General features: G+C 39.3%; 5 protein-coding genes across 5 annotated transcripts in view; 4 read left to right on the forward strand and 1 right to left on the reverse strand.

Annotated features, from left to right (window-relative positions):
• Positions 1-1374: 1374 nt before the first annotated feature.
• gjc4b (gap junction protein gamma 4b) lies at positions 1375-3724 on the forward strand. The gene is made up of 2 exons (XM_053328582.1): positions 1375-2527; positions 2703-3724. Exons 1-2 carry the CDS (start codon positions 1375-1377, stop codon positions 2714-2716), a joined length of 1167 nt encoding a protein of 388 aa, XP_053184557.1. The 3' UTR covers positions 2717-3724.
• Positions 3725-12332: 8608 nt separating this feature from the next.
• On the reverse strand, positions 12333-22842 carry LOC128368328 (lactase/phlorizin hydrolase-like). The gene is made up of 17 exons (XM_053329118.1): positions 22223-22842; positions 22061-22127; positions 20949-21026; positions 20745-20838; positions 19761-19845; positions 18983-19640; positions 18252-18900; positions 16552-18102; positions 16162-16430; positions 15715-16005; positions 15418-15616; positions 14995-15197; positions 14752-14858; positions 14396-14527; positions 13926-14149; positions 13452-13688; positions 12333-12514 (listed from the first exon to the last, which is right to left on the reverse strand). The coding sequence occupies exons 1-17, from the start codon at positions 22840-22842 to the stop codon at positions 12333-12335; spliced, it is 5646 nt and encodes a 1881-aa protein (XP_053185093.1).
• A 5049-nt stretch (positions 22843-27891) lies between these two features.
• LOC128368329 (lactase/phlorizin hydrolase-like) lies at positions 27892-35541 on the forward strand. The gene is made up of 12 exons (XM_053329119.1): positions 27892-28494; positions 28577-29225; positions 29375-30925; positions 31073-31341; positions 31552-31842; positions 32179-32377; positions 33243-33433; positions 33695-33801; positions 34062-34193; positions 34375-34598; positions 34790-35026; positions 35225-35541. The coding sequence occupies exons 1-12, from the start codon at positions 27892-27894 to the stop codon at positions 35539-35541; spliced, it is 4770 nt and encodes a 1589-aa protein (XP_053185094.1).
• A 3449-nt stretch (positions 35542-38990) lies between these two features.
• LOC128368330 (lactase/phlorizin hydrolase-like) lies at positions 38991-49272 on the forward strand. Its single transcript, XM_053329120.1, has 17 exons — positions 38991-39604; positions 40633-40690; positions 40853-40936; positions 41071-41164; positions 41421-41499; positions 41963-42629; positions 42712-43360; positions 43510-45063; positions 45211-45479; positions 45657-45947; positions 46407-46605; positions 46995-47185; positions 47400-47506; positions 47862-47993; positions 48181-48404; positions 48588-48824; positions 49040-49272. The coding sequence occupies exons 1-17, from the start codon at positions 38991-38993 to the stop codon at positions 49270-49272; spliced, it is 5682 nt and encodes a 1893-aa protein (XP_053185095.1).
• An 18613-nt stretch (positions 49273-67885) lies between these two features.
• hdac4 (histone deacetylase 4) overlaps positions 67886-115218 on the forward strand; it is a 128531-nt gene continuing 81198 nt past the window's right edge. The window contains exons 1-3 of the mRNA XM_053328170.1: positions 67886-67990; positions 78895-79196; positions 113679-113741. Coding sequence (XP_053184145.1) covers positions 79175-79196; positions 113679-113741 — 85 coding nt within the window. The 5' untranslated portion in view covers positions 67886-67990; positions 78895-79174. The remainder of the gene's footprint in view (positions 67991-78894; positions 79197-113678; positions 113742-115218) is intronic.

The following is a 115218-nucleotide window of genomic DNA, read 5'->3' on the forward strand; positions in this document are numbered from 1 at the left end:
AGCGGGAAAGATTTAAAAAATCTCTAACTGGAATAAAGAGATTTACCCAGCTGGTGATCCGATTAATCAGCATTGTGTGAACCCGTTTTGCAAGGGATTAAATGTAACCGGCATTCATTTATGTGTTAAAGTTCTGCACTACAGGTTTAAGTGGGGGTTTGAGTTTAAGCTTCTCAAATGTGAATATGTACTCCTTCACTTTAGGCTGGAAAATATAGCTTTTGGGAAATTATGATGGACATTTTTCAGCATTTTCTGATGTTTTATAAACCAAACAGTTAAATAATTAATCAGTACCTGTAGGAATGTACTTTGCTTGTCTGTCACAGCGTTCACTTTGTTCTAAAAAGAAAATTATAACCTTGATAGTGATGGAATAGGTAGCTGTTGAGTGACATGTTTTCTAAGCTTCAATAAGCATGTTTACCTTCTTCTTCTTCTTCTTCTTGGCACAAGCTGGGCAGCAGAGTTTATTGCAGTAGATAATTACTCAGCAGAAGTTGTTATTTGGTTGGTCACAGATGGTGTGAAACCACAGGAGCCCTTCATTACCTCTTGTGTTTTTTAACTTACAGGTTTTTACTGTCTTGGCAGTCAGATTATTAAACAATGACTAGCAGAAAATGGATAAGACATCTGTAGTCAGTGTGTGTGTGTAAAATGTTCATGGGTGATTAGACTGATCTTATACAGATGAGGGTTGTTGTTGTGGTATTTTAAAAGTTGTGGACAGTTGAAAAACAGCCATGACTGATGCTTAGTTAGATTAGCACAGCTCATCATATTTCTCATCAGAGCTCATAATTTTCTCATCAGAGCTCATAACTTCAGTGTGATGTGTCTCATGTGTCCTGTGAATTGTTTTAGTAGGACTTGTGGTAGCATGATTTGATGATGCCGCCTACTCAGGCCTTTTCATTAGACGTTCTTGCTTGAGCATGCCCTTGTCATAGCAGTGATGTTGGTGTTTGGGACATCTCAGCTTTGTAACCATGACATAGCTGCTCCACCTTGTGGCCATTATTGCAATAACATGGGGAGTTGAGAAAAAGTATTTTGAGATGTGGTGTACCAAAATGACACATGTTCTATAAGTAAAATGATTACTTTTTTTTAGATTGTATTAAAAGGAAGCTTTTATTTTATTTTAGGTAAACATTTCACATAGTTCAACTTTAATTTTGGCCTTAGCTTATTGCTTAGTATGTCAATGACTGTGTTTATGGTTTTCAGTGAAAACTACCTATCGCCTGTCACATGCTTTTGATTACACTCAATGTCCATTTTCCTTTATTTAAAAATGACATTCATTCATTTTTTGTCTCTTCTCTTTCTTTGCAGATTTAAGAGGTTCCCTCCTATCCAAGAGGCAAAATGAGCTGGAGCTTCCTCACACGTCTGTTGGATGAGATTTCCAATCACTCCACCTTTGTGGGCAAAATCTGGCTCACCCTCCTTATTGTCTTCCGCATAGTGCTGACGGCTGTCGGGGGCGAGTCGATCTACTATGATGAACAGAGTAAATTTGTGTGCAACACAGGGCAGCCCGGTTGTGAGAATGTGTGCTACGATGCATTTGCGCCGCTGTCACACATCCGCTTCTGGGTCTTCCAGGTGATTATGATCACCACCCCCACCATCATGTACCTTGGTTTTGCCATGCATAAGATCGCTCGCATGGACGACAGTGACTACCGGCCCCGGAATAGAAAGCGGATGCCGATTGTGAGCCGTGGCGCCAACCGGGACTACGAGGAGGCTGAGGATAACGGGGAGGAGGACCCCATGATCCTGGAAGAGATTGAGCCAGAGAAGGAAAAAGATGTTGTGGAGAAGCCCAGCAAAAAGCATGATGGACGCCGTCGCATCAAGCGAGACGGCCTCATGAAGGTGTACGTGTTTCAGCTAATGTCACGTGCCATCTTTGAGGCCTCGTTCCTGTTTGGGCAGTACGTCCTTTATGGGCTGGAGGTGGTACCATCGTATGTGTGCTCACGCTCACCTTGCCCGCACACAGTGGATTGCTTCGTCTCGCGCCCTACTGAGAAAACAATCTTCCTCCGCATTATGTATGCCGTCAGTGCTTTGTGTCTTCTCTTTACCATGCTGGAGATCCTTCACCTTGGCTATAGCGGTATTCGTGACTGCTTTTGCGCGCCACGGCCACGGCCTAGGCCTCCCACCCCCCGTCATCCAGCTCTGGCCAGCCAGAGATCCTCCATCTGCCGCCAGCCGTCTGCACCTCCAGGCTACCACACAGCTCTGAAGAAGGACCCAACAGGAAAAATGGGCTTCAGAGATAACTTGGCAGACTCGGGCCGCGAGTCATTCGGGGATGAGGCTTCATCAAGAGAGCTGGAGAGGCTGCGTAGACACCTTAAACTGGCCCAGCAACATCTGGATCTGGCTTACCAGAATGAGGAGGGAAGCCCGTCGCGCAGCAGCAGCCCAGAGTCCAATGGCACTGCAGTTGAGCAGAACAGACTAAACTTTGCCCAGGAGAAGCAGAGCAGTACATGTGAGAAAGGTGAGGCTTTGTCCTTTTTCTTTTTTTCACCTCAGGCAGATAGATTTTTAATTTGAAAACACCTCATTGCACATTAACGCTTACATGTTTAGAACTTTTGAACTTCAGTCCCATCAGTGTATTTTGACTTAATAACACAATGCTTTACTGACATTGTCATGATATGTGTTCACAGGTCTCCGTGCATAGGTTCTCATCAGTCCAGCTGACACTGTAGATCAAAGTTCACATCAGGAGCAGTGAGCGGACACAAGGGAATCAAACAGGGAGTGGTGTGTATGCGTCATGAACTTGCTTGAGGTGGATGAAGTCATCCCAAGCCTTGCAGTGTTACGGCCAGCCGTGGTCGAACATCAAAGTCAAAGGAAAAGGAGAACAGTTGTCTCAACCGAGCAATACTTGAGACACCAGCCTGTCTGAAGATCCAAAGTGCTTACAAACTGCCGTTGTGCAACAGTAACCGTTAACATGTACTTCTCCCTCAGGGCAGCTATTCTTTTTCATATTTTTATTACGAGACGTAGAATTATTAGTCATTTTTAAGAGTTTGTCCTCTGTTGGAAGTTCACAGTGAATGCATCTCAAGTTTGCCTTAGACCGAAAACTGGAACTCCGTTTTATGGCATTGTGTTTGTTAAGGTAAGGCCAAGCCAGTCGTAGTGCAAAAAAAAAGTTTAAACTGTAAAGAGTTTGTATTTTGTGAGTAAGTGAATCAGTGAGTGGGTGCTTGTAGATGCAAACAAAAAGGTTAACGGACAAGGCACCACTTCTAAAAGAAAGGTACTGGAGTAATTGTCATGCTGATGAAGACTTCTTGAGTTTTCTAATTTTTCATACAAAGGCTTACTTTTAAAGTGTGTCATTTATTATTTTATTTTTTTTAATGTTGGCACAGCACCAGTCAACATTCTCCCGTCTGGTGCCAGGTATGGAAACTGGAACACACTTGGGGTGCCTTTGTCCAAAGGAATAAACAAACCTGGGTAATGCTTGAAAAACATGTAACTCTTGATATTTGTCTTGTATTGTTCAAACTTGTATTTGATACTGTTCTTTTTATTTTATTCGTTTTATGTATTGTTGTATTGAAAAGAGGCTCTTGTCACTGTGGCAAACTTGTTTTCCTCTATTTTTTTTTTTTCAAAGAATGACATCCACTGCTGTTTTAGCTCCCCGAAGCCTGATTTAATCCCTGGACTGACGCATTCTGAAAATAGTTTGGTACAATTTGACTTCTCAAGTGCTACAGTTTCACTTTAAAATGTTCCTCTTTTTTTAAAATACTATATAACTTGCAGCTTATTTACTAGGTACACATTGTCCTCAAGCAGCAAATGTTTCTTTATCATTCAGTGCAGATACAGATTTATTTGTATCTGTTGGTTAAATAAGGGATAATACTGTGTGTCATGTTCAATGTCTTGTAAGTGCTGATATCTGGATAGGTGTGATCGCTGCTCCAGAGTCTGAATAAGGGTTGTAAACCATGTAATCATTTCAATGTGAATTCAAATGCCTTGAATGCGCTCTATTACGATGCCGTCTTTTGTATTCCGAATCATACCCACAGTGCCAACTCAAATATTGTCATCTCGTTATTTTTGAGCAATGCTTTTTGTACTTTTTATACGTTTTGTATTGATAGTACTTTGTGGTTAGTTTTTGAAATAAATTTTTTTCAACAAATAATTTTTTCAAGTGGTTTCAGTCTGTTATCACTTGTATTTGCAAAAGGCTGCCCTTATATGCAACAACACCTGAGGCCTGTACTACGAAACTGGATTTTCTCTTATCGAGGTAACTTCAGGGTTAACCCTGGGTTTTCCGTCCTATGACGCTGGTTCACTTCTACGGGGTAAATCACCATGGTAACTTATGCTGAATGGCTAACCTGCTCCGGAGCAGGTTATGTTCTGGATAAGAGATCAACAAGTATAAAAGCACCACCTCCTGACCAACCAGTTCTCTTGGAAAATGGCCTGCCCATTCTTAGAAGATCCTCTCGACATTGGTGTGCGGATCGTGAGAGGTTAAAACTATACGAAAGGTACAGATTTTCAAGCAACATTAAGTTTTAATATTAAACATTCATTTGACATTCAAAATACAAACCTATTATGTGCTTGAACCATTTGAGTGAATGATGTCAAACCAACTGTATAACATACAGACTAATATCCCTCATGTGCCTCAAGGCTTAATTTTCGAATATATCTTTTCGTCAAATTTTTTTTACAATTAAAATAAATAAATAACCTTACCACCACTCCAGCTTCAGAACCTGTGTCGGGGAACCTGACAAAAAGTCTCAATAAGAACATCTTGAGAGTAATTGCTGCAAAAGTGCAGAAAAACAGAATTTCTCATATCAATCATATTTTTTTAAAATAAGCCTTGAGGCACATGAGGGATATTATGTTGTACAGTTGGTTTGACATCATTCACTCAAATGGTTTATTTGGCTATTCATATTACTTTTAAATATGGCCTCCTGAAGTGACCTGCATACTCAGTTGATCATTAATGACGTCACTCCCAGACCGGTGTTTACGGAAGCGAACATGGCAACAGCTGGTGAAGTTACTGGTAGTCTCATTTATGGTCTAATGTGAAAGACTGTGTGGCGGCAGCCGGCAAATTTGTGAGCGGGTGATGTTTAAAAGGAGAAAGAAAAATAATACCTTAAAGGTTGAATATGTAGAATATTTATTAAAAGCTATATTTAAAAAAAAAAAAAATACAGCCACGGGGCGTTTTGAGGGGTACAGAATGAAAGTATTGCTTTTCCATAAAAAAAAAAATTTAGTCTGAATTAATATTTTTACATTTTTTTGACGGGTTCAACAATGACGTTCTGACACGTTCTGTGTACATTGTACCAGCCATTTAGCGGCCGGAATTGCGGGTTGCCAGGATTGTCTGTTGTTCCGGTGCAGCTACTGTAGGCTGGCACTGGGTGAAATGGAGTTGTAAACAAACACGGCCGTGTTGGACTTACTAAAACCAGCGTTTTTTGCTCTCAAGTACAACTTTTCATCACAAAACTTCGAAGGTAAGACAGAATATCTGTTAGTCGCTGTAAATAAGTGGTTGTTTACCTTTGTATGCTGCTGGTTCACTGAGTTTTTAGCGCAATAATAGTGGTACTGTTGAACTCGCCAGGGTCTTAGCTTTCATATGAGATGCTATTTGTTTGTGTACCATGAAGTATCAAAACGGTAGCAATGGAAATGTGGAGAGTGGGTTGACTTTCTGACGCTATTCGGATTTTGATATTTGATCATTAACCTCTTAACGCACGCTGTTCCGTTCACGGGACAGGACGGATGTTAGGAGGTAGCCACACGTTCTTCTGAATGTTTTAAACACCAACCCTTAAACATATATACTCATGCCGTACATTGTTGGAAAGCTTAGATTGTTCTGATTCATTCAAGACCACTCACGACTTATATGGTTGCTCACAGCCGTAATAGTATTAGCGATTAGCTTGGCTAGCCACTCAGCTAAGTGAGAAAAGCTATAATGCCTACATACCTTCAAAGTCTTCCCTTTATCCACAACGATCATCTTATGACACAGGACTTTATGTACAGCTCGCCAAGTATCCATTCTTGTGAAATATGAAATCCGTTTCCATAAAACCGGAATATTTTCCTCAATATGTCCATGTATTTAGTCCAACACGTAATGTAATAACACAAATAACAAACCATATACGGTCCGTTTACGTCATTTCTTGACCTGCGCGTCCATCTCAGAGTACACGTGACTAGATGTTTACGACCGTGAGCCTCTCCTGCTTCTGACGACACCACACACAAGCCAATCGGTGTTTAGGATTAGGCAGTACATGCAGAGACATTGCTGCTACTCCCACTGGCGTGTTACAATGTAATGTACCTCGGTGGTTTCAAGTCAGTTACAGCGAGGGTATGTTCGCTTCCTGTTTTCAAAATAAAAGCACCAACTCTATCGTTATGGTTTTCTTAATAATAAAAGGCAACGGGTGTCTTATTTTGTGAAAATGACCGGAAGTGCGTTACTCGCTACGGCTAACTTGAGTGGCTCCGAATTCGCAGGAACAAAACTTTAAGCAGATGTTATTTGGACAAATTACCGTCACACTGTTGATCTAAAGGGCTACCTTCTCGCCTAAAAAGGTTAGACATGTGGATAAAGTGGTATATTTACAGAGTTAGAGCTAAAATAAAATCCGGCACCGGACCTGGCAACCCTGCTGGAATTACTTTTTGGTTGTTGCGACTACGATCTCGAGACATTAGATGGCGTTGTTCTGCTCATTCTACATATTCTACCTTTAATGATGTCTTTATGCGGAGCATTAGCTGTGTGTTGCTCCAGAATAAGCCACATTAAATGCGACCTGACTGTTCAGATTGCGGTCGCATTCAAAAAAATCCGATGGGATATGTGTCCGATTCAGATTCAGCACATTTGAAAGTGGCCTGAATCGGATTTGGAAATGTCAGATTCAATGCAATTTATGCTGTTCACATTGTCAGAAACAAATCAGATATGGGTCACATTTGAGCGAACAAATCCGATTCAGGTCACTTTTAACTGCGGTGTGAACGTAGCCTAAGTTCACAGCTTCTATGAACAGCTGTCTTCAGTTTATCAGATAACTAGTAACCCTGTTTTTGGCACCAAAAGTAGCCTAAATGAAAACATGTTAGACCTTAATTATGCAACTTCACAGTGCATTAGTTTGGCCTTCTTGGGGTCACACGGTGAAACATAAAAACAGTGAGAACTGAGTCTCAGCACCTTTTAACTTAAACCTGCAGTGACCTCTAGTGGCATTTCTGCAGGACACATGCAAGACCAAATTTAAATCCGTCTTAAATCTTAAAGATCTCTTCCAGGCATGTTTTAATATATTTAGAGATATTGTGTTATGATCATGTTTTTCCACCAAAATCCTTAAAGGGGCTCTATGCGAAATACAGCTTTATTAGCTTTCAGGAATTTTATTTTTGCTATGTAACCCACTAATGGTGTATTTACATCTGGAGTAGAGAGTTACGTCACACGCCCTCTGTGTGTGTTGTTCTGGAGCCTTTGTTTTGGAAGCCGGGCCGGCCGCGCGTTCATGTTAGTGCATGTGAGCCACCTCCTCCTCTCCTCCACCGGAACCGTTAACCCACTCCCCCTATATAACCGGGACCGTAATGCCACTTCCCCTATCAAACCACTGAGGACCGGCTGCGGTTAGCGAAAGCGACATGGCGGAGGAAAACCAGAGACATTAACCCCATGAAGAGACCACGCTCAGTTGCCAAGAAACTCTCCGATAAAGAGAGGAATAAGACCCGGGTTAACATTGGCCTTGCATTTCCGAGGTGGAGAGCCCTGCGAGAAGAAAAAGGGATACATTATGACTCGGAGCTAGCTCTTCTTCTCTTGGACCAGTAAGTAACGTTATGTGTATACAGTCACATATCTGCTTAGTTAGTTTTAGACTAACGTTAGACATTATGTAGCATATCATGTTCATTTAGTTGACAGTCTTAGGACGAAGCCTGAGCTGCAGCTCGGCTTCATGATAGCCATGGAGGGGAGCATACCTATGTCCCCCGGCTAGCTCGGCGGCTAATTCCGCTGCTAGCTCGGCCACTAACTCAACTAACTGCAGACAGGATCATCCCTATGTCCCGGTTTTGTTTTGCTGTTAACACAAACGAGCTAGAGCTAAGCTAAGCCAGCTACCGTCATACGTCTGAGCTGGTAGCCATGTGGCTAACGTTAGCAATAAGCATCGTAAAATAGTAACAGAGGAAGGAATAGGAATGCTTACGACTAGTGCTGTGTGTTATCACATTTTGTCTGTCCGCATATTTTATAGCACAAAGGGAGAGAAGTGAGTATGAAAATATGTATGGCCTGCTTGTGTAATGTTAGTTGTAATACTGTCAGGGCAGTACATAGATGATGATGATGATGATAATAATGCTAACCGTGCTTCACTGGACCAGTCCTTGCTATTTCAGAAACTTTTGACTAAATGGAAAGTAAGATATTTTTGTCCTAAAAATAATAAACAGGCTATTGGACTGGTGATGAAATACTGTGACTGTTACTCTGATAAAGATGAGAGACATTTTGGTCTGACAACTACTTGTGTTTTCTATAACTGTTTATTGTAATTGACAGTTTAGCAATTCTGACATTTTTAAATGTGACAATTGTCTGTCATGTTGGGTTTGTTTAGATTAAAGCTCTGAAATATGTTATACACAGGTTACATTTTTTTGTCTTGCATTCCTCAGGTCATAATACCTAATACTGCAGTTACTCCACCATGGCAGACTGGCAGATGCTGTGTGATGGAAGGAATAACACCAGGAGCTACTCTTCAGACTCTCCGTCCTGTCCTCATCACGTCCTCATCAGTGGCTTTGAGCACAGCAGGCCACAAAAGCGGACAAACCATACTGAATTACACTTTGCATGCTGCTACTTTGTCACTACTGATCATAAACCTTAAATGGTGTCATTATTGTCATTGTTTCTGAATTTGATTTGCTTTTGATCTATTGTCTTCAGTTTGTTATAAACTGAAGGGGCAGTAAACCACATTTGAGATGTTAAAACAGAACTGTAATACATCAATGTGTATGACAGTGGAGTTTTGTTTTCATTTTAACTTCAGTGTAGAGTGTACAGATACAGATACAATTGACCTTTTTTTTTGTCCAGATGGTTACAGCAAGAAGAGAAAGGTGATGTATACCTCTAAAAAATGTAGTATTTATGATTGTTTTCTGGACTTGACTGTGCAATACTGCTCACCAATAAACTTGACATTATTTGAGATTATATTCATGCTTCATCCATTTCAACATTATCCTTTGTAACACTGTAGATAACACTGGCTTAGTCCACTACTGCTTAGAGAGTGTAATTCAATCACTGACCATACACAAGTGAAATGTAAATTGATGTACTGTTTACCACAAAGCAGAAAACTTATGGTGTTTCACAATTCGGTTATTAGTGAATGAAGCAGATCCACACATCATTTTTTGAAGAATATTTGTTTACTCATTAATGAACAATAGGCTAAACAATAACTTCTGAACATAAATTATTATAAATGATTAATTAAACATGTTAGGAGTCTACTGAACAGGACTGAGTTTCCTTTGATCTCTAAATGATGCATGTTCCTGTAAATGTGGGGTGCATGTTGCTGCAGATGTCAGAGGTAGGTATGGCATGGCAGTTGAGCATCATGATGGCCCTGCTGCATCATCAGAGCATCAGAAACCAGACCTGGCCTCAGGTCCAAAAAACTCTTTCCCGGGTCAAGTCTTGAAGCAGGCTCTGTAAAAGATGAACAACATGTACACTGAAAAGTAAATCATGATGTAGACACACTGGAAAAACTGGCGTTTCACACTATGTTGATATTTTACAATTGACTTCAAATGGATAGGAAACACAGATGATACAAACCTCTATTTCTAATCATCATCTGAGCAGCTCACACCGGCTCCTCTGAGGAGGCAGACACTCTGCAGCTGCCTCAGCAGACATGATGCTACTGCTGCCCTTACCAAAACCAAAATCAAACTATCAGTTATGAAGAGAGCAGCAACAATTATAATATAACGTTATAGTTTTATGAGGAACAAACTTAGCATTAGCTACATTAGAGACAGTTGATGAATCAGACTCTGGCTACATTACACTAGCAACACGTCTTGGTCAATATTTTCACAATTGCACAAAAACCCAAATGTGTGTTTGCCAGCAGTGCTCATAAAACCCAACAGAAATGATCAATGTGAAGTTGTTCGCTTGGCTACTATGTTCAGCTTGTTAATTTTCAACTACTAGCAGTTAGCTAACGTTAGCATCGGAAAGCTAATAACTGTTACACTACTTTAGAAATACGTTACTAATACGTTACTCTCGCTTGTATTACTTACTTCGTTACTTGACGTCACACCGGTCCGTTGTGTCCTGAGTCAGCTGTTTCATCACGGATGGAAAGTGCTTCACTGAAAACAGGCAGGTAGAGTAGGAGGAGCAGACGGAGAGCGAGGGGGAGGCCAGCGGAAAGAGGGGGGTGTACCCCTTAGCTAGTTTTGTTTTGGTTGCACGCAGTCCAGAGCTACGACGTCTAGCGGTGAAATTCAAATCGCATTTAGCCCCTTTAATATGACATATTTTCCCTTTCCCTGATTGAAAAATACAAAATTAATGGATAGTTCTTATACTCTGTATGTATGTACACTGAAAGTTTCAACTTTCCACACCACACTTGTGATTGGCTCCAAACCATTTTGATGTCACAAATTATGCTTGTACTGTTGGTACAAACTTTTAATACAGATTTTTGGTGAGAACTTTCCACTTTAAGCAGATTAATATGAATACAGTCATATGAATACAGTCATCATTCTGCACATTGAAGCTCAAACTAAAGGAATGAGAAGAAAAACATTTTTGAATGGAGGGGGAATTTTGAACCACAGCTAAAGAAATAAGTTGCAGCCCAAAAACTTTTACTAAAAGTTGACATTCGTCTTTAACATGTAAACAACCAACTGATGATTTGTAATAGCAAATACATTATTTCATAAGATAGCAGTTGTCCAGGTTGTGCAAGTCACAATCCAGTATTTCATGTATGGTGCAATATCTTATGTTTCCCAATGTAACTGCAGATGATGTTTATCTTTCAAGTATCATATCAAGTATCTAACGACACCATCTGACAATGTGTGTCATAAACTCTGCACATCGTGTGACTTAAGTTTTGTTATTTTTTTATATCAACTACTTCCTCCTTGTGAAACTTCAAATTGTTCTCACACATGCTGACAAACGGCTGTCCGTTCTGTAACCTTTGCTGCTAAGGTTGTTGGGTTGTTTGTGTTTCTCATATTTTGTATAGAATGTGGGATTGAACATATAAAGGTATATTTGGGAAATCGCCATTTTGATTAAAGAACAACAAAATAAACCATTTTTTTAATGTAGCCTCCAGAGCCAGCTAAAGTCTGTCAAGAGGCCCGTTTCAAACAGAGGCTGAACTGATCAATATAAGATAAATATAGAGTTTCTTCTGTAAATTATGTTTACATTATGTATATATATATATATAAGATATTCCAGTAGAGCCTGTAAAAAACGCATTTTATGTCCCCTTGAAAAGCTTGTCCTTGCTGGGGAAGCAGTGGTTGTGTTCTTTTCTACTGTTAAATGGTCTCACAGAGAGGCTACACAGTCAAGGAGTCTGTAAAGTATCAACTGTATGTAGAAACAGCAAAGTGGCAGATTTTAAATATAGCAGTTTCTGGTAGCTTTAAGTTGAACATTTGGCTTGATTACAGTGGCGGGTTATCTCACAAGGCAGAGTGTGGGCCTGCAGCTGTGCACTGGTGGATAAACACACCACTATGAACTTTCTGTATACAAGAATGTACTAGAAAACACTTTTGGGATTCCTTGTGGTTTACAGTGAGTGGCACCGTTCCAGGGGATCAGTTTTCAGTGATCAGTAAACGGGTACGTTATGAAAAATCATTTTGATGCTTGAGAACAGCAGTAACATATTATATGGAAGAAAAATAAAAGATACCTCTTGAATCATGCTCTTACAAGCAATGATTATCTTAAAATACTTTATTAAAACACAGTAATTTCATTAAATGTTTATATTAACATGCAGCTCAGACATTTACTGATACAGGTTGATGTATGTTGGACTTCTGTTACAACTCTGTATGTTTGTGTCTCCATCTTTATAAATTCAATATGCTTTTTTTCTTCAGAATCTTTTTTTTGCCTTGAATAGACAATAGGATGACAAAATGGTGCCAAACATCGCAACAATCAGCAGAGCAAAGGTAGTATAAAGTCCAGTCTCGGCATCATCGGCAGAAAGAGTCATACCGAGGAAGCTCACAATGTTGTCAGAGGGATATGGGGATGTAGGTGGTACACTTGTTCCTGCAGAGAAAACAACAAAATTACAGGTTTGTTGGGAGAGATTACTTACAGTAACTTCAAATGTCAGTCGTATGTTTTCCACACCTTCGATATCAATTATTATTCATGTGTGTAATTCTTTTAAAGAGCGCAGCCCAGCGTACTTAAAGTACTGTGTGCTGTAGGTTACATAATCAATGATTAGATTTCCTTTCCATCACTTTACCTTCAGAGGGATATGGGGATGTAGGTGGTACACTTGTTCCTGCAGAGAAGACAACAAAATTACAGGTTTGTTGGGAGAGATTACTTACAGTAACTTCAAATGTCAGTCGTATGTTTTCCACACCTTCGATATCACTTATTATTCATGTGTGTGATTCTATTAAAGAGTGCAGCCCAGTGTACTTAAAGTACTGTGTGCTGTAGGTTACATAATCAATGATTAGATTTCCTTTCCATCACTTTACCTTCAGAGGGATATGGGGATGTAGGTGGTACACTTGTTCCTGCAGAGAAGACAACAAAATTACAGGTTTGTTGGGAGAGATTACTTACAGTAACTTCGAATGTCAGTCGTATGTTTTCCACACCTTCGATATCGCTTATTATTCATGTGTGTGATTCTATTAAAGAGTGCAGCCCAGTGTACTTAAAGTACTGTGTGCTGTAGGTTACATAATCAATGATTAGATTTCCTTTCCATCACTTTACCTTCAGAGGGATATGGGGATGTAGGTGGTACACTTGTTCCTGCAGAGAAGACAACAAAATTACAGGTTTGTTGGGAGAGATTACTTACAGTAACTTGAAATATCAGTTGTATGTTTTCCACACCTTCGATATCACTTATTATTCATGTGTGTGATTCTATTAAAGAGTGCAGCCCAGTGTACTTAAAGTATTGTGTGCTGAAGGTTACATAATCAATGATTAGATTTCCTTTCCATCACTTTACCTTCAGGCTCAGGTTTCAGGCACTCGTGGGGTCCAGAGGCAGGGTCTGGGAATCCATTGCATTTGATGATGGTGGAGTAGCGGGAGACAGAGGCCTTGGCCACTCGAGGAAGTTTGGGGTCTGAGTGGTTGACATAGAAAAGGCCAAATCTCTCTGAAAATCCAGTAGCCCACTCCAGGTTGTCCATTAGAGACCAAGCCGTGTAACCACGAATATCCACATCATCTAGCAAGTAAGCTGCAACAAAGAAATTAATACCTTTGAGAATGAACAATACAAAAAATGCCAACTACATTTAGTTTTGTGGTCTAAAAAAAGTGCTTCAGAGATTGAAATGTTATTGCATTTCCTCATGCAGAATGAGTGGTCTAATATTTTGTGATCCAATGAGTTGTCTCTATTAAGATTGTTGTCACGACTTTGGGAAATTGTCCCTCAAAAAAATATTACATGAAAGTTGCAGAGGTTTAATACCTTTCAGCACCTGGTTGATGTATTTTTCATAGTAGTAACTTCTGTGACTATCATTAAGGTCAATAGGCCCGCGCTCTGACATGCCGTTCTCTGTGATGATAATTGCTGGGTTTCCATATTCCTCCTTAATGAATTTTAATATTCTCCTGAATCCAAACGGTGAGACCTTCAGCCAGGATGAACCTGAATCCAGCCAAGTGCGATCAGCAATGGTTCCTGCACCCCTGAAAAGATCAAATCAATTAAACAGTTTTATTTCACAGATAATAAGCTTCAAATGTAGCATACAATAAAAAAGGAAATTCATTTTCAGCAAATACAGATATGAATTTTTGCATGTTCTAAATAAACTTGACTATGTAAAGGACAATAAAATCAAAAGTGAAGTAGGTGATTCATTTTCTTTTGGGGGAGAACATATAGCTTGCTTCTCTTATTTGGTTACTGTAGGTAAGTTAGTACACCCTTACCTATCAGCATCATAGTGTTGAAGGCCTCCATACTCCACAGGGAAGGCCAGGACTGTGGTGTAATGGTTGAACCCAAAGTAATCATAGGTACCCTTAATCCTTTTTATTTCATCAGGAGTGAATTCAGGCAGTCTGGAGAGATTGAAGTGAAATTATTGAATTTGCCTGTTCAATGTAAAATAAAAAGCTCCACTGGTTTGCCTAATACAAAAATAAGAATACACATAATTGTACAAACTTGCTAATTTGTTTAAAAGGCAACTATGCAGTAAAGACTTTCTGATACATACTTCACTCATGTATTTTCTGTTTTGTATTATTTTTCTTTCAGGCTTTTATCTTAGTTTTTGTCATACCGAGATTTTGACAGACCAGCGGCTAAACTTCGCTCTCGAATGATTGTCTTCATCATATTGCTGTAGTCTCCATTGAATATAGGATGGGCAAACCAGCCAATGTAGAACTGCACAAAGAGACACACAAAAGCTATTAGAGACGTTAACTCCAACTTTTCTCCTACATGTCTTATAAAATATTAACTCTTTGAAAGGAATGTGTGTATGCTTTGCAAATATTTCCTTTAAGTTTTTCTTTCGTACCTGAATCACACGTTTTGCGGCATCAATATCCTCCTGTTTGTAGGGATTTCTGGGTTCTGACCAGTCGGAGTTGATGGTAATGGAGATAATGCCCTTCTGTTCGGCCCGGTATTTATCATTGTAGAGGTGCCAGGCTTCAGCATGAGCTTTTATCAGGTTGTGACCCACGATGTAGGGCAGAGTGCCTGGTCGGAAACTGATCCCTATAAACATGGGTAATTTGGTAACTTTTAAGCTTAATTAAAAGACGTTAGTGCCCATTTATTTGCTTGTTTGCTCCATGTTGTTTTGTCATCTCTACATCAGTCACAATTAGTTTATTTAATGATCTAATCAGTTTGAGTTTGAGGAGCATATTTTTTAAACCAAAACACAAGCATAGCATAGTTTGCTCGAAGATACAAAGCATTAAATAAAACATACCTGGGGCAGCTGCTCCATAGCCATGGCCTACATTGGCTATATTGTATGGCTCATTGATGGTGATCCAAAATTTCACTTTGTGGCCCAGACGGCTAAAAATGAGGTCAACATAATCCCTATATTTGTCAATAATAGTCTCATTCTCCCAGCCCCCAATTTTCTGCAGCGCTTGTGGAAGGTCCCAGTGATAAAGTGTGATCTGAGAGCAAAGGAAAAGCAGTTCAGGTCTACCGTGTACCGAATTTACCAACTCAATATTGCAATTCTTTTTGAGACACTAGTAAGAGTTACACATACATGAGGTTGGATGTTGGCAGCAAGCAGTCCATCCACCAGTCTGTGGTAGTAGTTCAGTCCAGCCTCATTGATGTACTTGGTGGTACCATCAGGAAGAACCCTCGGCCAGGATATAGAGAAACGATAATGGGTCACCTTAAGTTGCTTCAATATAGCAACATCCTCTTCTACCTTGTTGTAACTGTCGCATGCTATGTCCCCATTGTCATCATTAAACACTCGCAGAGGTGTGTGGGCAAACTGGTCCCAGATGCTGAGGCCTTTTCCATCTGCTCTCCATCCCCCTTCAATCTGGAAAAAGTGAATGAAAAATAGAAACTTCAGTAGACAAAACCAAGAATTATGTATATCCCTTTTTCTAGTATGATGTAAGTAAAAATTAAATGTAGGCATTTTGGTCAAAGTAATAATATGTTATTTCGATGTTGTTTATCTCTAAACAGTCACCTGGTATGACGCTGTTGCTGTACTCCAGATGAAATCCTTCCGGAAATGTCCATAAATTTCCTTTTCATCATCTGGTGTAGGGAAACCATTGTCTTTTATGACTTGGTAGTAGAAATGAGCTGAGTACTTGGGCGTTCTTGGCCGGTTTGTGTTAGTGAAGTCCACATGGTGTAACCCGAATCCAACTTTGTACCCATTAAGCCACTCAAAGGAATCCATGAGAGATGTTGCTATGTATCCTTTCACCTTCACGCCATCAAGTTCAGATGCTATTAAAACATATCACACACACACGCACACACACACACACACACATTGAAAAGATCAGTACTAAAATTCAAAATGGTTATAGCAATCATTAACATAAGAAATGTACTTGTGTCAATGCACCTTTGAGAGCCTCATCAATATAGGTCTTGTAATAAAACATTCTGGCAGAGTCATCCCAAGTTGTCTTTGAATCTGTAGCTACTCCATTCTCAGTTATGAAAATCTCAGGATTTCCATATTCCTCTTTGATCCAGTTCAGGAGTCGTCTCAACCCCCATGCTACAGCTCTCTGTTTGCTGATGGCAGTTGTTGGTGAATCACTTTCCTCTGCTTCTGACAAATCCAGATCATATTCATATGACGGAGGAGAAAGCCTTAGTGTAGCATGCTGTGCAATCTTTGTGGTGTAATGATTTACACAGAACATGTCAGCAGTCCCCTTGATGTAGTTCTTTTCTTCTTCCGTAAAGGAAGGTAGTCTTGACTCTGAAAGACTTTGGAGTTCACTTTTGTTTCCAACTTGCCACTTCATTGCATCTGGATAGTCACCATTCTTGAAAATGGGGTGTGCAAACCAACCCAGTTGGAACTGCAGAGCACGATCAGCAGCCACTACTTCACGGGGAACATTGACATCTTTAGGTTCAAACCAGTCAGCATTAAGAGCAATGGATACCAGACCACCTTGGGATTTGCGATACTTATCATCATATGTGTGGTAGGCTTTAGCATGTGCTTTTATCAGGTTGTGTGCAACTCTGTATGGTGCAGTTCCTGGCGTCTTAACATTTGGTGGAATCTGTCCAAGTCCATATCCCGACCATGCAATGGTGTGAGGCTGATTGAAGGTCATCCAAAATTTCACTCTGTCGCCAAAGGTGGCAAAGCAGAAGTCACAAAAGTCATTAAAAATGTCAATCATACCAACATCATCCCAGCCACCAAGCTTTTGCAGAGCCTCAGGGAGGTCCCAGTGGTAGAGTGTCACCATGGGGGTAATGTTGTATGCTAACAGGCCATCAATGAGTCTATTGTAATAGTCAACTCCTTTCTGGTTCAGGGAAGTACGCTGACCATCAGGAAAGATTCTGGACCAGGACAAAGAGAATCTGTATGACTTCACCCTCAGAGCTCGCAGCATGTAGAGGTCCTCTTCAAGTCTGTGGTAACTGTCACAGGCCACATTTCCATTGGCATCAGCAGGGATACTGGCAGATTTATTTGTAAAAGTGTCCCAGACACTCGGTCCTTTCCCATCAGCATTCCAGCCACCTTCAATCTGGTAAGCTGAGGATGATACTCCCCAACTGAAGCTTTGTGGGAAAGTGCCATAGTGGTACATTTTTCTTTGGAATTTCGACTGATGAGAGAATTTCTCCCAGACAACCTTTGATTTAGATGGAACCTCTGAGGGTGGTAAAGCAGTTGAACGGCGGTGAGGTTGCATCTCTACCACTTTTAAAACACCACCTTTGTTTGATCCAAAGCCATTTTTCTGGATAATCTGGGAGTAGAAATATGCAGACTGCTTTGGAGTCCTGGGCCTGTCTGGTGAATCAAAGTTGACATGGTGCAATCCAAATCTTTCACTGTAGCCTTGTGGACCTTCAAAGCCATCCATGAGTGACTGGACAGTAAACCGCTGCACATTTACTCCATCCAAAAGTATAGCTGTTGAGACAATAAAGAGCTTCATCAACCATGTAACATGGTTTTGTACAACAGGTTTTGAAAAAGATATAAAAGAACAGCATACTCAAACAGGTTTAAGTTTCATTAACAAGAATAACCATTTGCTGCACTTTAAAATGATACCATACCTTTCAGTGCCTCATTGATGTAACTCCTCATGTACTCTATTCTACTGGTGTCATCAAGAGTGTCTCCACTGTACTCTGTCGGCATACCATTTCCAGTTATGTAAATGGGCACTTTGGTAACATTCACGTACTCAGTGGAAATGTAGTTAAGAAGCTTTCTCAGTCCCCAAGGTGTAGAATAGATCCAGTCAGAAGCTGTAGAGGACCATGATGAATCCACATGGGACTTGAAGTCACCCACCCCATGAGGACCAGGTGTGCAACCACCATTACTGTTGTTGACCAACCGGGAGGTGTAGTGGTTTAATCCGAAAAAGTCGGCTGTACCACGTATCCTCTGGCTCTCTTCAGCAGTGAAAACTGGGAGGACGGCAGGTGCAGAATGAGAACAGTCTTTTCTTTTCTGGTCAATCTGAGTCTTTAGTGTTGCAGGATAATCTCCATCGACAAATATAGGATGTGCAAACCAGCCCAGCATGAATTGCAGGTAGCGATCAGCAGCTGCTTTATCTTCAGGTTTGGAGGAGTCCATGGGCTCAGCCCAGTCAGAGTTCAGTGCAATGCCTACTTTTCCCCCTTGTCTTGCCCTGTACTTGTCATTGTAGACATGCCAGGCCTCAGCATGGGACTTGAGAATATTGTGAGTGACCTGTAGAGGCATGATGAATGGTAAGTTAAATGTATCAGAATAGTGTATCATCATTTACAGGACAGTAAAATATTGGTCTCACCTGATAGGAGGCAACCACATAGTCCTTTACACCAGGGGGATGCTCACCAGTTCCATACCCAGCGTGGCTCACCACCCAGGGGCTACTGAATGTGTTCCAGGTCTTGACCCTGTCTCCAAACCTGGAGAAGCAAAAGTCTGCATAGTCCTTGAATGCTTCAACAATAGAAGTGTTGGTCCATCCACCTTGGTCCTGGAGTGTCTGTGGTAGATCCCAGTGGTAGAGAGTGACAACAGGTTGTATGCCCGATTCAATGAGAGCATCGATCAGCTTGTCGTAGTAGACAGCCCCTCTCTCTGATTGACTGTCCCGTTGGCCTGAGGGGAAAATACGGGCCCAGGAGATAGAAAACTGGAAGGTGTTTACATGAAGACCTCGAAGGAGATAGACATCATAATCCACCTTGTGGTAACTGTCACAAGCTAGATCAGCTGTCTGATTATCAAAAACCTTGTTTTCATGACCAAAACGGTCCCAAATGGTTTCTCCCTTCCCACCTTCTGACCAACCACCTTCGACCTTGAAGGACTCACTCGAAGTGGCCCATTGGAAGCCAGACGGGAATGATTCATTGAGGAAAACATCTCTTCCTGTTGTGATCTGGGCCTCAATTGTATCCCAAACACTCGGATAACTGTTTCTAAGTGCTGTCATTCCACTGTAGTCTGAAAAATCATGACTGTTGGAAAAGAGAATTACATAGAATAACATAAACAGGCATGAAGCAAGTTTTTTCTATATATATGAATCAGTGCACTTTACCAAGGTAAGATGTTACCTGACACGGGGCTCCTGCATGCCCAGCTTACCCAACATGTCCATCATGTCACATCCTGCAATCTTCAGGTCATTGTTGTTCAGGACTGTAGTGAGTTCAAGACAATTATATGATCAACATTAATGAAATAAAGACGCACAATTATACAACTTTTTAAAAATTAACTGACTTAATTGTCTTTCCGAGCGAATTACTGCAAATGAAGTCTACAACAAAAGAATAATTCAGACATTACATTATAACGCTGTATTCCTTATCTAACCAATAAAAAAACAGCTTTTGAAATATTCTTGCTGCAGTTCAATTGACAGCTGGGCAGATTGTTTAGTGATTGTTTGATGCATTAACTAAATGGAAGAGCAAGTTTTAAAACTGTGCTCCACCATGCACGTGATTTTCCTCGAAAAACCTTGTGGAGATCATAACAGGAATAATCCATTCTAATCACTGCCATAATAACACATTTTATGATTAAAAAATGATAAGGGTATTTCATATTGCGATTTATAACAGTTTAGACGTCATGCTCAGCCATGAACTGTAAACCACTTGGCTCAGATTATGTAGGTAATGGTTTTCATCCTTGAGAGCGTTGGGTTTATAGATTGTGTAGAAAGGGAGCTTTTAGAGTTAGAGTTGACTTTCCTTGGTTTGTTGTGTGTATTTACTGTTTTAATGCATTTTGGGTTGCTTCATTATGCACAAATAGTAAGTAGTTTCATTTGATGGAGAGAGAGAAAGAAGCAAAAGCAATAAATTGAAAAAGACACAAGCAACAAATTAATCAGAACTAATATATGATATGATATGCAATTAGGTACGGTTTATAAATAGTATCTATAATTATACGAGGACAGTGTTTTCTGTTGAATGTGTATAGTTATATTAGTCAAATTAAATACCAATGCAACATTATGGCTTTAAAGGACAACAATAATCATCAAGGTACAAAGAGTTATATTAGTTCAGCTATAATTCATTTACCTTGCAGGAAATTGCCAAGGAGCTGGAACTGACTGTTGGAACAATCATGCATAGTCATCTTGTATATCAAGACAGGCAAATCCCCACTGGTCATCTGTAACATACCACAACATAATATGCATTAAACTGTAATGCTATAATGCAATACCAAAACAAAAGATAAAAAATCAAAGGGAAAAGAAACATTTTGTAAAATAACAGCACCTGTAAGCTCTTCAGCTCCTTTGCAAAGTTAGATGTGGAAGCACAGTTATACTCAACGTGCACTGACAAGAAATCCACCTGTTCAAAATAGGAAAGATATCACAGTATATTATCTGAAACGTTTCATAATTAAATCAAACTGCTTATATTTTAGACTTATTATTGTAACACATTTATGCAGTATAGATGCATATATATGGATAACCAAGTCTAAAAACAACTAGATTTCTATGCAAGAACAAGCTCACATACATTATTTCAAACAGAAATAATCTATTAAAATAGATATTGTGCCTCCAGTTAAAAGTGTGATTTCATTGAACGTTTAATCATTGCTATGACGGCGGGCAGAGACAAGGTGCTGACACACAGTCCTTCAGTATTTATTGCCATAGAGTTAAGATAAGGAGTGATAGAAGGTAGTCAGTATACTTTGGAGCATGCTGAAGATAATAAATGATTAAATATAAAAAAATAAGGCACTGTCAGAGCCTTGCTTGTGGGGGAAGGGATGATTGTAAAGCAATCAAGAGTTGGAAAACAATAAAATTACTGTTGTGGGACCTCTATATGCACATAACAACTATTAACAGAATACATTTACCACTCTGGTTCTTGGAAAGGTGTGGCTAGATAGAGGCTTTACATAAAGGGACAAAGTGTATTATGATAATGAAGTGAAAGGTGCCTACGTAAAATAATGTCCGAAAAATATTTGAAAATCCACAGTAAACTGGAGTATGATCTGAACCTAAGTCTTGTAAATTGAGAGAACTCCTAAATCCAAATTAGGTCATTGGAGATTTATCTAAATGACTTTTGTGCTATTTCAACGCAAAAAAATATTATTAATGCACACTACTAGTAGACTGTAGTGGGCTCAAAATATATTTTATTTAGCATGTACAGTCACTGTGATCACTGAATTTGTTGGAATGCATATAAAGTTGAGTGTAAATAAAAACATTTAAACATCTCCATCAACATTATGGTGCATATTTGAATAAAAACAGGCAGAATTCAAGATTGGAATCAACAATAATGATAGTACAGTTACCTCTAAATTCAAAATGAGTCAAATTTCAAGATTTAACATAGAAGATGTATCTTACTGTTCTTGAAGCTTTGATCTGGGAAAGAATAGCAACATCACTAGCTCTCAGCCCAATTGACAGACGTCTCTCTGTAAAAATGGAGGGATAAACGCACTCTTAAATGACAAATTCTGTATTAATCATTTTTTTAACCTGCTCCACTTCTTATATCAGCCTTACTCACCTTTGTCAGGAAAGCGATGATGGTAAAGCTGGTAAATGTTCCTGTTGAGCTCGAGGATATTTTTCAGAGGAGCACCGGCAGCCTGCCCATTATGCCAAATATCATCCAAGTCACTCAGTGTCACCCAGGAGTGTGCCAGGGCTCCAAAGTGTGCCAGGGCAAACTCTGCATACTGCTGAAACTTCTCAACCAGTTCCTTGCTCTCCCAGCCTCCGTACCTCAATCTCAGAACTTCTGGTATGGTGGATCCATGAAGGATGACCAGAGGCTGAAGGCCCACCTCCACCAGCTGCTTCAGCAGGGTCTGGTAGCAGGTGACCACAGCTTGCTGGGACTGCCCGGGGAGGCCTGTTGGGTTGAGTTGAGCCCATGACAGCGGCACTTTGAAGTGGGTCACCCCTCTGCTCTGGAGGTACTCAAAGTACTGCCTAGAACCTGGAGGTATGGGATCACTGCAGTCAAAGGCATCATTCACTCCGCTGCCTGAGCTGCTCAACGGTTGCTTTGTGAGAGGGCCTGAAAGAAGCATGAAGTCCTCTTGTCCATTCACCTCACTGCTCCAGCAACCATACAGACACAAAACATACAGGGACACAACACACAACCAGTACTTCATTGTTGCTGGAAAAGGATGAACTGATGTTAACCACTGACTGTAGAGCTTTATAAAGCTATGCTATTTTCTTGTCATTGCACAGTTACAAAATTGAGATCAATATCACATCCAAATGGTGTAAATTACAGTGTTTTATTGCAGCAGTGTGATATGGTCAGAAAGACTTTGGACTCACGTGCCAAGATGATAACTGTATCCCTGTTTTTTTCTTTTCTTAAATGTTTACTTTTCATGAGCACACAGATAAAGCACAAGATAATATGGCAGCTGTCAGTAATGACCTGTATGCTTCTTTCCTGAGACCTGTACAGGTTTGGTGTTTATCTTCAGAGTCCTTCGCACACTTAAAGTACATTCAACTTTTGAATTTGAAACTATTTTGACAACTATCATTGTATCCATCATTAACTATTACGAATGAGGAAATAAATGGTTTTCTCATTGTTTTTCTATGTTGCTGCCTGTAGTTTTTGGCATTGCTGTACAATGTGCTTTTTAAGATATAATTGATAGATCCCCATAACATCCAGAAAGCATGACAAAAATGTTATTTGGATTATCTAATGGAACAGATGTTTATATTTTATTAATAGTGTTGGGATCTCAATAACAACAATGCACAGATAATGAAAATATAATGAATCAGTTTGTTATTTACTAAGAGGGAAAATACATCATACATTGCACAAGGAGTTGGAATACATTATAGATAAGAATCACTGAATCATGTATCCAGATGTGTCTTAATCACATTTAAATTTGCATTTGATAATGTTTGTCCTTGACTTTGACCATTGTACATGACCAAATTTGTTAAGCAGACATAGGTAGAGAGTATTCATGCCTAAACTTCATGTTCTATAAAAAAAACTGTGATGTATGATTGACGATTATAAAATAATTAGTAATGACCAGTTATTATGATAAGCTGCCTGCTGCAGGTGAGGACTGCAACACGTTCCCTGGGCCACCATTAACATTTAAGCCCTGAACCTGAACACAAGCAGTAAGTGACATAACCTGGCTAAACACAGACTTGGAGGGAAAAAACAAAAACAAACAAACAAACAAACAAACAAACAACAAAACAACCAATTTGATTACTTTCAATAATCTATTACTTTTAAAACTCGGGGTAAACTCAAGTGACTGTGGGCGTTTGTGTAAACGATAGTAATTCATTATATATTTCAATAGCTTAACAGTTGAATCCAACATTATATGTCAATTATTGTGTATGTTTATTTTAATCAACTTCTTGGTAAATGGTAAATGGACTGTACTTATATAGCGCTTTTCTAGTCTGTGCGACCACTCAAAGTGCTCTACATCACATGTCATTCACCCTTTCACACACATTCATACACTGATGGCAGGGGCTACCACGCAGGGTGCCAACCTGCTCATCAGAGGAGTCTAACCATTCACACACCGTTGGCACAGCAACGGGAGCAATTAGGGGTTAAGTGTCTTGCCCAAGGACACATCGACATGTGGACTGGAGGAGCCAGGAATTGAACCACCAATCTTCCAATTGAAAGACGACCGCTCTGCCTCCTGAGCCACAGTTCACCAATCACAAGCGATTGGTGAACAAAATTCAACTTGAAACAACCATAAAATGGCCATAATGATCATAATATTGATTACATCTTCTGTAATCTTTAAAGCATTAGACAAATAGTATTTTGCACCTTTAAGTATATGTACAATTATGTTTCATGACACTGCAATATTTTTATTGCAACCATGTCATACAAGACTGCATATCAGTTTTTATACCGTGGTGTAAACAATATGTTTTATAGTTTTAAAGCTGAATATGATGATAAACCTTTAGCTTTTATTTCTTCATGACCTCTACACATATGTTTATTACCTTTCATCATAAATATCTTCTGTTTTCTCTTGGACCCTTTGAATTTGATCAAAGGCACTTGAGGTTGTGACCACTCTTACTAAACGTATCATAAAGTATCATAGCAGTGACTTGCAGGAGTGTCAGTTATGAAACTCTGGTCTGACTGAATGTTTAAGCTTGTAAACAACACGCCTATAAAAGGTGAGCCATCCAGGGGCTCAGTCATCTCTCCACACTCTGACAATATGTCATACCTGTGGAAGCTTCTCTTTGTGTGTTTGATAACTGTGTATGGATGCAAGTGCCAGCAAAATGATGAGCAACATCAAGCCATTTTTCTTGCTGGTCCCATGACCAACGAACAGGTGAAAGACCTGAATGTTAAACCTTCCGAAGGGGCACTGATGGACACCTTTGACTGCACTGGTCCCATACCTCCAGGTTCTAGGCAGTACTTTGAGTACCTCCACGGCAGAGGGGTGACCCACTTCAAAGTGCCGCTGTCATGGGCTCAGCTTCTACCTACAGGCCTTCCAAGCCAGCCACAACAAACTGTGCTTACCTGCTACCAGACCCTGCTGAAGCAGCTGGTGGAGGTGGGCCTTAAGCCTCTGGTCATCCTTCATGGATCAACAGTGCCAGAAGTTTTGAAATCGATGTATGGAGGCTGGGAGAGCCAGGAGCTGATCGAGGTGTTCCAGCAGTATGCAGAGTTTGCGTTTAGAGAGTTTGGAGAGCTGGCAGACTCCTGGGTGACTCTGAGTCACTTGGAGGAGCTGAAGGATGCTGACCTACAAAATGCCCTCGTGGCACACACCAATATTTACCACCGTTACCATCAGTTGTTTCCCAGGGGAGGTAGGTGATCAATATTTCTTACTTAAATTCTTTAAACTTTCAACATACGCTGAACCTATCTTGGACTCTTCTTGGATAGGACTAATGATTTCTTGAGTAAAACATGTAGCTTTATTGAGTACGCAAACCTTTGAGTGTCTAGACTTAAGACAATATATAAACTACCTCTTGATTCCTCAAACAGCTCATCACTTTTTTATTCTGTATATTCCTGTTTTCCTTGCTTTTAACACACATAATTGTCTGAATTGTTTATAGCTCAAGCACTATTAAAATGTATTGTCTTGCTGCATTTTCATTGTGTTTATGTTTTCATGGTTTTGTATTTTTATGCTGTCTTGCTGCAAAAAGAATTTCCAAAAAAGATCTAGATCTAAATCAGTATTGAACAAAAAAATTCAAAATCAAAATTAAATTGTGTGTATGATACATTATCTGTCAGGTTATTGCAACACATTATTGCAGCTTTACAGTGAAATATTAGAATCAAAGAAGTCATATTTTGGATGGATAGTCAAATGTATATCTTACACTGTGTTACACTGATTTGAACAATCATTGCTGGATTAAAGATGTAAATTGTCAAAGTAATTTGCAAAATGTCTCTAAAAAGTAATACATATTAGCAGAAGCTAACATTTGCAGATAGTTGGCCTTTTTCAAGTCTGATTGGGGAGACATTAAAAACAGATGTTCTTTCTCATTTGATTATTACTAATCAAGTCCCTTTAAATAATTTGCTATTTTACCTATGATCCGAATGAATCAGGAGCAGAGATTGCTTCGTCATAAAATATAATCATTCTTATAATATTTTTCACCTCTGTGCAACATAATGACTGTGATTGATGAGATAAAGGTTTCCATATCTGTTCACCACATATAAAGGTCATTGCAATGGAGTAATCCAGGGGAAAGGAGAGTGTGCTCTCTCAGATAAAAAGTATAAATAAAGTGTGAATTAATATATTATGTTTTTCAGTATCCGTTGGGGTAAAAGCTAGCAAAGTACAAATCATCTGTGATACTCGACTTCTGGTAAGATCAACCATACTATTGTGTGACTAGTATTGATATGACTTATATGACTAAGACTTCTCTTAATAGATAATCTGTTAGATAAACTCTTTGTTAGTGTGATGAGGAATTGTGAAAGGTTTTCCACATTGAGCTAAACACTAATATTCATCTCCATTTCAGAAAGAAATAGATTTCCTGTCTATTAAAATTCAATATGACTGTACCACTGGAGGAAACCTCGCTGAGGGACTGCAAAGTGTCATGGTATGTGGCCTAAAAATACAGCTATGCATAATAAATAGTGAGCCCTTGCTGTCCTCGTTGGGGAATTAGTTGCTTATTTGGTTATTAATGAATTACATGCACTTATGTTGAATGTCTCTGTTATCTTGCAGCAAAAGTGTGAAGACAAACCCATTCTTTTTTATGAGGTGAACATCAAGGACTGTTCTCCTTATCAGGTTTTGTCTGATAACAAAATTGTAAAAGGTGATCTTTCATATTATGAATAAAGAGTTGCAACTTGAGATATACTGTAATCATTCACTATCATAAATGTGATTATTTGGAATTCATATTCAGACCTTTGTATTATTAAGTCTTATAATAAAGAATAGTATCATATATTCAGATAATTATATAGCAATGATACATCTCCTTTATGATACGTTTACAGTGTTGAGCAATGTCAAACAACATGTTCTTGGATTTGACATGGTGGATCTGTTGGGTACAGTCGACATCATCTCAAAAAGGTATCACAGTAGGCTACATATATAATATTAGGGATTTAATTAACCCTAACCTGTGCATTTTACTTGTGGGAAACTTTTTTTGTGGAGCCAGTTCAGCCAAAAAACATTAAATCGTTTATTCAGGAGATGTTTTGACTAATTTAGGATACAAAGTGCACAAATTCCACTCTGACAATTCTGACAACAAATGAAAACAGTGTAAAATAAACTCACTGCAAATGATTCCCAGTATGAGAGATGGGGTGAAGAGTTTCAAAGGAAAGGAGCACAGTGACGCCTATAAATAGATAACATGTTTTGGTATCTGTACAACAGTGTATTTGGATGCTCATATGTGTGTACAGGGGAAGAATGCTTAAAAGTAGTTTTATGCACAGAGGAGGGTTCTGCACTCTTGGGTTCTCCTTAAGTATTGCAGTCTAATTTTGATTCTAACATCTTGTTTCTTTTATCTTCAGTCATTTACATCAAAGTGATGCAACCTACAACAGAGACAATATTCACCCATCATCATGTTCCATAACCTACTGCAAAACATGGAATCATTTTGCCACCATGACCTCATATGAACGAGACACCTTCCTGAATGAGTCCTTTCCAGTTGACTTCCAATGGGCCACTTCGAGTGAGTCCTTCAAGGTCGAAGGCGGTTGGTCAGAAGGTGGGAAGGGAGAAACCATTTGGGACCGTTTTGGTCATGAAAACAAGGTTTTTGATAATCAGACAGCTGATCTAGCTTGTGACAGTTACCACAAGGTGGATTATGATGTCTATCTCCTTCGAGGTCTTCATGTCAACACCTTCCAGTTTTCCATCTCTTGGGCCCGCATTTTCCCCTCAGGCCAACGGGACAGTCAAACAGAGAGAGGGGCTGTCTACTACGACAAGCTGATCGATGCTCTCATTGAATCGGGCATACAACCTGTTGTCACTCTCTACCACTGGGATCTACCACAGACACTCCAGGACCAAGGTGGATGGACCAACACTTCTATTGTTGAAGCCTTCAAGGACTATGCAGACTTTTGCTTCTCCAGGTTTGGAGACAGGGTCAAGACCTGGAACACATTCAGTAGCCCCTGGGTGGTGAGCCATGCTGGGTATGGAACTGGTGAGCATCCCCCTGGTGTAAAGGACTATGTGGTTGCCTCCTATCAGGTGAGACCAATATTTTACTGTCCTGTAAATGATGATACACTATTCTGATACATTTAACTTACCATTCATCATGCCTCTACAGGTCACTCACAATATTCTCAAGTCCCATGCTGAGGCCTGGCATGTCTACAATGACAAGTACAGGACAAGACAAGGGGGAAAAGTAGGCATTGCACTGAACTCTGACTGGGCTGAGCCCATGGACTCCTCCAAACCTGAAGATAAAGCAGCTGCTGATCGCTACCTGCAATTCATGCTGGGCTGGTTTGCACATCCTATATTTGTCGATGGAGATTATCCTGCAACACTAAAGACTCAGATTGACCAGAAAAGAAAAGACTGTTCTCATTCTGCACCTGCCGTCCTCCCAGTTTTCACTACTGAAGAGAGCCAGAGGATACGTGGTACGGCCGACTTTTTCGGATTAAACCACTACACCTCCCGGTTGGTCAACAACAGTAATGGTGGTTGCACACCTGGTCCTCATGGGGTGGGTGACTTCAAGTCCCATGTGGATTCATCATGGTCCTCTACAGCTTCTGACTGGATCTATTCTACACCTTGGGGACTGAGAAAGCTTCTTAACTACATTTCCACTGAGTACGTGAATGTTACCAAAGTGCCTATTTACATAACTGGAAATGGTATGCCGACAGAGTACAGTGGAGACACTCTTGATGACACCAGTAGAATAGAGTACATGAGGAGTTACATCAATGAGGCACTGAAAGGTATGGTATCATTTTAAAGTGCAGCAAATGGTTATTCTTGTTAATGAAACTTAAACCTGTTTGAGTATGCTGTTCTTTTATATCTTTTTCAAAACCTGTTCTACAAAGCCATGTTACATGGTTGATGAAGCTCTTTATTGTCTCAACAGCTATACTTTTGGATGGAGTAAATGTGCAGCGGTTTACTGTCCAGTCACTCATGGATGGCTTTGAAGGTCCACAAGGCTACAGTGAAAGATTTGGATTGCACCATGTCAACTTTGATTCACCAGACAGGCCCAGGACTCCAAAGCAGTCTGCATATTTCTACTCCCAGATTATCCAGAAAAATGGCTTTGGATCAAACAAAGGTGGTGTTTTAAAAGGGGTAGAGATGCAACCTCACCGCCGTTCAACTGCTTTACCACCCTCAGAGGTTCCATCTAAATCAAAGGTTGTCTGGGAGAAATTCTCTCATCAGTCGAAATTCCAAAGAAAAATGTACCACTATGGCACTTTCCCACAAAGCTTCAGTTGGGGAGTATCATCCTCAGCTTACCAGATTGAAGGTGGCTGGAATGCTGATGGGAAAGGACCGAGTGTCTGGGACACTTTTACAAATAAATCTGCCAGTATCCCTGCTGATGCCAATGGAAATGTGGCCTGTGACAGTTACCACAGACTTGAAGAGGACCTCTACATGCTGCGAGCTCTGAGGGTGAAGTCATACAGATTCTCTTTGTCCTGGTCCAGAATCTTTCCTGATGGTCAGCGTACTTCCCTGAACCAGAAAGGAGTTGACTATTACAATAGACTCATTGATGGCCTGTTAGCATACAACATTACCCCCATGGTGACACTCTACCACTGGGACCTCCCTGAGGCTCTGCAAAAGCTTGGTGGCTGGGACGATGTTGGTATGATTGACATTTTTAATGACTTTTGTGACTTCTGCTTTGCCACCTTTGGCGACAGAGTGAAATTTTGGATGACCTTCAACCAGCCTCACACCATTGCATGGTCGGGATATGGACTTGGACAGATTCCACCAAATGTTAATATGCCAGGAACTGCACCATACAGAGTTGCACACAACCTGATAAAAGCACATGCTAAAGCCTACCACACATATGATGATAAGTATCGCAAATCCCAAGGTGGTCTGGTATCCATTGCTCTCAATGCTGACTGGTTTGAACCTAAAGATGTCAATGTTCCCCGTGAAGTAGTGACTGCTGATCGTGCTCTGCAGTTCCAACTGGGTTGGTTTGCACACCCCATTTTCAAGAATGGTGACTATCCAGATGCAATGAAGTGGCAAGTTGGAAACAAAAGTGAACTCCAAAGTCTTTCAGAGTCAAGACTACCTTCCTTTACGGAAGAAGAAAAGAACTACATCAAGGGGACTGCTGACATGTTCTGCGTAAATCATTACACTACAAAGATAGTAAGTTTTGTCACAGCTCAGCTTAAACCTCAGTCATATGTATATGATCGGGATCTGTCAGAAGCAGAGGAAGCTGATTCACCAACTACTGACATCGGCAACCAGAGAGCTGTAGCATGGGGCTTAAGAAGACTACTAAACTGGATCAAGGAAGAGTATGGAGATCCAGATATTTACATTACAGAGAATGGAGTAGCTACAAACACCCACACTACAGTTGATGACACAGTCAGAATATTTTACTACAAAACCTACATCGATGAGGCTTTAAAGGGTTAGTCTGCTCTTCATTTATTGCAATTCAATATCAAAGCTCAATTACCCAGAATAAGATACATGCCACCTGCTGGCAGCATACATACATGTTTGAGTTTTACTGATAATTGTATGACTTATATCTTAATACTTATATTTTTTACAGCTCATAATCTTGATGGCGTGAAGGTGAAAGGATACATAGCAACATCTCTCATGGATTCTTTTGAGTGGCTTCATGGGTACATATTTAGATTTGGGCTGCACCATGTGGACTTCACTAACCCACATCGACCAAGGACACCCAAACGCTCAGCTCATTATTATTACCACATCATGAAGGACAATGGTTTCCCTTTACCAGATGATGAGAAGATACTTTACGGACAGTTTCCCACAGGTTTTAATTGGAGTTCTGCAAGTGCCGCTTTCCAGGTATATAGCCAAGGCTACCATATTTATTTTCCTACAATGAATGAGAGAAATAAGGTACACTGGAACTTCAGCAATCTTTATTAAAGATGTTACAAATAGCATAAGGTGAAAAGCAATATTCCACAGCTGTTTTATCTGTGCTGCTCAGGTATACACAGAAGTAGGAATTTACCATGCCTAGTACTGTAAACAACTATTTTCTGATTTCAGATTGAAGGGAGTTGGAGAGCTGATGGAAAAGGATTCAGTATCTGGGACGAGTTTTCCCATACTCCTTCGAAAGTGGCAAACTATGATAATGGCGATATTGCTTGTGATAGTTACAACAAAATTGACGAAGATGTGGCAGTCCTGAAGAAGCTGAAGGTGACCCACTATCGTCTCTCCGTATCCTGGCCCCGTGTGCTTCCTGATGGCACCAACAGCCACATCAATGAGGCTGGACTGAACTACTACCATAGATTACTGGATGCTTTGTTAGCTGCTAATATTCAGCCCCAGGTAGGCAGTGTTGTGTTTGTTATTGATACATTTAAGGTTATAAGGACATTTCATTTCATTTAAATTTCATAACAAATGAAAGATATGTATGGATGAGGTTTGATACCGATCATGTGTTAAGGATTTTTATATTATATACTATACGGAATACAAGGTTTAAAACCTGTATGTGTAGGATTTAAAGATGTTCTGGCTTTGGTGGCTCCTAGTGGTAGCATAAAAAAGGCACTGACAGACAGCAATGTGTGTTACTAAAAAATATAGTTGCAAACTGCACATTACCCTCAGGATGTACAGCACTGTAGTCCACATTTTCTCTTTTCCTTTATTTTTCAGGTGACCCTGTACCACTGGGACCTTCCCCTGGCTCTGCAAAAAGATGGTGGCTGGGAGAATGAGACCATTGTCCAAAGATTCAGAGATTATGCTGATGTTTTATTCAGCCAATTTGGAAGCAGAGTAAAGTTCTGGATCACTCTGAATGAACCCTACATTGTAGCCAACCTTGGATATGGAGTTGGTAATTTTGCTCCAGGTAATCAAACAACTCTCACTAGAGATACTTCTAACTTTAACCAGTTATTGTGCAATTCAAATTCAACAATGCTTCATATAGCAAAAAAGTTGTTTTAGACTGATTGAAAACAGTTCAATCCCATCCTAGTACTAATAAGCACTTATTCTCTTTTTTGAGCCAAACCACCTTTTTTTTTTAACTTTGATCAGAGAAAAAGATCAAGTCAAGTTACAAAGTCAAGTTTGAATCTTTGCTTTAATTTGTGCTGCTCACCAATATTTTGCTTATAGTTTTTTTATGGATAGAGTTTGAGAGAATATGTGTGTGGACTTTTTCCAAAATGTTTGATTGTGTAACTAATTCTTAAAGACCCAGTTCACACATGTTATAAGACAAGGAAAAGTCTGCTTTGATGTGTCTAACATAGTCTTTTTTTTTAAAGTCATGAATTTCAAGCGTTGTGCTGGTCAGAATATGTCTCCTACTTAACTGAAAAGTCCATTCTCAGTGTATGTGTATTGGCTCAATGTTTCCATGTCACACTTGTTTTATACTAGACCATGATTAATTTCAAACTAGTTGTGATATTTCAAATCAAGCTTCTTAATACACATTGTAAACTGAGTGAGCACAGAGAAACTTTCCTCCCTCAGCAGATGAATACACATCATTCTGTACAGTGAAGCTCAAACATCCAAGTGAAGTAACAAAAAGCAAAACACATTTCCCAGCAGAGGACTTTAAGAGGGCTTAAATAACATGACACAATACATGTTTCTATTTACTGCTACTTAATATCCTATATTATAAACCATACACACTACTGTACAATACTTTATTTGTTAATGTGACAGTAATGTTAATTACACCTTAAATGTTTCAGGCATTACAGGAAAGGAGTACATTGCAGCTCACAACCTGATCAAGGCCCATGCTGAGGCCTGGCACCTTTACAATGACAAATACCGTGCAACGCAGGGTGGTCTCATCTCCATTACGGTCAATTCTGATTGGGCATGGCCACAGAACCCATACAAGCAAGTGGATGTTGATGCAGCCGAGCGCTACTTACAGGTAGATAAACAGATGTCAATATTAAAACTATTTTGCACAGTTTTTTTTGTTATTGTTTGTTTTGCCTTCACACTTTACAATGTGAGTATGGCTCGATACATCAGAAATTGCTCAGATATTGTCAGGAATACTGAAGCTCAGAAAAGTTTGTCAAGCGAAGATGTAACTGTCTTTCAGTGAAACGTTCTAGTACACATCCATTAAGTATCAAAAGCAGGTTAATAAATATGAATCTAATTTCTATTTTAATTTATTCTGCAGTTCTTTCTTGGCTGGTTTGCCCATCCCATCTTCAACGGTGATTATCCTGATGTAATGAAAACAATCGTCCGTGAAAGAAGCCTTGCTGCAGGTCTCCCTCAATCACGGTAAATCATCATACCATCAAAACACTGAAATCAATTTGGTTTCATATATAGTATAATCATGGAGTACACGGACATTTGCAATGCACTTGTTGTTGACGCCTCATTCAATAAATGGGCTTCTTCATCCTTTACTCTTGTTTTAAGATATGGTTGAGTAAAACTAAAACTAACTGCTGGGAGTACTATGTCTATGTCTTTAATGTAAATATAGAAAGATTCTGTATTGGATTTTTTTAAAAACACTTCCTCTCTTAACAAAGGCTTCCTGAGTTCACTCCTGAAGAAATTACGAGGATCAAAGGGACTCACGATTACTTTGGCCTCAATCATTACACATCCGTTCTGTCATTCCCCATAAACTATGGAGATCTGCAGACTTATGAAGGAGACAGGTAAGCTTGAAATAAAAAGACACCTTGATAAGATATTATGGTTGAGAATCAAACCCACAGCTAGATACTTTGACTGCTTAAATATGAATAACATATTTGCATAAAGGTACCTGAAAAATGTCTGCCTTGGACAGTAACAGAGTCAGAGTTACATGTTAAACTGAAAAAATCTGATGTTCAGGGGTGTTGGAGCCACCTCAGACTGGACATGGCTTGAATCTGGCTCCATCTGGTTAAGGATCACTCCAACTGGATTTAGGAAACTCCTCAAGTTCATCAAGGATGAGTATGGAAACCCGCCTATCTATGTTACAGAGAATGGGATCTCTGAACAAGGAGCAGTGGACTTGAATGACATCCACAGAACGCATTACTATGAGAACTACATTAACCAGGGCCTGAAAGGTACCACAGCCAATTACAATAAAGTATTGAACAGATCCATGGACATTTTATTGCTTTTGATTTTAGAATTAAAATAAAATTTCCCATAGCTGATTTTGCATGCCTGTTTTCCAAATTTACAGGTGAATAAGAATGTAATAATATATCTCTTATTATCATGAGCAAATAAGCACTTCTTATCAATCTTATAGCCCTTGTTCTGGATGGAGTTGATCTGAGAGGCTACACAGCCTGGTCATTAATGGACAACTTTGAGTGGGCTGCTGGCTACGCTGAAAGATTTGGACTTTTCTACGTGAATCACTCTGACCCCACTCTTCCTCGCATCGCTAAGAACTCAGCTTCTCGCTATGCCACCATCATCACTTGCAATGGCTTCCCAGACCCGGCTCTTGGGCCCCATGAGTGTTTGAAGCCTGAACCTGAAGGTAACGTAATGCTGAGTGAACAAATTTCAACAACTATGTAGAATTTAGGAAGTAGTGCCTTTAGATTTTAATTATTTGCACACTTGCAACAGTATGCACATCATGAAAACAAATGCAACTGATGCTAGATCCGATCCTATGTAAAGTAAGTAGTAAATCATTTAATTGTCCTTGTTTCTTGTCCCTCTTTTACAACAGCTACAAGTTCCCCAGCTCTGACCACAGAAGTTACTCTGACCACAGAAGTTACTCTGACCACAGAAGTTACTCTGACCACAGAAGTTGCTCTGACCACAGAAGTTGGAGGTACAATTGTCCCTATTCTGCCTCTGAACATGGTGGACTTCTTGGGTCTGGAGCTGTCATCTCATGACGCTGAGGTGGCACTTTATGTCATCTTTGTATTTCTTCTTGTAAGTGTTCTTGGTATCGTCTTTGTTGTATATCTGCTCCAGAAAGCATTAAAGACGTCAAAGAAAGCAGCTGTGGATGCTGTTAAGATGGAGAGACTGTGAAGAAAGTTTTAGAAAGGATCAAGTACAATACGAATCAATTTGTCTTAGCTTTATAAACAGCTACTTATGAAAATCAGTTGATAGCAAGCAGCAAGCAAGCAAAAAAGAAATACTTTTTAAAATTATTTTTTAAAGATTTTGTAGAGATTCTTAAACAAATTGATTTTTTAAAAAAGAAGTCTTTATTAAACTTTGTTACAAACATAAAAAAATGACTATAAATTGCTTTGTGAAACAATGCTGTTAAAGACTGATTATTCTTATTCAGTGTAAAATTTATAAACTGCGGGTAATGACATTGTTATCATTATTGGGTAAATCTGGTTTTAGAGCTCAGCACTGCTTCAACTCAAAGGCAAAAATCAACATTTGTACTCACTTCATTTCAGCCATTTCTGTGCCCTTTATGTCTTGTTATACTGAAAAAATCTCTAAATATTGGATTCACTGGTTTGTCGAAAAGTTTGTAAATGTACTGTTGTGATCATTACTGCTACTACAGAAATAAAGACTATAACTGAGTTGGCGCCTTTAAATCAATTTATAAATGGACACTGGCAGCAATATTGCTGTTGCTACAATATGGAGCAGTTTCACATTGTTAATTATTAACATTAAACTGAAGTTAAAGCTAAGGGTAGGTGTTTAAATTGAAAATGATAAATAAAAACAAACTGCCACGGACCCCAGTGCATGGCGAGGGACAGCGGTGGACTGGCAGTCTGGATCAACCAAAAAGTGGATTGACACTAACAGCTAACAGCAGGGGGCGCTAAGACGATTATTTGTCTGCAAAGTGTAAACAACGCTAACAAAGAAGAATTCATATTTAGTGGCGGACTGGCGGTAATAATGGCAGGCAGAAAACGTGTGAAGAAAGGTGGATGGGAAAAGTTAAAAGAAAAGAAAGCCAAGTCTCTCTAGACAGATACATCAAAATGTAAAAAGCTCACATAGCTTTTTGGCTGCAGTGCAGCTCCCAGCAGCTGCCAGCAGCAGCAGTAATGTAGTCCTAGACATTGGCCAAAGCATCGTCCAGCAAAAGTGAGGAGCAGGTGGAAGTTGAACCTGATGAGCATCGACAGGCTGGACATGATGAGGGACAGACAGCAGAGGTACTGGTAAGTGGCAGCCAGGCAGTAATTAAGTATTAAGATTTCTACTTTGATCCAAACATCAGAAATGTCATTATTAAGGTCACACATATACCGGACAGTCAAACAAGAGTATATTTCCAAATAAATTATAAATATTTGACAGTTCTACAATTCATATAAAATAATTGGGTGTTTTCAATGGCCACAGAAAGTGTCTATGCATAATGTCAAAACAGGTCCTGACAAAATACATTTTGTCTGTAAAACACTAAAATGTATATCTTGAACGGGCAATAATTTGGACATCTTAATGATGAAGAGGACCAACCAGGAAGTTATTAACATCTCTGGAGTGGTCAAGGGGTGGGTTTCTGAAATCGTGCAGATGGAATCTGCTCAACGGTTGCTTTGTGAGAGGGCCTGAAAGAATCATGAAGTCCTCTTGTCCATTCACCTCACTGCTCCAGCAACCATACAGACACAAAACATACTGGCTGCACAGGTAAAGCACAATAGAATATGGCAGCTGTCAGTGGTAATGACCCTTATTCTTGTTTCCCAAGACCTATACAGGTCTGGTGTTTATCTTCAGAGGCCTTGTGCAACACTTGAAGTATATTCAACTTTTGAATTTGAAATCAGCTTTGCCATTGATTTTCTATGCTGCTGCCTGTAGTTTTTGGCACTCTTGTACAGTATGTTTTACATGACATCAAATGTTGTTTGGATTATCTGATTTATTATTAGTCTTGGAATCTCAAGAACAACAATGCACAGAAGCTTACACACCTTGTCGTAAGCTATTTGAGGCCTGCATTCACATCTGAGGGAAAAGACATCATACATTGCACAAGGAGTTGGAATACATTATAGATAAGAATCACTGAATCATCTATCCAGATCTGTCTTAATCACATTTAAATTTGCATTTGATAAGATGTGTGTCCTTGATGAAAAGAATTGATTGGATTGGAATTTGACAAAACTCAACAATCATGCATTTTTGGAGAGGACTTTGTCTATTGTACATAATCAAATTTGTTTAGCAGACATAGATAGAGAGTATTGATGCCTAAACTTCATGTGCAACTTCAGGCACATCTACATCAAAACTGTGATGTATGATGTGTAATATCAGTTATACTGCTAAAAAAATCATTAGTAATGGATGCAATAATTATGTAATGACCAGTTATTATGATAAGCTGCCTGCTGCAGTTGAGGATTGCTACACGTTCCCTGGGCCACTGTTAACATTTGAGCCCTGAACCTGAAACACAAGCGACACGTGACATAACCTGGCCAAACACAGACTTGGAGGGAAAAAACAAACAAAACCAAACAACAAAAACAACAGATTTGATTACTTTCAATAATAATTGAATGATCTATTACTTTTAAAAAATTAGGGTAAACTCAAGTGACTATGGGCATTTCTTCATGACCTCTACACAGATATTTATTACCTTTCATCATAAATATCTTCTGTTTTCTCTTGACCCTTTGAATTTTATCAAAGGCAATCAAGATTGTGACCACTCCTAGCAAACATATCATAAAGTATCACAGCAGTGGCGACCTTCTTGCAGGAGTGTCAGTTATGAAACTCTGGTCTGACTGAATGTTTAAGCTTGAACACAACACGCCTATTCATACACTGATGGCAGGGACTACCACAACAACGGGAGTTAGGGGTTAAGTGTCTTGCCCAAGGACACATCGACATGTGGACTGGAGGAGCCAGGAATCGAACCACCAATTTTCCAATTGAAAGACGACCGCTCTACCTCCTGAGCCACAGTTCACCAATCACAAGCGATTGGTGAACAAAATTCAACTTGAAACAACCATAAAATGGCCGTAATGATCATAATATTGATTACATCTTCTGTAATCTTTAAAGCATTAGACAAATAGTATTTTGCACCCTTAAGTATATGTACAATTATGTTTCATGACACTGCAATATTGATGTTTTTATTGCAACCATGTCATACAAGACTGCATATCAGTTGTTATACCGTGGTGTAAACAATATGTTTTATAGTTTTAAAGCTGAATATGATGATAAACCTTTAGCTTTTATTTCTTCATGACCTCTACACAGATGTTTATTACCTTTCATCATAAATATCTTCTGTTTTCTCTTGGACCCTTTGAATTTGATCAAAGGCACTTGAGGTTGTGACCACTCTTACTAAACGTATCATAAAGTATCATAGCAGTGATGACCTTCTTGCAGGAGTGTCAGTTATGAAACTCTGGTCTGACTGAATGTTTAAGCTTGTAAACAACACGCCTATAAAAGGTGAGCCATCCAGGGGCTCAGTCATCTCTCCACACTCTGACAATATGTCATACCTGTGGAAGCTTCTCTTTGTGTGTTTGATAACTGTGTATGGATGCAAGTGCCAGCAAAATGATGAGCATCAAGCCATTTTTCTTGCTGGTCCCATGACCAACGAACAGGTGAAAGACCTGAATGTTAAACCTTCCGAAGGGGCACTGATGGACACCTTTGACTGCACTGGTCCCATACCTCCAGGTTCTAGGCAGTACTTTGAGTACCTCCACGGCAGAGGGGTGACCCACTTCAAAGTGCCGCTGTCATGGGCTCAGCTTCTACCTACAGGCCTTCCAAGCCAGCCACAACAAACTGTGCTTACCTGCTACCAGACCCTGGTGAAGCAGCTGGTGGAGGTGGGCCTTAAGCCTCTGGTCATCCTTCATGGATCAACAGTGCCAGAAGTTTTGAAATCGATGTATGGAGGCTGGGAGAGCCAGGAGCTGATCGAGGTGTTCCAGCAGTATGCAGAGTTTGCGTTTAGAGAGTTTGGAGAGCTGGCAGACTCCTGGGTGACTCTGAGTCGCTTGGAGGAGCTGAAGGATGCTGAGCTACAAAATGCCCTCGTGGCACACACCAATATTTACCACCGTTACCATCAGTTGTTTCCCAGGGGAGGTAGGAGATCAATATTTCTTACTTTAATACTTTCAGCATACTCTGAACCTATCTTGGACTCTTCTTGGATAGGACTAATGATTTCTTGAGTAAAACATGTAGCTTTATTGAGTACGCAAACCTTTGAGTGTCTAGACTTAAGACAATATATAAACTACCTCTTGATTCCTCAAACAGCTCATCACTTTTTTATTCTGTATATTCCTGTTTTCCTTGCTTTTAACACATACTTATTGTCTGAATTGTTTATAGCTCAAGCACTTTTAAAATGTATTGACTTGCTGCATTTTCATTGTGTTTATGTTTTCATGGTTTTGTATTTTTATGCTGTCTTGCTGCAAAAAGAATTTCCAAAAAAGATCTAGATCTAGATCAGTATTGAACAAAAAAACTAAAAAACATTTATCAAAACCTATAAGATGCAAATGTACTCAAATATTCTCCTGCCTTTAAATTTCCCCTTTAAATTGCATTTATGATACATTATCTGTCAGGTTATTGCAACACATTATTGCAGCTTTACAGTGAAATATTAGAACCAAAGAAGTCATATTTTGGATGGATAGTCAAATGTATATCTTACACTGTGTTACACTGATTTGAACAATCATTGCTGGATTAAAGAGGTAAATTGTCAGAGTAATTTGCAAAATGTCTCTAAAAAGTAATACATATTGGCAGAAGCTAACATTTGCAGATAGTTGGCCTTTTTCAAGTCTGATTGGGGAGACATTAAAAACAGATGTTCTTTCTCATTTGATTATTACTAATCAAGTCCCTTTAAATAATTTGCTATTTTACCTATGATCCGAATGAATCAGGAGCAGAGATTGCTTCGTCATAAAATATAATCATTCTTCTAATGTTTTTCACCTTTGTGCAACATAATGACTGTGACTGATGAGATAAAGATTTCCATATCTGTTCACCACATATAAAGGTCATTGCAATGGAGTAATCCAGGGGAAAGGAGAGTGTGCTCTCTCAGATAAAAAGTATAAATAAGGTGTGAATGAACACATTATGTTTTTCAGTATCCATTGGGGTAAAAGCTAGCAAAGTCCCAATCATCTGTGACACTCAACTTCTGGTAAGACCAACCATATTATTGTGTGACTAGTATTGATATGACTTATATGACTAAGACTTCTCTTAATAGATAATCTGTTAGATAAACTCTTTGTTAGTGTGATGAGGAATTGTGAAAGGTTTTCCACATTGAGCTAAACACTAATATTCATCTCCATTTCAGAAAAAAATAGATTTCCTGTCTATTAAAATTCAATATGACTGTACCACTGGAGGAAACCTCGCTGAGGGACTGCAAAGTGTCATGGTATGTGGCCTAAAAATACAGCTATGCATAATAAATAGTGAGCCCTTGCTGTCCTCGTTGGGGAATTACTTGCTTACTTGGTTATTGATAAATTACATGCACTTATGTTGTGCAATGTCTCTGTTATTTTGCAGCAAAAGTGTGAAGACAAACCCATTCTTTTTTATGAGGTTAACATCAAGGACTGTTCTCCTTATCAGTTTTTGTCTGATGACACATTTTTAAAAGGTGATCTTTCATATTATGAATAAAGAGTTGCAGGTAGCAACTGTAATAGTTCACTATTATAAATACAAAATAAAACCTAATTAATGTAAATATTTGGGATTCATATTCAGACAGTTAGTTATTTAATAACTGAGATAGACTGCACTTATTATTATGTCACACATCACATATTCAGATAATTGTACAACAATGTAGGATAAAGGCATGCTATGATACGTGATATTTATGATACATCTCTTTTATTATACTTTTACAGTGCTGAGTAATGACGATCAGTATATTCTTGGATTAGACATGGTGGATCTGTTGGATCCAGTCGACATCATCTCAGAAAGGTATCACAATACATATAAAACATTAGGGATTTAATTAACCATATATCCTTGTTGTGGAGCTAGTTCAGCCAAAAAACATTAAATCGTTTATTCAGGAGATGTTTTGACTAATTTAGGATACAAAGTGCACAAATTCCACTCTGACAATTCTGACAACAAATGAAAACAGTGTAAAGTAAACTCACTGCAAATGATTCCCAGTATGAGATATGAGGTGAAGAGTTTCAAAGGAAAGGAGCACAGTGACGCCTATAAATAGATAACATGTTTTGGTATCTGTACAACAGTGTATTTGGATGCTCATTTGTGTGTACAGGGGAAGAATGCTTAAAAGTATTTTTATGCACAGAGGAGGGTTCTGCACTCTTGGGTTCTCCTTAAGTATTGCAGTCTAATTTTGATTCTAACATCTTGTTTCTTTTATCTTCAGTCATTTACATCAAAGTGATGCCACCTACAACAGAGACAATATTCACCCATCATCATGTTCCATAACCTACTGCAAAACATGGAATCATTTTGCCACCATGACCTCATATGAACGAGACACCTTCCTGAATGAGTCCTTTCCAGTTGACTTCCAATGGGCCACTTCGAGTGAGTCCTTCAAGGTCGAAGGCGGTTGGTCAGAAGGTGGGAAGGGAGAAACCATTTGGGACCGTTTTGGTCATGAAAACAAGGTTTTTGATAATCAGACAGCTGATCTAGCTTGTGACAGTTACCACAAGGTGGATTATGATGTCTATCTCCTTCGAGGTCTTCATGTCAACACCTTCCAGTTTTCCATCTCTTGGGCCCGCATTTTCCCCTCAGGCCAACGGGACAGTCAATCAGAGAGAGGGGCTGTCTACTACGACAAGCTGATCGATGCTCTCATTGAATCGGGCATACAACCTGTTGTCACTCTCTACCACTGGGATCTACCACAGACACTCCAGGACCAAGGTGGATGGACCAACACTTCTATTGTTGAAGCCTTCAAGGACTATGCAGACTTTTGCTTCTCCAGGTTTGGAGACAGGGTCAAGACCTGGAACACATTCAGTAGCCCCTGGGTGGTGAGCCACGCTGGGTATGGAACTGGTGAGCATCCCCCTGGTGTAAAGGACTATGTGGTTGCCTCCTATCAGGTGAGACCAATATTTTACTGTCCTGTAAATGATGATACACTATTCTGATACATTTAACTTACCATTCATCATGCCTCTACAGGTCACTCACAATATTCTCAAGTCCCATGCTGAGGCCTGGCATGTCTACAATGACAAGTACAGGACAAGACAAGGGGGAAAAGTAGGCATTGCACTGAACTCTGACTGGGCTGAGCCCATGGACTCCTCCAAACCTGAAGATAAAGCAGCTGCCGATCGCTACCTGCAATTCATGCTGGGCTGGTTTGCACATCCTATATTTGTCGATGGAGATTATCCTGCAACACTAAAGACTCAGATTGACCAGAAAAGAAAAGACTGTTCTCATTCTGCACCTGCCGTCCTCCCAGTTTTCACTGCTGAAGAGAGCCAGAGGATACGTGGAACAGCCGACTTTTTCGGATTAAACCACTACACCTCCCGGTTGGTCAACAACAGTAATGGTGGTTGCACACCTGGTCCTCATGGGGTGGGTGACTTCAAGTCCCATGTGGATTCATCATGGTCCTCTACAGCTTCTGACTGGATCTATTCTACACCTTGGGGACTGAGAAAGCTTCTTAACTACATTTCCACTGAGTACTTGAATGTTACCAAAGTGCCCATTTACATAACTGGAAATGGTATGCCGACAGAGTACAGTGGAGACACTCTTGATGACACCAGTAGAATAGAGTACATGAGGAGTTACATCAATGAGGCACTGAAAGGTATGGTATCATTTTAAAGTGCAGCAAATGGTTATTCTTGTTAATGAAACTTAAACCTGTTTGAGTATGCTGTTCTTTTATATCTTTTTCAAAACGTGTTCTACAAAGCCATGTTACATGGTTGATGAAGCTCTTTATTGTCTCAACAGCTATACTTTTGGATGGAGTAAATGTGCAGCGGTTTACTGTCCAGTCACTCATGGATGGCTTTGAAGGTCCACAAGGCTACAGTGAAAGATTTGGATTGCACCATGTCAACTTTGATTCACCAGACAGGCCCAGGACTCCAAAGCAGTCTGCCTACTTTTACTCCCAAGTTATTGAGAAAAATGGCTTTTCTTCCAAAAAACAGAATTTAAATGCACATGGATTGAAAAATACAGAGTCAAACAAGTTTTCTTCAATGCCACCTTCTACGGTCCCATCCCAAGCCAAGAACGTTTGGAGGAAATTCTCAAACCAAACAAATTTTCTGAGAAAATTGTATCATTATGGCACTTTCTCACAAGGCTTCAGTTGGGGAGTATCATCCTCAGCTTACCAGATTGAAGGTGGCTGGAATGCTGATGGGAAAGGACCGAGTGTCTGGGACACTTTTACAAATAAATCTGGCAGTATCCCTGCTGATGCCAATGGAAATGTGGCCTGTGACAGTTACCACAGACTTGAAGAGGACCTCTACATGCTGCGAGCTCTGAGGGTGAAGTCATACAGATTCTCTTTGTCCTGGTCCAGAATCTTTCCTGATGGTCAGCGTACTTCCCTGAACCAGAAAGGAGTTGACTATTACAATAGACTCATTGATGGCCTGTTAGCATACAACATTACCCCCATGGTGACACTCTACCACTGGGACCTCCCTGAGGCTCTGCAAAAGCTTGGTGGCTGGGACGATGTTGGTATGATTGACATTTTTAATGACTTTTGTGACTTCTGCTTTGCCACCTTTGGCGACAGAGTGAAATTTTGGATGACCTTCAACCAGCCTCACACCATTGCATGGTCGGGATATGGACTTGGACAAATTCCACCAAATGTTAAGAAGCCAGGAACTGCACCATACAGAGTTGCACACAACCTGATAAAAGCACATGCTAAAGCCTACCACACATATGATGATAAGTATCGCAAATCCCAAGGTGGTCTGGTATCCATTGCTCTCAATGCTGACTGGTTTGAACCTAAAGATGTCAATGTTCCCCGTGAAGTAGTGACTGCTGATCGTGCTCTGCAGTTCCAACTGGGTTGGTTTGCACACCCCATTTTCAAGAATGGTGACTATCCAGATGCAATGAAGTGGCAAGTTGGAAACAAAAGTGAACTCCAAAGTCTTTCAGAGTCAAGACTACCTTCCTTTACGGAAGAAGAAAAGAACTACATCAAGGGGACTGCTGACATGTTCTGTGTAAATCATTACACTACAAAGATAGTAAGTCATGTCACAGCTCAGCTTAAACCTCAGTCATATGTATATGATCTGGATTTGTCAGAAGCAGAGGAAGCTGATTCACCAACTACTGACATTGGCAACCAAAGAGCTGTAGCATGGGGCTTAAGAAGACTACTAAACTGGATCAAGGAAGAGTATGGAGATCCAGATATTTACATTACAGAGAATGGAGTAGCTACGAACACCAAGACTACAGTTGATGACACAGTCAGAATATTTTACTACAAAACCTACATCGATGAGGCTTTAAAGGGTTAGTCTGCTCTTCATTTATTGCAATTCAATATCAAAGCTCAATTACCCAGAATAAGATACATGCCACCTGCTGGCAGCATACATACATGTTTGAGTTTTACTGATAATTGTATTACTTATATCTTAGTACTTATATCTTTTACAGCTCATAATCTTGATGGCGTGAAGGTGAAAGGATACATAGCAACATCTCTCATGGATTCTTTTGAGTGGCTTCATGGGTACATATTTGGATTTGGGCTGCACCATGTGGACTTCACTAACCCACATCGACCAAGGACACCCAAACGCTCAGCTCATTATTATTACCACATCATGAAGGACAATGGTTTCCCTTTACCAGATGATGAGAAGATACTTTACGGACAGTTTCCCACAGGTTTTAACTGGAGTACTGCCAGTGCCTCTTACCAGGTATATGGGCATGGGCATTTCAAAGACAGCAAGCTTTATTGAAGATTTTACAAACTCTCTAAGTAACATTTGGTGAAAAGCAATATTCCACAGCTGTTTTATCTGTGCCGCTCAGGTATACACAGAAGTAGGAGTTTCCCATGCCTAGTACTGTAAACAACTATTGTCTGATTTCAGATTGAAGGGAGCTGGAGAGCCCACGGAAAAGGACTCAGTATCTGGGACAAGTTTTCCCATACTCCTTTGAGAGTGGGCAACAATGACAATGGCGATACTGCTTGTGATAGTTACAACAAAATTGACGAAGATGTGGCAGTCCTGAAGAAGCTGAAGGTGACCCACTATCGTTTCTCCATATCCTGGCCCCGTGTGCTTCCTGATGGCACCAACAGCTACATCAATGAGGCTGGACTGAACTACTACCATAGATTACTGGATGCTTTGTTAGCTGCTAATATTCAGCCCCAGGTAGGCAGTGTTGTGTTTATTATTGTTAAACATAAGGTGTCAGATAATTCATTTAATTTAAATTTCATAACAAATTCATGTTATGTGTCAATCAGGTTATTGTGTGTATGTTGAACAAGTGCAAAGGACAGACAGGGTGTCCATAAAGTATCTTTACAATTTAACAAATTTATTACAAATGCAAATTAATAGACAAATCTGTGGACATAATTTAATACACCTCTATATAGACACCATTAGTTGCACGAAGCACATCAAGAGAGTACTCGATTTCTTGCCTTGTTCACTGAGGATGGTAGGATGTAAAATGTTTTGGCTTTGGTGGCTCCTAGTGGTAGCATAAAAAAGGCATTGGCAGACAACAATGTGTGTTACTAAAAAATATAATTTCAAACTGCACTTCACCCTCAGGATGTACAGCACTGTAGTCCACATTTTCTCTTTTCCTTTATTTTTCAGGTGACCCTGTACCACTGGGACCTTCCCCTGGCTCTGCAAAATGTGGGTGGCTGGCAAAATGAGACCATTGTCCAAAGATTCAGAGATTATTCTGATGTTTTATTCAGCCAATTTGGAAACAGAGTAAAGTTCTGGATCACTCTGAATGAACCCTACATTGTAGCCAACCTTGGCTACGGATACGGTACTTTTGCTCCAGGTAATCAAACAACTCTCACTTGAGATACTTCCAACTGTAACCATTTAATGTGCAATTCAGAGATGCTCCATACAGCAAAATAGTTGTTTTAGATTGATTGAAAACAGTTAGATCACATTCCACCCCAGCACTAAAGGTAAACACAGAGAAACTTTCCTCCCTCAGCAGATGAATACACATCATTCTGCACAGTCAAGCTCCAACATCCAAGTGCAAAAAGCAAAACACATTTCCTAGCAGAGGACTTTAAGAGGGCTTAAATAACATGACACAATACATGTTTCTATTTACTGCTACTTAATATCCTATATTATAAACCATACACACTACTGTACAATACTTTATTTGTTAATGTGACAGTAATGTTAATTACACCTCAAATGTTTCAGGCATTTTCGGTAAGCAGTATATTGCAGCTCACAACCTGATCAAGGCCCATGCTGAGGCCTGGCACCTTTACAATGACAAATACCGTGCAACGCAGGGTGGTCTCATCTCCATTACCATCAATTCTGATTGGGCGGAGCCACAGAACCCATACAAGCAAGCAGATGTTGATGCAACTGAGCGCTACTTACAGGTAGATAAACAGATGGCAACCATAAACTTTGCACTGTTTTTTTTTTTCACCTTCACACTTTACCATGTGAGTATGGCTCGACACATCAGAAATTGCTCAGATAGTGTCAGGAATACTGAAGATCAGAAAAGCTTGTGAAATCAGTGAAATCCATCAAGTATTCAAAGCAGGTTAATAACTATGAATTTAAGATCTATTATAATTTATTGTGCAGTTCTATCTTGGCTGGTTTGCCCATCCCATCTTCAACGGTGATTATCCTGATGTAATGAAAACAATCGTCCGTGAAAGAAGCCTTGCTGCAGGTCTCCCTCAATCACGGTAAATCATCATACCATCAAAAACATTGAAACTAATGTGGTTTCAAATACAAAATAATCATGGAGTAGACGGACATTTGCAATGCACTTGTTGATGAAGCCTCATTCAATAAATGGGCTTCTTCATCCTTTAGTTTTATTTGTGATTTGGTTGAGTAAAACTAACTGCTTGAAGAAGTATGTACTATAAGGGACAAATTACTATTATTTTGGCTTAAGGACTTGGAGTACATACATACACTGCATACATATTATATCAATGTCTTTAATGTAATATATATGTGTATATATATTAGAATATGTTAATATAAATAGAATTCCTGGATTTGCATATAAGATATACTCTTCCTTCAAAGGCTTCCTGAGTTCACTCCTGAAGAAATTAAGAGGATCAAAGGGACTCATGATTACTTTGGCTTCAATCATTACACATCCGTTCTGTGTTTCCCCGCTGATCTTGGGAATCAGCAGGATTATGAAGGAGACAAGTAAGCTTGAAATAAAATGACACCTTGATAAAATTTGATGGTTGAGAATTAAACCCACAGCTAGATACTTTGACTGTTGAAATATGAATAACATATTTGTGTGGATGTACCTGAAAAAAAGGTTTGTATGTCTTGGACAGTAAGAGAGTCAGAGTTACACAATAAACTGATTTAATGTCATATTCAGGGGCGCTGGATCCAGCCGGGACTGGTCATGGATCGAATCTGGCTCCTTCTGGCTAAGGATCACTCCATTTGGATTTAGGAAACTCCTCAAGTTTATCAAGGATGAGTATGGAAACCCGCCTATCTATGTTACAGAGAATGGGATCTCAGAACGAGGAGCAGTGGACTTGAATGACATCCACAGAACGCATTACTATGAGAACTACATTAACCAGGGCCTGAAAGGTACCACAGCCAATAACAATAAAGTATTAGACTTGTTTTTCAGATTTACAGGTCAATAAGAATGTAATACTTAGATATCTCTTATTATCATGGGCAACTAAGCACCAAATAACCATTCTACAGTCTTATTTAGCCAATGCAATACATGCATGTTTAATGTACACATTCCTATTGATCTTTTAGCTCTTGTTCTGGATGGAGTTGATCTGAGAGGCTACACAGCCTGGTCATTAATGGACAACTTTGAGTGGGCTGCTGGCTTCGCCGAACGATTTGGACTTTTCTATGTGAACCGCTCCAATCCCACTCTTCCTCGCATTGCTAAGAACTCAGCTTCTCGCTATGCCACCATCATCACTTGCAATGGCTTCCCAGACCCGGCTCTTGGGCCCCATGAGTGTTTGAAGCCTGAACCTGAAGGTAACGTAATGCTGAGTACTGAGAATGTAGAATTTAGGAAGTAGTGCTGCCTCTAGATTTGAATTATTTGCACTTCTTCAATAGTCTTCAGTTGATGTTGAACAGTTTCAATATCATGAAAACAAATGCAGCTGATGCTAGATTCCGATCCTAAATGTAAAGTAGGTATTTGATCATGAAATTGTCCTTGTTTCTTGTCCTTTTCCTTACACCAGCTACAAGTTCCCCAGCTCTGACCACAGAAGTTGTCCCTATTCTGCCTCTGAACATGGTGGACTTCTTGGGTCTGGAGCTGTCATCCCATGACGCTGAGGTGGCACTTTATGTCATCTTTGTATTTCTTCTTGTAAGTGTTCTTGGTATCGTCTTTGTTGTATATGGGCTCCAGAAAGCATTAAAGAAGTCAAAGAAAGCAGCTGTGGATGCTGTTAAGATGGAGAGACTGTGAAGAAAGTTTTAGAAGGGATCAAGTACAATACGAATCAATTTGACAGAGCTGGTTCAAAACATAAAAAATATGTTTGTTCAATAATGCTGTTAAAGACTGATTATTGTAATTCAATGTTAAATTTATAAACTGCGGGTAATGACATTGTTATCATTATTGGGTAAATCTGGTTTGAGAGCTCAGCACAGCTTCAACTCAAAGGCAAAAATCAACATTTGTACTAAACTCACTTTCTCCAGCCTGTTTCATTTCAGCCATTTCTGTGCCCTTTATGTCTTGTTATACTGATACTAAATATTGGATTCATTGGTTTGTCACCAAGTTAATAAATGTACTGTTGTGTTCATTGCTGCTTCACTGTTTCCAATATTTATTTTCAGAAATAAAGACTATACCTGAGTTTTCCAGACGCTTGTGTCACTGTTATTGAATGGCCTCTGGATGGCGCCAATAAACCAATTTCTAAATGGACACTGGCAGCAATGCTGCTGTTGCTACAGTATGGAGCAGTTTCACATTGTTCAATATTGTACAATATTAAAATGAAGTTAGAGCTAAGAGTAAGTAGGTGTTTAAATTGAAAATGATAAATCAAAAAAACAAATGTTATGTTAAGCAGAGTGTACTTACACATTGAGACACATGGTTTTTGTTTTTTATTATCATTTCAACTACTCAAGGTCCTGATAATGCATTTCCCTGGGAGATTTGCTTATTTCTGACACTACAACCTGTTTCATGCCGATACAATGCTTACAGAATTTCCCACTGGGACTAATAAAGTACTTTAATTATTTGGAAGCCTGCAGTTTCATCCTCTGTGTTAAACTGGTAGGAAGTGAGTATATTAAAATAGTTTCAAATTTAAGAACCAAAATGAATTTGACATAGTAAACAAACATCTTCAGCTCTATGAGGAAGTATCATAACTTAACCATAATAAGGTTGGCTGTCTGGTTTAGAAGGGGCAATACACTACCGTTGGTTGACCTGTGTAAGCTGCCTATGTAGATTTGTTTAAAGACCAAAAAATGTCATGTTCATTTTGACTTGAGTCTTTATAAACTTGTTTTAATGCATGTGAAGTGCTTTGCTTGAAAGGTACCTTAGTAGGAGTTATTCACAGGAGTATTTTCTTTTAATTATTTCAACCTTTTTCCTGGACTCTCCTGTATACTCTGAAGATTTGAAGTCTCAGGACACAATCCCACACCTCTTTTGGTTGGCAGTGATACATCAATGACCTCTGGCTAGTAAACCATCACAACTTGAAGGAGCCAGTCAGACACGCTCCTGCATGTCTTCCCCACTCAATAACATGATCTACACAAACAGTTCTTCTCAGACAAGGGGCTCACAGGGTGAATGCTCATCTTCTCTGCGCTCCTGCTAGGATACCTACGCCTCGTCTCCAGGGTGACCTGCCTTCTCAACAGGATGTACACATTAACGCACAGTGGGTGTTTTGCCCTGCATGCTCTCACCTGCTTGCCCCTCAGCAGCTCTGATTAACAAGGGGTCTGTTCACGTCTGGCAGGATTCAGTATGAGTCAGACTGCATATTTCTGCATTGTTTAATTAAATGTTTTTGGTCAAGCTGATTAACTGAAAGTCTGATGACTTGAACGTGTATGTGTAGGTGCTGATCTGTGGGTTGTAAACATAGATATTGTTAAGACAGAGGAACAACAACTGTAATATTATTTTTTTTTAATTATACTGTGTGTGCAGTAAATACAACATAATAGGTTGCATGAAAAGTATCAACTTCAACTTGAATGCAGCCATTAAAATGCAGTGAAAATCCAGTGTCAGCAGACATTATTACAACATAAACATTACCGCCTCCATTTGTGTGCACTAACTATGGGAATAATTCATAATACAAATACACATGAATACATAAACAATAGACTGACAATACTGATAACAGTGTTTTGCAACCCAGTCATCCATATTAAATCTTAAATGTGCAACTGAGGAAGGAACATCCTTAAATTGGCAAACAAATTTTTTGAAAAAGAAACATCAGTTATGTGCCATATTTGCGCACTTGTTTAGAAGAGCTTTTATTATTGAAGTTCAGAGTCATCCATTAAGTAGCAAATAACTACCAGGTCGAAATAATAAGTCATTCATATATATTCAGTCTGCCCAAATGAATCTAACAAAAGCTTTAAAACATCAGTTTAACACAGGACAGTATTTCAACAAAAAACATTATTGTAGATTTCTCAACCAACTTTAATGATGTACCCAAGTGTGTTTACGTAAACCAGTTTTGTTTTTTTTAGATATAGTTATGGATGTATGGTATTTGACTTAAACAACATACAAATCATCTTATTGACAGTAGACATCATTATAGCCTCAAGACACTTGTTCGTCATCGGTGTCCATGACAACCAACATAGATATACACAAACAAACCAAACATATGAAATGTACACATCTGCTGCTCTGCGCAAAACACAGCGCGTCTGCCTTGCGTGCCATTACCACAAAGATGAGATTTGATGTTCTGCTGTTGTTTTAATCAAATGCTTGCTGTGTGAAAGTCTCCCCTTTGTGTCATGGAGGCAGAGGGATGGTGATTGCAAACTGCTGCCTGCCATCTTTGCTCCCTAGTAGGTTTTTATGAGCACAAGATGGAACAATAAACATACATCCTGACTGTGTCTGATGGGCACTTGCTTTTACATTTAGATTTTTAGCTTTTTTTCCTTCTGACGATCATTGTGACATAAAATGGGTGCTTAAATTACACTTTTTTTTCAGTAAAAAAGTTTTCCATTTTTTGTGTCTTTCCAGGAAAAAGGTTGAGATCTTCCTAGTTGAAATACTAGAGCAGGAAAACATTATTGTTAAAGAATCGTGTGGGATGGGTTGCTGGAACTGGAGCCTAACCAAAATGGAGAGGGGATATTTTCATTCCAATAATAGCAATGTGATACTTCAAGAATGTTTCCAGCTGAGCCGAGGCTGTTGGAGCCAGCACCTTCTGCAACACAGATCTTAAGACTATACCAACCGTCATTTCTATACGGTGCATTGAGGTGCATTTTTTGAAATAGGGGAATATAAAATTACTCACAAATCACTGGGAACAGTAAATTCACAACTATTACATCACATAAAAACCTGTGTCAGTGAATTTAAGTATATCCATCTGCAGTTTTGTGAATCAAAACATAAACAAGGCCAGTTATTGGGTGCCTGTGTTTCTGGCTTCAAAGTATACAGTATCATATTTTGACAGCTTGGTAACAAGGTGTCAGTATGAATATTATGGCATTGCATGGCTGGAAAATTTGAGTTGTAAAAAAAAAAAGTGTTTTCAAACATAACATCTGTAAAGAATTAGACTAATAAATGGTTGTTGGGTGTTGTTGTGTCTGCTTCCCGTGGCAACGTTAGATGTGGAAATCCAGGTTGGTGAACATGTTGCCGTGTGTTACTTATATGAGTCTAATTAGTGAAGCCCATGCGCTCTGTCTCTATGCCTTAAACACACACACAGAGTTGTGTTTCCATCACTTCGGAGGACACAACATTGATTTAAATGTATTTCCTGGAGACTTGGCATAACCACTGATTCTTTAACCTTAATACTTATCCTAACCTTACCCTAACCTTAAACCAAGTCTTCAACCTTAAATTAATTATTTACATTATGGAGAGTTGTCTTTTGCCCCCAAAAGTGAAGCGAAAGTGAAGCAAATATCCACATGTAACTGTTTAAAGTGCCAACAACATGAATAACACCTGGTGCATACACACACTTTTCGGGGGTATTTAGATAGACTCACATTCATTTCCTGGACATTTACCTTATTCTTAACCATAGCTTATTCTTAACCAAGCTTACCTAAACAACCCTAATACATACCTTAAAAATCAGTGTTTTACTATTTGGGGACAAAGCTTTTGACTCCAATTGCACAAGCCGACCCCAGTCAACTGCTCTTAAGTTTGGTTTGTATCCCTGAAAGTGAGTCATTCCCACTTGCACTTGCCTGCTAATGTACACACACACACACACACACACACACACACACACACACACACACACACACACAGTCACAAATCGACACTGCAACACATAAAAACACAAAAAACATATTTGACTGGCAACAATTTTTTTTATCATTGATTGATTGCTAGAGTTATTGTTTCTGCTTGATATGATTGTAAACTGAATATCTTTAGATTTTGGACAGTTTATCCCACAAGACAAGCTAAAATCTCATCTTGGCCTCTGTGATATTGTGATGAGGGTTTTTTTTTCCCTACAATTTTTTTGACATTTTGTTGAATATATGGTTATGGGTACTTGGCACGTTAGTTAATAATAAAAATAATCTTTAGTGGCAGCCATAGCCTCTTCATATTTTATTATTGTAAACACATGAATTGAAACAGTAATTTCTTCAGACAGAAAACCAATCATATGCAAACACACCCTTGTCAGCTAAGTAGGGTATTCACACTTAGAAGAGCTGAGTTTATGGTTATGTGGTTTGAGGCCAGTCACATTCCCAGACTGGCAAAGAAGCAAGGAGTGCCCTACCAGTCCATTCTTTTCTCATTGAAGTGAATGGGAAGGTATGTCCAAAACTTTTGACAGGTACTATAGGTGACACCTATAGTTAGCTCCACAAGCAGGAGAGATTCATCTATGAAATGAAACCCAAGTTTGTACAGAAGAGGTCTTTACCAAAAAGGTGTGGCAAGACAATAAGTAAAATGCTCTATATTCATTATAGGTTTTTTTTAAGGTTTTTTTAGACATTAAAGAAACACATCAATACTGGTTTTGGAAATGTTAAAGAACTAATAAAGCACCACTATAAAAACTCACTAACTGAGAAGTCCTCGTTAATCATCCCTGGAAATTAACTCTTCTTCATAAATCTTCATCATTATCATAAATAATGATGTTTCATGTCATTAAAATGTCAACCAGACTAGTTACATCATTCCTCTTAATGAAGCTCCTATGTTCTGTGTTACGCTCTTTACATACAGTAATGTGCACTGAAAGTAAAGTGAGGATGCTTACAAAACTAATGCTGTGAATTGTTTTAATTCTTAATTTAACTTTTTAAATGAACCTAAATGAATATTTGCGGTGTCCACATTGACCTTTAAAACAGCACCAGTTCTCATGCACACAGTTTTTCAGGTACTTGGCAGGTCGGTTGTTCCTGCATCTTGGAAAAAGTTGCCACAGTACTTCAGTGGATTTAGGCGGTCTCAGCTGTTTCTCTCTTCATGTAATCCTCGGACTGACTCCATGATGCTGAGTTCAAGGCTCTGTGGGCTCCATACCATCTGTTGTAGGACTCCTTGTTCTTCTTGTCAATAAAGTTAGTTCTTTATGGCATTGGCTCCTTGATGGTATTGCATAATGGATAAAAATCTAAATACCTAAAGTGCCTAAAACTGCTCGGTACTGTATGCATAATTTTTCATATAATACTTTTTGTTTTGTTTTGTATACCACAAGTGTTTCCGAACTCTTGACTACTTCAAAAGTTTAAAAAGCTTATTTTCATATGCTTGTCGATGAAAATGAAACACCCTCAGCTCAGGATGTAAAGACATCTGTCATCCTGACATAAAATGCTTAGCCACTAAATCAAATTGGAAAAAGCATGCACATTATAGTCAACACTGTTTGACTCAGGCCTGCTGACAAACTACTTAAGACAAGCCTTAGTTTGGATAAGGAAATCAGGAAATCAGGTAATAGGCTGGTGTTAAGCTTGAAGTGTGCAGCACTTGTTTTAAAGCCAGTTAGAGACCACTGCTGTGTGAAGAGTGAAATCTCCTGCTTAAAATTGCCCTATGTTTTTATTGAGATCATTATCACAAATATTGCCTTTGACAGAATCAATTTCCTCGTTTTGTGCTCTGTGGAGCCATATCAGCTAAATGTTGCATTCTTCCTTTGCGATCCCACTTTACAGGTCCCTGCACGAAATAAAGCAGGAATGGAAACTGGAGCAGGAAATTGAAAAGAGGGGTCCTGTTGTGTTGTGGAGACTGCTGTGCCTACTGCTATTTCCTCTGAACATGCCAGTCTCGCACACTCACCAGATGCATGTGTGTCCTGTCTAATAATCCTCAATGTCCTTGAGGGGACAATTCTGGTCAGACTTGTAATGCTATATTACCCATAGGACTGTTGCTGTTTCAAAGATTGATTACATTTTATTGTTGAGACACAGACATAGCAGTAGTATGCCATTTGGCATCCCCAGTTTGTCTTGGCTCATTCTTCATGCAGCCTTGTTGGCTACAGCACTTCAAAGGACATGCAGCATGATGGTACACAACAGCTGGCATACAGCTCTGTGTTTCTCTGTGGTTTACAGGCTGCTCACCAATGTTTGCCGAGTGCCAAAGCCAGATTAAAACACCAGAGTCTCTGCAGATTATAACACTTGATTTTCAGAAGTGAAAAGAGAAATATGAGTCACTGCAGTCTACTTGTGTTACTACATTTTACTTTTTTCGTTCCTTTTTTCATTTTTATTCTGCTTCTGCTTTATTTTTTTAGAGTACAAATGGAGACAGACATTTTTTGAAAGGGAGACAGGTGAGAGTAGACATAATCAAGGTGTAAATAATCAACTTTCAACACATGAAAAATGCATCACAACAATTTGTTTATGAAAAAGTTTGGGATGTAGCATCTAAAGCTGAAAAAGATGCACACTTCAACTTTCAGGCTATTGTGTAACAGGATGTGGATCTGTACAAAAATATAACTGTATATTTCTGACAAGATCATTGCAATGTCGTTGTGGCCTCCGCTCACAGAATGCCTTTGAACAACTTAGTCTGGCAGGTTGCACTGTTTGAAAACCCTAATTAGGTCTGGTTGTCTGGTTTGCCTCTGGTCTCCGGGAAACAATTAGCTGCAGTCCCACCATGACAGGATGCGGGCTTACTCACCCTGCTGAGTGGAACATGTGCTACTGTCTGCTCATTCTGAAAAAACAATAAAACAAACAAACACTTTCAGGATCATCAGGTAGAGGAGTGATTTCAGTTCTATGAAGGCCCCTCTGCACCTCCAAGTGGGATGAAAGTAAACTCTGCAGCAAGTCTGTGTTTCTTTTCTTCTCTTTTCTTTCACTTTCATAATTGTGATTTTGCACTGAAGAGAACTTTGCTAACTCCAAGTTGATCATGTAAAAAGTTTCTCAAAGTTTTCTGCAACTTTCCATGTAAGTGTCTTTACCAATTAGTGGGAAGAGGCAAGACTTTGAATCATTTGCAGTGAAATACCCAAAGATGAAGTCACATGATAAGTGATTATGTATCTTCAAAGAGACGATGGAGGTGACTGAAGCCAATCTAAGGATCATTCTTGGAGTTTCTAAACAGTAGATTTCTTCATAAAGCATATATATAAATATACAGCAGTATAATTTGATTTTTTTCCCCCTGGAAGAAACACTTCCATTGCAAATGCTTTGTGGAGAAAGCTCTGTTATCTCAGTACATAAACACGTCTTATTGTTGATTTAAAATGAGTTACACAAGCATATCACCAGAATAGAGAGACTTGTCATGGTATAAAGATTGCCTTGTACACCTTTGTGACTAATGATGTGATGTTTCAAGTCAGCTGGTAGTCAAACAGCTGATGAATGAGCCACTAATGGCAAAGCATAAATGATGCAGCTGATGCTAATCAGCTGATGCAAGTGTGACTTCAGTGCACTGCCAGTACTAATGTGATGCTCCGTTTAATCAAACATGTGTACTCAGGAGTCAGAAACAAATTTGACTATGTTCAAAAATTAATTATTACATGCAGGACATAATTTCAAATGATTTACACTGCCTAATTATTATTTGTGAAGAAAGTAGATTTTAGTGTCTACAAAAAAGAACTAACATTGTCACATGCACATCATGTCTCTCTCATCATGTTTGTCTTCCATGGCATTAAACAGCAACATCCAAAGAAAAAATTACACTGGATTTCACACAGAAATTTCATTTTAGAGCTGCCAGTTGAATCCAAATGAGTCAGTGACTCATATGCCACTCACTGCCTTGACTGCACTGCACATGAGGGGCAGAGTCAAATGTAGTTAAACTGATTCATTGTTGGATTCATGCACAAGTCAGGATGTGGTATTTAACCAAAAACAGGATTTTCCTTTACCAAAATATTGAATGTATTCATAGCCTAAACCTGTCTGAGACAGGATCTGAACTTTGGTCTCTAATATGAAAGTCCTGAGCTTTCTATGTGCTCCATATGACTTGCATGCAGTGTAATGTAGATGTCACACTTCCAGGATTGGACAAAGTAATGCCAGTGAATGTAAACCAGGCAGCAATTCGTGCTCCTCATGTCCTCCTAATCATACATGGGAATACATTATTATTATTATTATTATTATTATAGAGCAATTAATAGTATATATTATGTCTGAATAACAAGGAAGCAATCCTGAATCTAACAGTCTGATAATGTAGAAGTACACATAGTTTGAGACTCAGAGATGTGTCTGGTATCATTGGAAAGGTAACACTCTCAGGATTCTTGTAAAAGTGTCTGTGTGATTCTGTGACTTACTGACAAAGAGTGGCAGAGGTTACAATGATGGGGTTGTTTACTCGCCCAGAGGTTTGCCTTTACAATGACATGTGTACAGACATTCAGGGACCTCTCAGCGGGATATAGACACAATTAGGCCACAGCCACAGGTCTTGGCTTCATGTAGTCCAAATTTGGAGTCAAAAGACCAAAAAATGCCTCCTCATCACTCCAGTTCATAAGCCACTCGGCTGCCTCTGCAGCTGTGTATTTCTTTACCGTATGTAGCTGTCTATGTATTTATTTAGCTATAAAGATGGCAAGCCGAAGAAGAACCAACCGTGTAATAAAATGCCGAATGCATAATGATATGATTCAACTCTTTTACGCACCGGGTGCGCGCACAGACATTGGAGCGCGCCGGTTACGCTTATAGCCAAACTGAGAGCATAGTCAAAGTCCTTCTGTCTCTGGCTTAGTGTCATACGTCATACACCGTTGGAAACCTCAGACTATTGGCTAAAAGGTTATCAACTTCATTTCACCGAATATTTCCATTGGCTTTGGAGGCATGTACTGCCTAATCCTAAACACCGATTGGCTTGTGTATTGTGTCGTCAGAAGCGTTCGTAAACATAGACATATAAATTTATATGTCTATGTTCGTAAACATATGAGATGGACGCGCAGGTCAGGAAATGACGTAAACGGACCGTATAGGGTTTGTTCCGTGTGTATCACGTTACGTGTTGGACTAAATACATGGACACATTGAAGAAAGTATTTCGGTTTTATGGAAACGGATTTCATATTTCACAAGAATGGATACTTGGCGAGCTGTACAGAAAGTCCTGAGTCATAAGATGGTCGTTGTGGATAAAGGGAAGACTTTGAAGGTATGTAGCATTATAGCTTTTCTTACTTTAGCTGAGTGGCTAGCCGAGCTAATCGCTAATACTATTACGGCTGTGAGCAACCATATAAGTCTTGAGTGGGTTAGGGTTAGGCTTGAATGAATCAGGGCAATCTAAGCTTTCTAACAATGTACGGCATGAATATATATGTTTAAGGGTTGGTGTTTAAAACATTCAGAAGAACTTGTCGCTACCTCCTAACTTCCGACCCGTCCCATAGACGGAACAGCGTGCATTAAGAGGTTAAATAAACTACATATAGGTAGTAGTATGAGAATTAACCCCGCTGTGAATAACTGCCTTTCTCCTTAATTGCTTTTCTTGATTCAAAAACATAATCACCCTACATCAAAAGTGCTTCCAGGGAACAAAAATAATAAATTAGTTTAAATTTCACCAGGGAGCATAAACAGGACAGAGAGGTGTATTTGTTCTGGTGGATTTTACTGTTAACTGAAGTGCACAGTTATTTGACTCCTTCTGTGAATTTAAGTGAGTACTACAAGGTTTATGTCAGTCTTTTTACAACCTGTTTCAAATGTGGGTGAGTACATTTCTTTAGAAGGCCTATTATTGTCTTGATAGATGATGGTTGGTAAAGATCCGATAGAGATGGCAATAAATAGTAAACACTGGAAGACTAAAATTTGTGCCAATTTTTTTTTAACCTAAAACCAATTCCTTCACTTTTAAACAACTTTGAAAAGCATGTATGTGGTAAAAGTGTGCAGTACATGATACGAGTGCTCACGTGTTGAATGTGTTATTTTTATCAGTGAACCTCTTACATGATTAGCAGTGAATCACACAGCTTCCGTGTTTAGATTACTTTAGTGGCTCATATTCTCAAAGGTCAGCCCATAAGAGAAGAGAATCAGACACTGATTTACAGCCAACAAGTGAAGGGTTGTTCCCAGCAACAAAACCAGCACAATGTGACTTTTTATCCAGAGGGTTTAAGTGCACAGCCTGAGTTATGTAACACATGATAATCCACTGTTACCATAGTAATGCTGCTCACAACTGGCGTGGAGATTGTTCTCTGTTAGTAAGAATCAGACTGCCCCCCCCTCCTCCTCTGACTCTTATTTACTCAGATTTACAGCAAATATTTATAGCAACAATATGGTTTTTACAGTCAGTTTGCTGCTAATCATAACAGAACATGTAACATAAAATAACAGTACCAGCCAGAACATATTTATAATGATAATTATGATTAATTAGGCTATATTACATCAGGAAAGGACTAGGAAGAGAACCGAAAAAGGGAGAAACAATGGCAACAAGGATTATGCAGAGGTTGTAGCTCATATTATGTATGGGCTCTGCTGCTCTGGAAGGCTCTAATCTCTAATCTGTGTTAGTTAATGTTAACCCCTTTGGCATAATCAAATAAAGTTAGCTACACTTTCAGGAACCTACTAGGATGAGCCCTTTTTAAAGTAAGTCTTTTTTTTCCAGTTTAGGGAAGTAGGAAAGTGAAAAGGAAGATATTTGGCCTTCTAATTAAGTAGCAAGGTTAAAAATGCTATTGTGTGTTTCTTCGATGCAGACAGAGAGGAACAGCAAGAGATTACCTTAAGCAAGAGAGCTGCATTTTGTTTTATCACACTGTCGCAGCGCTTTTGATTTAGCTGGAAGTCTTCTTCTCCACACTTCTTCCTTTCAGATGTTCCAGAGGAGCATTATTGTGCAGGTTAGTGAAAAAAAAACATGGAACATACTCCTGTGAAGCTTTTGACTTGAGTATCAGCCATATAAAATGTACTGGATCGGTCGTTTCAGGTTCTGTGTAGGTATCCAGAACCTGGGGGTGCAGAAATACACATAATCCACTGAAATAACGCGTTTCATCTTCTTCTGTTGAACTCTTAAGCCAAATCTAATGAAAAACACAAATAAAAGAACGGAGTGAAAATTGAGAATCAAACAGCAGCTCCGGCTTTTGCTGTAAAGCTAAGAAGGATTTGCTAGATGAGCTATGAATTGAGCATCTGTGTGGCCGGCAAAGAGAGGGTCAACATTCAAAGAGAAGGTCAACATTAGTGGCCTGGGAAAGGAGCATGACTTGGGATTGTAGGATAGACATGAAGTGTATTTTAGACTAAAATTACAGTTTAAGTTTCAATTAAAAATTAAAATTAAATTCAAGATATTTCAATATTCAGGAGAAGGATTCACTCACTGACGATGCATAATGCATTATGACAGAAGGAAGATAATGTGAATAATTAGTCATGTCATAAATTACAGCAAAGACTGCTTTTGGAGAAACAGAACGTAAAGTATGGAGAGAGAGTAAAAACATGGCATGTGTGCTCATCTATCATCATGTCTCGCGAATTGTATTGAGAGGAAGTGAAAGACTGAGTAAGAAAAACAAGGAAATGCACTGGGGAACATAAACACATACAGTGGGGAGATGGCACATACGCAGGCAGGCATGACAGCAGTCATCTGAGGGATCCTCAGTGTCAGGAGACCCACGAGGGAGCCGTACACATCTGAACCATTGCCACTGTGTCTGGCTTGGCTTAACAGGATTGGCTGGTGTGTTGTGGCTTGGATACCATTAATCCCTCTTATCCATTTACTGCACCTTAAACTGTGGAGGAAGGATCTAAAGCGAGCTGATGCTATCCTCAGTTGGTTAAACCAGCAGCAGAGTAAAGCATCCGAAACCACTTACTCTATGTGCATTCCTTTGGAGTTTTGGATTACATGCCATGGCTCTATTTACTTCCGTTTTTTTAGTTAAATTGTGGCTTTATGGAATTGGTTGCAGGTGTTATGTGTCAGTCAGGTGTTAGCTGGTATTTCTATTCCATTATATCCATTTTTATTCCATTAAAATAACCTTGACATCTCTGAATCCACTTGATTCTTCATGTTTAAAAGGCACTTATCTCCCCTATTTGCAATACATTCTTTGTTTTCCTTCATGTTACATTCAATTCTTGGCTCAGGTCCTGTAAAACTAAACATTTACTTATCTAGGATCCAATAAGTGATAACAGCAACAATAATTACAGCACAATGTAACAGCAACAGGGCAATGTCTTTGGTTTCCTTATGTGACGATATTAAAATACAAGCCATATGTAAAATGTTGCTTTAAAGAAATACACTTTAATTTTAAAATATTCTCATTAAAACAAATAAATCATGTCGGATGGCTCTTGGATATAAATCGCTTAAGTCTGAAATAAAGTTGTCTCTTTGCTTGGACCACTGGGGCAAATCAAAGAGCTGAGCATTCATGACAGAAAACCCTGGGCCTTAATCAAGTTAGCTGGATGCACAAACACACGCCCTGTTAGCCTTTTTCCCTTCTTCTGTGGGTGGCTGAAATCTTGAAATTAAATAAGATAATGGAAAAGAGAAATGTTATTAGATTATTCCAAAAGGGTTACGAGTAAAAACCCCTGTTCTCTCTCTCACAGCAGCAGCAGTTTATAGCAGTACCAGCAATTTCCTCTGTTTATCTTATGTGGCACATTTACATGCCCTGGCACCTAACTCTGCTCCTGTTCCCCACTTTGAATCGCATTAACCTTCAGCGTGTGAATGTGCCAACGTTAGCTTATCTCCTAAAAGATAATGTTGTGCTCTCCAGAGAATGCTCGGCGATGGGGCGAGTTTGGAAGAATTGATCTTCCCGTCATAACGTGCAGGAAATCCATCCACTGCTGTCAAAGCAATATTACAATGAAGGCATACAATGTGTATTTCCCGCAGATCTTGGATGACTCCGGAGATCAAATAGAATTACCAGTCGTGTTCGGAGGAAGAGCGGAGAGATTTGATGAAGCAGGTGTTTTGAAAGGCCTGTATTGGCATTTCCGATGGGCTGATGACAGTGATTGTGTGTACAAGCTGTTCCTGTTAGCAGAGAGGAATTAGTTGTGGCTTACTAGTATTTTGGTGAGATGAAGACAAAATGCGTTGTGTTTTTACTGGTCTGGTCTGGTGTAGATTTCAGATCAATCTCTGTTGTGGATTCTTTGAGTTTCTCAGTGAGTGGAGGATGTGCTGATACCTGAAACTGTATAGGATCCCTTATGTAACTCCATACATAAAGTACAGTACAGACAATGAATGATTGGGCTCAACACTGTGGCTCTGTGTTGAGCAAATAAATCTTCAAATTATCATCTTGTGTTACATTCATGTCTCATTTGTCCACGTGACCAATTGTTGTGATGCAATTATCTTTATATATTTTGTCTTATTATACACATTCAGTAAAGAAGACTTTGTGTGCTCGTGTCATATGCCTTGAGTTGATCCCATCTCCCCTCAGCAGTTAGATGTTAAGAGGCCTTTCATTTCTCTGAAAACTCAAGCAGTCCAACGGATGATGATGATGTACACTCACAGGGACGACCCAGAATAGTTAGAAGTTATAGATTTATCTATTAAAGTAATCTGCAATCATTTATTCCTCAGTTTGCTCAGGAGTTTTAATCATCATTTGACATACCTAAGCGTAAGAGGGAAATTCACTTTTAATAAACGTCCTCTCAAATTTGGGTGTACACATTTTCCTCTTGAGTTTGGTTTACTTAACAATGGTTTTAGGTCTCTACCCTCCTGCTCTCTGTTTATCTCTACTGCTCAGGCCAGTGAGACACATCATTTTCTTTGGTATTAAAGCCAATAGCAGCTAAAAGGTGCTATTACTTTCTATTGACATTACCTTACTAAATTCAATCAAAGACTAGTCAGTTTAGCTGCAGGGTCTCTACCAACACCAGTAATCAGGTTTGTCACAGTATTTAAATTGCTCTTTTGTCTTCAATTCCAGTGAGCTAAACTTTGATAGATAGATTCCTTTATTGTCATTGTATAAAATACAACCAAATTCAAAACCCAAGGTAGAGAACGGAGCTCAATTAAAAAGTAATAATGCACTAAAAGCCTCTATTTTTGTATCACTCTTGTTTTCTGAAGCAGACGGACGTCAGCAGTCTTGACAAGGCTGACAAGACGAATGTCACAAACAGTCTCTCTTGCCACAGTTTCTTGTCATTTAAACTCACATTTGAGGTAGACAGGTTAGTTTAGCTTAGCATGAAGTCTGGAGGAGGTGGGGGCAGCTCTTTCTAGCCCACCAACTTGTCTAAAGTTCACTAATCAACACATTAAATCTTGTTTTATTTACTTAGTTTTTTGCATGGTTTGCTAAGCTAAACACCAGCTGGGTCTTGCTTCATATTTAGCATATAACTGTAAGAGTACATGGTATAAATCCTTTCATATAACTCTCAGAAAGAAAGTGCATGTTTCCCAAACAATTAAAGTAAAGTGTATTTATCAGATAGACTGATGTAAGCACTCTGGAAAACAGCTTGGTACATTTCACCCTGTTCAAATAAAGACAATAATCTGCTCCAACATGACAAAACAACAAAGAAAGTGTTGAAAATAGAAAATAGAAACTGTGACGTTAAAGTAGAAGAAGCTCTCTGCTGCAGGATGAAGGGCTTCTTAAGGATGATGAGGGAATTTATGGTTGAGTTATGTCACAGATTTGCATTTTCATAATGAGACACTCTTATTATACAGTTTGCTAATTGCTATACTTGTCTAATTATTTATTTATTCTGTTTGTATTCTCCTGTTGTAGCTTTCTCTTTTATACTTTTTTTGTATGTTTTCTATAAATGACAACAGAAAAGGAAACCAAGCCAATATTTATATAACACATGTACATATATATAAGCTTCAATTTTTATATTTTACATGGCATCAAGTGGTAGCCAGTACCATTAGATATACAGTACAGCATGCTGTGTCGGGTGAAGGACATGAACACTGTCTTAATGCAGTCTTCTATAATTGCCCCAAGTGCTAGTGCTGTATCATATTGCACGGCATGGCATCATGCGTGAGCCGTATCTGCTTCCATTACAGCAGATAAGCTGTGGATGCATCCCGTTTCACACGGCCACAGACGACTTTCAGAGGATACTTATTATGTTGTCAGTGGTATCCTTTCGTAGGAGAGTGCGGCCGGGTTGAGTTGTACCATCTCTGTTCAAACCCGCTCTCTTTACTTGCTAATGTGGACAGGCCCGTTTGAGTGGATACTTATTATGCTGTCAGTGTTTTCTTTAGAGAATAGCTCCACTGGGTTGAGTTGTTCCATTTCTATTTATTTAATTTTTTTTTTTTTTTTTTTTTAGATTAGCCCCCCCACTCTTAGAGCTAAAGCGCCATTGTTTACCATGCTGCTGCTACTTTTGTGGCAGCATCCTTTCAAGCTTTGGCAGCATTATCGTCCACTTTTCAGCTCTATCTACATTAGTGCCTTTGGATGGCTGTATATAAGCGCGCATTGTGACTTATGGATACGTACCATGCATAATTGCCATTCATCACATGTCTTTGTCAGGCTGTGCATATTATCCAGTCTTTTCCTATCTTTTATCCTTTGCTTTCATGCTCTGTGAGTCTTCTCCAGTCTATACATCCTTCATATGCAGGATGGCTTCACAGGTTCTGCTTAGATTATGAAAACTAAGTAGGTGAAGGTCTTTCATGGGGACGGAGAAAGCAGATTCATAAGTCAGATTTCAATTTTATCTGACTAATTAAAACACAGAGCAATTTTGTTTTTATTGAAATAGTTTTTGTTTTCCAGTGTGCCCCTGTTAGTGATGTCTTTGCTGCAAAATAAATGTTACTTTGCTGACAACTGTTCATTAAAAGTTGAGGGAGATGTGACTTGATGATTAAAGGCTTTCTCTTTAGGACAGAGTTGATGCCTGTTTGATATAATTTTCTTCTTCTAAAAAAAAAAAATCCACAGTGTTTTAAAATATTACATACAAATTTATGGAAAATGCTAATAATTATACACAATTAAAAGATGAATTCAATATACGGTGGATTAATTTTAATTCCTGGATATTTTATTCTTGTCTTGCCAAATAATGTAAAACTATGTAATGGTGTCAAGATCCAACTGTGATTATGTTCACAATAAGTGGATTTGTATTTGCTTTTCTGCAGCATCACATAATGAGCCAGTTATTGGGTAATGTGACTGCTGGGAAAGCTTGCTCACATCAGAGACTTGCTCCAGTTTGTTGGAGAAAGATCACACTTAAGTTTGTCTTCTCAAGATGTATTATATTTTTGTGTTGTTGCAGTGTTTTAAATCATGTGCTAAAACAATATATCTGTGATTTCTCAGTGTGCAACCTGACACCAACTAGTGAGGTGTTCTCCACACCCACCAAGTGTGTGTAGGTGAAGAAAAGATGCACATTGCACATCAATAGCAGAACAGTACACAAGTTATAGCAATTTAAAAGACTTGCCCACATCCAGCACACTATATGTACATGCACACACACACACACACACACACACAAAAATACATGCATAGGTTATACAGTATATGCTACATATGTCAATCTTAATCTTATGTTAATGTAATGTCATTCCATTGACTCTTGATGCTTTGGCAATATCGTTGTTGTAACATTCAATAAAGCAAATTTGAGTTTGTCGAGTATTAAATGTTAGATTTTCTATCATCACTGTTCCCTTAAAGTGTACCTTAAACCATTTTAACGAAGCTAAAGCTGTTGATAAGTATGGCTGTTGATGATAAACCTCTGGATTCCTTGGGACATTTTGGTCAACGGATATGCCGTCATCATTCTTGTAAAAAATTTTAATCGTAAAATCCTAACTTTTATAATCATCACGTTTTAAAGCAAAAGCCTCTTTTCAATAATAAAGGCACTTCATCATTCAGCCCAAATTCAAAACAGCTGTTCACATAAGGAGTACAGTATGTGTCTCCACCTCTAAGTATTAAACCAAGTGCTGAATGTGACACAAGTTAACACATGTTCTCCGCAGTTGTGGAAAGTCACTCTGGAAAAAATAGATGCCGGAAATCATTTTTTGAAATAGAGGACGGTGAGGCAGACTAAGGTTAGACAAGTGGGTCAATTATATTCAGTCACTATAGGTGCATTAAACATTGCAGATCTGTGATGGAAAAAGGTTTAGGGGGATAGTTTTTATTGCGGGAAGGGGGCGGGGGTTCAGACTTCAGACAATAATAAGTATAATTCTGGTAAAGAAGCATCACATAAACCACAAATAAGCTCACCTGCCAATTTGTTAGGTACACCTGTGCAGTCTAATGCAATCCAACACAACAGCTCTGCCATGTTTCCTGCTTTAATGAAGCTTATACATTTCCAGTTTTTGTTGACAGTGTCAGGAAGCTGATAATTCAACTTTATGTTTATTATTGAGGTTGTAGTGGGTGGTGGTGGTGTACTAGAGTGCATTATATTGAAAAGTGTTCCCAAATATTTTACCCACACTCATGTACCATGTGCAGTGCCGATTTTAGACCCTTTAGACCATAAATTTGATCTCAGCACCCCTAAAAATAAATAAATAATTATTGCATTTCTTTTCCCTAGAAATTATTAATTTTAATTATCTTGCGAGCCTGTCTGTTAGAGATGGGACAAACACTTAAGCTACAAATGGTTTTATTTTAACAAGTTTAAGGTACTTTGGATAGTTCTGTCATTAACTATCTCAAGGTCCTCTCTGTAGAAATCTGTGATGGTTTAATCTGAACCATTATTATTATACATTATAGTAGACCACTCTCTACTATGTATTAATATTTCTTGTTGTAATTTATGTTATCTAGTGAAATTAATAATTAAGCTAGATGTTTGAACACTTGCAGGGCATTATATGTCAAATTCTCATTAGGAGCTGAGCCCCTCTAAAGGTCTGATCCTAGAATCGCCCCTGATCCAATATAATGCACCTATTTCTAAGCTTTGTAAATGTGGAACTGATGGAGTTTTTTTTTTTTGGCTTGTATTTCACAGGTGTTCCTGATAAAGTGGGTATAATAAATCGATTGAAACATCTCTGAGACTCTTGAAGCTGATTTGGATGAAGAGGACACAGACCGAGCGGAGAGCAGAGGGACACACTTCACTCTTCACACTGACATAACTTGATTTTCCTCGCGGCTGTCAGTCATCCCGTCCCGCAGACCCCGCCCTCTACGGAAATACAGGAGGTAGTCCGACACGTGATTGAGTCAGTATGGCGGAGCTGTGGGCTCAATGATTTTTTTACAGTACCGACGGGTCCTGATACCTTGCACTGTGGATGCTCCTTGAGCTTGGAAGAGAGAAAAAAACCCACCCACTTGCGCCCAAGGGTGCTCCTTCAGGTAAATGTTTATTTTGTTGTCTTTGTTAAAAAAAAAAAAAAAAAAAAACTTACACTAGCTTTTACTCAGTCTGGAGCGTGTGCAGGGAACCATTACCCCCCCACCTCCAAAAAAAAATGTTTATGTTTGCAGTTGCTTTCTGCGCTGCTTTTTCCTGTTTGGAGTCAAACTGAGTGTTGCTCTGATATACAAAACTTAACTTGTGAGTTTGTATCGTAGTGTGTTGTCAGCTAAAGTCAAGTGTAAAGGTTGCGTAATGCAGGCGCTGCTGTTCAGGAGGAACTATTTTGGAGTAGATATAAAAAAAAAAAAAAGAAGGAAAAAAGTATCGCGTATACTACGTGTGTGTTGTGCAACAATGTTACTCCGCGACCCGGCTGCTCGATTTGAGTAAGACCTTTTCTCTCACACTGTTTGCTGTGTTGTTTCAAAGTCCTTTCAAACACGCTGTTTTTTGACCCACGGGCTGTTATAAGTTGCCTACTGTTTTTTTTTTTTTTTTTCCTACTTCCAAATTTTTCACTTTCAGTTTTGGAGTCGTAGCTGCAGCCAAGCACAGCGCCACACGTTTTCATATTGCTGTCCTTCAAAGTGTGAAGTTGGTGTAAAGAGTTGCCAGATGTAGTGAGGAATTTTGTCACCCAGTTACAAGTTTGTTTACCACTAAAACTGGGTCACACATTGTTGAAGAACTGTATCAGTGCAACAAAAAGTTATCCTTTAGTAATATAATGTTGACTATGCTCTAATATCCTCCCTACATATTTGTTTTTTTGGGTAATACATATGCTCCTGTGTAAGCATGTATGTGTGTGTGTGTGTGTGTGTGTGTGTGTGTGCAGAAGAAAGCCATATTTGTATGCTGGAGGTTTCTGCTGAGGTCGAACCACCGCTGCCACAGCTTTGGGTGTAAACTTGTGTCTTCATGAAGTGTAAACACAAGAGAGCAGCAGCAGCAGCAGCAGTGGGGCTGTGTCTGTGCTATGCTATGACTCCTTTATGCCTCCACTAGCGGAAACTATTCCCTCAGTATTACGAGCTCTGGAGGACACTCTGGTGCCCGCTTGTAAATTCCAGGCCCCACAAGAACAAGGTCACTGCAGCCTCTTGAAAATATTGGCTCGTGAGTGCTCTTCCTAAAGGATGAGAGAGGAGAGAGGGGGGGTCCTGATCAGAGTAGAGCTAGCTTCTAATATACAGTACTGGTCAAACATTTGGACACACTTTCCCTTTCACTTGAGTGAGAAAGTGTGTCTAAACTTTTGAACTGGTGTTGTATATTTCAGCTCAGCGACTTTGTGCACAATTGATAATGGCATCATGTTAAGTTTGTTCCAGTGGAGCCACAGTTGAGTTTGATAGGTGAAAAAAAAAAATCATCATCAGTAGCAGATGTCAGGTTTTGATGTCAACCCCTCTGTGACAATGTGTGGAGTCTCACAAGTCACACCGTGATGGTTCAACAGTCACATGAAGAAATCAGCTGTATAGGAACAGCTTATGATTGCACTTCACATGCAAGCCATTAAATAGACAGTGATCAACGCAGCCACAAATGAACCTGTGTGACTGAATATTTCTGAGTTCTGCTGTGTTGTTTACAAAGTGTTGAAGTGTTTGCACGGCTCTGCAATGCATGAGTGTGACGATCACTCCAGGAGTCGTTTTATTATTAATATATTGTAAATCACTTTCCGGTTTCCTGACTGGTGATAATGCTATTTATGGGATGTGCAACATGTCTTGTTGTTGCTCTACTGTATTATCCTCTTTTAAAGGTCACAGAAACACCACAGTAGGACTATGTCAGTAATATAGTGTATTAACAGGAATACACTGATTTCTCTTTTTGTGATTGTGCAAAAAGGTGAGTCTGGAAATGAGCTCTTTGACCTTGATAGTCAGCGACCGACACCAAAAACTGATGTTTACATTTGATATTTAAGATAGATGGACCACATAACAAAAATTAAACTAGGGCTAATCAATCTTATTAATTCTGATAATCAGTTAATCATCGAAGGCATTTAGAAAGCAAACATGCAAACCATTTTTCTGATTTTATCCTATGAAAGAAAAGTCTCCTGTTTTTTTTCTGAAGACATCACCATGGAGCTTTTCAGGCAGTGTTTCGGCAAAACCATTAATTGATTAATCTTAAGTCATCAACTCATAATTTAAACAATTAGCTGCTGCTGTGCACATCATCCCTGTGAAAATTACACTGCCAAACAATAAAATGGATCAGGAGATTAAAGGTACATAGATATATTTTTAATAACCGTTTCTTAAATGCATTTTAGAGTGAATGTTTTCTCCTGAAACACCTGCAGTAAATTAAATTTGTTGAGCCTAGGTAACGGCCTCACAGTTGCAGTTTGCATATGTGTGTACACATTAGTGGAGTGTCTAGTAATTATGGTTTGTGTTTTTGATGCACAAACATAACAGAATACAATAGATTACTACATGCGGTTTCTACAGTTAGTTTCACATAGCCTGATACAGAAATAATTTTGTAGTATTAAACTATATTTTATATTTGTCAAATCTGTGTTGTACATAATGGTCTCCTCTTTCACATGCTTTCTCTTTGTCCAAAATCTTCCCATGTCTACCCTTTTATAAGCTTTTAGGATCATAATGTAAGGGCTATATCGACAAAATCAGATTTAATGTTACTTTGTAATATCACCTCAATAACTGTAATTATATATACATAGTTTATCTTATCTGTTCTGCAGAATTAAACACACACAAAAGAAAATAATTGCAGCTTTCATGATTTTATACCACTTAACTATGTCAAATGTGTCTGGTGTCACTCCTCTGCCATCCTCCCTTTCTCTGTTCCATGTAAAGATAATTTTACCTTTTTATGCTAAAAGCAATCATTTTTCCATATCATCCATAACTTTGGATACCATAGATACTGCAGTGTGAAAGCAGTTTCACACCGACCTGCATTTACGTCAGTCTTTGTTGAACAGCTTTGATTTGAACTGACTAGAGTGACATTGACATCCAGAAATGAAAGAAGCAAACTGCTACCAGAGCAATGAGACTGAATAGCTGAGCGTTAGTCGACAAGTCTAACCTTGGTTACTGTTAACACTCCACCATGCTGATGACAAAAACAATCTAATATTACAATCATTCAGCACATGATATATATTGCAGTTACTGGTACGTGAAACACCTTTTTAAGAGCATCAGAGCAGATAATTGAAAATTGTTGTAGGGATACATTTAGTACATTTTAAAGAAAGGCATCATTTCTGTTCGGAGGTTATTTCTCTGGCATGTCTGACCTTATATGGCAGTGAATGCAACCACTCGAATGAGGGTTGCAAAGATCGCATCTTATACTATCTCTAATGCAGAGGAAGAGAAGATGGAGTATCACTTTAAAGTGAGGGCAGCAGTTTAATTACCTTGTGATCACATAGGGTCAAAGTTTCCTTCCAGAGATATTATGATTAGCTCTAAATAAAAAAAAAACATAATTTTGAAGCGTTTGACTTAGTGGGATGAATTTAAGTTGTTGGACTTCGTAAAGCACATTGAGTTGCCATTGTGTATGAAATGCGCTATATAAATAAAACTGCCTTGCCTTGCCTTGCCTTGCCTTCTCAACCATGCAATTTTTACAGTGTTAATTTAGTACATATTCCCCACATTTAATGCACAGAGCCTTAAGAAATGCAACCAAGCATTGATCAAATACTTTGCTCTAAATCTAAACTTCTCTTTTTTTCTTTTATTTTGTCCTCTCCTGGTTTCACTGGCTGGGAACAAACATAACTTCACTGCTGTCATCTTTGATAAGCAGTTACCTCAACCTTGTTTTTAAATTGCTAATGTCAACCTTGGTATATTAACATTATTACCTATATGTGTGTGTCTGTGTGTGTGTACTTTTACATGTCAAACAATGTGTTTTTGGTTTGTTTTACTTGTAAAGTGTACAGAGACTATTTTGATGACGTGTACTTTAATAAACTATAGTTGAAGTTGAATAAAAAAGTTATTTTCTGAATCCAATCGAGCCTTACTAGACTTTTCGGGCCATTGGACAACTTGCGCATCAGCACCGTACCATTGTTCGAAGCTCTTAATTCTTGTTCTTTGCGTGTCGTGAAGTTTCCCTCTTGTAATCTCATTAATAAGCTCACTTAGCTTAGTTCCACTGTGCTTTGTGCTTTGACTTTCCAGCTCTGTCCCATCATTTAGCTGAAGCTGGCACGGGGAAAACGTGCTTGTTTGTGGACATTTTGTTGATATTGTCATGCTAATGGATACTAATAGGATCTATTAATGCCACCGTTGTTCTCGAGGACAAATAAGGTGACAGGATGCTATAATGAAAAGACACAGTTCACTCAGCAGGAATTCGTAAACTGCTTGGCAGGGTCTTCCCCTCAGTCCACTGTAGTCCCCGACTCAGGATATTCATAGCCGACTCATTCAGCACTTCAGTCTAGAGCTGCAATGATTCATTGTTTAGTTGCCAACTATTAAATTCATCACCAAATATTTTGGTAGTCGTTTAATTGTTCTGAGTCATTTTTTATGAAGGACATTTCTAAATTCTCTGATTCCAGCTTCTCAAATGTGAATATTCAGTTTTTTCAGTCTTCCATGATAGTAAACTGACTTTAACTAACTATTGTCTTGTTAACTAACTTTGGACTATGGACCATTGAGGATGTGACTTTGGGCTGTGGGAAACAGTTTTCAATATATTTCACAGTGGGAAGAGAAACTGTAAAGACAGGAGGAAGATTCAGAGCAGTAAAGGGGACACAGAGCTTTTGATGAGCAACTATACAGAAGCTCTCAGCCTCAACTGATGTGATTTAAAGCTTGATGAATCCTTGTGTTGACCCAATGAGTCTGTGGCTGCAAATCATTCTGCTATAATTAGTTCCCTATACCCTGTTGTGCCTCACAACTCCAATAATAACCCTGTTTTAGCTCCTTTGTCCTCTTCCAGTATCTTGTCCTTCCATTGAACCCATTCTGCTTTCTAAACTCAGTTAGAAAGAGTTGTTGGAGATGCCGGTTGTGAACGGTTCACATGTTTGTGGACATCGCTGGATGTTTAATGGTCACTAATAGAGTCTATTTATGACAGTGTCGTGCTTGGGTACAGTATTGGTGAAAGGACCCTGCAATGCGCAGTCAACCAGTAAGACTGTGCAAACTCTCTCACCTCACTACTGAACAGTGATCAACAGTTTTTAAATCATTTTATAGACCAAACAATAATAATTATAGGAAAATAATGAATAGATTAATTGACATTGATATGTCATACTGATAATAATCATAAATTGCAGCCCAAATTGTTCAAATACAGGGATAACGGCACACATTTTTAGACAGCCTCTGCTTGAAAGCATTTATAGTGTTGTACTGATGAATTGTTGGCATAGAGAAAATGCCAGAAACAGGCTCAGTAATTGTCATTTTCTTTTGCTGATTTTTTTGGAAATTCTGTCAACATTTGCACTACATTTGGATGGAGTGTACTGTAGGTGCCCCCTCCTCTCAACTCCTCTGTTCAACCAATCCGCCAAGCAGTTCTCATGGTTCTCATGGAGTATAGTGCCCTAAGCAGTCTAGATTGATCTGTGTCTCATTGTGTTTGTGAGCAGTTGCTGTAAAGTCATAGTTTGGGTGGCAGTTCCTCCTCTATATAAATGTGTATAACATACTCTGTTGTCTTTTGATGTGAAAGTAGATTCATACATTGGCTTATACTGTGGGCTTAACTCTACATTTAAAAAGAGTGAAGAGAGTGCTACAAAAGCCCCCTCTCATTTACCTAAAGGGTAAGCTGCAGAATTCCCATAAATGGCTGATGCTCCGAGCAGGGTCAGAAGGAGTATGGGTTAAAGAGTGAGAATGACAGTGAAAGAATTTGAGTAATAAAGAAAGGGAAGTGGAGTGGGCCTCTGCCTTCACAGGACTTGGCACATTGCATGGAAAGATGCTACTTCCTGCTTTTTTACTTCAGTTGGCTTCTTGTTGCCAGGGTAACAAAACACGGGTGTTTGATTGTCCTTTAAAGTCAGACTTGTGCGTCTGTTACCACTGTTCTTTTTAATCACTCAGCAGTCATGAGTAGGGAAAACTACAAGACTGCTTAAATCTGGAGAAGCTGTGGACACTACAAAGGGCAAAACTGACGCGTCATATACGTCAAGACGTCTAGTTTCATGCTCTGCTTTTTTCATTCAAACTTCAGTTACAGTGAAGCCAAAGATTCGACAGCTCACATTACTGTGACAGTGTATAGGACGGTGTGCCATGATATTTAATGCCAACAATTTTAATCCCTACCCCATATCTCTCTCTCTCTCTCTCTCTCTCTCTCTCTCTCTCTCTCTCTCTCTCTCTCTCTCTCTCTCTCTCTCTCTCTCTCTCTCTCTCTCTCTCTCTCTCTCTCTCTCTCTCTCTCTCTCTCTCTCTCTCTCTCTCTCTCTCTCTCTCTCTCTCTCTCTCTCTCTCTCTCTCACACACACACTAACTACAGCAATTTTCCTTAATCTAAAACGCTAAACATAACTGTGAGTAAGGCTTCAGTCAGGTTCACTTTATACCATACCTTCCTCTTCATGTAGGTTGTGCAGAGCAGTGTTTCCTCTCTATTCATTTTTCAGTGGTGCACCCTAAAACTGTCAACCTAGAAGCAACACTGCAAAGAGTTAAGAACACTTCCAGTGAAAGCTGAAGGCAGTGGATTGCCCTGTGATGCTTTTACTGGAAACACTTGAAAAACTGGAAACAAACTTTATGAAAATAATTATGAATCAGAAAAAAGTGATAATCCATAAACAATAGTTAGGCCAGTGGTATTGTAAAGTTAATTAGTGCAATGACAAGGAGAATTGATTCACTAAAATATAGAGCTGCAACTAACATGTATTTTTATTATTGATCAATCTCTGGATTATTTTATCGATTAATCGATCAATTATCTGGGTCTATAAAATGGTCAAAATGTTGATCACTGTTTGGTTGGTCACTCAACACAAATTCTTGCTCAATACTTTCCTTTCATGTAGTGCGCCTGGGGAATTTTGTTATGTCCCAGACACCACCATATATGTTGCACAATGTGATTTGGTAGTGTTAATGACGTTGCCATGGAGATTGTAGTTTTAATTAAAAAAGTGTGAACTCCTCCTTTTTAAAATAACACGCTTCAATAAATGCTATTATCACTCAAAAATGGAGGGGTTATATCATTACAGTATTGATTGTTGGTGTGTTTTTTTTAGTTGCTGCACCAAACTTATTCTGTGTAGTGGCGAGCGATGCACAATTGTCCCCAGGCTGTCAAAGCTCTGTATCAACAAGAAAAATGATCCTGCTCTGCTACTTGATGCCTGCACTCCTCCGTCTTGTCCCTGTTAAACCAACAGCTGATTGATGTGATGTCCTGCGGTCATAGATGGCCTCATTCACTTAAACCTGAACAAGCAGCAGAGAGTATTGTGTCACTTCAGGTGCTTTCATGCGAGATAAGGTGTCACTTTCTCTCTCTCCCTTCAGTTACGTGTGCACACTCACTCCCCTTTGCCATGCTTCAACTCTTTACCCACTTTTACTCCCTTGTCACCTGTCACACTGAAATTAAGCACGTGAAATGAAGCATTAAGTAAGAACAGATCAATGTAAACATATCACAGTATTCTGCTCCTCGTCTGCCAACAGTGAGATGAAAAGCTTCTCTTCAAGGTTTCCAGGTTGTAGTTGAATCTTTTATTTCTGAAGTGATATTGCTCACTTACTTCTTTTTTGTATACCTTAACTATATTTGCTAATAACTATGAAAAATCAGGAACATGTCAATCAATAGCATACTGGCGGTGCTGTTAATCCCACTCACCAGCTGAATTATTCATAGTCAATTAGGGCTGAGAGGCTGAAGCTGTCTTCATGGCACAAGTGCATTTTCAATGATTCATTTCATGAGCTATGCAAGGGGTCTCTTAATTGTTGTTTACTGCTCGCTATCCAACCACGTTATTTTTATGCCATCATGATTACTCCTGGCAGCACTCAGAGTGCTTGGGAAATGAAGTCCATTAAGAGGTCCTGTAAGCCATTTTCCTGTCGAGCACCATGAAACGTTTCCAGATTCAAACTTTGCTGCATGTGTACAATAAATCTCATCCAATCCATCCAAGGGTCAGTCGGCGGAAATGAGACGCGTCAAAAGATGCAGGTGGTGTACTTTATGGTCCTGCAGAGCAGTAAAACGTACCTGCAGTGTTGCACAGAGATTAATTTTTAATAGGATCCCCGAAGAACGGTTAAAATAAGAGAAAAAGTGAAATCATATGGAATGAACATTAAGAACCTCACAGCTGACCAGAGCCACACACCGGTTGATGGTGACACTAAAGCTGCATTTATGGCTTCCATGTGAGCTGCACAGTTTTTTCTGTTTTTCTTTTTTTTTCTTTTTTTTTGTGTGCATATGGCTAACAGGGAGAGTGAGAAGCCTAAATGCCTCAGGTCATCGCTGACATTGTTTGACAAACTGTAAAAGCACAGTCGTGTGACAGACCACTTGTTTGACAAAAATAGGTGGCGGGATCTGAGAATAGCACTGCTGCCCTCCAGTCAACACACGGTCGACTCCTTTCTAACTCAGCAGATCCATCAACACCCTCTTTGAGAATCCCTCCTGCTGTCCATTAGTATGTTGTCCACATACACACAACTATTAAAGTAAACACACCCAGGCCAGACATTGATACAAACCTCTAAACCTTCCCTCAGGTTATTTTACCCGTGGCCTGGAGGATGCTGTGCCGTGTGCAAACAATATTTGAAGCAAATGAGAAATGCAGAGGAAGTACAGTGTCATAGCAACACATTTTCACTAGCTCAAAAATTAAAACCCTGACAGTCCGCAGTGGAATCTAGTTGTGGCTGGGGGCAAAACTGGGAGCCAATTTTTAGTAGATTTAGTGACTTAAAATATCTTAATAATCCTCTATCTTTCCTCATTTAGCATGCTAATACACCTCCCATTAAATTTGCCTTTCACTTGAGGGACTGTTTTTCTTCTATGATAATTCCTGATAAGTGAAGTAAGACCCTCGAGAGTCCTGGCAGTAATGTGTTTCCATGAGGTTTTATTTGGCAATTCAGAGCTTGCACCTTCTTTCCACTGAACTCATTTGTATGACATAAATTCAGTTCAACAGCTTTAAATTTAAGGTGGCAGCATGTTTGTGGGTTTGAAAAAATAGAGGCAGCACATACACACTTTATCATGGCCTTTGTGATATTTCTAGCTACTGATTGCAGGTCTCATTACCACTTGTTTATTTTCAACTCTGTTAACACCTGTTATGTGACAGTGGTGAGTTTTAGCTTCTGCTGGTTAAGGTTGAATTGCCAGATGCTTCCCAGTATGTATGTGTCTGTGTTCACACACTCCTTGCAGAGAGTTTGATTGTATAACACAGACATCAGACAGTATTTCCTTTTTCTCTTCTGCTGTTTACTCTGTGGTAAATCTATGTCTGTAGGAAGTAGGGTTGGGCAGTACATACAGTTTTACCAGCCACCATCAGCCCAACAAGCAGTTGGTGATGGAGTAACTGGTGGGTGCGAGGAATACAAGGGGTGGGGAAAACCTCACAGAGGACATCGTGATTTTCAGCAAGTGCAATCATGCAAGGGCTACTTCAGCACCAATTGATCGGACAGCAGCTAAATTGTTAGTCACTTCAGTCACTGACCTGTTGCTAATCAGTGCAACAAGAGAGTGCACGTGGCCCAACTCCAAATGCCAGTTCATATTTGCACACATTTTGAATCGTACTCTACAAGTTAATTATTTCTAGATCTTTTATTTGCTATTTTAATAAATAGCAAGATGAAAGGACCAAAGTCAAGCAAAAAAAAAAACATTTGCCTCACTCGCTCCCAAAAAAAAAAAGACTTCAGATTGGACTTGGCTAGTCACCAATTGCCAATATATTTCTCCAGTTGCCCAAGTCTAGTAGGAAGTCTTTGTTTGCATTTCATTTTAGGCTTTACTACGAGGAAGAGCCAGCAGACCAGGCAAGCTGTGGGAGTATGATTAACTATTGTTACAAGAAAGTGGAAAAAGATGAAACTCTTCGATAGTCACATTTTACTTATTGTGTTTAATAGAAAATGACATTTATTCATTGCATGGTTTTAGCATTTTAGTAACTTATATGTGGCTATTGACTGACTTGGTGTGGTAACAGTACTCATAGCGACTTGCAGTACTCACTGTTGGATCATTCAATCATTCAAATGACTGGTCATGTTTTCAACCAATGCTTCTTTTCTCTTTTTGCCCACAATAAACCAATTTATATTTATTAAAAACTGTAAAATTAGTCAGGATTTTAACAGACATACGGATTACAGTCGGTGTTCAGCATCAAACAAGAGCTAAACATTAAAAAGTGACTTCATGTTGCAGCTAGCCTTACTTTTGTTGTGACAATCCGACTCATAACTGCACATACAGCAACACAATGTATATTGTTGGTAGATCTGATGTATGCATGTTCAGTTAAGGTCACAGATAGACACAAACCAATCAGGAGACACAGAGGTCATTGTTTTTCTGTTTTAAGCCTGGTGATCTGCAGGTCTTTGTTCTTTCCTGGCCATTAAGGACCCCACATGACCACAGGTAAACACAGATATGGTTTGGCTAACTGCCTCTGAGGAATAAGGACCACCAACCCATGATAACCTCTGACTTAGAAAATGTCTTGTTAATTTGTTTTGGATTTGTTGGCAGTATATAAGCTATCTGTATTTGATAGCTTATATGAAATATCCCTTTCATATGAAAACACTTTTTTTTTTTTTGCTTCCACTTCTCACAGCCTGACTATTTGGTGGAAGGAATCCTGCCACAACACACCACTGAGGTCTCCACCTGTGCCTGGGTGTGATGAAACCTTGAGAAACAATTACCCTCTGTCCCTCCTTGGCCTGACGCCTCCACCTGGCAGCACTGACTTGGCTGGGAAGCTCATGGTGGTCACTACAGCCACCACAGAGGTGCACTGACACCCTCGGCACTCACCTCTCCTCCCCCTGTCCTTTCCCCCTGTTCTGCCGTCCTCCTCGCTCAAGTCTGCCAGACACCAACAACCAATAACTATGAGCTCTCACAGTCGACAAGGTAAGATGTAAAAAAGTGTAGCAAATAGGGCTTGCAACTAATGATTATTTTCATTATTAATTAATCTTCAGATTTTTGATTAATCGTTTTGATCCATAAAACAAAAAAAAAGTGAAAAATGTGGACGCTGATGTAGTCAAATGCTTCACAACAGTCCAAAACCCTTTCTAATATATAAGGCAAGGGAAAAGCAACAAATACCCGAGTCTGAGAACCTAAAACCATCACATTTTGGCATTTTTGTTTTAAAGGTATACTATGCGGGATTTGTTGGTTTGACCACAGCTTGACTCTAGCTTGACCCGAGAGAGACACAGAGAGCAGCGGGGGTCTCTCTGCGTGTGTGCAGCTTAGCCCTGCCCTCGGTCAAGCAGACACACAGACCTGCAGCTCTTTAAACATCCATAACAGTAACCTGGTGTACGCTACGAATCCAGACCTCACATCCTGCATGCACTTATTGGTTGGGGGCTACACGACCTCTGCTCAAAGGTTGATGCACAGAAGCGTCCTGAACACAGCAAAATAATCAGAAAATACAGACGGAGGGCAGAATCTGCAGATAAATACACCAACACACACCTCTAGAGGGATCTAATATAAGTGATGATTGAAGTGGATAACTTTTGTATGAGTCTATACATTGTTTTGTTTTTTTAAGAAAATCCTGCATGGTATACTTTTTCAAAAACAAAGTAAAATAGTTGATGATTCATTTTCTGTTGTTGCAGCCCTATTAGCCATCGCATGCAAACTTATTATAGGCTTAGTCTTTTTCTACTGTCTTTCTTCTGTGGTGTTTACAGTTCAGTCTAGAGGCAGAAAAAGAGGGAATTGCCTTGGCTTGTTGCCATTACTAATTAAGATATTTCTCTCTAAGCCGAAGCTAAACCTTTGTTTTGAATCTTAGAGAAAATTTTGGAACTGTAGCATTGCAGCTTCTCTCCATTTTGATTTGGTAGTTGATAATTTGATTAAACCATATTACATTTTCTTCAAGGGCTCTTCAGTTTGATTTTTATGGGAGTGATTTAATATTTTTGAGTTCACAATTGGCAAAACCATAAACTCCAGCAGGATGCATTGTGTAGACACCAGTTGCAATATCCACAGTAAGAGGACACATTTGTCCAAGTGTGTTTCTTTAATCTGTAGTTTAATTGTTTGGCAGTAATTACTCTTACCAATAGAACAGATTGGTGAGTAAAAATGATGATTATAGCTGTTGATATGATTGTTCCAGCACTTGAGACAAAGAAACACAATGGAGTGGGTGGAAGGTGTTGCACATCCAGCGCCAACAGCATTAAAAGTGACCTTCTGGTGCTCAGGTAGTCGAGTGGTTAGAGTGCATGCCACATACGCAGCAGACACCGGTTCAAAATCCCGACCGGAGGTCCTTTGCTGCATGTCACACCCCCCTCTCTCCTCTCTCTTCCATGTTTCCTGTCTGTCTATTGCTAAATAAAGGTGTCAGACAAAATCTTTAGAAGGAAAAAAAAAAAGTGACCTTCTTCTTTAGTTTCCCTTTAATTGCACAGTAGGTTGCAAGGCTGTTAAGAATTTGAATAATAAAAGAAAAGATTAAGATCATGAATTGTCCACAGGGATGAAAACACTATTTAGGTCTTGCTATATGTGTCTCTTTCTTTCTGCTTCTGACTTTCTACATTTTGTCCTTTCCTCTGTTATTTTTTATGAATGCCATTTCGCTTTCATTAAAAAAAGATAATGCTCTTTTCATTTTCACAATAAATTAGCTTTATAGGGAAGAAGTTCCCAAGTAGTCTTTTATTATTTGGATCATGGTCATCTTTTCATTTAGTGTTTTTCTCCATGAATAACTGTTTTCATAGAAAAGATCCACCTCATAGTGTGTCTTTCTATTTGCCATTATGACAATTAAGCCATAGAAAATAAAAACACATGTGTGACGCTCATATGGTGCGTCAACAGTTCACAGTTGGTTTTTCTTTGCATGCTTTAAAATTGGATTCCCTGGTGTGCTTAACCTCAGCCAATTGGAGCAACCCATATGGCCTCCTCGAAAACCTTTTTCCTTAATCACAACCTCAGTGCGTTTCCTCTTTCACAACTACAGGCCAAAGAGAACAAAAGGCCAATTGTCTCCCCATCATGCTTTGGTTGTCTTGGTCGTATTCAGCGGATTGATGTCACAGCCATTGATTAATTGTTGTTGGTCCTGTGTAGCACAATGTAGGTTGTTGGCATCACCTTCTTTTCTCTTGAACTGTGAGCGGAGACCCAGTCTAGTCCCAGCCAAGAGGTTTTGCGTCAGAATGGTTGTTTCAAGCCAGATAGCTGCGAACACTAGAGCAGGCCAAAGATATCTGTGACTTTTTTTCTTACTTTTTTAAGAATACATTGTGTTATGTAAGTGGAACCTTGGAGCAGGCTGTATTTTCCTATTTTATTTTCCTCCACTTCTGATTATTTCCATGGCCTGTTCATTGTAAGATTTTTCCCTCAAGTCTTTGGGAGTTTGAAAAGTAACTTTAAGGTGTAGGATTACAATTTTGCTGTCGTCAGTTTTGAGGTATGCCTGTCTGGTTACTTCATAGGCATCATCTGACTTGCTTGTGCTTCCATGTCCAATGAAACCTTTGGGACAATAGAAAAACGGTCTGATCTAAATCTGTTTTCAGAGTAATCACCAGTGTTAATGGACATTATTTAATTTGCTTCTCATCTAATTTGGACAGTTGTAATAAGAGGCATAATCCCACTATTGGGACAAAGATTTCCTTATGATTAAAAATAAAGCCACATTTTCCACACACACAATTGTTCCCATGACCAAAACACCAGAAAAGGTGAGGGATGGTTCAGCCAAAACATTTGGACCGACAGAGTTTCCTCTACCTTGAAGAGCCCTGAAATTAAGAATGAAGCTTTCAATCTTGGATTTCATGTGGGCCACACCTCCTGTTAGCAGTTCATTTTCCCCTTGTCGCCCTCCAGTCTGCGCAACATTGCTAAGCCCTTTTCCATACATGACAGATCATCATTTCCCATTCTCAAACCACCATTTCAGAGCACTGAAGGGCCTTTTGTCTGACTTAAACTTGGGTGGCAAAGGCTGGCATGTTGACATGCTACTTGGCATTTTGGAACTGGGTTTATGGCCTTGGAGCCAGAGCTAGAACACACACACAGACAAACTCTCTCATCCCAACAAGACTTTTCCCTCCCTCCCCTCCTCCCTACAGCGGCAGTAATGGGTGGCAGGTCCTGGCTGAGGGGGGATCTTGCGTCAATAAATCGTCATGCAGAGCGACTCCCCTGCCTGAACGCAAACAGAGAGAGGGGCCGTCTGCTGCTGGAGGCCTCGTTTGGTGTGTTAAACCTCCTTTCAAGCTTGTAGACCTGACCGAAAAGAAACTCCCGCTGAGTTCAGTAGGTGTTTGTATTGTGGACCAGTCTTAGTTGGTATTTTACTTTTTGGAGTAATCCCAACCTCCTCCACTGGTCTTCCTGCCTGCTTGTGTGTATTTTCAGAGTGAAAACAATACTCAGTTTTCCCCAGTGGATCTCGTTATAGATAGGTGAATATCCCTTTGGACTTCTTTGTGGACAAATCTATTTTACTATATTTGCATGGGTTTCCGTCCATCTCTCTATCATAACTTTAATTAACACCCTTTCACCACCATGCAACAAAACTTAAAAAAAAACAGAGCCCAGCAAGGATATGGAACAACAGGGAACCTTAACTTGCAGATTTTTTAGATTAGCAGGTCAGCGTGTGTAGGGAGATGCAGTTGTCTTTCTCTCAGTCATTGCAGTCGTGCAGTGTTGAGGTACAGGGTGGGGGCCACTGTGCTGGAGTCGGTTTTTTAAAATAAATACAAGAAACATACCTCCTCACTTTTCTTTTTTTTTTTGGAGTCTCATTCAGACCGCTGATCCATGGCAGATGGGTGTGAATTATTCATGTCAAGTTTGGGGGATGAGCATGGCCATGTGTAGATTTTATCCCAGAGATTATTCAGTATCAGAGAGGAGTTGAGAAATGATTGCAGCACAATAAGTGCTTTACAAAAGATGGCGGAGTGTAAACAGCTAATGCCAGATAAGACTGCTTTTTTTTTTTGTTGTCGTTTTTTTTGTCCATTGTGACTGATGGAGCACTGTGACGTCATTTCACAGGATTTTTTCAGATGTGACAGTCACGGTTTTGTTTATCATGTCTGATTTCTTTTTAAAAGTTTTTTTTTTTACTTGTTCTTTCTTGAAATAGATGTTTTCACTCATGCATTTTCTTTTTAAAGCAAATTTCAAATTGGACCTTAAGTGTGCATTGAATAACCAAATTTAAGCTCACGCATTAGATTTAGAGGTAATCAATGTCAGCTGCTATATAGATTAGGCTTCTGCTTCTGAAATAGGACTTTTTAATTCTTTCATTTGCCCTCCCCTCCTTTTCTGTCACTCTAATTTCCTATCTGTCTCTCTCTCTCTCTCTCTCTCTCTCTCTCTCTCTCTCACACTCTCTCTCTCTCTGTCTCTCTCTCTCTCTCTCTCTCTCTCTGTCTCTCTGTCTCTCTCTCTCTCTCTCTCTCTCTGTCTCTCAGTTTTAATCAGTAACTGTAATAAGGACTCGCAGTGGGAGCTATCAAAACCCTCCAGTGCTGGATTAGACTAGAGTGGCTAGTGTCTGGGCCAGGCCACTGGAAAGTGAAGCATAATCTTCAAAAAGGGAGCTTAACCCCTGCTGGCCTACGCTGACGATTCCTCATTTCCAGGGGCCACCGTCTCATGAAGAAAAAAAAAAAGCTTGGGGTGTTAATTGATATGTTTTACTCTGAACGTTTAGAAAGTTGTCTAAAGATGACTGATGCCAACCAAGGCAAGAGTCTAGCAGCTTATTCAGGGGAAGTTATTACAGAAGTTTTATGGGTAGTGATGCTGCTCACTTGATCTGTGCTCCTGTTCGCTCACAGCTGTGCTTACAGTCACCGCCGCTATCTAGTGATTGCCTAAAAAAAGCCAGAGGGACACAATAGCAGCCCTCCTATCTGAGTTTAATGCATTTGAGCGCTGCAGAAATGTTATTGTTCTCATTTATCCTTGGCTCTGCAAAAAATTTTCCTCAATGGAAAGATGGATAGGAATGAGAGTTGAACCAGACTAAACAGAAGCCTTTTTAGAGAACAATGGATGCTGTTGTGGAGAAATAAGATTACTGCCTCATTATTGTCTTTCTCTCAGTTTTCCAGAATATTCCATTCGAGTAATCTCATTGCCAGATGAAACAAGTGTGCAATTTAGCCTTTGGAAGAATTTATTAAGCGTTCAAAGCTTTGCTCTGCCTGAAGAGAAGCCGAGAATTGAATCATGGTTGTGTGCTCAAACTGCTTTGCACTGTAGTTTCAAATAGACAAAGATCCACCAGTCTTCTTGTTTTGTTCTTTCACTGTTAATTATTCTGTGATTTTATGGTTGATTTGGGAGCTAAATTAGGCAACATGGCATTGGATTTTTTTTTTCTTTCCTCAAATAAAGACTGCGTTTTTTCTTTTTTTACTGTGGATCACCTTGTGCAACTTCTGTGCTTTCCCCCAGAAAGCATGTAATCACAATGCAGTGGTTTTTATACCAAGGGCCAAATTAGGATTGTTATTTAGAATTGCATGTGTAGTTGAGTTGACACCATGCTCAGATACAGCTATTGACTGTCAGACCAATAGCTACATCACTAGATTTATGCAGATGATACGACACATCACTTAGAATAGTCCAGATGTCCAGTCTGTGCAATAGATATGGAGATTAAGAACACGCAAGACCTTGAAGATTAACCCATAAGGATTCACATCTGCTAGCAAGCTTACAGGACAAGTGAAATGCAAGAGGTCAGGGTTCATTCTCACTCATTGTCTATGATTCCTCTGTGCAACTAATAACCTTGGTGGAGTAAAATCGAGAATCCCTGCACTGCTGTATTTCCCATCTGGCTGGGAGATGGAATCCGCTGTATGGGTTCAACAGGGGACAGCGGAGAAGAGGGAGGCGGGTCAGGTGGGTCTCTGAGGATGTAATCCTCCTGCTTTTATGAACAAAACAAAATCAAAAGTTCCCAGCAGTTACACAATCCCTGTTAGGAAGGGCTCAGTGCACCCTGGGTCTCCCAGGGCAGAATGAACTTTTCCAGGCACTAATCCATGGATAAGCCCTGAAACCGAGGCCTTCAAACTCTGCTGTGTGCTGCGTTGTACTAAAAATGCATGAAATGCCCCATGGAGCTGTTGTGTTCACTGTGATTGGCATCCATTTCAGATCTGTATTCATACATTTAAAGATGCAGGTGCTGCCATTCATAATGAATGTTTTTTTTTATTAATGCTTCAGTGGATACGCAAAATCCAAAGTATGAATTCTGTAAAAAAATGTTAAAAAGTTAATCTAAAGTTTCAGCCATCCATTTGACCCAGCCATTCATTTGGTTGCAATCTGCATTCTCAACACTGAATTTTACCCACTAGTCCTTAAAGACAGACCTGAAAATTTGTGAAACCCTTTTAATGATATCACAGTTTCAGTTTGAGACTGACTCAGTGGCAAAAGTGTTTTTAATTTCAAATGCACCATTCAGTAAGAACTTATCAACCCTCATATGCTGACAGGCATCCACACAAAGAACATTTAGAAAATTATATATACAAAAAGCTGCTAGCATAAGCCAAACGTATCAAATGCCTTTTTTAGGTGCTGCTCTTTGCAAAAATCTATATCTGGCAGCTATTGATTTTGTTTTGTTTTTTTGCTTTGTAGTTTATGTGATGAATGTGTGTTGTGTGTAAGATATAGGTTTTAGTGTTTAATGAAGTGCACTTAGGTGGTTTTGACTGTAGATACGCCTGGAGAGCAAAGAGTTACATCAACAAACAGAATACTGATCTGCTGAAATTAAATCGAGTAAAAAATGTATTTGCCTGAATAGAAAATCCAGGAGATCAGCTTGGGACATTCATCCAGCTAAATTTAAAAACTTTAATCATCCCTAACAGGTTGTGTGTGAGGGAGAATAGCTGACAGCTGTGTGGGCATTGTGGTGCCCTCACATTACTGCGCAGGTTCATATGTTTTCTCAGGGCCTGAGCTGTGTTCATTCCTGTATGAACCTTATCACTCAGTCAAGAGGCTCAGTCTCGGTAAGACAGAACACTTCTCGCTTTTCCTTCATGTTGTGTATTTTGAGCTCTTGACACTTCCTATCTGCTCTTTGGGATGCACTTAAAACCACCAGCACTTTGAGTCAACATCAAATATTTTAAGCTCAAACTAGCTTCCAAATCCTCAAGTGCTGTCATAGAGTTTTTCTGACATCAAAGTAGCCATTTTCAGCATTAAGTACTCTCGTTCAAGGTTATCTTGTAGAGACCTCCTCTTATCCTTCTTCTTTTTGCTCCCAGCCCAGCTCAAACATCACGATTGGACACTCTCCTCACCTGACCCTTACACCACATGTTGCATCACTAAGCTCTGCTGCTAACCAATCAACCCAGCCATTAAAAGGAGGGATATTGTGCATGTAGAGTACTCCTCATCTCCTCCATAACTAGCGGTCTTGGGCATTAACTGTTCAAGGCAGCACTACACTGACAGATTCTCCAGTTAACTGTTGAGATTCAGTCTGTAGCAAGAGACCAGTTGTATGTGGCTTGAAGTCGTTTGCCAGAGGTAAAGGAAGAGGATTTAAAAACCGCAAGTTTTCTTAGTTCACAATCGGATTCAGCAGGGGAAATCATGGTTGTTTAAGTTAACGTGTTATGTTCGTCTCCCAGAGCCTTCCACTGAGCGAGGCTTTTGAACTCTTACTGCTTCACTGGAGCTGCTCAGCTGCCAACAGCAGACTCCTGTGGCTGTACTTGGCAGCTCGCAAGTGTGAATGTGTGTAATTTGAAGGCCTTTTAGGAAAAAGCATAGCTGCTTAGTAAACATGCCTTACATAAAAAAATAATAAATAAAAAAATTGCAATCATGGCTTATAGCATTAAAATGGTCAAAACTAGCACTCAACCTAATTATAGGTTATCTATTTTAAGAATTCCACCTTAGACATGTTTTGTTTCTTTTCAGTTCTAGTTGGATGGTCCTCTTAATAGTCTAATATAGATTAAAACACATATCTCAAGTCAATCATCTTAATTCAGATTTTTTGCAGCATTCAAAATTTCAATCACTACATGTAATCACTGCCAGCAATGACCTACAGTACACTGTACAGGGACATGATCGCAATGTTTTGGCTAAACATGCTTGCTATTTTGGATGTCGAGTGGCAAACTGACAATACAGTTTATGTGTAAAATGTCACGTTTATGTTTCAGATATATTTAGCCTCTTGGACTGAGCTACAAATACCTATGAACTTTATAAAAAGTTGAAGAAAAGAAACAAAAACTCTGCAGACATTCACGTCCTCAGGCCTCATTAATAGAGAGATGCAGACAGATTAGGGGAAAACACAGGAGGTAAATGGAGTTTGATCTTAGGCTGGTACATTTTTAGAGCTGGAGATAAAAACAACACTCTGCTCTCTTTAGCCCATAGTGGTCCTTTGAAATTAAAATGACATTAAGCCACCCAGTCCTCTCACTTTTGCTCGGCCACCACTGATTTTAAGTGTTTTGAAATGACATATTTTATCAATGGTAGCTATGTTTTTTGGCAGGGAAGCAGACAGGAAACAGGGGGGAGGACAAGCATGACATGAAACAAAGGATCCTACCCTTAATAGAACCAAGGATATTCACAGTTATACCAGGGTCCTTCATCAAATGCAGCTAATTAAGGGAACTGACACAAATTGGCCAAAGAACGAAATGAAATCTGTGGCTACTGTCTGGTTTGTGCTCTCTGTAGGACAGTGTTTTGTTTTTTGGTTCAAAGGCTTCTTAGCGGAAGATGCAACGCTCTCCATTGTATTGATATTTGAAATGAACCCTTTGTGGCTCAGAAAGAACAACACAGAGATGAGTTTCACAGTGTTTCTTAGGAAAACAAATTAGCCGATCATGTCAGAAGACAGCTGGCTAGGTATGTGTCAACAGAAATTGTCAGACAGCTGGCAGATAATAAACGGTCTCAAACCTTTTAACGAATCAGGTTAATATTTTAAGCCAGTCAGCTTTGGCTCATAATCAGGACTTTTTTCAAAGCTACAGCAGCTCATATTGTCAGCCTGTGATGCTAACATTAGCTCAAGCAGCTACACTGTGGAGCTGTTAACAGTATCACTTATTGTTTGTCAGTTATATATCATCAGCTTTAAAACTGTCTGATGTCACCTACTGATATACGGATGTCCCAATCAAGTTATCTGGTCCCAATCCAGACTTGAGTCCTTCGCAGTATTGAAGAAGAAGAAGTAGTACTTTATTGATCCCTGAGGGGAAATTGATCCTCTGCATTTGACCCGTCTTACACACACACACTCACACTCACACACTCTAGGAGCAATGGGCAGACCCTCTGCAGCGCCTGGGGACCAACTCCAGTTCTTTTTCCAGTCCCTTTGTCAGGGGCACTGACAGGAGTATTAACCCTAACATACACATGTTTTTTGGTGGGAGGAAACTTGATCACCTGGTGGAAACCAATGCAAATGTGGGGAGGACATGCAAACTCCACACAGGAAGGAGCTGAGATGGCTGGAGTTCAAACCCAGGGCTTTCTTGCTGTTGTGTCTGATCTGATACTGACAGTCACTTAATTCTTAATCTGATTCGCCTTATTATTTATGAGCTATTTAAAACAAATACTGAAGATCTTGATTTAAAAATATGAAGTTGATGAGCTTTAATTACTGATATAATCAAACATTGGGAGAATGTGACTCCTGAATCTTTTCCACACTGCTTTGATTATTCACTAATTTGTGTGTTTATCCAACATCATTGTCTGAACTCAGTTGCTCAGTGTTACACCCAAAACATTATTTATATTCACACACTCTAATTTTCACCACTTATGCAGCAGATTGCTTCACTGTGTTGATTTTGATCATTGTTACTTACATACTGATCCGATTAAAATATGCCTGGATCGGTCCCAGTATGGATCTTGGGAATTGTACTATTTCCAGACGTGGACAATTATGTAGCTGTTTTCAATTAATATAATACTGATTCACTTTTGAACATGTTGTTTATTATAATTTTTTAAATAACTGACCACTAATGTAATATAAAGTGGTCCACTTTTTTATCAATTGAAGGTAGTTTACTTTGTTCTAAGTAATATAAAACTACCAAATAATAAAAGTACTTGGAAATGTTATATAAATGATTTTTCTTTCTCAGGCCAACTGGTTTAAATAACAGTGCTGCTAGTTGGTATCAGTTATCAGACTACATTAGCTATGGTGTTGACCGGTCAGGCTTAATTTACATTAACATAAACCCATAAGAATTCCTCTAATATATTCACGTTATTATTCAGTATAGCTGTGTAATTCAGATAAAGTGTTACTGTACCGCAGTTCCCAAAAGCATATATGAAGAATTAACTGTGGTGCACTCAGGAACCCCGCTGTAGAAATATATGCAAGATCACTGAGTTCAGCAGCTCTCGTCATCAGTCAAATTGCATGAAACCGAGGTTCGTCGTCCTCCCACATTTGTAATTTAGCAGACTTTTCTTTCATCCATTAGCATAACATAGTAAGCTCGTTTGTTCTGCTTTCAGAAGCAGTAGTTTATTAGATGAATGAAACAACAAGGGTATGCTGTAGATTTGCTGCTGGCTAGATAAATGACCTGGTGTGAACACGCTTAGTTGGATAAGAAATATTGCTCATTGTTGACTGTGGTTTTGTAAGCTTGTCACTGAAGTTAACTGTCAAAAAGGTTTGCATCTTGATGACTTTGTTTTTTTTCTCTGCCAGCATGTTACTTTGCTTTTGCTACCATTATGATTTAGCCTATTGTTAGGAAACAGTGGGGTTGCATAGCTAGTGTGAAACTGGACATTGGTGAAATATAAAGTCTAAACTGGTGAAAGAGTACATTTAGAATTTAGTGAATTAGTTTTCCTTCTGCAGTCCACTGAAATCTCAGTGATGGTTAGCTCATGCTTATTTGTCTCCTCTTTGTCACCATGACTTATTTTGTCTTTGTGCCAGCGTCTATCAGGCTCACTGTCACTCTCACACGATTGCACTTGGAGCTAACACTCTAATGAGCATCCGTGCATTGACAAGCCATACAGCAAGCATTTAACTCGCATGGAAATGCAGTTGAAGATGCTGACACATAGTATAACACACGCAAACACCGGTCTTTTCGTGGGAATGTTTATTTGACCTGACATAGACGCACTCGCAGAGGACTGTGTGGATTGAGGCATCTCAAACATTATTGCAAGCACTTAGATACTGATGGCGAAATGGATGTTATGCACTCACATGAACATCACTGGAGCGGATAAATAAACGGTTTATTCCTCATTCTATGTGTCCTCATTGAAAAGAACTTAAATTATTGGTGCATACGGGAAAACATAAAACGTCAATACCATTTATTGTTGATGCATACAACAATGTGCTGCCACTCTGGACATGTGTAAAGCTTGCCTTGCTTTAACAAAACCAACAGAGTGGGTTAATGACCATTTCCGGATCATTAGAAAGGCTAAATGGAAATGTAAAGCTTCCAAATTAAGGTAGCATGAAAGAGCTTTTAAAAGAGTTTAACACCACTGTAGAGGAAGAAAGATCAAAATACTTCTCACATCTTATTGCTGCAAATCCTCACAACCCCAAGCTGCTATTTAAGACCATAAACTCTCTTATCCACCACCTTCATGACTCTAATGAAGTCTCCTTTTTTGAGTGAAACATTTCCGTCCCTTTTCATCGATAAAGTTTCAAGCATTAGAGGTCAAAGCATGCCATATCTGTTTATTCCACCACACAGTGAAGTACATCAGTCCTTTTATTCATTTTATTTGGTGTCGGTACCAGTCAGATTTACAGAAGATGAGTACTAGCATGAAATCTTCATTCTATCCTTTAGTTGTTTGACCCACAAGATTTTTTAAAAGAGGTGTCTGCCTTTTTATGTTAAGATATTTTATCCTCAGGGGTTACTCCTCCATTTTTATTTGAATAATGTCTGTCTTAATCATTTTTGACCCAAATCAAAATCACTCTTTCTTACCAAAGTACTGGAGATAGTCAGATATTCTCAGCTTATATCATTTATGAATGACTACTCACTCTTTGAAAACTTTGAGTCCAGTTAATCTTAATGGCATCATGATGGATACCGATGCCAAATGTTGCACTGCTTTGGTGTTGTCAATGATGGCATATTAATTGATGGACTAGAAAACTTAGTAGGCGTGCTCTAGACTGGTGTAAGTCTTATCTGACAGTGACAGAACCTTCTCTATCAGTTGGAAGTGTCTCTTTTAGTTACAGTATATGCAAATATCATCTGCGGGGTTCCTCAAAGAACTGTTCATGGCCCTTTCCTATTCATTATCTACATGTTAACACTCAGTCAAGTTATCCATGAATCAAATATTCCTTTCCATTTTAATGCAACACAAATCTATTTGTCCATAAATTCATCAGACTTCAGTTACCTCACTCCCAACCTGTTTTGCAGACATAAGGTCCAGTAATTTCCTAATGCAGAACAATAACAAAACTGAAGTGATGGTGTTTTGAACCAAAGCACACAGGGATTATGTAAGCCAGACTTTAGTTTTCCAGGATTTGCAGCGTACTCGTGAGACCAGAAATACGGGAGTAATCTTTCGGACCTGAACTTTTTTGCAATATCACCAAATCATCTATCTGTCAAATCAGGAATAATGCCTTTTCTTAAATTCAGTGATGCACAAACTGTCATTCATGCATGTGTCTTCAGCTATCTAGATTAATGTAACTCATTATTTGCTGGACTGCCCCAGAAATCCATCAACCACCTTGTACAAAACACTGCAGTTAGGGGTTCTTACATGAACTTGAAAATATGAGTTCAATTCCCCAATTCTTGCCTCATGGCATTGGTTACCCATTGTGTTCAGTATTGACTTTAAAATTTAATTGCTTGTTTTTAAAACCTTGCCCCGTCTTACATTATCGACCTTCTCCCCTTACACCCCTCCTCATACACTCAGATCTGCAGACCAGCTGTTGCTCTCGGTCCCCAGGGCAAGACTGGAGACAGAGGGTTGGAGGGCATTTAGTAGGTTACCTTCGACTGAGAATCAGACAAGCAAACCTCAGTGTCCTCTTTTAAAACTTTTAACAACTCATTCTTATGATGTGTGGCTTTTAATTAGAGTTTTTAATACATTTATTTATTCATATAAGTTCTATTCATTGTGTTTTATCTGTCTTTATTTCTTGATTGCATTGAAATTGTATGTATTTTCTGTTTTAATGTCCGTGATGCACCTCAATAATGTTAAAATAGCACAGCTACTCAGAAATCAACAATGATAAAAGGCAATACTTATATAGATGAAGCTCAAGGTAATACAAGGGAAAAAGAGTGATTTATGCTCTATTTCTAGATACTATTAATAGACACAAGTTGCCCACCCCCTCCAGAGTTTTCCTCTCTCGCACATGTATTCACACATTCATTTAGAGAACACAGGACATTTTGTTGTAAGCACTTATCTAATGGGGCCCCTGACCCCTTTGTTTACTCGAAACGCACACTAGCCTCGTGCCAAAACACAAGCAAACCCCATCTGAGGAAAGATTTTTTGGTTTGTGATGGTGTTTTTTTTTTTTTTTTTTTTAATCATAGGAGGTATTTTATAACATCATACTTGAGTTACAGCTGGCGTTCAGGTGTAAGTTGGTCCTGATTTCATGTTTTTAAATTACTTCAAGAGTAGTAACCACGTTTGCCCTTTTCAATCCAGGTGTGTGTGGGCATAATCAACAATTCCATTTCATAAAAAGATTGCATGCACACTTATATAAAAGTCAATAAGGCTCTTTAAGAGGCAAAATAATCATTTTATTTCATGTGCAAAAGATGACAGTGAAAAAAAAATGATGAAAGTGACTTTTTCAGTCAAAGGACCATCTTAAGTTGGTCCCTTTTCGTCAGTGTGCAAGAAATCTTTTTATAAAAATGACTCGAATGACTCCATGTTCAGAAGCCTGGACAATCACTTTAAGCTCCCCGGCGTGCACCATGTTATCCTGGGTTTGCCTGGCCATATTATGACCTCGGTATTATGCTCACAGAGGATCAAGGCAGCCTGTTGCATTACCCAATTAAGTAAAGACCCTGTAATAAGGTTGATGGTGATCTAAAAGCAGTCCTAGATTACAGTGCTTGAATGATGTAATCACCCAGTCTATGTAATGTCATTTTAATGTGTTGTTAATACACAGTGTTGTTGCTGTTTTTGATAGTGAACTTTCATTCAGTGGAATTACTATCACTGTGGTTGAGGCAAGTACTCTGAAAGTTTCCCTGTGGAGATCATTATAGATTTATTGTTTTGTTACTGGCACAGGCAACAAGGGAAAGCTTGAAAGCTGATCACAAGCTGTGAAATTTCACAGGAAATTGACTGTTGATGTTTAGAGTGCCATGATTGTCAATGGATAAGTCGACACCTCTTGATTGTCACACTTTTTACACACACGGCCATGTGATCAAATACAGAATCAAGATCGCACAGAGGCGTCACACTTGTTGTATGTTGTACAGATTGTAAAGCCCCCCGTGACAAGTTTGTATTTTTTGATATTGGCCTATATAAATAAGACCTGACTTGACATATTTGCTTAATAAAACATAGTAAATAGAAACCATTACTGCAGTAGTCACACTTCTATCAGCAGGTAAGTTGCCATCATGCCGCTGGGGTTGAGTGGATTTGTAAAAACACTACTTTAGTGCTGGGTCAGTTTAACATGATATATTTAGCTATACTTCTACGTCTGCAGTATGTTGGAGCTAAGATACATTAGGTATTCTTGTTTATGAGCCTTGTAGCTCTTCTGTGGAACCAATCTGCTAATACTCCAGGCCAGAGAAAGAGACAAGCTTCTATCTTCACTGGCAAAGGTCAGGCTGGACATAGGCCCACGTTATTGAAGGCCCTTTTGTCAACATGACCACAATAAACAAGCAAGCCATTCTCAGCTCTGCTATAGTGTGCTTATGCTGCATGAAAACAAGCGTGACTATTTTAATTGTAATTAGAGGGAGAAAAATCTGTGTAGGGACAGAGCCAGTCATAGTGAGTGAATGAGTGTGTGTGTGTATGTGTATGTGTGTGTGTGTGGTCGGGGGGGGTCAGTGTGCATCTGTCAACATATGAAGATATACTGAACTCCCTGTATAGTTGTCCAGGGCAAGCACAGGCACAGGCCCTTTCATTATTCCCTTTTCATGTAAATTGTAAAGCTGTCATGACACTTCATGAAATGGCAGTTCAAAATCTTCCAGTCAAAGACCATAATTGTAGCGTGTTTAGTCATACCGTCGAAACATTAGTTAGTGTGAGATTGTTCCACCAGGGTTATTCTACCTTTATTCAGTCGCTGCTTCATTAGTATGACTCACAAGCTGACATTTCATCGCCTGTGTGTCATCTTACTGTCATCTCAGCCACTTAAAATCTGCAGCAAGCTCGGCTGTTCTGTAGCATTCACGCTGATGTTTCATAAGGCCATTTGAACACTTTATAAAACACTGGAGACAACCAATTAGATCGCTTTTTCTTTATAGAGTTAAACTGCATTTCTTGTCAGGAGTGACCCTATTAGACCAACTTTATAATTAGTATTAGTGACACATTGATAGAGATAGGCAGCAGTCAACAAGATTGGACTTCATTGATTTGGCAAAATGTTGCGTAGTGCTCTTTAATGGATTGTAATTTTCATATCAGCTGAAGTGCACAGCAAGCAGTAATAAAACTCACTGCATATCACGTCAAGTATTGTCATAGATTAGTTAATAACAAGAAACGTCTAAACATGTTATCATTACTCATCACTTCTGTTAATCAGCTGTCAGCATTGTCAAAGCTGCCTTAAAAGGCAACATGGCAGAAAAGGAATATAAGGCTGTTTTAATAAGTGTGTAATCCCATTAAAATAAGAATAGTTGTGTTTTTCATTAGCTTATAATAAGCCCTTAATACCTACATATAGAGCGAGCCCCCTTCTACAGAGGCCACCATGTTGCACTGCCATGTGTCTACAGTAGCCCAGAACAGACAAACCAAACACTTGCTCCAGACAGGACTTCCGTTACTTTTTGCAAGTTTGTGGCCACTGTAAGTTTACCGCTAGATGCCACTAAATCTTACACATAGGTCTTTGAAACAACTCAAAAAATCCTCCACACCCACATGCTGCGTCTTTTGCCGTTACCACAGTCATGTATAAATAGACAGTGAGTTGTTTGTGGTTTAACAAGCAGGCAGCAGTTTGGAATAATTACTGATCATCCAATAGCTAACATTAGCGTAGCCTCAGCGATTGCACACAGCACTCCAGAAGTCCTGACCTCAGCTGCACCATTCAAACAGCCTCCAACTCTGAAATAAAGTATCGCCAATGATTCCTGAATGTAGATGTATCCGTGGTGTTAGAAAGTCAGTTAAGGACACACTTGCTGGAATTATAGCAAATCACATTTTTCCTCATCCACTGCAGTCTGTCAGCTGACAGCAGACACCATACTCATATCAGCCCTCCATTAATCCTCAGACAGCGAGCATGCCAACCTCCAAATAACTGAACATTGCTGGGATTAGTAACTGTAATGTAATCACTGAATTTCAAATTTTAATCCCTTACACTACTTGTTACTGAGTAATTCAAGTAAATATTATATTACTACTGCCCAACACTGCTGACATGCTCTCAACATGATGTTTACCAGGTGTGATGTTTACAGTGCTCACCATCTCAGCTTAGCATGTTAGCATGCTAATAGTTGCTAATGAGCAACTGTTACAGTAAGTGATGTGAAATGTATTGCATAATTGTAAAACTTTCCCTCAATGATAGAGCTGGATGAAAATGGATAATCAGAGTATTATAAATTCAGCCTGAGGGACACCTGCATGTCTGTACCTAATGACATGGCAATCTACCAAGTTGTTTTTGAAACACATCACTCAACACCACAAATGTCAATCTCATTGTGGCGTTCGGGGAAATGTCATTAGGATTCATCCTTTGGGCACCATAGGTGTCTGTACTAAATCTCATGGCATCAGGTTGTTGTTAAGATGTTACATCACATCTTTGGATCTTGTTAGGAAATGTACATGTATATATTATACTGCAGGGCATTGGGTAAACTCCCACGTAATTGCATAAATATTAAACTCATGAACTCTTTTACACTGCTATGAATTACTAATCAAAACTCTTCATATGTGTAAAACATTAATGCCATATGATCATATTTGATGTCAACAAATCATATGTATGAATGTTCACACAGCCCAGAATACCACTGAGAAACTGTATAGTTTTACCTGTAGAACTGCAACGATCAATTGACAAGTCAATATTTCAGTCAGTCTATTTTAATAATCATGTCAGCATCTTCAATGTGAATATGTTCTGGTTTCGTAAGTCTTCAGTGATAGTAAACTGAATATTTTTGAGTTGGAGACTGTTGGTGAAATGTTAGGTTTTTATTGACATTTGAAAGACCATGACGACTAATCGGTTATTCAAGAAAATAATCAACAGATTAATCTACAATAAATCATTGTTGTATATACAGTATATATGAAATGCACCAGGTCTTACTGCCCCACCCTACAATGACTGTGCTGTTAAACAGACCTTGAAAACTCAAAGTTAGTGTTTTTTTTTCAGAGATGCTATATTCTCCCCTTAACACAGACAAAGTGTGATCTTACTCAACCCCACCCCCACATCCACCTCCCTACATTTGCTTCAGTCAAACGATTTATGTCTAATTACCGGTTATAAGCTCTGCACTTCCTCTGAAAGGCTCCATATTAGAAACCAAATCTTATAATTAACCCATCCTCTCACATGAAAGTAATGGCAGTGCTCTGCCTTGTCAGAGGCCCATGTTGGCAGTTCTGTCATCTCAGCCCAGCCCTCCCCGGCGCTGCCTTCCCAGATATCCAGCAGTTTAAGGAAAGATGAGCTTGCTAATGGACTGCTTACAAGTGGAGAGGAGTTGACAGACTGACCTTGAAGGTTTTTCTTGTCAAGTTGTCTAAACGGAGAAAGCATCCACCAAAATTAGACAGTAAAGGATTGTGTGTGTAAGCAGGGTGTCCCTTCAAATATAACTAGATCCCTTAGCTGTGGATCATCTGTCTGTTGATAATTACACCTTCACAAGTTTAAATATTTTCATACAAATGTTAAAGTATATGTATTTTTTTCCAGTATTTAATTAGTTTTATTACTAATTTTAAGTCGTTACTGTTCCTGCTGAAAGGCACCAGCATTGCTTTTCACTATTTTAGCTCTTAACTTGACATTTCCCCTTTATACTGTAGCATGTATAGAAAAATGATGATGCTTTGTACAACTTGAACTTTGTCTCAATAAATGACTAGACTTCACACAATATCTAGTGTGTGTATGGATAAATAAAAGCTGGGTGAAAAATATGTTTCAGCTAATTCTAAAGTATTACAAAATATTATACTAAAGCACTCAAAAGTTAATCTTGTTGCCATAGATACAGGCACAGACCCAAAATAGCCATGACATTTTTTTTTATAAACTCGCACCTGCTTGTATTAACAGGTTTGCTCAGTTTTGCTCTTGTTTGTTAGTCCTTATGTGACAAATAATATATTTAATATTTTCATTACTTTTCATGCTTTGGCAGTTTTTGCTTCCTATTGTTTAGTTTAACTCTGCAGAACTGATGGATAGTACGCTCTGTTAGCTGCTAAAACAACTTTTAATGAGGTGATGCCTTGAGTTTTTATACCACACCTCTGTGAAACTTGGCTGTCCTTCAGACGGGTGCTGCTGCTGCTGCTGCTGACTGATCTCGGGGAGTTTCGGGAGTGGATTAGTGCTGCTGAAGAAGTTTGTTGACATCAGATGGTATGGGAACTATGAATCCACTGGCAAGGCTCAACCAAGGAGCTCAAGCAAACCTGCAGCAGGCACTTAGAGAGGGGGGGAGAACAAATAAACTAAGCCCAAAGCAAGTATCCCCACAGTTGGCATTTTCCCAGACACATTTGGTAGAGAGAGGATGAATAAGTACATTCTGCTTATCAGTGAAGAACTTACTGCTATTTTTCCGAGTATGAAAAATATTCAACATGTGTAACAAAGTGACAGAATTTGTTAAATGATTAATTATAATATATATTTGAGACTTTCCTGCCAAGAAAAACGACACAATGGGGTCATAATGTCAGTTGCCCATAAGTGACATATAGCTGTGTTTCAGTAACAGATGCTCATCTCACAGTACAGATGGCATAGAATAAAAAAAGTTGACAGTTTTTGTCATTTGAGGGGGGGGGGGGGGGGGGGGCAGTGGATGGAGGGGGGCAGTGGATGGATAGTATAACCACAGAAAACTGCTGTCTAACCCTAATTATGAGTCGTGACAATATTTAAAAAAGTGTTACTACGATTGCCCCTTAATCTTTACCCTGTGGTTGTTATTGTAGCCATGACGACGAAGGTGGCCTAACTTTAGCTAGTAGTAACATTAGCTCAAACCATGATCTTTTCCTGAACCTAATCAAATGGTTGTTGTGCTCATTACTGCCGAGTTGGTCAAACGTTATATTTGGTATGTTTTCATTAAGCCAATTGAACTGACAACAGAAAGTCACACGGGTGCAATTATATCTGAATATGATTTTAAGCATTTTAACCAGCTGTAATCTGTGACACCTCCCAGATGATTCATGACATCGGAGCACTATTCAAGTGGAAAATTGATAAATTATTCGCTTTGTGTCTTTTTTTACGCCCAGGCATGCAACTCAGTGTTAGAAAGGATCCTGTGTTTGTGTACATGGGACACTTGCTAAAAGAAACATACAGTATAAAACACAGAGCACACAATGATGGATAATAATAATAATAATAATCATAATGACAACGCAATCCACTCAGCATCAGATTGCTCGGTAATGCCATGGTAAACTCTCGCTAAACCCCTAGTGAGTCAGTATTATTATAGATAATCCCCTAGTCTGGTTTATGTGACGTGCTGGTCAACGCAAGCCTAAACCACACACATACACACACACACACACATACACTCACACACCACTCTGTTTCCAGATTGATTGCACTTGAGCTATTGTCTCAGTTTCAGCAGTCACTCAGATCATAGCACAAAGCAGATGACTGCTGTCACTGAGAGACTGTTTTAGCTTATTGCTGTCAAAGGTCTGTCATCAACTGGATGTATGGCCCAGAGTTCACTTGTATTTAAGGACATCAGGCCATTAGGGATTATTTCATATAGTGCAGATATACTAGTTTAGCACACGCATATTTTTATGGACGAGTTTTTTTTTTTTTCAGTTTGTTTTTATACTCTTGTTTTTAATTATTATATTCCTCCAGCTGTCGGATTCTGAGAAAGAACAATGTTTTGATTCATCGGCATATGTGAGTCATACACATAAAACAGGTTGACAGCAGTCCAGATTTGGCTTCGTGTTCTATACTGTTCTTTTTCTTCATATGGTAACACTTCATTCTTTCTATGTATTTCATTCAATGAACTTAAATAGTGGAGCAAGAAAGGAGTGGCACATAAAGGAGAAGTAATTTAAAGCAAGTCAGGAGATTTTTCTTCTTCTCACAAACCAGACAGAAATAAATGTATGCCAGACATTGTTTGTACAGGACCTGACAGAGTGATTTACAGAGGGCTGCAAGAGGATTGTTGCTTTCTATAAGCTTTTATTAAAGGCAGTGAGCACTTAATATGACCTGTGTCAGATGATTTCTGTATCACGCAGCACTCAGTGAGCACTTGTTTTTCTATCTCAAAGATAAACTGATTTCTTTGCTATGACCAGGTCAAAATGTGAAACTTTACCACTGAAAAATAAGGAGTTAACCCTTTTGTCTAGACACTGATAACCTCTCACACCTGAGCTACAAATCAGTTTATATCTTCATCCGGTGTATATTTTGTTAGATCATTTCTACTGCTTCAGTCCAATAGAGAATTTGTCAGTTAAGATGTCGTCAAAGTGCACAAAAATCAACATCACAGTGCAGAAATACAGGAGAGCCAAATACTTGAACTGAGGTTACCATGCTCATCCTAGCTTGCTTTTTAAACAAGCAAAGTAAAAAAAAACCCCACCCTCCCCCCTAAACCTCTCCAAGCACCTAAGTCCAGGAGCTTTGCCAAAAGTAGCCTAACGCTAAACATTCACAGTGCGGGGAAGAGAAAGCAAACTCTGGGAAGGTACAGGATTGACGTCAGAGAGAGCCACATGTAAGAAATTCCTTCCTAATTACTGGGAATGCACTGGCTTATTGTACAAAAAATGTTCCGGTTCATATTCATCTTTTAAAAGGTGCCTCTTTGTTTTATAATTCCTGCTACCTTTCAGTGCTGCACTAATTCTCTCTGTTCTTCCACTTTAGCCAGCCCTATTATTTCACATCCTATTTATTACCTGCTTATTTTTCCTCTTCCTCTCAAGTTCCAATTTCCTCCTCCTCCTCCTCTTCAAACCACTATATTTCTCCTCCTCTGTGCTTTCCTCCCTTCTTGTCCACTCTGACTTACAAAACTGCTTTGCACTAGATGATTTGACAATTTGACACCTACGCCCACTTCTGCAGGGTTTTTTTTTTCTTGCGTGCTGTAAGGCTGATATGTTTGGATTATTTCTGCTGACCCACCGGTCTTGGTGCTGCACCTGTTATTCCGCCTTTCAAGAATGTGCAAGCAGTTCTTGACTGTTTTCACAACAGTTTGAAGCTGACCTCAACTAAGACTTTACTCTTTATTGTTTTCTTGATCTTTTTACCTTAAAAAATATTTGTGTGATTGCTTATCACACTGCTTCTTCCAATAAAAGGTGAAGACAGCAGACTTCGTTTGAGGTTTTTACTCGGAGCAATTGCGAAACTATGAAAACAATATTCAATGGTCCCTCCAGATTTTTTCAATCATTTTTGCATCTGCAATTAATGGTGCCTTTTCTCAAAAATTGGAATACAATCTGAAATGTTGTATGTGCTCTTTCTGCAGTAGAATTCGGGGAATTGGGACAAATTACAAGCCAAGGAAACTAATGCAATTTGAAACAAAACTAACTCACTAATCACTTCCTTTAATTAAAAAGCATGCTGCATATCACAGAAACAATTATACCTCAGTGCTGATTTCTACATTTATATTCTGATAATGAGAACCATGGGCTCAAAGAAAATACTATAATTGAGTTCCATTTTTAAGCCTTTATTAAATAAACTTTCATTTCAACATTATCACTCAATAAAAGCAGTCAATAATGTATTTAAATCCATTTACATAACAAAAATGGTTTCAAATCCAAAGTGCCCCATTTTATATTTCAGATCATTATATCCATCTCTGCTGTCTGAATAATGCATCAACATGGATTCTTCTGACTGAATCCAATCAAAGCCATAGTGCAAGTTAAGTCAAAAGCAATGTACAATCTCTTACACCTATAAAGGTTTGTTCAACTCATGTATGAAACCACAGTTCAGTGAAATATTCCCATCTTCCACCTGACTGACTGCACACCTGAATCTTGACTGAAAGTGTTACCACAACATGAAATCCAAAAGTGGTCCAAATCACAAGCAGTCTGTTGATTTGGCAATTTCATGTGGAAGAGTTTTGGTAATTTGAGAAAATTGCAAGCTCTATTATTGTGATCGCAAAATAGCAATTTCCAGGAAGGACTGATTATACTGATTATACAACAAATACATTGATGGTGAATACAAATCAGAAAAAAGATACTATAAACAAGAGTTAGGCCACAGTTATTGTAAAAATGTGTCAGGACAGTAAAAAAGGAAACTGGATTCACAAAGTGTAGACTAGCTGTCAAAGGAGTCACATCGTTCATACCAGGAAGACACAGAGAGTCAACATGAAAAACAAATCCACAAGAGGAAAATACAACAGGAAGTCAGATAGTAGATTGGCCTGCTTGGTTAGTAGTAAGCTGATCATTAAAAAAAACTCAACTGCAGATCATTGCCAGTAGATGTTGACACTATCAACTGTATGTTCAACTGAAACTGATTACTGGGGGCAGAACATGTAGTTTATCATATGTTGGTGGTGTTGTGGCACAGTTACAGTAGAACCAGCTACAAACAAGCCACAACATACACAGAATGCCTTGGATGCCAGTGTCAGGAACCAGTGAAAGGAACCAAGACTTACCTGAACCCTGATGAGCTTGAGTTGCCTTGCAGTCACTTCGCACACATCTACCGCAGCGTAGACTCAGTCGACTAGGTGGTAGGATCCTGGCCCGATGACCCCCTACTCACTGAGAGCCACGTTAAGTTCCATCACAGTCTCCAAAAAAGAGCTCATCTCTTTTCTTTCTCCTCTTCCTGGTGTCTGCTCTTTGACAGTCTCATATTAGGTAAAACTCACCTTCTTGATGTTGTAGTTGTGCAGGTATTTGGTCAATAAACAAACTCGAGACATAAACATCTGAAACAAATTGTGACAATCATTCTAATAGTTATGGAGACATTTTGGTCAAAACCAGACGTAATGTAATGATGCCACCAGAGGGTGAGTATTAGTACCAAATATTGTGCCAATCCATTAAGTAGATGTTGATATGCCTCACTGGTTTTGTGAATATGTTGACCTGCTGATGGCGCTAGATACAAATTCAGAAGATCACCAGTTAGTCATCCTCTCCAGGATAAAATTTTATTGCAGTCCATCTAATAGTTATTCTGTATTTCAGTACGGATAAGAGTGGTGACCCTAGCCTTCATTAAAATTCCAAATCTTTTCAAGATAGTGACAGAGCCAAGCTAAAAGTGGAACAGGGTGTCTCTAAAATCAGTCTTCTTCAGAGATATAGTGCTTTAGTGGAAGGGGGGGATTGGCTGAGATGAGTGTGGAGAGAGTTGATTTAGGAGAAAGGAGTGTGAGGGTGAGCTGTGAGAGGGTTTCACACACACACACACACACACACACACACACACACACACACACACACACACACACACACACGCACACGGAGGGAGGATTTGTGCTGAGAATGGAGACAGGAGGGAACCGGAGGATTTGTGGAGGCTCCCATATCGACTGGAGGAATGCCTTTGGCTCCTTTTCTTCCTCCCTCTGGATGCATTTTATTAGTCGGGGACAGTTACTGATCTAACACTTTCTGGTGGATGGGAAGACAGATGTTAGAAACAAAATAGAGTTGGCAGCTGTTGAACTAGCACTTCTTTCCTTCACGCAGAGACACTCTGCTTCAGCACCAATGTGAATCAGGATAGGCTTTTGTCTGCACCTCTGCATGACTACACTTCCTGTAATGCCATGTACTGGATGGGCAACATTTTTATTGAAAAAGCAAACCAGAATGTTTCTGTCATAAAATGATGGGCCTCCAACCTGTCAGCGCAGGATCTATAACAGGAGGAGCAGCCTCAAGGCCCTGCAGTACTGGTAACATTTATTTGGGTTGTGCCTCTTCACCGGTCACAACACACACACTATTCTTGGAAGTGTGAAGTGTGTGCCCTGTCCCTGACCCCACCCAATAACGCTGCTCTCCTGCCAGCAGCACCTGAGGCTGTGGTACACTGGGACAAGCCCTACTGGTCGGCCACTCTTACTTACTGAATTAATGTCAGGGTTAATTTTCCTCCACTGTGTCTCAGGTTGCGTTACTGTTTTTCTATATTTAAATCCTTCTCAAATCTTTCTGACTTTCTTTTTTCTGTGCAGTTTCTCTCAAGTCTGTCTCACTGCAGGCAACCAGCAATTATTGGACAAGTGTTTGATTTTCCTCACAGGGGAAATATTGATTTGTACAACATAACAGTTTCTTTATTGCGATTGCTTTTCTGACAAAAGTTGACCACAGTATCAGATAGATTTGTTAGACTTGTGAAGTTGACCATGTCCTCTTATGTATCATGTAGGTGTGCAGGCATTACATGTCAGTAATCAAGCTTGTTCTTATTGGCAAGTCCATTTACTTTCACTTCTTCTCCAATGTGAATTGAAACTGTACTTGACTTAAAGATAGTTCTTACTTGAAAGATATTTTTGGAAATTCCACATACTTCATTTAAACTGAATTTTCTCTGAAACATTGTGAGGATAAAGTCAGTTCATATTGGCATCTGTTTTCAGGGCACAGAAGGCTAAACTTGCATTAATCAACATTTTCATTTAACACAATCACTCTGTAAAAGAGGTTGCCTGTAGGGCCTCAATTAAGGAGAATCATCACAAAACCCTGAGGCTGTACTGAGCTTTTTAGCCTCTTTTAAATTCATTGTTTTGTTATGGTTGAGAGCTGCTCTCATAAGCTGTTATACACAGTGGTTTCTGAGAAAAAAGCTCTGACGAATACATTGTACACCTACTCAGCTACAATATCACCAAGATCTTTTTCTCAGGGTAAAAAGAACTGTTTGTCTGTTGGACTTATAATTTCCAGGTGGCAATAGACGCAGTAAATGCTAATGTTGCTCTGTGGCTGCATAAACCATAACAACATTATAGAGAAATGATATGTCGTGATGGAGCGTCTGTTTACTTATTTTGGTGTTCTTCCATCCCCCTATTGGCGTGACGTGTAGGAAACCAATCTAAAATCTAAATTTTTGAGGCATATGTGCGAGTGGAAAATGTTTCAACCTGAGCAAAAAAAAAAATTGAGTGTATCCACAGGCGAGACTGGAGGAAAATAACAAAAAAGGGCCAGAGCATCTGATGAGTTCAGTCAGAGGCTGAACTGAACACAAATACACAAACATTTTCACAGACATTTTCTTCTGTTGATATCTAGATTTCAGCTAATGCACTGTTGGTATTTTGGCTGTTTGGACGACTAGACACAAACGGACCAGTGGTGAAAGTCACGCGAATAACACAGGGAGAAAATTTGAACACAACATTAAAATAGAATTTATAACACTCAGCAGAGTTTGCAGACCTGACCCCGAGCGCTCGTAAAAAGTAACACTTCTGGAGTAAAGACACGTACCTTCAAAGAAGCAACACACACATGGACACAATTTAGCTTTCTTCTTTTTCCCTATACACACATAAATGTATAAATGTACAATGTAAACAGCCTACAAAGATAGACAAACCAATCACATACACACACACACACACACACACACACACACACACACACACACACACACACACACACACTGCTCCTTGACGCTGATGGCTGCAAAACACACTTACCACCATCCAACATGACCGTGCATGCCGGGAATCACACCCATATTCCGGGTATTGACACACACAATGAACACAGTTCTTTTGAAATAGACTGAGACACAGAACAGGTAATTAACTCCAGCAGTTAACAGGTTTGCTTGTTATGTCCAGTTTCTATTTCTCACTATATGTCTTAAGTTGTATATTTACACATCTGTTTGAGATATTGGTTTGGAAACCTTGATGATTTATTCTTCCCAGGAATCTTACAGGACTTGACCAATTGTGATTTGACAGTGGTTACGTATGATTAAAAGTTTCTATTTGCATGACAGCATTTGGTTATCTTGGATGAATGGCCTGGAATTCGGTGGAATAGCCATGTAAAATCAGCCGGAAACAATACAGATGTGTTTTTGGATCTTTTAGTTTTCCTTGGTAATGATGAAGCGTACATTGTAGACATGCGTACGTGTGTATTACGATATTTGTGACCTATTGTGTAACCACTAAACAGAATCCCACCATGTGATGTCCACATGTGTAATGCTCTTACAGACAGGCCCTTCTCTCTGCCCAGTGACCCGTCCACTCCCCTACAGATGTCTTGGTCCCTTTTAGTGTACTTTCAGGCCTTTTGGCAGTAAAATGACACTCACACACTCTCTCTTTCTCACACACACGCACGCACACACACACAGACAGACAGACACACATCTTTGTCTTAAGTATCATGGGGATCTCCTGTCTCCCTATGGACTCACTTCGCGTTGCCTGCCTGCTGCCAGACCACATGGTCACCCTTTCTGAACAGTTACTGTGTGTGTGAGAGTGATGGATTGTAGGGCTGGACCATATGACCTAAAATCTATACAGTGATAAATGATCATGTTTACCTAATGACAACAAATATAACAATATTTTTTGTGTGTTTTTACATCAGTTCATGATATTGTTTTTTTTTTTTCTTCTTGCTTGGTTACTTTGGACAGTCTTGGACGTTTGGGCTGTACTGTTAGATTGGTTTATTGAACTACTGGCTTTATGTCCTTAATTATTTCTATTCTTAATTAATTGTTTTAGATTCAGAAAATTGAACATTGTGACAAATAAATGTTGTCTGCTATATGTTTAAAAGATTTCTATTTATAGTCGAGGCCTTGTTGATTGTCTATGATGATAATATTGTGTATATAAATGTCAATATACTGGATCCACACAAGCAAATCTGTGTCTTCATATGCATTCATATTCATACGCAAACATAGCACAGCACACACTGGTAAACAACATGTACACAGACACACTGGCCTAAAAAGCTTCAGTAGCATAAACAAAGTTAAAGGCTGTGGTTTATCTTGTAAGTTTAAAATACCCAGAGGAAGTGTTTAGAAGTTGGTAAACATGGCCGCAACACCAACAAGTGGTTTTTAGCAAGGCAGCGGTGAGAAGTTACAGTATGGAGGGATTTATTCCTGCGCAATGACTCAGACAAATGAATGGCTATAAATAGAAGAAATTATGGAGTGTGCTGTTTGCTAATTTCATTCATAAGAAAAAACTGAAATTCTACATCTTTATGTGACATAGGCCTATATACAGTGGTGTGATTGTGGAGAGTAGTTTGGCCCTAGTACTTTGCTGTCACTGGCTGTAAGTGTAATTATTTAAATGTAGATAAAACATAAGGTTTGTTTGCTATAATTGCTCACCTTTTGGAAGAACTGTGTGTTTTGTTGACAAATGAGTCCAAGTGAATATTTGAATGGTGGTAATTATGGTCTTTTGCATAAACCCACTGGCACTTACCACACCATGTTTTGACTTCAGCTTCAGAGCATTGGTATAAAAGGTTTGTGAATATGTTTAAAGCTGCATGAGACTCACCACTGTGGTATTTAATTGGCTGGAGTTGCAGTAATGTCCTCGTGAACACACATAGAGGAATGTGCACCAAACCGTAGAGGTGATTTGATTGTTACAGTCAACAGCTACATGCTACCAACTATGGCAATGGAGGTTATGTCGAACCAAGGCTGACCTACCCAAGTTAGACTGTTGACTTTAAATGTGGAGATTTGGCAGTTTGCTGCACATATTTTACTGTCTGGCACTGGCTAATGATGTTGGAAGGTTCAAGGACGCATGTATTAACTCCTTAGCCAGTTTTGGCAACTTCTTAACATGCTCATGATCAAATGAGATGTTGGTGCTTGTGACTAACTAGCATCACATAAATAAATCATTTTAAAATTCTAGATTAGATAAAAGTTAAATCTCAAGAAAACTGCCATGAAGCAAGAGAATGTCATATTTTTGACAGCAATGTAGTAAAATCATATTAACCTGTAAAAGTGGTTAATTTAGTTTTTCAATCACATGATGGATATCTCACTTTGGAATGGATCTCATATTTTGGCTGCACAGCAGGTTATCTTGTGGTTTAGAGTGGCGGTGACAGGTTGGCGTAGCTGGCGCACACTCAGACTGGCTCAGAGTTTGGTTGTAGCAGAAGGGCAATTTTGGTGGAGCCTCAGCAGACAGGATGGCATAGTTGGCAGAGTGGAGGGTGGCAGATATTGAGGGCTCAGAATACACCAGACTGAGTTGTAGTGAACTAGACAGGTTGCCATGGCTGGCACAGTTTTGTGGTGATTGGCAGTCAGGTGGAGGTAAAGGTGGCTTGGAACAAGGTGACTTGACACCTTTGCGGTCTGTCGGGAGTAAAGGTGTGTGTGCTTGCGAATACATTTGCACTGTGTTTGTGGTCAACTGTGTTGTTATGAATGCTCATGGGTGTGTGTTCTCTGCGTATGGTTTCCTGTATCATTGAAGGGTTCTCCTCACCACTGTACACCGGGTGTGTATCCAGTGAAGCAGGCACGCCTGCTTCCTGCAAACCTCTGAGCCAACTTGTCCTCTTGCCAGGTATCGGTAACTTGGCACTCCATCTCTTCCTTTTCCATGTGGTGATCACGTATGTCTGTCCACAAGGAAGTCTGTCGACATATCTAGGCTTTTACAAATGGGATATGACACATGTAAAATCACTTTCCTGTCTGGGCTTGGGGGCATGAATGTACTTTTTTTAAGCATATATGATTTCCTACTGGCCATCTGTATATTCCTACATGTTCCAGTAGGGATAGACTGTGCTGTTGCTGAGGGCCATGCATATGGCACAGGTCACATAAGTCAGCACATTACAGTATCCATCAATAGCCTGAGACCACATGACTCTCAGAGTAACAGTGTCCTCATAGTAGCAGTACTATACACATCTCCACACAGCAAATAACACCCTGCAGGGCACAACTTACTTACATAATAACATATTTCTACACATAATAATGCACAACAACGTTTGGTGCTAAATAGTTAAAATTGGTTATACAAAAATCACTGTATCCCTTATTAACACAAAAAAGCAGCAAACCAGTGGCAGAATATGTTTAGATTGCACTATAAAATAATTACCTTTGTAATGGTTAGATTTCCAATTAAAACTCTGTGCCATTTCAAGTGCCCTTCTTTCCATTGAAGCGGCCTGCAACACTGAGCAGAGCCAAAGCTTGGACCACAGAATGAGCCATAAGAGCTAGTGGACCTCTCTGTCTCATCTCTCTTGAACTTTATCTGTTGGTACCGCTGTAACTGCAGATAATAGTCGTACTGTCAAGAGGACAACTATTCAATAAAACTCTGTGACGTACTCAACATTGACGTAGTTTGGACAGTGTGGATAAGTGGGCCTACCTTGTTTAGGAGGGACAAGAGTGCTTTGCAGGCAAATGCGTGGTTACACACACAGTGTCTATGCCAGAGTGGGTCATACACACATGTGCTCCATCCGTTATGGCTGGCCCTGGACGGCAGTAAATCATGAGCAAGGCAGGGGAAATTAGACCAGCTGTTAGCTAGAGGATTACACACCGTCCCCAGTATAGCTGTCCAGATGTAACCCATTGATAAACCAATTTTGAACAAAGATTTCTTTTGCACTATTCTTTGGAAAGTAACAGAGTTGGAAAGTTTAAGTGAGTAATTATGGTCACTGATGATTCGTTATAAGCGTGTTAATCATTTTTCTGATGAAGTGACTATGTTGTGAAAAATGATCTTCCGGCTTTCTTAGAGCTCAAGGTAAAGTTTTCCTGTTTTGTTTGTTTCAAATAAACATATAAAACAGAGGAAATCAGAAAATCCTCACATTTGAAAACCTGGAAGACCTTGATGTTTGACTGACAGGATTAAAATTGTTAGCAATTAACTTTTTAGTCTTTCAAATAAGTGATCAAATTTAGTTTCAGCATCAGCATTTTGTATTTCTGCTTTTATACTTGCTTTTAACCAGGTATTTGTAACCTATGTGAAACCATAGAGTGTGAACCCTGTGTTTGTTGGAGAGCTTATTGTGCTCGTCTTCAGAAATAAAACACAATGCATGTTATTGCCATGTTTACATCATGTATAAAATTCTCATCTCCAGCTGTTGACATAATTTGGCATTCATCTGCCTTCTTGTTGTCAGTATGTGAACAGTGCTTCTTGTATTGTACGCAGCTGCTTGCCAGCACTAAAGCTCTGTTATAAGCACAGTGCAGCAAGCCTTAGTAACATTATAAACTATACAGACTACTTAGGTGTATGTGTATGTGTCTTTCTCTCTCTATCTTTGCACATTTGTTTGTTGTGGTTTCCATGGAGACGGCTTCCCATCACTGTGTGTTATAGCGGAAAGCCCTTGACCTGTCTTCCTCTGCAGGCGTCAGAGGTCATAATCTGCTGCTGTCATTTGACCTATACAAACACAGATAAATATACACATATATGCACAGTCTACAGTCTGTGTCTACATGGACACACATACACACATGCATACAGAGTCACATGCATAAGTCAGTTTTTTGTGTCTGCTAGTGATGGGTTTTAAATGAGCCAATGAGCAAAATGAGATAATAACATGATAACCATTATTAAGTGCAACAGCGGGAAGATGCAAAATATTCAGTTACTCTTTCAACTCTTCCTTTGTGTGTGTGTGTGTGTGTGTGAGAGAGAGTGTGAGTGATTTATCTGCCTGTCTTTCGTCCATCAAGCTCTGGTGTCGTCTTTCTGCCATCTGCCACTGCCACCCTACTGTCATGCACACACATACTGTATCCAGCATCCTTATGACACTAAAACAATACAGAACTTCTCTTATGTTTGTTTGTTTGGTTTCTTTCTGGTTTTCTGGCACAGTTTTGTGTTAGCATCCACTTTTGTCAAAGAAACAAAGGAATCAGTCTTTGCCTTGAATATGAAATTCAAGAATATGCATTTGGTGTGTTTGTGTGTAAGATATGAATATTTAATTCAGCCCCTCCTTCCATCATGTATTAATCATGGAGCAGTCTGCTTAGGCTGAAAATAGCGCCTAGCAACCCAGAAAAACAATATCGTAGTATTTGTGGGTATGTCATGTGCTGCTGCTCGTTCATGTGTGACACAGCACATGGTCTCCTCTCACTTTTTCCTTCGCTCCACACTTTCTTTCCTCAAGTCTGTTTCCAAGAGGACGATGGTGATGGAGATTTCTGATGGTTGCATGAGACAGATGCAGCCATGCATACTCTTCAAAGTTTTCCAGTTTAAAATATGTAACTGTCTTTGTTTCTGTTTTCTGGCTTTAGACTTAACACAATATTTGTTTGTCTTTGCTTGTATTTTTCTAGTATTTATGATGTGAATCCAGCCTGTTAGTGCTGACACCCACCTAGTACAGGCAAAGTTTGGAATATGTCATTCAAAGAAAGTCCTCTTTACGAAAGTTTTGATAATTGCAAGATTACTGACCCCACCATCCGCACCAGCTGCCAATCTTAAAGGTAAACTGATGTAGGCTGAATAATTACATAATTTCAGTCTAGCTGCTTGTAGGTTGGAGCAGCAATATGGCAGCAAGTTTGTGTAATGGGCAAAGAGACTCCTTCAATAAAAGGGCTTGAATTCAACACCATAGGTCATGAGAACAGTGATTCATAAGCAAAAGCCTGCCTGCTGCCTGGCAGTGTCACCCAAAAGCCACAATTTCTCCATGATGGTATCCTGGGAAACGCTCTGAAATGAATGTTAGCGAGCTGCTTACAGTTCAGTCCAACTGGGTAATCTTTGTCTGTTCTGTATGTACAATACAATGTTTTTAAGTGCATTGTATCCACTCTACTACATTGTACAGTGCCAGTCAAAAGTGTGGACACATCTTCCCATTCATTTCAATGAGAAAGTGTGTCCAAACTTTTTACTGGTGTATTTGAAATGAAATGTCTTTGAAACTATATTTAAAGGAAAATATACATTTAACATGAGGTTTATGTGGGTTCCACTGGGTGAACAGCACGGGAATTTCTGCTTCTAAAATTGGGCAACTGTGTATATAAAGGGCTACAGTCCTCACCCTTTTGACGAAATGTGTATGAATTCCCTAAATGGAAGCTGAAAGTCAGCACTGTTTCAGTTTCATTGTTTCGTTTAATTTCAGAACATAAATGTGTCACTGTCCTGGTATTTTCTTAATAACACTGTATGTCTTGAACAAGCGCCAAACCCAGGTCATGTGCGGCCATGAATACAGTACGACATCATTTTCTGTACTGATTCAGAGGACATTTCTATGTGATACTAGCTGAATGGGAGCAGGTTTATGTTCTCTTTAGAGCTTCAGTCAAGGCAAGTCAATAAAACAAATTGTGTTCAATATGCCGTAGGCTTCTTTGAAACAAAGTGGAACAAATTTTGATTATGCACTTTACTGAAGGCTCTTTATAAAAATGTGCAGATTTATGGCAGACCTTTAAATGCGTTGATGGTGGCAGAAATTTGTGTAGAGAAGTAGGATTTTGTAAGAACAGGAAATGTGCCTGAGTGTATTTTCAAACAGGATACTTATGAGTAGATCCTTTTGGAATTTAAGCCCCTGTCTGTTGCTGTTTCTATGTTTTAATATTATCTGTAACGGGCACTCGGGCCTGTGTTTATAAAAGCCATGCAAGCACGTGTAGGACTGGGCTCCTGCACAGGAAATAATACTACTTTAGGACTAAAGTGAATTTCTCAACCAGATTAATTTAGAATTTCTTCTGCGGTTGTCTGGATTAATATGATGGAAGAACAGACAAGTACTTACTGACAATAGAAACCAAAGTAAATAAACCTGACTATGTTAAGACAGAATGTGAGGGAAATTTTAGAGGTGGTGTGATGGCAAATAAAAACCAATGGAAAGAAATTAGATTAGAGGAAAGTGGTACAAATTAAGGCTTGTGAGTTCAAAATGTTTCAACTTCAGTGAAGAATGTGTGCTCGCCCCAGAGCTTAATGAATCATAAAAAGAAATTAGATAGAAAAGCAGAGAGACTGGAGGGAAATTACATCAGTCAGAGTCCCATCTGGGACATCACATCACTGCATGGGGGCAGCTATGAATGGTTCCCATATTAACTTCAGGAAAGCAGTGCAGGTTAAGATAGCAGTTATTTCTCGTGATCTTTTCTCTTAACTGAAAAATTGCTTCTGGAAAAGCAAAAATCTCACTTTGTGCCACTTGTCCAAGTAAGTTTTCGTTTGCTGCCTCATTCTGGTTGCCCATCTGCTGTGGGCTCATTATTTACACCTGAGGCCGGAGGGCAGAAAACACCCACTGGTACTTGATGGTTGGTGAGAACCGCAGTCATAGTGGGTGTTTTTCCTCCTTAACAGCCACAAGGAGCAACGATGAGCCCATTCAACACTCAAAAACAAATTTGACTGCTCCACCGTTGGCTTTCTCTCTCACTCACCTTCGTGTCTCCCTTTTTTGTTGAACAGTTATCATATTACTCATATTGCTCTGCTCTGGTCCTTTCCATGTCCTTGTTTCCTCTCATTTCCCACTCCTCCCCATTCTCTTAGTTTTTCCATATCACTGTCCATTTTTCTTTCCCTTTCTGGGAGCTGTTGTGACAGATGTTGGTAGTTTCAGTCTACTGAGCAGCTTTGATTTGATGCCATATTGAAGACAATATTTAAGCCGTCTTTTCTTTTGCTCTGACAGGTGGCTTGAACAGCAAGGAGCAGCCTCTGGAACTTCTTAAACCAGCTACGCTCAACCATTTCGGTAAGACTTTGTGTGGTTTTCGGTCTTGTTGTGACTGTTGGGATCCACACAGCAAATGGTTTTCCATCCGTCACCTAAATGAGTGGCTTTAATTAAAACGTGAACGGACATAAATCTTGAGCACCATGATTACACTGCAGCCTGAGTGAATCTTATTATGATTGATTAAAGGCCAGTTTAGACCAAAGATTCACAACAAGACAAGTTGAAACTTTCAGTGAGTCAGTTTGCAATGTTCTCAATCCTGCCATTTTTACACCAAAGCGACTAAATGAGACTAAATTGTTTCCATAGCAACGACTCCCTGTATTTCCATTGTAACTGCTGGCTTTTCAGGCTGTTTTGTGGCTTGATTATTTGTAGCATCTCAAAATATGAATGAGCATAGTCATAGTGAGCTACTTGCTACAGTCATAGTGAGCTACTAACATTGATGAAATGGGGAAAACATAAAAACACATGATCCTCTCTTTTCTTTCATTTTGACCAGCTGTATATGCTACTAGCTGATTGGTTGTTGAAACAGATCATGTGCCTTTGCCTACGTTGTACAACCAGCCACTGGCGACTTGACGAGCTGACTCACAGGCGATGCCACCAGCTGACTTGAGTTAAGCTGAGATGGACCAGTTTACACTGCTGCGACTTTTCCCTTCAACGTTCATATCACATGGTTTTGTCTTGTTTTGAAGGCTAAATTGGCCTTAAGCCTTAAGCCATGATTATTAGTTGATTTTGAGAAATAATCTCACGTGACATCATGTTATTTTGTTTCTATTCTCTGCCATAAATCAAATTAATATTCAGCAGTCCATGAAATATTGTACATTAGCCATCCTAAACATGAAAGAGCAGGTTTTCTCAGTGTAAATTATGAAGTGTAGATGAAATAATGCATTTTTTGAGGGGTGTTTCGCAAGAGCAGTAATAGTTTCTGTACTCTGGCTGAGGTCAGAGGCCTAAGTGTATCATTAGACATTATAATTACATTATAACAGCCATCCAGAAAATATATTGCTGTGTGTAGATCATTTGAGTAAACTATTATAGAAATAAAGAAGATAAGAGAAAACATACCTAGATTTGACTTGCTATCATATTGGTTGAGGTTTCTCTTGTTTCTTGGTGTTAGTAGGTGTTTCTGGTGTTAATACCAGTGCTGACTCTGTCGCCTTCCTACTCAGAGCCTTCAGAAATACACTCACCAAGAGTTGACTGATTGATGCTGTCATTTCTTTGGGTGTACTGATGTGTAATGCACCACAGGTGATGGCAGAACATCAGTGCCCAATAGGGGATTTGGTGATATCATGGTTGCCTTAGCCGGCTCATGTATGGCTCAAAAATACACTCTGTCAGTGTCTGTTTATGAGGAAACTTATCATTTACTCTTGAGTATGTCATAATTTCCACCAGCTGACACCACACGTTGTTTTTAGTACACGGCAATGTATAATTCAGTGACCGACTCCTTTTT

The sequence above is a fragment of the Scomber japonicus genome, chromosome 11 (assembly GCF_027409825.1).
Source record: "Scomber japonicus isolate fScoJap1 chromosome 11, fScoJap1.pri, whole genome shotgun sequence".
Taxonomy (NCBI): Eukaryota; Metazoa; Chordata; class Actinopteri; order Scombriformes; family Scombridae; genus Scomber; species Scomber japonicus.

What these genes read in the sequence shown, in the direction of transcription:
- gjc4b (XM_053328582.1), top strand. Translation starts at nt 1,375, where the DNA reads ATGAGCTGGAGCTTCCTCACACGTCTGTTGGATGAGATTTCCAATCAC.
- LOC128368328 (XM_053329118.1), bottom strand. Translation starts at nt 22,842, where the DNA reads ATGAAGTACTGGTTGTGTGTTGTGTCCCTGTATGTTTTGTGTCTGTAT. An exon ending in CCTTGGCAATTTCCTGCAAG is followed by an intron (nt 19,846 to 20,744) that starts GTAAATGAATTA and finishes AACTCACTACAG; the next exon opens with TCCTGAACAACAATGACCTG. An exon ending in CTATGGAGCAGCTGCCCCAG is followed by an intron (nt 15,198 to 15,417) that starts GTATGTTTTATT and finishes CCATGTTTATAG; the next exon opens with GGATCAGTTTCCGACCAGGC.
- LOC128368329 (XM_053329119.1), top strand. Translation starts at nt 27,892, where the DNA reads ATGACCTCATATGAACGAGACACCTTCCTGAATGAGTCCTTTCCAGTT. An exon ending in CTGCTAATATTCAGCCCCAG is followed by an intron (nt 31,843 to 32,178) that starts GTAGGCAGTGTT and finishes TTTATTTTTCAG; the next exon opens with GTGACCCTGTACCACTGGGA. An exon ending in AGTTGGTAATTTTGCTCCAG is followed by an intron (nt 32,378 to 33,242) that starts GTAATCAAACAA and finishes TAAATGTTTCAG; the next exon opens with GCATTACAGGAAAGGAGTAC.
- LOC128368330 (XM_053329120.1), top strand. Translation starts at nt 38,991, where the DNA reads ATGTCATACCTGTGGAAGCTTCTCTTTGTGTGTTTGATAACTGTGTAT. An exon ending in ATGTGGTTGCCTCCTATCAG is followed by an intron (nt 42,630 to 42,711) that starts GTGAGACCAATA and finishes ATGCCTCTACAG; the next exon opens with GTCACTCACAATATTCTCAA. An exon ending in CAACTGAGCGCTACTTACAG is followed by an intron (nt 47,186 to 47,399) that starts GTAGATAAACAG and finishes TTTATTGTGCAG; the next exon opens with TTCTATCTTGGCTGGTTTGC.